Raw genomic sequence first — 144,179 nt, forward strand, 5'->3', positions numbered from 1 at the left:
TGGCCGCTTCATGAGTTATGCCAACTGGAATGATGACGAAAATGTGGTTGAACCACTGACAGTGTTGATAATCGTCAATATTTGATGGGCGATATGAGTGCCTTTCAGGGAGTGTGACGTCACAAAATGTTCACATAGATATGTGTAGAACTGATATGGGAATATTTGTCATGTAGAATAGGGTATTGTTTTGGCTCAATTCACTACATTTCTACATGCAGTTTTCCTAAAGTAAAATGTATTTAACTAGTCTGTCAACAAATTAAAATAAATTGGACATCATTTGATACACATGCAGGACCTCAAAGTCTCAGAACAAAGCAGTGAGCCAGACTCCGACCCCCTCTGCAGCACCCGATGTATCAGAATGACAGACAATAGCGCCATCTAGCTGTTGACCAGCTAATGGTTGTCAGGCCATGGGTAAATTTGGCACTCACAGGATGCTTAGACCATTTTTTCCCCTTCTGGAATCCCAGTGAAGTCGTTTTTCCATCCCTTGATATATTTTTGTTCCAAGTCAGGTTTAGTTTACATGGAATGTGCAGATGTACAGTACTAAATGTAACTTTTGTGACTGCTTCCTTTCCCCAAGAGTATCTGCCCCCGTGAGTGGGAAAGGACCTGTCTCCTTTTCTTTTTATAAAGGGAAAAATGTGAAGTCAACTTTCATCATGCAAAATGAAACCGCAATTAATCATAATCAGCATGAGAAAATGTACCATTTGTAAAGAAACGTGTAATAGTTTGAATTAAAATAGTGCAAAGGACAACAAAAATGTGTCAGTGCTCAAGCATTGGACTTTATTGACGGTTAAGCAATATCAGTGCACAATACCAATCACTTGAATACAACATGATCAAAATCCATTGCTTTCTACATACACATGGTTTGCGAGCACATTGGCTAATCTTGTTGGGCAAAGTGAAGAATTTATTTCATGATTTCATTAAGATTTAAGTTCAGTATGGTAAGCCTTTATACGCTATACAAGGGGACGATCAAAGCTAGATTACTTTCTCACGTAAACATTTATTCGCCAATTAAAAGACAGTATAAAATTCACTTAAACATATCGGTATAAATTTATAATAAACTCAATATGCTGGGGAAAATATATTCCTGTACCCCCACCTTCGACAAACGTTACAGGCAAAAGGGATGCGGAGGTAAGAAGTTATCCAATTAATTTAAAAAGGTGACTTTCGTTACGTTCTTAGACGTTCACACCAGTAAACCAGATCGAGCTTCATTGGAAGTCCAATCCAGGGGTTGTATTGTGTTAGTAGACCAGGATATTTATATCAACATTTCTGCATTGGGCTGGGCTTTCTTGTATAGGCATTTCTCAACACAAAAAAAGGATATTCTGTATCCCAACATGAAACACAAAGCCCATCTAAGAGGTAAAAACAAAGGCAACTTTTGAAACGTTACGGCAGCACACCAATGATTAACTTACAGTTTATGATTTTATGTAACAATTGAAGAATGAGTATTGCAACCACTACAGCCTTGCGTGGTTAGAATAGAATTCCCATAAACAAAATGCAACATGCTCCTTATCAGCAACAGGGCATTGAAGAGAACTTTGGTTTAAAACAAAGATTTCAGACAAGCTTCAGTTGACCAAGAACACAAAAGACCATGGTTTTGTTGACTTACTCTCTAGATTGGACATCTTTTGCATGCCCTTTAGGGAAAAGACCCTAAGGCTAAAAAAGGTGTCAAATAAAACATTTCTTCAAAGGGGATAACAAATCAAAAAGTGTTAACGCAATACTTGTCACTCGGTTAATGTGGCAAAACTACCTACGTGGTTACAGTAGGAGCAAAACAAAAAAAGTACAGATGTGGTTTGAGACAGTCCATAGGCTACATTAAATTCATATTGCAAAAACAGGACAGGGAACCAAAACAAATCAACCATTAAAATGAAGGTGAAAGGGAACGTATTTCTCAGTCTATAATACAGGGGATGCTTCAGTGCCTATACAGAGCACAGAGATCGATGGTTATCTACTATGCCATGATAACATGCTTGGCTAATTATTGCAGGACATAAGCAGTCTCTGGCAGTGGTTAGTTTAAGGGCAGATTAGGGTGGTAATAGATAGATAGCTGTACTGTATGTCAAGGTATGTTTCTCTACTCTATGGTGCCTGACAGTTCTGGTTGGTTTCTCAGTCAGCCTCTTCTTCTGACTCCTCTTCCTCAGCTGTTTCCAGCCAGGTTAGCCACTGGTTGACCTAACAGGGGAGAGAGGTAGAGGGTTAGCAACTGGTTGACATAACAGGGGAGAGTGTTATACAGGGTCATGTTAAATAAGGCAGAATGTTAAGCAAAAATATGTGTTGTTATTGAACAAGTTCAGGTAGGAGGCTACCTCCCCGTTTCACTCAGTTTCCAAATGCTTTCCACATACTGAGCACAACCCTGTTGTGGTTGCAAGAATAAAGGACTGGGTACATATGTTTAAGTGTATAAGCTACCAGTTGGTTAACTGTGACAGATTTCTCAAAAAAAAATACCTGGAATAAAGCTTTTCCCTTTCCAGGGAATTCTTGGGTAATATCTTCTTTCCATGCAAGGAAGGCTTCTTCTTCAATGATCTCCATGTCGTAGAAGTGGACATAGTAGCGCAGCAGCATACCTGAAATAAACACACACACAACACTATGACAACTACACACAGTATGCAGCAGCAGAGACACAGTTGCAATGAAGTCAACATAGTTTTTGGACATGCGAGTAGGATATTCTATCAAATAGATTCAAATCTTGATCACTGACAACTGAAGCAAAAGTGAATAGGTCTCCACCACGTTTCCACCAAATTATTAGTTTCAATGACAGCCTGGCAAGTGGCGTGGGGCAGTAAACCTACCTTTGGGAAAGTGGCTGGCGTGGCAGTGCACCTGCAGGGCGTACAGGGCTGAGACCTGCAGCTGGGGCTGGTCGTGTAGGAACTTCTGCATGACGGGTTTGAAGGCCAGCAGCAGCTGCTTCTCTTGGTCCAGCTGCTCTTTGGAGGGCCCCGCCACCTGCTCCTCTCCTCCACTGCCCTCCTCCTCCTCCACACAACACAGCTCCCCTGAGATGTACTGCAAGAAACTGGGAGGAGAGGGGAAGTGTGGGTAGCAACAGTTAGAGCATGGTAAAATGGATACACTAATGAATGCTCCCAAAAGTGTATTTTACACATTCCATTAGTTTGTGTCTTCAGCCACCCCAGTGTGCATGAAATTTTGTGCAAAAATAGACTGAAAGGCTGATTCTATATTGTGACAAGTACAGTCTAGACTCCACTGTAATATTGGTCTCAAGTCTTGAATGAATACCTTTATTCAACCATAAGCAGTCTAAATAAGATTTCAAAAGTAGTCTCCGGGCCTCCCGCAGCGGTCTAAGGCACTGCATCGCTACAGATCCAGGTCCAAACCTGGGCTGTGAAGCAGCCGACCGAGACCGGGAGACCCATGAGTCGGCGCACAATTGGCCCAGCGTCGTCTGGGTTAGGGGAGGGTTTGGCCAGCACTAATGTTCTTGTCCCATCGCACTCTAGCGACTCGTGGCGGCCAGGCGCATGCACGCGGAATTCGGCTCGCCAGCTGTACGGTGTTTCCTCCGACACATTGGTGCGGCTGGCTCACAGTTTAAGCAAGCAGTGTGTCAAGAAGCATTGCTCTCGACCTTCGCCTCTCCCGAATCCGTACGGGAGTTGCAGCGATGGGACAAGACTAACTACCAACTGGATATCACGAAATTGGAGAAAAAGGAGCAACATTTTTTTTTATACAAAAAGTAGTCTCCATCCTGGAGGTTCAGTACCTACCTGGTCATGAGGATGTTGACAAAACCCTTGTCGGTGTGGAGCTTGGGGGAGATGTTGTCTTTGATCCACTTGTAGATGGCCTGCGGTGAGGGGTCTGCCTTGATCTGCAGCAGCAGGTCCTTCTCAAGCTTCAACAGGGGGAACAGGAAGCTCAGGCCCTTACCCTCCAGGATCTCCAACATGCGGTCCTTGTTCTGGTCAATCTCTGGAGGACCAGAACGGACAGACAAGTCAGATTAGCCATAGCATCACTGACATGGAAGATGAATGTGATGCAGTCTCTGCTGATACTGTTCAGATATTGTAATCATTAGACTCTTTTGTTGGTCATCCATGATATCAAGTGCCTTTAGTCTAATGATTATGAGATGCCATCACATGACAAATTTAACATCACAGTGAAATCATTCCATTTCAGTCACTAAAGCGCCTTCAGAGGGAGTATGTGGAGAGAGGGTTGTCAACCTACCGGGTAGCATCTTTTGCATGTTGACCTTGCTCTGTTGGAAGAGGTCAGTGAGCCACTCCTTGTCCATGAGCTTGGCAGTCTGCTGCAGACAGAGCAGGAAGAGGGGGAAGTGGGTTCCATTCTCCAGAGGGTGGGCCAGCTCAGACACGCTCACCAGCTCAGATATGAGGGCCAGGGCTGCAAACTGGGCCAGGTAGGATTTCACAAGCGGCACGTCCACCTCAATCTTAGGGCACTGGTCAAGCACGTTGAGGAAAGCCTTGGAAGCAAGGATGGAGGGAGAGAGACAAATAAAGTTAGGACAAAGACATTAGTGAGACGAAAACAAAGCTTTACCAAGCGCTTCAAAAGTATTTGACATGAATGTCAAAAACATTGCGTGGAAGAGACACATACCTGCATGAAGTTATCCCCGGTGACGAGGCCTTCTGTGCGAAGCGTGTGTATGAGGGTGCTGGCATGCTCTTTATCCTCATCTGACCGGTCCAGCGACACCACAATGATCTTACTCAGCATCTCCGGCAGGAAGTGCTTGGGAGCCTTCATCTCTCTGACACCGTTCACAGCATCATCAATGTTTTTGCTGTTCAGGTATTCCGTTACAACAGTCTCCTAAAGGAGGGGGGAGAGTGAAAAGTGAGCCTTGTTTAGTGTTGCACGGTGTATTGGTGCCAATAATATATATTGTGATAACAAAGAGTCGTGATACCAGAATTCAGTCACATCGGTAATAAATGGTTGCCTACCGTCATTTTCAGCAGCTCCTCCCTAGCCGGCGGTGGTTTCTTGCTGGTCTTATGAGGTTTCTCATGAATGGGAGGAGGGTTGCTTTTGAGGCCGAGCTGTGGAGACTGGGGGAGAAGGGGGAAGACTAGGTGAACTACACTGGAACAACAAACATGGCAAGCCCTCAAAAGCCCAGTTGGAAACAGAGTTGGGGTCAATTCCATTTTAAGTTAACTGACATTCCAATTTTCTTAATTGAACAGCAATGGGAAGAATTTGAATGTCAGTTTTTTTCCAGAATTGAAATGGAATCGACCCCAACCCTGGTTGGGGGGTTAAAAAGGTGAAGTGGGGTGTGCTCTACTGATCCCTTACCTGTCCCAATGGAGGGGTGTTGGTGTGGGGGGGCTGGGCACTGGGGGGGATCATGGTGGGGATTTGGGGCTGCAGCTTGGGAACCTGGTTCTTATTCAGGAGGAACGACTGAGCTGGTCTCAGGCTGATCTACAACACGGGGGGAGAAGAGTAGCAGAATGGTTAGCATGGTGTCTTGGAAAGGAAGATATTCTGAGATCAGCAGAATATCATTCCCTCAATCAGTCAACAGACCAGATACCAGTTGTAGAGAGAAGAGGTGTAGCATAGGAGAACAGGAAGTAGGAGACAAGACTGGCAGTAGGTTTTCCCCCCTCAGAATTTCTATCGTCACAGGGCATGATCATACAGGGATGCAAACTGGTCAGGGCCCAAAAAAGGTGACAAAAACAATGTTAGAATGGAAACACGTGAACATTTTAATAACGATGTGATACCACGTCAGGTATCACGATACCGAGTAGTATCGCCACACCACAGGATTTGCCCCGGCCACCCCTCCCCAGGATGCCTGTTACCGTTTTCTATACGTTCTGCACATGTGCGGCACAAAAACAGTGTCCCTGATATTCACACCTCTACTCAATACAAGACATTGAATTTAACTTCATACTTTTTACTGTATAATAGAAAAGGCAGGACTTGACATTAACTCCTTTTTTTTGCCACTTGTCCAAAGGACAAGTAGGACAGATTTATTTTGTTGTCCAAAAGATCAAGAGACTTGTAACATCATTTTATCGTCATTGTATGATGCAAGGAACCACTTTACAAAATTAAATGTATTACTATATTTTTTACCATAGAGAATCAGACAAAAATGTAGCATATAAGATAGTGCAACATTACAATTACAACCAATATTTTTTATGGCTTAATAAAATGAATTCCCTCCAGGGCTCGAAATTAAGGGCGTCCGGTCGTCCGTGACCATAAAAAAAAAATGATATGTCCACGGTTCAAAACATAATCTGGAACAGTTCTGGGACCACTGCACATAAAAACATTTTAAAAAGCAAGTGAGGCTGATGCAACAAATCAAACTCTTTAGCTTAAACCGTTTATAAAGTTATATTTCTAAATATTAGAAACTCAACAATGTGCACATGGCTGTAGGCTGTGTGAGAGAATGTCCCAAAATGCAATTAGCAGGAAAACACTTCTCAAAAGTGCACAGCACGCCGAGCGGTTATGTGACAGATGAAAATATTTGTTAGAAATAAAGTGGAGATCTAAAGATGCATCAACTGGCATGGGTTACTACTGCAATATGACTAAGATTATGCCTTTGGCTGCTGGACAATAGAAAAGGAACATTGATTTGAAAACCAGTAGAACATGAAAAATTCTGGTTTCAATGGCATATTAAGTGTTTCTAAAATAATTCCCTCAACATTTCTATGGTTGTATTTTGGCTAGGCTACTTGAAGGTAAGACATGCTTCATAAAATGACAAACTTAAATGTTTAAAACCTGGACGTTTTATGGTTAAAGTGAAGGTTGCACGATATAATTTCTACAAATCTGACAACGTAGATTGATTATTTTCCATATAAAACTGTCTTCATGGAAAAGTGTAAACTACTATTTTCTAAATTAATTATGTTTATCAAAAACTCAAACACCAAAAACACATTGCGGCTTTGATGTCAAGAAAGGAACAGCATGCTGGTGGTTTCGGTGAGTTCTTATACCTCAGTGATGAAGGCGAATCAGGTAAGCAGGTACTAAAGTGCCCAAAGAGTTGTAATGTCATGTTGCTAGCAGATAAAAAAAAAAGAAAGACAAAAAAAAGATAGCAGGCTAATAAGTGCACCAGGATATGCAAAACGAACTGGCCCACTCAGATCTAGCATGGTGTTTGGGGATGAAATAAGCTTGCAAGCTACAACAACTTCAACACGGCATGTTTTGCATAAATTAATGGTCAAATACTAAATTAAGATTAACATCATTGTTTATTTCAATTTTAATTTCATGTCTTTATTTTTGCTAAACTGCCTGCTCTTTATTAGCCGATATAGCTTGCAGGATATCATGGTAACCAATGTCTGTTAGCCATTATACCTGGATTTACGTTTACTACTGCTAGTAACATTAGTCCTCAGGTGGCTAGCTATAGCTACCATCGGACAATAACAGTTTTAGCCGGTTTGGTTATAGACGTTCAATGTCTACTATGACGGTAAAGGTTTATCTTGCTTTTGTGTAACAGTACGAGAAATGCTGAGTCGCTTAACTGCTAATAAGTGATGTGTTTCAAGGCTGCTATATGTTAGATGGTAGGGGTAAGCTAGCAGGGGTGTAAAATGGGATATACTAGATTTTTAGCTGATACAGAATAAAGAAATCACAGGATATGGTCTGATGATAAGTTGTCTTTATTCAGTGACAAAATATATTTTTCAACAATGAGGACTTTGTATGACTTGGGTCTTCACCGTCTTTTGTGGAGAGTGGCTTCACTCCTGCTGTGCATTCACTCGTGTTCTTCTCGATGTCGCTTTTCCGACATGACTTTGCCCAAATTTGGATAAAAAAAAAGAATTGCCCAAAATACTAATGTAAAGGGTACATGTCAAATCGGGTGCTTTTAGTTGGACGGATGAAACCAATCAGAATGTTTGGGGGAGAAGGTAGTTGGTGGTTTGGGCTAGAAACTTGAAACTAATGTAAAGGTGCAAGCATGACTGTCACTGTGCTCAGTTTTTCCTCTATGGCAGCGGCACTCAGCGTAGTCAGACTGGCTTGCCTGTTCTTACCGGCGAAAATAAAAAATATGTATCCACTTCGCTCGCGCTGAGTGCCGCTCCAATAATTAAACAAATGTAGGAAACCACATCACGGTCTGCAAACCCCAGCTCGCCATCATGGCTAAATAACATTTTAAAACTGATGGGAGATGCACAGAAAGAACAAACGGAGAGAAGCAGCAGAGTATGCTAATGGCTGGTTAGAGGATGTGGCTGGCTGCTCAGTTGTCAGACATGATATTGGATGAAGCACTCATTCTGATGTGACATATCTGACATCACACTCTGAACTCTGATATTCTGTGCTCAGTCATCAATTCCAATATGAGAAACATACAACACTATTTAATGATCATACAAGATCCTTTCGCTTCTCTTTTATAGCCCATTGGGTGATACACTGCGGACTTTGTCAGGTTATTTTTCGGTGTTTAAAACAACTAAATTGACAGAGGTCGGTTCAATTATTTGAATTCCATTTCGTTCAGTTTTGTTTTTGTGAGCTCAATGCAAGGTGCACTGCAGTTTCTCTAGAGATAAATCAGATCATGCCCGAACTGTGCGATGTAGTACTTGTCCGGTCTGTGTTTCTTTTACGCCTGCTATGTAAGAGAGAAGAATGCGCAATCAAGAGGGGATAAATAGAAAGCAGTTGCTTCGTGAGGTATTGGTATTCAGCAGTCATAAAAGTATTCCATTTTTACTTTGAAGACCTACTAAAATTGTTATTTTGTCAGACAACATAGGTAGCAGCTCTAGAGATTATACACAATGACCGAAATATTTTATTAAATTAAAGTGAATAACTGATGGTTAGTAAGTGATAAACAGCCATGGGCAGTCACTACCATCATGGGACTTGTATTAATTGTTTTATTTGGTGTTACAGCACTCAACTCACACGATGCATAGCGCAGTTAAGTTTTTTTTATTATCGAACCTGAAATTGTGATTATTATTTTTTGTATAGTCGAACAAACCTCAAAAAGCACTAATCGCTCAGCACTAGTGGCCAGACTGGTGGGGAGTGGGTTAATGTACCTCTTCTAGGTTGAGTTGTCCCTTCTTGCTGAAACGTGGAGGCATGTCCTTGTTGGACTGGACCTGCTGTTGCTGGCTCTGGTGGTTCTGGTTCTGGAAATGCTGATTCTGCACCTTTAAAACAGACCAGACAAGAAACATAAATTGGTGGCACTAGCGGGAAGAGAGACGTTTCCTTTCCACAAGCAGGAAGAAAGGACAGCTCATCTCTGTTGCGCACACATGCTGCAAGTTTACTAAACCATTCATCTGGTTTAAAAATTAAAAATAGCATTGACACAAATCAAATCCAGTTATTTACTGCTAGTTTGATAATCAAAGCTGCTAGATTACCTGGTTGGACTTGATAAAAGACTTGTTGGCTCCAATTTCGAACGAAGACTGTGGTTGGGGGGCGGTGTTGTGGCCGTTATGTCCGTTGACGTTGAAGAGCGGGTTGGAGCGATGACGTCCCAGAGTGGGAGAGAACCTGTCCTGAATGACCCCCGGGCCCGTCCCTATCCCACCACCTGAGGAGACAGGTTAGAGAGAAGTGAGAATTTACATCTGGCTGTCACATTTTCTAAGTCACAGAGCATGTTTGAAGTAGACTTCATTAGTCAGACTGGGTAGAATCACTGGTCTACAAAATCATGTTACATCCCAAATAACTACTCATTTTGTGATTAAATGATCCCCTCAAACACACTGGCAGACAATAAAGTGGGTAATGGACGAGACCTAGACAGGCACATGGACAAACCTACGCCCATGCCTACCTGGCATTTGTCCAAACATGTCAGCCAATCCCCCGAGAGTCTCCATTTTCATCCGGTTTGGCATAAAAGGGCCTTCCAGGAAGAAGTCCATCCTCATTCCCTGAGCCATGGTCGCTGGGATGAAAACACCCAAATCCTGGGGAGGCAAAAACACACTCCAGTGAATAGTGCTCAAAATGGCCCCAAAAATACATCCCATTTGTTGGTTCTTGATGTTGTAGTTATATAGCCATGTGCATTCTCTGCCACTCATAACTCTTAGATACACTGAGCAACTCCTGAATAATCACATGCTTCCATTAGTAGATATGTGAAGGCATTTTCTCTGTTGTGTAATAAGTGAGAGTTGCTTTGGAGAAAAAAAGAGAGACCTGGAGGGGTTGTCAGGAAGCTCCAGTTATAAACAAGCATAGGGTTGCTGTACCAATAAGCTTGGCCTAAGAAGCCACAGGTAGGGCATCACATGTTCAAAGATGCTACTTTGACTTAAGATGGTGATATGCACAGGCTCGTTCTCAATTGGTCTTTCCTCAATTCCTCGTGTCCTCTTTCCTCAACTGTATTGGAAGAGATGAGAAGGTCCAAGGTCTCTCCTCCTTTTGAGGATGCGCAATGAGAGAGGATGAGATGAACAGGCCATAATTCCAGTTCTCTTCACTGACTCACTTTCACTGCCTCCTGACGGATCTGGTTGATGGTCTTTGGTCCGTTGTCGATGAAAGCTTTGCGGGGGACCCAGTTGTTGTCTCGCAGCTCTACCGTGTCTTGCAGCAGGAAGCGGATCCTGGCGGGCAATTCCTTGTTGTTCATTAAGGATAACATACGGCCAAAGTACTGGTCCATTAAAGACTGTAGGGCAGAGATGGACAGTGGTGTTAGGAGATGGACACATTCTCACACAGCGGCGTATTTGGCCAAAGTAGTGATACATTTCAAACTGGGGGAGAGATGAACAGTGGTGTCATGACAAAGAGAAAGACAGACATACAGGCCGTAGGGATGACAGCAGACAGACTGCTAGGAACAAGAGAAAGTACCTTAGCTTTTTCATGGTCGAGTCTAGGCCCCACGGTTCTCATTATCTGACAGAGGCACTCCAGATCCTCCCCCATATCCTTGAGTTGGACTCTCTTCTTCTTTTCCAAAAGCTAGGGAGAGGGGGATGATGGTGTTATACAAGTGGCATATTAGGGACCTGTGCCAGTAGAAAAGTAAAAACTATGAAGATTGCAAAGCAGAACTCAACTAGACAAAGTTGTATCTTAAGTTGCAAACAATGATAAAAAGTTATACAAAACTAAATCCAAAAGATCTACACTGAAATGGTAGAACATACTGTTTTGATGCACTTATGAAGGATAGATTCATGGATGAGGTCGAGTTTGCCAAGTTCCGAGATGAATTTAATGTTGCCAAGCATCTTGATCTTGGCAATGGCACGCTGCTCCTCCTCCTCAGAAGTAAGAGGGTTGTCATGTTTGTCATAGACTGGTAGAAGGAGAACATCAAGTTAGTACAAGTACAATAGGGAGTCAAGGAGCGGACTTGTGGTGGGTCTTGTCCCAAAACAGCCGTGTAGGGGAGTAGTAGTAGTAGTACTCACTTTCAACATTTCTGCTGCGGTTTTCAAATTCATCTTGAAGCTTGGAAATTAAAAGTCTTCTGAAGGTCTGCAAAATCAGGACAACATTTGAGATTGAACATCAGAACCAGTGACATTCTATACAGGCACTTGGGACATAAATAGAAAACCAAAGTTGGTTCTACAGCACATATAGATTACCACACAACTAGATTAAAAGACATAACCGTGCAGAAAATAAAAACTATCTAAACATGATGCTTACAGTGCTCTGCTTTTGGGATGTTTGGATCTCGGGCGAAGGGCCATCAAAGTTTGGTGCGTCCTCTGCCAAACGCAGACATAGCTGTGCATAGAGTGAGCTATACTTCGGCTCTTCTAGGGCTTTGTCTACAATCTAGATGGGAGGGAGGAGAGAGGAAAATATATATTTTTTAATCCATTAAAGCATCAGTTATACATGGAGGATGCCAGGAAATTATAGATTACATTTGCAAAGACCAGACACGGTTAACAGGGAAAAAAATAAGAGGCTTACTTACCAGCAAGATGATTGCTTTAAGGACGAGTTTTGTATCTACGCCCACATTCAGGAGCTCAAGGCATAGCTTGTCAAACTTCTCAGGCGTGAGCTTGTTGAGTATGCTAAAGAAGAAAAGAAGGAGCGGGGAGAGAGGAAAGAGAACAGGGAAAGTCAGGGGTACATGCATAATCAAGAGGGGTTGAGAAATCAACAAGCTTTGCTTGTTAGCCATATAAAGTTGCAGTGTCTGCTCTTGTAAACATCTGACAGAGAAGCATGTGCGCTCATGCAGGTGGCAAGGGCACAGAGCATAAAACCAAACACACTGAGAAAATAAAGCTTAAACCAATTTGCGGCCAAATTGTGTTTCTTGACACTTACCCTCTCACTTTCCTGAAGATTGCATCGTGTCGCTCTTTTTCGTTGCTGGAGTTGGCATCTCGTCTAGTGCTTCGTGAAGGAACCCATTTCGGAGCGCTGTGCCCGGGGGTTTTCCCCAGGAACTCGCTGGAGTAACAGAAAGGAGACTTTGTTGAGCTACGGCACTAAGTGATCATACACCACCAGTACTACATACAGGTGACAGCAAATCACATCTGCAATGCTGGAGAGCAAATACACTGAGGATGACGTTTATCATTCTAGAGAGCATCAATTCCATTCAGATACAGTTCGCATACAAAAAATGCCTTTTAGCTGAAACAAGGCAGATGGCTCCAGTTCCCAGTATTTATTATTTGTGGATCCCTTAGGATGATTTCTGGGAATCATGCCTGTGTGGTAGGCCTACCTGTTGCCGACAGTCTTGGGATAGTGCTGAGGTGCACCCCTACCAACACCTCCCCCCGAAGAAGCACTGTTAGGGTAAACGGAGAACAACATTGAATATGCAAGAGCATTGCACAGGAATTGTACATGTTTAACTAATTGAAAGAGTTGATCACAGTTTCACACTCCCCTCCATATGTCATTCATGTCCTGTAAGTGAGAGCTAAAAAGTGTGATTGATTTAAGCAACATATGGTTGGTTCCATAAGATTAGTCAATACATTGTCACCCAGAGACGTATAACTTGCATACAAGGCTCTGTTGGCATCTATTCATCTAGGACTATAGCCTACTTCAAGCTAAAGTTACTGTCAAGACAAATCTGGATATACACTGAACAAAAATAAACAACATCCAACAATTTTGAAAGATTTACAGTTCATATAAGGACATCAGTTAATTGAAATAAATTAGGCACTAATCTACGGATTTCACATGATTGTGAATATAGATATGCATCTATGGTCCCAGATATAAAAATAAAAAAGGTAGGGGCGTGGATCAGAAAACCTGTCAGTATCTGGTGCCTACCATTTGCCTCATGCAGCTACCTCGTAGAGTTGATCAGGCTGTTGATTGTGGCCTGTGGAATGTTGTCCCACTCTTCAATGGCTGTACGAAGATGCTGGATTTTGGCGGGAACTGTCGTCCATGTTGATCCAGAGCATCCCAAACATGCTCAATTAGTCACATGTCTGGTGAGTATGCAGGCCATGGTAGAACTGGGACATTTTCAGCTTCCAGAAATTGTGTACAGATCCTTGTGACATTGGGGCTGTGCAGTATCATGCTGAAGAAAAAGTGGCGATGGTGGCAAATGTGCCTCAGGATCCCGTCACGGTATCTCTGTGCATTCAAATTGCCATCTATAAAATGCAATGGGTTCCTTGTCTGTAGCTTATGCCTGCCCATACCATAACCCCACCATGGGGCACTCTGTTCACAAAGTTGACATCAGCAAAACGTTGGCCCACACGATGCCATGTCTGCCCGGAACAGTTGAAACCGGGATTCATCCATGGAGACCACACATATCCAGCGTGCCAGTCGCCATCGAAGGTTAGCTTCTGCCTACTGAAGTTGGTTACGATGCTGAACTGCAGTCAGGTAAAATCCTGATGAGGACGACGAGCACGCAGGTGAGCTTCCCTGATACGGAAAGCTGGTATCAGATGATCCTGCAGGTGAAGAAACCGGATGTGGAGGTCCTGGGCTGGCGTAGTTACATGTGGTCTGCGGTTGTGCGGACATTTTTAAAACGGAGGCAGCTTATGGTAGAGAAATGAACATTCAAGTCTCTGGCAACAGCTTTGGTGGACATTCCTGCAATCAACATGCCAATTGCATGCTCCCTCAAAACATGAGACATCTGTGGCATTGTGTTGTTTGACAAAACTGCACATTGACTGGCCTTTTGTCCCCAGTACAAGGCGCACTTGTGTAATGATCATGCTGTTTAATCCGCTTCTTGATATGACACACCTATCAGGTGGATGGATTATCTTGGCAAAGGATAAATGTTCACCAACAGAGAAGTAAACAAATTTGTGCACAACATTTGAGAGAAATATGCTTCGAGCGTATGGACAATTTCGGGGATCTTTTATTTCAGCTCATGAAACCAACACCTTATATGTTGTGTTTATATTTTTGTTCAGTATAAAAAAGGCCTGTCAGCCATAAAGACATGACAAATCACAATGGACTGACATCGGACCGTGTTACCATCACCATAGTGATATCGCCACTGTGGACCTGAACAATGGCAGTTATTCACATTCAACATCTGGAGCATAAAGAGTAACCTACTTTTCCTTGTTTTTGCTTTGCTGAAGCCATTCGTGTTGCATAATATCCACGGTCTTAATCTTCATGGAAAGCAAGTACATACTTTATTACTAATTATTAAATTAGGCAGATCATATTCTTTGGATAACATAATCTACTCCTGGGTGGGTAAGGAAGTGAGTCCAAATAAATGTTCCCATGTCATAACGATTCCTTGCAATATTGACTGTGAAACAATGGTGGAAATTGGGAAAAATTAAGTCTTGCCATCCCTGGTTTCACCGTTATACAAAAGGCTCAGGCTCTGGTGCAGAATTAAAAATAAGTACAATCGAAATGGTAGTGGCAGGGGAAAGAGTGACCACTGAAATCTTTATTGATAAACATGCTGATTACCATCTCCAAAATATAGAGGGGGAAAAAAATGTGTCACTGTCTGGTATGACATTGTGCACATTCAGAGTAGGCCTACTCATTGCAGCAGTACATTTACCAAACCTAATAGTGTAGCTAAAACCCCTTACTAAATCAATGGTGCCTGGTACATTGTTGGTGCTCAGGACATTAAAGTGGCACCCACCCACATACCATTGATTGCACCATTCTTAACAAAGAGCCCATTGAACACAAATATTCTTCATATTTGCCCAAATCACAGTTGATGCTATACTATTTTATGTTACACAGTGTCAGCTTTAACAATTTTTTGAGCCACGGCTTTCAATGTGAATGTGGTTTGACTGCATCCTGACCTGACCCTAAAGCCTCTGGATAACATCAATGTCAAGTGACATGTCCTAGTTTCTTAGATACACTATATACTCACACTATATACTCACACAGAAGTACATGGACACCCCTTCAAATTAGTGGATTTGGCTATTTGTTGTGGACAGGTGTATAAAAAAGAAAAAAAAAGAAAAAAAAAATCGAGCAAACTGCAAAAGATGCTGCCGAAGAACATGGCTGACATTTTACATTCTCCCAACCAATTGTGCTATTTTGTTCGTTTTTTTAGCATAACTTATTTTGTACATAATGTTGCTGCTACTGTCACTCATGACCAAAAATAACTTTGGGACATCAGAACAGCGATTACTCACCGCGGACTGGAATAAACGTTTTCCTTTAACGAGTCCGACGAGAAGGATATACAATGCTTTCACTGGAAAAGGCCCAGAACAGGACCCGTAATTTGCTTGAAGGAAAGATGCAGGAAAAGGGGCCGCAGATGGGGCTGCCTTTGAGAATCTGTAGACGAGCGAGTAAACTCCCACTACTATTCGTTCTTCTTGCTAACGTTCACTCATTGGAAAATAGAAATTGATGACCTACGATTAAGATCATCCTACCACTGGGATATTAAAAACTGTAACATCTTATGTTTCACCGAGACGTGGCTGAAAGACGTTACGGATAATATAGAGCTGGTGGGATTTTCCATGCACCGGTAGAACAGAGAAGTTATGTCTGGTAAGACGAGGGGTGGGGGTGTGCGCAATGTCTAATATTAAAAGAAGTCTCGAGATATTGCGCGCCTGAGGCAGAGTACCTTATGATAAGCTGTATACCACACTATCTACCAAGAGAGGTCTCATCTATATTATTCATAGCCGTCTATTTACCACCACAGAATGAAGCTGGCACTAAGACCGCTCTTAACCAACTCTGTAAGGCCATATGCAAAGAAGAAAATGCTCACCCTGAAGAGAAGCTCCTAGTGGCCAGGGACTTTAATGCAGGCGAACTTAAATCAGTTTTAACACATTTTTACCAGCATGTCACATGTGCAACCAGAGAAGAAAAAAAAAATCCTACACCACCTTTACTCCACACACAGAGATGCATACAAAGCTCTCCCCTGCCCTCCATTTGGCAAATCTAACCACAATTCTATCCTCTTGATTCCTGCTTACAAGCAAAAACTAAACCAGGAAGTACCAGTGACTCGCTCAATACGGAAGTGGTCAGATGACAGATGCTACACTAAAGGACTGTTTTGCTAGCACAGACTGGAATATGTTCCGGGATTCAATCAATGGCATTGAGGAGTATACCACCTCAGTCATCGGCTTCATCAATAACTGCATCGACGACGTCGTCCCCACAGTGACCGTACGTAGATATCCCAACCAGAAGCCATGGATTACAGGCAACATCCGCATCGAGCTAAAGGCTAGAGCTGCCGCTTTCAAGGAGCGGGAGACTAATCCGGAAGCTTACAAGAAATACCGCTATGCCCTGAGACAAACCATCAAACAAGCAAAGTGTCAATACAGGATTAGGATTGAATCCTACTACACCGGCTCTGACGCTCATCGGATGTGGCAGGGCTTAAACTATTATGGATTACAAAGGGAAACCCAGACGCGAGCTGCCTAGTGACGCGAGCGTACCAGAAGAGCTAAATGCCTTTTATGCTCGCTTCAAGGCAAGCAACACTGAAACATGCACAAGAACACCAGCTGTTCCAGATGACTGTGTGATAACGATCTCGGTAGACAATTTGAACAAACCCTTTAAAAAAGGTCAACATTCACAAAGACTGTGGGCCAGATGGATTACCAGGACTTGTACTCAAAGCATGCGCGGACCAACTGTCAAGTGTCTTCACTGACAATTTCAACCTCTCCCTGACTGAGTCTGTAATACCTACATGTTTGAAGCAGACCACCATAGTCCCTGTGCCCAAGGAAGCGACGGTAACCTGCCTAACTGATTACAGCCCCGTAGCACTCACGTCGGTTGCCATGAAGTGCTTTGAAAGGCTGGTCATGGCTCACATCAACAGCATCCTCCCGGACACCCTAGACCCACTCCAATTCACATACCGCCCCAAAAGATCCACAGATGAATCAATCTCAATCCACACTGCCCTTTCCCACCTGGACAAGAGGAACACCGATGTGAGAATGCTGTTCATTGACTACAGCTCAGCGTTCAACACCATAGCACCCCCGGAGCTCATGACTAAGCTAAGGACTCTGGGACAAAACACCTCCCTCTGCAACTGGATCCTGGACTTCCTGTCGGGCAGCCCCAGGTGGTAAGGTAGGCAACAACACGTCTGCCACGCTGATCCTTAACACTGGAGCCCCTCAGGGGTGTACACTTAGTCCTCTCCTGTACTCCCTGTTCACCAATGATTGTGTGGCCAAACAACTCCAACACCATCATTAAGTTTGCTGACAACGACAAGACGGTGGTCAGAGAACTGGCAGTGTGGTGCCAGGGCAACAACCTCTCCCTCAATGTGAGCAAGACAAAGGTGCTGATCGTGGACTACTGGAAAAGGTGGGCCGAACAGGCCCCCATTGACATCGACAGGGCTGTAGTAAAGCGGGGCGAAAGTATCAAGTTCCTTGGTGTCCACATCAACGAACTATCATGGTCCAAACATACCAAGACAGCCGTTAAGAGGGGACGACAAAACCTTTTCCCACTCAGGAGACTGAAAAGATTTGGCATGGGTCCCCAGATCCTCAAAAGGTTATACAGCTGCACCATCGAGAGCATCCTGACCGGTATGGCAACTGACGGCATCTGCCCGCAAGGCACTACAGAGGGTAGTGCGTACAGCCCAGTACATCCCTGGGGCCAAGCTTCCTGCCATCCAGGACCTATATAATAGGCAGTGTCAGAGGAAGGCCCTAAAGATTGTCAAACAACCCAGTCACCCAAGTTATAGACTTTTCTCTGCTACCGCATAGCAAGCGGTACCGGAGTGCCAAGGCTAGGATAAAAAGGCTCCTCAACAGCATCTACCCCCAAGCCATAAGACTGCTGAACAACTAATAAAATCGCCACCGGTCTATTTACATTGACTGACCCCCCCCGTTTGTACACTGCTGCTACTCGCAGTTTATATTATCTATGGATAGTCACTTCACCCCTACCTACATGTACAAATTACCTCAACTAACCTGTACCCCTACACACTGACTCGGTACCCCCTGTATATAGCCTCGTTATTGTTAGTGTTACTTTTTATTATTATTTTTTTACTTAAGAAAAGATTTGCCAAATAGACTAAACTCTTCTTGAACTGCACTGTTGGTTAAGGGCTTCTAAGTAAGCATTTCACGGTAAGGCCTACACTTGTATTCAGCGCATGTGACGAATAAAGTTTGATTTGCAATCTCCATAGACAAACATTGGCAGTATAATGACCTTACTGAAGAGTTCAACGGCTTAATGTGGCACCTTCCCAACAAGTCTGTTCGTCCAATTTCTGCCCTGCTAGAGCTGCCCCTGTCAACTCTAATACCCTGACTACACCGATCACATCGCGTGCGTGTTGCAAAATACATTTAGGAATCTGTTATTCAATTATTGCACCCACACTGCTCGCGAGCGTCTGCGTTGCCAAGGGCTAAAATAGAAGTCATTCCTTTTTCTGACGCAGATCACGCTGCAAGTCCTGCCTCTCCCATCTCCTCATTGGTTTATAGAAGCAGGTACCCACGTGCCATCTCCTCATTGGTTATACCCACGTGGGTAATTGAAAGACGAACTGTGTTGCCGGTTGTCGTGGTAATACTATGAAGGTTTATATGCCAATCACCATATAAGTTCAAAGATGAAAAAGCCTGGAAGGAGGAGAGATGACCAGAAACAATTCGGTTGACCGTTTTATGTGTGGATTAATTGTCGGAGTAGAGGACCTTGTGCATTTCAGGTAAAATAACAACCTAATGTTTATACCCCAGGACAAATTAGCTAGCAACAGCAAGCCAGCTAAATAGGACAAATTAGCTAGCATTAGCTAGCAACAGCAAGCTAGCTAAACAGGACAAATTAGCTAGCAAGTGCAAGCAAACTAGCTAAATTGCCAAAAATGTTTAATGCTTTTCGACCTGTCCCCAAATGAATGTCATTGGTTCAGAGTTTGTTTTGATATTTTAACCTGCGTGTCGTGATCGCGTTTGGTGTAGGGGGACAAAATACATTTTTTGGACGATGTCGCACGCGCGCAGCCGGTTGGGGTTCCTTGTAAGTGTTGTTATTGTGAAGTGGAAACGTATAGGAGCATCAACGTCTAAGCCGCAAAATGGTAGGCCACACAAACTCACAGAAAGGGACCGCCGTGTGCGTCTATCCTCGGATGCAACACTCACCACCGAGTTCCAAACTGCCTCTGGAAGCAACGTCAGCACAAGAACTGTTCGTCAGGAGCTTCATGAAATGGGTTTCCATGGCCAACCAGGCGCACACAAGCCTAAGAACACCATGCACAACGCCAAGCATTGGCTAGAGTGGTGTAAAGCTTGCCGCCATTGGACTCTGGAGCGTTCTCAAGTGATGAATCACGCTTCACCATCTGGCAGCCCGATGGACGAACCTGGGTTTGGTGGATGCCAGGAGAAAACTACCTGCCCCAAGGCATAGTGCCAACTGTAAAGTTTGGTGGAGGATGAATTAAATTTTTTATTTCACCTTTATTTAACCAGGTAGGCAAGTTGAGAACAAGTTCTCATTTACAATTGCGACCTGGCCAAGATAAAGCAAAGCAGTTCGACACATATAACAACACAGAGTTACACATGGAGTAAAACAAACATACAGTCAATAATACAGTAGAAAAATAAGTCTATATACAATGTGAGCAAATGAGGTGAGATAAGGGAGGTAAAAAGGCCATGGTGGCAGAGTAAATACAATATAGCAAGTAAAACACTGGAATGGTAGATTTGTAGAAGAAAGTGCAAAGTAGAAATAATGGGGTGCAAAGGACCTAAATAAATAAATAAATAACAGTAGGGGAAGAGGTAGTTGTTTGGGCTAAATTATAGATTGGCTATGTACAGGTGCAGTGATCTGTGAGCTGCTCTGACAGCTGGTGCTTAAAGCTAGTGAGGGAGATAAGTGTTTCCAGTTTCAGAGATTTTTGTAGTTCGTTCCAGTCATTGGCAGCAGAGAACTGGAAGGAGAGACGGCCAAAGGAGGAATTGGCTTTGGGGGTGACCAGAGAGATATACCTGCTGGAGCGCGTGCTACAGGTGGGTGCTGCTATGGTGACCAGTGAGCGGAGATAAGGGGGGACTTTACCTAGCAGGGTCTTGTAGATGGAATAATGGTATGGGGCTGTATTCCATGGTTTGGGCTAGGCCCCTTAGCTCCCTGTGAAGGGAAATCTTAATGCTGCAGCATACAATGACATTCGATACGATTCTGTGCTTCCAACTTTGGCAACAGTTTGGGGAAGGCCCTTTGCTATTTCAGCATGACAATGCGCCAGTGCACAAAGCAAGGTCCATCCATAAATGGTTTGTCGAGATCGGTGTGGAAGACCTTGACTGGCATGCACAGAGCCCTGACCTCAACCCCTAAAACATCTTTGGGATGAATGGACCAACATCTGTGCCCAATCTCACTGATGCTCTTGTGGATGAATGGAAGTAAATCCCTGTAGCAATGTCCCAACATCTAAAGGAAAGCCTACCCAGCAGAGTGGAGGCTGTTACAGCAGCAAAGGGGGGGACCAACTCCATATTAATGCCTGTGATTTTGGAATGAGATGTTCGACAAGCAAGTGTCCACATACTTTTGGTCACGTAGTGTAGTTTGATAGTCAAGGCTGCTAGATTACCTGGTTGGTCATCTGTGGGACAGACTATGCTGTTGGATTGCTGTAATAGCAACAATATCAGACATTATAAGAAGTCAGGGGCCTGATTTTCAGAAAAGCAGCATACTGATCCATGACGGGTGGGGTATGAGGTACAAATGACACAGCAAAGAGGATGCTGCTTGATGAAACCCCAGTGTGTGTGTTTGGAAATGTCCCCTAAATTTCTAAAAGGATTCCTATTGAGGTTAGAACATACCTGAAACGAGAAGCACCCCCTACTGCAATCACACTCTCCACTTTGGCGGCTTGACAAAGATGAATCTTTAAAAGAATAATAATAACAGGGAGGGGTGGGGGAAAACAGTGCTGTAAGAGAGAAAGATATGGATCATACATTAGTATCATGTTTCATTAGTTACCAAAAATGACAATCTATTCAACTAAGATGGATTCGAATGCCGACTTTGTCAAGTGCAATAAGAAGAAAAAAAAACAATAAAAAAAAAAAAATATATATATATATATATATAACGCAACATGCAACAATTTCCTTGATTTTCCTGAGTTACAGTTCATATGAGGAAATCTGTCAACTGAAATAAATTCATTTGGCCCTAATCTATGGATTAAAAATGACTGAGAAAAGAGATGCATCTGTTGGTCACAAATAGAAAATTAAATGGGCCTCGGGATCTCGTCACGGTATTTCTATACATTCAAATTGCCATCGATAAAATGAAATTGTGTTCGTTGTCTGTAGCTTATACCTGCCCATACCATAACCCCACTGCCACCATGGGGCACACTGTAAACAACGTTGACATCTGCAAACCGCTCGCTCGCCCACATGCCATACAAGCGGTCTGCGGTTGTGAGGTCGGTTGGACATAGTGCCTCATTTTCTAAAATTACATTGGAGACGGCTTATGGTAGAGACATCAATGTTCAATTCTATGGCAGCAGATATGGTGGACATTCCTGCAGTCAACATGCCAATTGCAAACTCCTTTAAAACTTGAGACATCTGTGGCATTGTGTTGTGACTAAACTGCACATTTTAGAGTGGCCTTTTGTCCCCAACACAAGGTTTACTTGTGTAATGATTATGGTGTTTAATCAGCTTCTTGATATGCCACATCTGCCAGGTGGCTATATTATGTTGAAAACTTATAAAATGCTAAATAAAACAGGTATGTACTCGCTTTGGTAGCGTGATATCAGAAATGTGTGATATTGGCCAGCTAACAAACAATAGCTCATGTTACCTCAAACGTTAACTACCCAGCATACATTGAACGTAGCCGCGAGTTAGGAAGTGTCATGTTCTGTATATTGTGTTAAACTGCTGGTCATGTCATTAATTTGTGTATAACAAAGATGTTCGTAATGTTTCAATAGTTGTCGATAAAACGCCGGTTACCGCATGGCAGCATTAAAACATGACCATGTTATTCCATCACGACGCCATTTTATGCAGTAACGTTAATCAGCTAGCGGGGCTAGCTAGCTTGCATCGGGCAGCCATTTTGGATAAAATTATGCGAATTTGTAAGGAATTGCAAACTTACCTTCACTAAAAGAACTTCAGTTTTATTGGTTGGTTGGCCACAAAAGAAGAAATGTAAAATCTTGAAAATAAAAGCAAATTTGGAAGCGTGAGACAGCCAGCGAAAAGTAGCTAGCTATCTAGACGTACACTGTCTACTGCTTCGTGCTGGAGAATAATGGTGCGTTCACGACAACTGGGAACTCGGAAATTTCCGACGTCAGTTCGTCGGAAAACCAGCTCAAACTCGGGAACTGTGGCTTCTTCCTAGAGCTCTGATTTGCCGACCATTATGATCACTGACGTTTTGGTTCGCCCTTTATTTTTTTCGAGTTCCCAGATGTCGTGAACCGATTGAAGTCTGAAGTCGGAGATTTCTGAGATCCCAGTTGTTCTGAATGTGGCATTAGACTAAAAACTAGCCTATCTACGACGTCATTCTTAAAATGTCACAATATGCATTGTCATATTTTTAAGAAATTGGGTGTTAATCAATTGTTGTGGAGTGTGCAACTATTCTCCAGTAAAATGACCCATTAAAGAGTCCAAATTTAGCCTCAAAACTTTTATCCACAGCTTCTCCCCACACAAAACACTTAAGTAGAACAACAAATATTTTTGTTAAAACCAAGTGGTTCCCTAAGTGGTTAGAAAAATATTTGAAATTGATTTATTTGATAAAGGGAATATACGCTTTTATGGAACATTTTTAGAAACATAACTTCCCAATACATGATTCTATATACAGTTGAAGTCGGAAGTTTACATACACCTTAGCCAAATACATTTAAACTCCATTTTTCACAATTCCTGACATTTAATCCAAGTAAAAATTCCCTGTTTTAGGTCAGTTAGGATCACCACTTTATTTTAAGAATGTGAAATGTCATAATAATAGTAGAGAGAATGATTTATTTCAGCTTTTATTTCTTTCATCACATTCCCAGTGGGTCAGAAGTTTACATACAGTCCAATTAGTATTTGGTAGCATTGCCTTTAAATTGTTTAACTTGGGTCAAACGTTTCAGGTAGCCTTCCACATGCTCCCCACAAAAATGTGGGTGAATTTTGGCCCATTCCTCCTGACAGAGCAGGTGTAACTGAGTCAGGTTTGTAGGCCACCTTGTTCGCACACGCTTTTTCAGTTCGGCCCAGAAATTTTCTATGGGATTGAGGCCAGGGCTTCGTGATGGCCATTCCAATACCTTGACTTTGTTGTCCTTAAGCCCTTTTGCCACAACTTTGGAAGTATGCTTGGGGTCATTGTCATTTGGAAGACCCATTTGCAACCAAGCTTTAACTTCCTGATTGATGTCTTGAGATGTTGCTTCAATATATCCATATAACTTAATAACTTTTTCATGATGCCATCTATTTTGTGAAGTGCACCAGTCCCTCCTGAAGCAAAGCACCCCCACAACGTAATGCTGCCAATCCCGTGCTTCACGGTTGGGATGGTGTTCTTCGGCTTGCAAGTGTCCCCCTTTTTCCTCCAAACATAACGATGGTCATTATGGCCAAACAGTTCTATTTTTGTTTCATCAGACCAGAGGACATTTCTTCAAAAAGTACGATATTTGTCCCCATGTGCAGTTGCAAACCATAGTCTGGCTTTTTTATGGCGGTTTTGGAGCAGTGGCTTCTTCCTTGCTGAGCAGCGTTTCAGGTTATGTCAATATAGGACTCGTTTTACTGTGGATATAGATACTTCTGTACCTGTTTCCTCCAGCAAGGTCCTTTGCTGTTGTTCTGAGATTGATTTGCACTTTTCGCACCAAAGTACGTTCATCTCTAGGAGACAGAACGTGTCTCCTTCCTGAGCAGTATGACGGCTGCATGGTCCCATGGTGTTTATACAGATGAACGTGGTACCTTCAGGTGTTTGGAAAATGCTCCCAAGGATGAACCAGACTTGTGGAGGTCTACAATTATTTTCTGAGGTCTTGGCTGATTTCTTTTGATTTTCTCATTGTGTCAAGCAAAGAGGCACTGAGTTTTAAGGTAGGCCTTGAAATACATCCACAGGTACACCTCCAATTGACTCAAATGATGTCAATTAGCCTATCAGAAGCTTCTAAAGCCATGACATCATTTTCTGGAATTTTCCAATCTGTTTAAATGCACAGTCAACTTAGTGTATGTAAACGTTGGAAAAATGACTTGTGTCATGCACAAAGTAGATGTCCTAACCGACTTGCCAAAACTATAGTTTGTTGACAAGAAATTTGTGGAGTGGTTGAAAAACGAGTTTAATGACTCCAACCTAAGTGTATGTAAACTTCCGACTTCAACTGTAACTCTATGGCAGCACCCAAGGGGCTTGAATTTTCGAGCTCTACCCTTAAATTTGGCAGTGACGTGGTGTCCCCATGAGTGACAGAACACTGAGCCAATCATGGCGCAACTCGAGAACATTACCAGCCCCTACGCTCCGTATTTTCCGCTGGCTGCCCCACCACCACAGAAAGCACTGAGCAAGAAAGCAAAAAAGAGATCATGTTTGTATGGAGGCTTTATGTTTATTATAATTGTTTTTACATTGTTTGCAAACTGATATCTGACAAAATAACATGCAAAACAGGCAAGCCCCCCCCCCCAAAAAAAAATAAACTGATAGCCAAGAATACATGCAGTACAGACAATCCAGAACGAGAAAACCTGTAAAACCAACGCTCTCTCCACACACACACATTTTGTTTTTATTCCAGGGTCGTTGCTCTATCATCTCGGCTGTTTTACACCTAGGCCTATATCATTAGGATCAAGAATTTATAAAGGTTGTGTAAATAGCATATTAGATATAATAAGTGCGCCCATAAGCCAGTTATTATCCAATTTGTAAGTCGCTCTGGATAAGAGCGTCTGCTAAATGACTTAAATGTAAATGTAAAATTATGTTGGTTCTACTGTTAACTTTAATCAGTTTATCCCAGTGTTAACCAGCCCGCCACACACTAATAGAGACAACAACTCTGTTGACAATACCTACTCCATTTCCGGTGAGTACATTTTTAATATACTGCTCAAAAAAATAAAGGGAACACTAAAACAACACATCCTAGATCTGAATGAAAGAAATAATCTTATTAAATACTTTTTTCTTTACATAGTTGAATGTGCTGACAACAAAATCACACAAAAATAATCAATGGAAATCCAATTTATCAACCCATGGAGGTCTGGATTTGGAGTCACACTCAAAATTAAAGTGGAAAACCACACTACAGGCTGATCCAACTTTGATGTAATGTGCTTAAAACAAGTCAAAATGAGGCTCAGTAGTGTGTGTGGCCTCCACGTGCCTGTATGACCTCCCTACAATGCCTGGGCATGCTCCTGATGAGGTGGCGGATGGTCTCCTGAGGGATCTCCTCCCAGACCTGGACTAAAGCATCCGCCAACTCCTGGACAGTCTGTGGTGCAACGTGGCGTTGGTGGATGGAGCGAGACATGATGTCCCAGATGTGCTCAATTGGATTCAGGTCTGGGGAACGGGCGGGCCAGTCCATAGCATCAATGCCTTCCTCTTGCAGGAACTGCTGACACACTCCAGCCACATGAGGTCTAGCATTGTCTTGCATTAGGAGGAACCCAGGGCCAACCGCACCAGCATATGGTCTCACAAGGGGTCTGAGGATCTCATCTCGGTACATAATGGCAGTCAGGCTACCTCTGGCGAGCACATGGAGGGCTGTGCGGCCCCCCAAAGAAATGCCACCCCACACCATGACTGACCCACCGCCAAACCGGTCATGCTGGAGGATGTTGCAGGCAGCAGAACGTTCTCCACTGTGTCTCCAGACTCTGTCACGTCTGTCACATGCTCAGTGTGAACCTGCTTCATCTGTGAAGAGCACAGGGCGCCAGTGGCGAATTTGCCAATCTTGGTGTTCTCTGGCAAATGCCTAACGTCCTGCACGGTGTTGGGCTGTAAGCACAACCCCCACCTGTGGACGTCGGGCCCTCATACCACCCTCATGGAGTCTGTTTCTGACCGTTTGAGCAGACACATGCACATTTGTGGCCTGCTGGAGGTCATTTTGCAGGGCTCTGGCAGTGCTCCTCCTGCTCCTCCTTGCACAAAGGCGGAGGTAGCGGTCCTGCTGCTGGGTTGTTGCCCTCCTACGGCCTCCTCCACTTCTCTTGATGTACTGGCCTGTCTCCTGGTAGCGCCTCCATGCTCTGGACACTACGCTGACAGACACAGCAAACCTTCTTGCCACAGCTTGCATTGATGTGCCATCCTGGATGAGCTGCACTACCAGAGCCACTTGTGTGGGTTGTAGACTCCGTCTCATGCTACCACTAGAGTGAAAGCACCGCCAGCATTCAAAAGTGACCAAAACATCAGCCAGGAAGCATAAGAACTGAGAAGTGGTCTGTGGTCACCACCTGCCGAACCACTCCTTTATTGGGGGTGTCTTGCTAATTGCCTATAATTTCCACCTGTTGTCTATTCCATTTGCACAACAGCATGTGAAATTTATTGTCAATCAGTGTTGCTTCCTAAGTGGACAGTTTGATTTCACAGAAGTGTGATTGACTTGGAGTTGCATTGTGTTGTATAAGTGTTCCCTTTATTTTTTTGAGCAGTGTATTATGATTTATATTTTAATATATATTTTTTAATGACACCAATTATTTTAGGATCTTATAGGTCTACCCCAAACCAGGGCACTTCGTTCATCCACCTCTGGCCTGCTCGCCTCCCTACCTCTGAGGAAGCACAGCTCCCGCTCAGCCCAGTCAAAACTGTTCGCTGCTCTGGCACCCCAATGGTGGAACAAGCTCCCTCACGACGCCAGGACAGCGGAGTCAATCACCACCTTCCGGAGACACCTGAAACCCCACCTCTTTAAGGAATACCTGGGATAGGATAAAGTAATCCTTCTACCCCCCCCCCCCCCCCCCCAAAAGATTTAGATGCACTATTGTAAAGTGGTTTTTCCACTGGATATCTTAAGGTGAATGCACCAATTTGTAAGTTGCTCTGGATAAGAGCGTCTTCTAAATGACTTAAATGTAATGTAAATGTAGAGAACCTAGGCAGGTTTTCAATTACGTAATCCTTTATCCTAGCCCTACATGAGATCTATTCATATTTATTAAGTTTTATCTTAAAAGCTAATTGTTCCGATTCACACCCGCGAACAAGGGTCGCACTATATAACAGCTTTTAAGTCATAATATACTCAACCTCTACAACTAGGCCACATCATATCAAACAAAACAAGAAAACCTTGGTATTTGTAATGTACTATTATGCAATCTTCCAATTAAATAAATAATCAAAAATATAAAATAAGGTAAGCCTTACCCATCTTTGCCTTCCTCTAAAGCACCTAATTTTAAGTCCGTACGTGCCCTGTACCCCACTTTCAAAAGTCTCCGAGCAGAGAAGCAGAATGTTCATCTAGTGGTCGATAAATTGTATGTAATAACCAAATATTTATCGACTCTAAGATTACAATGTGGCTGTGAGTGATAGTTACCTCCTGCTGAAGTAGTCCCACATTTGCACCGCATTACACAGTACAATTCTGGATTGATTTATCTTTTACAACCACAAAAAAATTGCATGATGGAGTATGGAACCGTGGACTATGTGGACTTAAAATAAGGTTGGATTTATGGTAATGAAAATGGGTATGATGAACATATAATTATTTTATTTAGGCAATATGGAACTTTGGACTATTTAATGGGGAAATTGTTCATTAAAAGATAACGGGGTGCTCTTCAGTTTCCTACCCTTTTGTAACAAGGCAATTTTAATTTTGTAGTGAGTTAGCATAGCTACGATTAGACGGGGCCTTCCCTCCCCTCTGCCACCGAAAGGGCGAGCCCTTTGAAAATCAATTGTATCCACCTGTTCGCCCGTCATCTTGAAATTACGTTTCATCAACACCTTGACTTTTTCCTCCATTGACTGATTGTTATAATGGGAATAAAGGAGGATGAAAACGTTCTTTTTCATATTCCTGCACTTTAGATCAAGTAATTCGGCTTTCATTGTTTTATTATCGTACCATAGCCTCTCTGTAGTGTCTTTTAGGGAGTCCACGGTAGTATTCATTATCTTATTTTCCACTCGTATTTCTTCCATCATTTTATTACTGTAATCCCTTCCTGTTTATAAGACCTCAACCTCCCCAGGTAGCCCAGGCAATAGATCCAGCTTTTTTAAACTGCTCGCTCGTGCTTGTAAGCAATGCCCTATCTTCTGGAGACATAGTTATAAAAACATCCTCTTCCAATGTTACATTTTGAATTTTAGACAGCGGCTTCATTTCCCAGCTTGAGGAAAAGTCTTCTCTTGTTCACTTTGCTGTATCTGATTATTGTTTTAGAGCATATCAAAATACTGATTAATTAATAGTTCAAAGTTCTCTATATTATCAAGAATGTTTGTTTCACAGTTATCAGCTAATCCTCCATTTTTATGATTAATTGATGGGACAAGCTGTGCATACAGGGGTTCCTCCTTTAAAAGTTGCGTCTTACTGTGGCACATCTTGCGGGCTGCCGCAGCATTCTGTGGAACGTCATTTAATTGTCAGCCATTTTTTCTGTTAATGCAAGTAATTGCTAGTTTGACCACCAATGGGCATCTCTGAGAAGCATTTGATAGTCTTCCATATTGGCATTACCAGAGTCGGGGAGGGCATGCGGAAGGCCGTGGTTTAATTCCCCGACAGGGAGGAAGGCGCAGGATGTCCTTGTAAATAAGAATGTGTTCTTAACTGATTCCATATGTGCTATTTCATAGTTGTGACGTATTCACTATTATTCTACAATGTAGAAAATTGCAAAAAAGAGTAGGTGTGTCCAAACTTTTGACTGGTACTGCTTAATTAATTTGGATTAATATTACCGTGTTTCTATTCCATGAAAAACCTAAAAAAACATCTGGGTTTTTGTTAGGATGGAACGAAAAATATGGCGCTGTACAATGTGACGGTCGGCAGTACAGTACTGGGCTATTTAGCTAAAGAATCCCTGTTTCGTGCGGACGGGAGACCGGGGTTCAATCCTCCGACTGGGAGAAAGGAGTAGGCTGTCCTTGTAAATAATCATTTGTTCTTAACTGATTCCATGTGTGTTATTTTATAGTTGTGATGTCTTCACTATTATTCTACAATGTAGAAAATAATAAAAATATAGAAAAATCTTGGAATGAGTAGGTGTGTCCAAACTTTTGACTGGTACTTGCTTAATTAATTTGATTAATATTGTGTTGTTTCCATTCAATGAAAAACTAAAAACCCTCTGGGTAAATTCAGACCGTTTCGCTCTCTGAGCGCACACATGACGTTCTGGCCGAGGAGTAGGGTTGATTTGAGCGTTCTGGCCTTACAATGGCAGTCAAGCACCCACGCTAACATTGGCTAGCTTGCTAGCTACTTCCAGACACAAATGAGACCACTCTGACCATTTTACTCGCCCTAGCAGAGCTGGTTAGGCAGATTTCGTGTTAACCGGAGCGTTGGTGACTGTAACTGTGCTGCTGGAAACAATTTAATGACGCTTTTTTGCCGACGTTTACTGACACCGGCCATATTCAATGGGTGTTAAGTGCTCATAAATGAATTATTCTGAGCTCTAATACACTGAGACGAGAGTGCAATGAAATCGAAGAAGATAGCAAGAGCGAATTTACGAAAGCACCCGAATGTCCATTGAGAATGCACAACGATTACACCATTTAGCTAAGCTAAAAATGACAGGAATAATCAAGTCAATAAACATTGGGTAGGTAGATGGTCTATAGTTAATATACTGTCAAGTTTGATGTTTAACATTAGGTAGATAGCTACATACTGCTGTAATGATATGCTATGTGGTTTGTAAGGACAGCGTAGGTACCAAATTGTCAGCCAACATAATGTGTAAGTTAACTTATTTGAAAAGTCCTTACTTTATTACATTGAGTAGCAAGCTACCGCGAGGATGCGCTCTATCGACTCTGCGGCTTGAGCATGCTTTTGGTGCACAGTCGACTTCGGGCAAGAAGGTTGAGGGTTTGAAACCTGCTCCCTGCTTGTTTCATTTGAAGTCGTGCACAATTGTTTATTATTTGGTTTATATTGCCCATTCATTGTCAGTTAAAGACACAGTAGTGCATTGGGACCCAAAAGCATAATCAGTGCTCTAACTTCCCCTTGGTCATTAGGGAAAATCTGGTCTGTGATAGGATGGGGGGTTTTCACACCAAGCTCGGCTATTAGACTATTCTTTAGTAAAGGTTGAATAATCTATTGTTCAGCTATTAACCTCCCTCCCCAACTTGCAACAAATGGATGTCTTTTTGTCGAGAGTAAAACAAATGTTTCTGAAAGCAAAAATGTGCCACCTGCCATGTCATCAACCATGTTTACATGCACACTAATAATTAGATAATAAAACGATTATGGCAGTAGCCAGATTATGCAATAATCATGTAAACACCTTACACTGCTTATATTGATCGGTGTAAGGTCAAAATCGAAGTAAGCATACACTGATTAAAACTACCAAATTATTAGGACATGTAAACACCTTAAACCGGCATTCCAGCAGTGCATTTGATTTGCGTATGTTCTAGCACCAGCCGAGCAATGTTTCCTCTTTAGAGCAAGTGAAGCGTGTTTGGAACAACTCAATGTATACGTCTTAGAAGTAGTTTTCATATACAAACATATGTCCGAACTCAGAATCAAATATGCTTCCAAAAAATAACATGTGCGCCGTGGTAGATTGTTTATTTTGATTGCCGCTTTTCTGTATTTATCAGACTCCCTCAGGTAGCCTGATTTCAGATGTGTTCATGTTAAAAGGATTATTATGGAAATCGTTCTTCTTGCAAAGCATGTCAACGATTTAATCAAACTATTATATAATCACATTATTGTGTGTATATAACCACACTTAATTTTATTAAGTTACTCCTCCTTTGGTCGTCTCTCCTTCCAGTTCTCTGCTGCCAATGACTGGAACGAACTACAAAAATCTATGAAACTGGAAACACTTATCTCCCTCACTAGCTTTAAGCACCAGCTGTCAGAGCAGCTCACAGATCACTGCACCTGTACATAGCCCATCTATAATTTAGCCCAAACTACTACCTCTTCCCCTACTGTATTTATTTATTTTATTTATTTTGCTCCTTTGCACCATATTATTTATATTTTAACTTTGAACTTTCTTCAAACTACAAATCTACCATTCCAGTGTTTTTCTTGCTATACTTTATTTACTTTGCCACCATGGCATTTTTTTGCCTTTACCTCCCTTATCTCACATCATTTGCTCACATTGTATATAGTCTTATTTTTTTCTACTGCATCATTGATTGTATGTTGTTTTATTCCATGTGTAACTCTGTGTTGTTGTATGTTGTCGAACTGCTTTGCTTTATCTTGGCCAGGTCGCAATTGTAAATGAGAACTTGTTCTCAACTTGCCTACCTGGTTAAATAAAGGTGAAATAAATAAATAAATAAATAAATTAACTCCCCCGGAGCACAAGCACATAAATACATACATTACTATATTCTCAATATAATGCCTGCAACCTGTATTGAAACTGTACTGGTGTAAATGGGCTCAGTTGCATGTATTCACGCATGCCAAAAAAACACATAAAATGATGTATGTCTCTCAGGGTTTTATAATTTTCCTTCAATTAGCAAGAGGCTGAATGTATCTCACCGGAGAAAGCATCCGAGGGAGCGAAACAGCGCCCCTCTGTCTCTGTAGCCCATCTATCTGATGCTGTCTGGTCCAAAAGAGTAGGATTTTGTTTCTGCCCATAGCATTAAATGCAAAGGAAGCAAGCAAGCATTTGGCCTCCCTTGATTTAAAAGAAGTATAAAATAATAGCCTATCAGCGTTGAGCTGAACCGAGTGAGCTCAACTGTGAATGGTCGTGGTGCACCAAAAAAAAAAGTCTCAAGGGAAGTGTCGTGTCTTTGGGCACCGTTAAACTGAAGACATGTTTATCAAATAACTCCCTGTAATTATTATTACGCGATTAAACTGATTAATCATTTAACTGTAATTAACTAGGAGATCGGGGCACCAAGGAAAATATTCAGATTACAAAGTTATAATTTTCCTAATATAACTTTCCTATATTATAACATTATATATTATATTCTAGTATCTGACTGATTATCTTCTGGTTTAAATGGTGTATTCTTTACCTCATCCAGTCTCATTCCAAACATCGTAAATTGTTGTTATCTGCACGAACCCAGTCTTCACTAAGTCATCCATACATCAATTGTCTTAAAATCATTTATTTCCTAAACTAAGTAATTCACAGAAAGCATAACAAAACAGTAGTTATCGTCACAAAGAAATGGTAGAGTAATGTGCCCTAGTGGGCTAAACTGGCATGGTGGCTTGTTAAACAAAAGAGTAGTGGGGGTCAGCTGAGAAGACCCTACAGAGTTGATAAATATTAACAATTGATATTACATTTACATTTACATTTAAGTCATTTAGCAGACGCTCTTATCCAGAGCGACTTACAAATTGATATGCTAATCCTTTGCACATGAACGCTCACTCATTCGGGAACAATTGCAATCAATATATATTTACGCTCAGTGTGTCGTCGGGATCCTTGTTGGAGAGGTTGTTCTGTTGGAGAGTTCCCTCTCTCTCTCTCTCTCTCTCTCTCTCGGTTAGAATGGATCTTTCAAAGCGACATTCATTAATGTCGTTATAGAATGGATGTTTCGTCGGTCTTTGCGTTCAATGATACCGAATTTCTAGCTGCAGACTAGCAATTAATATCAAAGACTTGTTATTATTCTGTCGGTATCGATAGTCTAAAAGTTTAACCACGTGGTATGGTTAAACTTCAGTAGAGGGATGCATGGTCAAACCTTGGCTCTCTCTTCTGAGGTAAGCTGGTCTGGTGAAAGAAATTCTAGGTGGGGGTTTTATACTGAACATACAACAAGCTGTCACATGACGCCTTGTCCTGTCTGTGTCCCTGGGGGCGTGCCGATGACTTAGTTAAGCTTTTGAACAGAAATACAATTCTCTCACATTAACATCAGTACATAGCATCTCAAAATATTCCAAGTAGCTTTAATCTTATTAATCCTTTTATACAACCATTAGATGTAAGTCTCATCGCTGAGGCTAGTATATAAACCTTAGTATGGTAATATGGCCATATGTCTCTAATGAGCCTCACAAAATTGTACCAAGCGGACCAGTTCGTAGCTGGATTCTTCACCGATCTTTTATACCTTCTCCAGAACCTAAATGTAATTCGGTTCTCCAATTCTGTGAGGTGGAAGAATCCTTTGTTCTCTCCATGAAAACACTCTGTCTCTTTACTGTGGCCTGTTAGGCAGGACATTCCCTTTGGAATTTACGACCGCCTTCACACAGCCTTGTGTCAGAAGTATAGAGGTCGGGGGATGGTGCATAGCAAACCCAGAGGGCAACGTCATGACAGAAGATATGATGACGTTGAAATGTTGAAGTTGAAATGGTGCTGGAATAGTGGAAGCAGTGCAGCTCCTGTTTTCTTTGCGACTTGCGGTAACTCTGAGGTTCCAAATCAATCGTTATTAAGTTGTCCGAAAATGCCGGAAACATTAACTTGCTTGATCATGCTGTAGGTAATGTAACTGTTTGTTACATGCAATATGCTTTATGGACTTCACCGGAGGTTGCTCTGCCACTGTGTCTTCTTATTTTCTCAGCCTTAGGCCTATAGATCACAGTCGCAAGGCATATGAACAGTTATACAGCAAACAACGCAACTATTACAACACATATTTTGTAATATGGCATTTTTGGGGGGCTTGGCTTTCCCTGTGATTTTACCCACGCAACCACTACTGAATAGGTTTTAGCTAGCTAGCTACCTCATCACCAGCTTTTTGATGAACTGCTAAAGGAGCTAGCTGGCTAGTTAACTAATTGTGAATTCAGGAATGTGTAAATATGAAGTCATGGACTGTTTTTTGTTGCTCTGTGTTAAAGTTTTTCTTGATCTATAATAGGCTAATCACTTGAGGGTTTAATTGTCAGGTCTGCTCCTGCTCCTCCCCTCTGGTGTACGATGTCGCCAGAGTACTAACCACCAGTCCTGGGATTCATCAGTACGCACACCTGGAACTCATCATTACGCGCACCTGTTAATATTATGATTCGCACCTGGACTCCATTACCTTCATAATTTCCACCCCTTTATATGTCACTCTCCCAGGTTCACTCACCAGTTGGTATTGTTCTTGTGTATCGGTGTTCTGCCTTATGTTAGTGTCGTGTTCTTGGTTTTGTTGTTTTATTAAAACATTTCACCTGCTTCCGACTCACCGCCCCATCATTACATTAATTGTTTAACAGTGCTGTCATGTACTGAAGTATGAAATTATAAATTAAAAGTAAACCGGTAACAACGGTATTAATGTTTACGAAATAAAAACTTAATCTCCAAATTGCAAAAGAATTACACCATGGCTTGACATTTTACTTCTGCCATGTGGTGCCGTATCTGAGCTATCACTGAATTACACCATGGCTTGACATTTTATAAAATGTGATGCCGTATCTTAGCTGTCAGTCAAACTCTGCAAAAGTTTAACTAAAACTTAAGTTTAGGTATTCATTCAGAATGGTTTAGTTAATAGGGGGCAGTATTTTCACGGCCGGATAAAAAACGTACCCGATTTAATCTGGTTACTACTCCTGCCCAGAAACTAGAATATGCATATAATTGGTAGATTTGGATAGAAAACACTCTAACGTTTCTAAAACTGTTTGAATGGTGTCTGTGAGTATAACAGAACTCATATGTCAGGCCAAAACCTGAGAAGATTCCACACAGGAAGTGCCCTGTCTGACAATTTATTGTCCTTCTGTAGCATCTCTATCAAAAATACAGCAACTGTGCTGTAACGTGACATTTTCTAAGGCTTCCATTGGCTCTCAGAAGGCGCCAGAAAGTGGAATGACGTGTCTCCTGTCTCTGGGCTAAGAACAGCAGGAGTATTTGTTAGTGGTCAGCCTGGGAACAGTGACACTGGAGATGCGCGTCCACGAGACTACTCAATTTTTTTCTTTCAGCCTTTGAATGAATACAACGTCGCCCGGTTGGAATATTATCGCTATTTTATGAGAAAAATAGCATAAAAATTGATTTTAAACAGCGTTTGACATGCTTCGAAGTACGGTAATGGAATATTTTGATTTTTTTTGTCACGAAATGTACTCGCGCGTCACCCTTCGGATAGTGACCTCAATGCACGAACAAAACAGAGCTATTTCAATATAACTATGGATTATTTGGAACCAAAACAACATTTGTTGTTGAAGTAGAAGTCCTGGGAGTGCATTCTGACGAAGAACAGCAAAGGTAATACAGCAAAGGTAAACCAATTTTTCTAATAGTAAATCTGAGTTTGGTGAGGGCCAAACTTGGTGGGTGTCAAATTAGCCAGCCATGATGGCCAAGCTATGTACTCAGAATATTGCAAAATGTGCTTTTGCCGAAAAGCTATTTTAAAATCTGACACCGCGATTGCATAAAGGAGTTCTGTATCTATAATTCTTAAAATAATTGTTATGTTTTTTGTGAACGTTAATCATGAGTAATTTAGTAAATTCACCGGAAGTTTGCGGTGGGTATGCTAGTTCTGAACATCACATGCTAATGTAAAAAGCTGGTTTTTGATATAAATGTTACATTTACATTTTAGTAATTTAGCAGACGCTCTTATCCAGAGTGACTTACAGTAGTGAATGCATACATTTCATTTCATAAATGTTTTTTTTTTTGTAAATATGAACTTGATTGAACAAAACATGCATGTATTGTATGTATTGTATAACATAATGTCCATAATGTCCTGTCATCTGATGAAGATCATCAAAGGTTAGTGCTGCATTTAGCTGTGGTTTTGGTTTTTGTGACATATATGCTTGCTTTGAAAATGACTGTGTGATTATTTTTGGCAGGGTACTCTCCTGACATAATCTAATGTTTTGCTTTCGCTGTAAAGCCTTTTTGAAATCGGACAATGTGGTTAGATTAACGAGAGTCTTGTCTTTAAAATGGTATAAAATTGATTATTTGAGAAAATTGAATTGTGGTATTTTAGTTGGTTTTGTATTTCGCGCCGTGCGATGCCATTGGCTGTTGGCTATGGGTTCCGCAGGCGGAACGGCGTTCCGCTAGCGGAATGTCTGTCCTTAACAGGTTAATGTTTTGGAAATGCTTAAAAGAAAACATTTGTGCCTAGGACTGGGATTGAATGTGCAACCCTTGGAGCCAAAGTCTGCGGCATAAACGCCCATCCCCATCCACAATGCACTAGTAAACTGCAAGCCTACTATATGGTAATAGGCGCTCCTGTTGCGGTTCCCAGTAACTTGCACAAGCACTGAAAGTTGAGCAGTGAAACAAACTCACACACAAATTATGGAGTCCATGTTATGGAGTCCATTGTTTTTCCCTCCTATTCCCACCAGCCGGATATTACCTGGCAGCATACATTCACTCTGCTTTCTGACATTGCCAATAATACACAACCATCCTACACTTTTCCTCCTGTCTCTGCACTCCACATTTACACGTGAACTCAATACAAATGTGAAGACACCCAGTGCATCCTAAAAGAAAAGTGTATGACATTTCTTTCACTTCAGTCATTCTGATGTAATTCACTCTACTTATACCTTCAGTACTTAGCAATATGGGTTTTCTTCAATACTGGGTCAGTAGTAATGGGGATTGGAATGAGTTGTGGTTCAAAACTTCAGTGTGCGACCCCTTTTTCCTTTCCCTTGTCCCCAGAGTCTTGTTGAGAATCACTGGGAACAGAGAAATGGATAAAGTGCAGTAGGCCAACATGTGGACCTTTTTACTGGTGGATCAGTAATGTACAATGATATCTCCTTTCTTTGAATTTAATTTATTTTGGGCAACAGACATATACAACAAAATGCACAATGTGGGTCCAGAGGATATCACTTGAAAGTATTAATTAAAAGTTTGTTTCCAAAGTGGTCCTCGATGGTAAAAAGTATAACACCTATAATGATTAAAAGACAGGACAAAATTATAAACAACCATAAATACATTAATTTATATTGACATCCTAAAAAGTGACACTATTCACTGCACTTCTCCCTAACCTTAAAAATCAACCAATTAATTGCACATCATACCGATCCTTCAAATAAATACACCTGACCAGCAGTAGGGGGCACAAGAGGCAGTGGAGTGGCTTTCCTTACTTAGACAACCTTGTCCAAATTAACAATTTTGCCTGCTTTTTAAAGCTATTTTTACTTTTTATTTGCTTGATCTTCAAGGGAAGGCTAATCCATAGACAAATGCCTGTATGGAAAAACGTGCTCCTTGCAGTACTGTTTACTCTTGGGATTTTACAAGACATAACACTAGCTCTGGTATTGTGACTGTGTTAGTTATGGACCATATCAATATGGTTTTTCATGTAGCCTGGGGCACGATCATTTAAGATGTCAAACATATGATTAAGTTTAAGTTGGTCCACTCTGGACTCCAAAGGCAACAAGCCCACCTCCCGGAATTCAGCATATACTTGAAAACATTATTTTGCATGAACTACATTCTCTTTTTCAGCTTTTTTACTAGCCCACTATACCAAGCAGAGCAGGCATAATCAAAATGACACAGGATTGAGACAAGCAGAGCAGGCATAATCAAAATGACACTTAATCAAGATTGAGACAAGCAGTTTCTTAATTTTAACATTAAAATATCTAGTGTTACGATAAGGTATCCCTCAAGTTGATTAAAAACGAATCTCTCAACAATTTTGGATAAGGTGCTGAAGATTGACACAGGCCTGTAGTTTCCTACATTTGTTTTAATGCTCTTCTTGTGGATTGGAACCACCCGGGCTGTTTTGAGATCCTTTGGAAATGTACCACTACTAAAAGAAAGGTTTACAATTTGCGTTATCACTTTAGCAGTGACACAAGCACAATACTTTATGAATCTTGCAGGAAGGTTATCCAGCCCAGTTGCTTTGTTTGTGCTCATTAAGCATAGTAGATTGGAAACGTTGTACTCTGTTACCATGCCCAGCTCACCTTTGCTTTGGTAAAAGTTGCTAATGAAAGACTGGCCATAGTGTCCAGAGCAGGTGGGTGACTTCTTAACCAGAGATGAAGCTATAGTGGTAAAACATTTGTTAAAATCATTTGCAACCTTTTGCTGGTCATAGCATAAAACATCATCAATATCCAGGCCAATTCTACAGGATGTTACCTGATGGGGAATTTTTTAGCCAATGTCCTTTAAAATGTTCCACAGTTTACGAGGCTGATGTAAATTGTCATTAACGTCGCCTATATAATGTTGGGATTATCTCTCGTCAATTACATTTTACGTGAGAGGCTCATCAAATGATGTATTTTCTTTTTAACTGGCCTTTGGCTGTGGGTTGTTTCTCTCAGATAAGTACAAGGCCTATTCTCTTTATTTTGGTCTGTTGAAGAAGTAAAGCAAGATCTAAAGAGACTACTTCATGTCAAACATCAGGCTTCACGTGAAAAAAAGGGAATTAGCATGCATCGTAAAAATCAATATTCATGCAAAAAGCTGACTTCTGCTTAGACTTAAGGCTGTTGATTTATCAAGGAAAGTGCACAATGATGTGCTCTTGGTGACTTCCTCAAAGTTTACTGACAGCAACAATTGATTGGTTGTCACTTCAGGCGTCAAGCATTGGCATTATGTCAGACAGATGAATGATCCCCTTCAACACTCAACCATATTGCAGCAACAGTAGAACTTAAGACTTAAGGTTACTTGCATGACCCAGGTTCTCTGATAATATGAGTGGGATTTATCACACATGGGAATTTGCTAGGATCACCAATACTCTTGGAAGGACCTATCAAAGCTGTACTTTACTTTAAAATGTATATTTGTTACAACTTTTACTCCATACATTTTCCTGACACCCAAAAGTACTCATTACATTTTGAATGCTTAGCAGGATAGGAAAATGGTCCAAATCATGCACTTATCAAGACAACATCCCTGGTCATCCCTACTGCCTCTGATCTGCTTCATTTGTCAATAATGTCTGAGTGTTGGAGTAAAAAATACAATCGTGCAGTCTGGTTTGCCTAATATAAGGAATTTGAAATGATTAATGCATGTATTTTTTATACTTAATTATAGTTTAGCTATCACCCTTGCCATTATAAATCAATATAATAGCCCCTATGATTTGGCAGGATACCGTTGAAGAGAGAAGGACCCACCCTTCCATCTTATACAGCGCAAGTGAACAGCAAACTTGGTTTAAAAAACAAATAAAGAAACACCTCACGGCACAACACCTCTCCCCCATGTGACCTACTTGTTGTGTGTATGTACTGTATGTGTAACTGATAGATACACACACTACATGTTAATGTTTTTAAATGTTTGTGAATTGTAAAGTATTTTTCTGTAATGTATTTTTCGTTATGTGTCAGACCCCAGTAAGACTAGCTGTCGCCATTGGCATCGGCTAATGTGGATCCTAATAAATGAAATCAAATCTTTCAAGGGTGATTGCCCAATTATTCGATCAAAGTAGATACGCAACGCGAATACTAAACAACAACGGGGACGCCTTTCTGGGGAAGGCGACAGGCGAAAAGCCATAGGTTCCAAGGTGGGACAATTTGACCTGGGTCAAAGGATAGGTTTAAGAACATCAACGTGAAAAACCCTGGGGTAGTTGCAGGCACGAACAGTGGCTGGTAGAGCACAGTCCATACACTCGCTTTAGGGATGCCAAGGGCATTCTTCTCAGCAGCTAGTAGCTACTGTAAAAGGACCTTAAGCCCACTAGATATGTCCCAGGATGAGCTAAATGCTTAGAGACTGGGCTAAAGCAACGTACCTCCCCTCAAAACGTCATACAGTGCCTTTGGAAAGTATTCAGACCCCTTGACTTTTTCCACATTTTGTTACGTTACAGACACACTGCTATGTTTTGACAGAGAGACACCTTGACAACTTGTCGTGTGTTTTTATGCAGTTTATTTCCATGAAATAACATTCTAGACCATTCACAAGCTACATTAGCTTATGTTGTCTTAGATGTAAAATGTAGAAGAAATTGTTTTTGCCGCGGCAATCTACACACAATACCCCATAATGACGAAGCAAAAACAGGTTTTTAGATTTTTTTGCAAAGGTATTCAAAATAAAAAACAGATACCTTATTTACATAAGTATTCAGACCCTTTGCTATGAGACTCGAAATTGAGCTCAGGTGCATTGTTTTTCCATTGATCATCATTGAGTTGTTTTCACAACTTGATTGGAGTCCACCTGTGGTAAATTCAATTGATTGGACATGATTTGGAAAGAAACACACCTCTTTATATAAGGTCCCACAGTTGACAGTGCATGTCAGTGCAAAAATCAAGCCATGAGGTTAAAGGAATTGTCCGTAGAGCTCTGAGACTGGATTGTGTCGAGGAACAGATCTGGGGAAGGGTACCAAAACATTTCTGCAGCATTGAAGGTCCCCAAGAACACCGTGGGCTCCATTCTTAAATGGAAAAAGTTTGGAACCACCAAGACTCTTCCTAGGGCTGGCTGCTGGGCAAATTGAGCAATCAGGAGAGAAGGGCCTTGGTCAGGGAGGTGACCAAGAACCCGATGGTCACTTTGACAGAGCTCCAGAGTTCCTCTGTGAAGATGGGAGAAACTTCCAGAAGGACAACCATCTCGACAGCACTCCCACCAATCAGGCCTTTATGGTAGAGTTGCCAGATGGAAGCCACTCCTCAGTAAAAGGCACGACAGCCCACTTGGAGTTTGCCAAAACCAAGATTGAACTCTTTGGCCTGAGTGCCAAGCATCACGTCTGGAGGAAACCTGGCACCATCCCTACGGTGAAACGTGGTGGCAGCATCATGCTTCATGGGTATTTTTCAGCAGCAGGGACTGGGAGACTAGTCAGGATCGAGGGAAAGAACGGAGAGAGATCCTTGATGAAAACCCTCTCCAGAGTGCTCAGGGCCTTAGACTGGGGTGAAGGTTCACCTTCCAACAGGACAACTACCCTAAGCACACAGCCAAAACAATGCAGGAGTGGCTTTGGGAGAAGTCTTTGAATGTCCTTCCGTGTTCCAGCCAGAGCCCAGACTTGAACCCTATCGAACATCTCTGGAGAGACATGAAAATAGCTGTGCAGCAACGCTCCCCATCCAACCTGACAGAACTTGAGAGGATCTGCAGAGCGGAATGGGAGAAACCCCCCAAATACAGGTGTGCCAAGCTTGTATCGTCTTACCCAAGAAGACTTTTTGCAAAAAAGTCTTAACCTGTTTTGTCATTATGAGGCATTGTGGATAGATTGATGAAGAGGAAAAAAATCGATTTAATTAATTTTAAAATAAGGCTCGCGCAACGACAGAAGCAAAGAGGTCATAGGCTCAGCCTGATAAGCCAACATAAAGATGTCATATTTAAAGCTCTGATTGCTTGGGCCAAGGCTTCGTATGTCTTCTAATAAATGGAGGCAGTAAAACTCGGGAGTGAGTTGCCGGTATCGTTAGTGACATGACGTGAGGGGCTGAGGTGGTAAGCGAGGGACGGCTCCACCTTGGGAGAGTTGCCAAACCCGGATTCCTCCATATTGCGCATGTCTAGGGTCAGGGTTCCCCTAGAAAGAATCTTGCTAGTGAGGGGTTTGTCCCACGAGCCCTTTGCTTCCCTGAGGCAAGCTGGTACCATGGGGAGCAGTTATTTTACCCGGGATGTATGAGATGGGAGATCTGGGCACCACGAGTGGTTCTTTAAAGAGTTACCATCTCCCGAATTACATCTATAAACAGTCAACTTATTAATCATGTCATCATTCTGAACAATCGTAACCTTCTTGCATCTGCAAAAACCTGAGCCTTACTTGTGATCCAGTACTACACAAATTGGTTTAATTATTTATTTACTTGTACAAAGTTATGTAAAACTATTATCTCTTATGGCTCCTAAAATCATGCCCCCTAAAATCATGCCCCTCTCTTAAGAAAACCACTTATAATTTTTCATGTAGTGGGGATACTGTCCAAGTTACTTAATTTCCTTTTATAGCATTTTTAATGACATCACAAAAAAACACACAATATGTCATTAGTGTTCTCTAGATCACCTCTGACCATTCCTCACGTTCTATGTTAGAAATATTTTTCCTGTATTCGCTTAGAACATGTTAGAGTTTTGGCGGGAAAATTATTCTTAAAACAAAGGCACATTCCTCTGGTGAACATTGGAGAGGGAGATGAGAGGGACAGGGCTGAGTGCTCTGTCCTTGATAAACAACAGGGTGTGTTGTTAACCCCCCACCAGTTCCCTCCTCCCCCTGCTGCAGGTGAAAGGGAGTCAGGTTGAAGTTATTTATTGCAAAGATTATCTGACCGATTTGAATCCTTACAGGACAGTCATGACATAGTGAAGACATCAAAACTATGAAATAACACATATGGAAACATGTAGTAACCAAAAAGTTTTTATTTGAGATTCTTATAAGTATCCACCATTTGACTTGATGACAGCTTTGCACACTCTTGGCATTCTCTCAACCAGCTTCACCTGGACTGCTTTTCCAACAGTCTTGAAGGAGTTCCTACATACGCTGAGCACTTGCTGGCTGCTTTTCCTTCACTCTGCGGTCCAACTTATCACAAACCATGATTGTGGAGACCAGGTCATCTGATGCAGCTCTCCATTACTCTCCTCCTTGCATTTGAAGAAACTTTCAAAGTTCTTGAAATGTTCTGCATTGACTGACCTTCATGTCTTAAAGTAATGATGGACTGTCGTTTCTTTTTGCTAATTTGAGCTGTTATGGACTTGGTCTTATGGACTTGGTCTTTTACCAAATAGGGCTATCTTCTGTATACCACCCCTACCTTGTCACAACACAACTGATTGGCTCAAACACATTAAGAAAATAAATAAACTTTTAACAAGGCACACCTGTTAATTGAAATGCATTCCAGGCGACTACCTCATGACGCTGGTAATTGCAATTAGCTAATTCATATTATGGTTTCTGTCAGCCGAGAGTTTGCTAAATATGACTGCTTGTGTTAAGTTACTCTTTTCTCAGTTAGCACTATGACTAGGGCTGTTGTGGTGACCTTATTACCGCCACATCTGCGATCACGAGTCATGAAGGCAGTCAAATTCCACGTGACTGTTTAGTCACTGTAATTAGTCTTCTCCAAGCTCTGCTGGTCATTAGTAGCCTACCGAACTTGCCTGGTACTCAGCACCCTATTGTCCCTCTAATCACGCTGACATCAATGCAAATGTAATCAAAAATCTAATGAGAGCCCATGAGCTCATGTTATGCAACATTTCTATAGGCTATGAAATTGTGTGAGAAAAAAAACAAAAACAGAGGAGGATTCCATCAGCTTTTTATAAGCTAGGCCTTCTATATTTATTTATTTCCTAATATTAAGCAAACATTAAGTCATTGCTTATCTTTACAACAGAGTATAGCCTACCTGGCTGGCATGAAAATGAATCACATGAAAAACGTCCTCCATTCGCTGTTTAAATGCAGACATGACATGCATTTTTCCCCTGCCTCTGTTTCGAGACAGGTGCATGATAATGGTCCATTCTAAATCAAAACGAATTTCACACATGTATATGTAAAGATAAGATTAAATCAGTAATAGTGTGATGAGTGACAATATTAGTTTATCACCTGTGAATGATACCCAGTTTAAGGCAAGAAACACACACCCCATGTAGCCTAGCCCATATGTTTTGCTAAGTTTGTATCACAACTAAAGTTTCCAAATAACTTCTTAAAATTAAGCACATTCATCCGCTTCACAAGGGGTGTAGAGCCTAACTGGTATATATAAGCAGCGCATGAGTTTTAAGTTTGGGGAAGATCATTTTCACCATAAAAATGCACCTTTATAATAATAGCATTACATGCATAATTGCATTTATGGTCACTTTTGATGCTAGTGGTTGTATTAATTTGGGATCTATCGCATCACACAACTGTCCCAGACTATGTTTGGAATTGTATTTCTCGCACAGAATTTAATAGGTCGACTTTTGTACTATGGGGGATAGTAGATTGACATAGACTGGTGCTTTTGCTGTTCGTTAGGCCTACTCATCTTGTTGGCTGACAAAAAGTAAAAGTTCACAGTTCTTCCAATATCTTATGCATCTCGGAATTGGATAAGGACGCACGCAGTTGCGTCCCTGATGTGTCTGTCTTCACCTGTAGCCTGTGGGAAGGATCAGAGCAGCTAATGGAGAGCGGTGTTAGTGAGAAGGGCTTGCAGCAGGCAGCACTCAGGGAGAAGGGCTGCAAAATGCATGGATTTTTTGCATGATGGCCACACCAAGGGGATGCCGCTAGGTAATTGCATCTCAATAAGTGACTAAGTGTGTACAGCCTGCGCAAAAAACACAGCAGAGCTCATGCCTTTCAAGCTGCTTTTTTCAAATCATCATTAGAGTTGCATGATGCAGCCTTACAATGTATAAAACATCTATTCATATTGCCCAATGTCTGTATAACAAGTAAAGTTACATTAACAACTCTAAATTAAGCATACAGGACTACCTATTTCTTTGGTAACAGCTCAACACAGAATAACTGCTTATGTGCACTCCCTCAAAATCCTAACGAAATTTTGCGACCAAAAGCAGCCCTAGCTACTACTAATGTAGCCTAGATTTTCTGGTTTGGATGAGAATTGTGTTATGCTATTGCTACTTCTGTGAATGTTAGAACATTGTATGCAAAAATAAGCTGCTCTAACCTTGATGACACCTGCCACCCATGTGAGCAATTATGTGATTTGTGAGACATTGAAACAAGTATTTTAAAACATGTAGCTAGTTAGCTAGGTACACAATGAACCGTAATCACAACTCATGATTACTACCCTGCATGAATTTACATGTAGCTAGCTAACATTAGGGTATAACTAGCAAAGCAAATGGCTCTGAGATACGAATAATAAGATCATACACGTACCATTAGGTAGCGAGCCAACTAACAGTACACTTTAACTTGAAATGAAAACAACTTTGTCAAAATTAGAAACTTGTAATATCTGAAAATGTAGCTAGCTAGACTATCTAACCCATATACATCATGGATGGACACTTCTCCCTGTCACTGATGCCATGGTTGCCCTTAGTTTGAAGATGTAATCCAGAGACAGGTGTTGTCTCCATCTCCTTAGCTATCATACTATAATTCCACTGATTTCAAAACTCAGTCCTCCAGAAAGTGGAGAGCACTTATGATGTTCTACTAAGCATAAAAAAAATTCAAGTCGAGTTAGACAGGATTACTTACACATCCTAACCAGTTTAAATAGACAGAAGGGTGCTATATGGTAGACCAATCCAAACTCATCTCGCTGCATGTCCAGCCCACTCATTTTCTCAGCCAATCGTGGCTGGCAGGAAAGTTGCTCCCTTTTTCTGTGGCTAAACCAACTAGGCTGGTAATTTAACAATTTAATTCGTATTTACAGATGGCATACAAGTTTGTTATTAAGGCACATGAAAGTTCACATGTTCTAGAAGGCATTTCTACCAAAAAACGCATTTAGATTTTATAAAAATATTATGTTCAAATTGCTCTCGCGTGAAGTATTGGCCCGCGACATATGCCTAGTTTCCTGAAACTGGTCATAAATGGTTTGTCGAGATCGGTGTGGAAGAACTTGACTGGCCTGCACAGAGCCCTGACCTCAACCCCATTGAACACCTTTGGGGAAAAATTGGAACGCTAACTGCAAGCCAGGCCTAATCGCCCAACATCAGTGCCCGACCTCACTAATGCTCGTGGCTGAATGGAAGCAAGTCGCTGCAGCAATGATCAAACATCTAGTGGAAAGCCTTCCCAGAATAGTGGAGGCTGTTATAGCAGCAAAGGGGGTACCAATTCCATATTAATGCCCATGAGTTTAGAATGAGATGTTTGGTCATGTAGTGTATGTTTCATGATTAACTACTCATGTTGTGATTGTGGTAACGTACAGGAACTGAACTGCTTTTGCTCACCCGACCAAGAATACCTCACGATCAAATGCCGACCGCATTACATCCCAAGAGAATTCTCTTCGGTCATCGTCACAGCCATGTACTGTATAGTCACCCTCAAGCCGATACCACAATGGCTCTCAAGGAACTACACTGGACATTGTGCAAACTGGAAACCCCATATCCTGAGGCCACATTTTATTTTAGCTGGTGACTTTAATAAAGCAAATCTTAAGAAAATGCTACTGAAGTTGCTGCCCCACTCGTGCATAAAAAACTCTAGACCATTGCTACTCTCCCTTCCGGGACAGTTACAAGGCCCTCCCCCACCATCACTTCAGCAAATCAGATCATGCCTCCATCCTGCTCCTCCCTTCTTATAAGCAGAAACTCAAACAGGAAGTAGCCGTGGTAAGGACTGTTCAACTCTGGTCTGACCAATCTGAATCCATGCTTCAAAATCTGCATATTCAAACTTTGCAACACAACAAGAAAGTAAGAAGAAACGGATGTTCTCAAGCGATTTATCAACACCACTGCGTTTTTGGGCATGCAAAAATTTGCTTTTAGAGGACACGACGAGAGGGAAACTACAAGGAGCTTGCAGAGGTACTTTCGCGTTACGATGGTTTACTTGCTGAACATATTGAACTTTGTCTTTTCTGGGATGTCAAAAATGATTAAGAATCATTTTATAGCTTCCATCGCACCATCCATTAAAAGTTAGATTTAAAGAGAGACGTTGACGCAGAGCATTTTTTTGTGTGCGCTCAAGTAGGCTTTCCACTTTCCTCTGGTATTTATTTAGCAATGATAACACAAGCAAAAACTCATGACATAAGTGTTGCAGAAGCCTAGGCTACACCTAAACATGAGAAATCTGACATGCTGTATGAGATGAAAACGAGACAATTTTTCAGTCTGATCAACTGTAGGCTACTAATAAGAGCAGCTGCATACAGCCTATGCACCCTGTCCATCTGGTCAGCATAAACTAATTGTAACTAATGATGTATTTATAGTACATTTGAGTGTCAGGAGAAAATGTGAATGTGATCAAATTTTGTTTGTATTCAAAATTGGGCTGGCTAGGCTGCCTATACATTTTTTTCATCCAAAATGATTAACTGGAATTAATCAATCAACATAATAGTGATGACAGATGAGTACATTTTTTATAAGGCCTACAGTTGCAAACATGTGTAAAGCAAGCTCAGCCCTGTGAGTTCCATTGTTTCAGTTGTTGTCTATGTGTATGGGTAGAGGAAATCCCCCTCCTAATCTAAATGTAATTTATATTAACAAATATAAGGTAGCTGCAGTTTGACAGGGTTTTCATCCCTTCAGGGCCAAGAGTTTTTTTAAACCATGTGACCTGATTAGAAAAAACTGGTCACATCACAGCCCATATAAAACCTTTTTACATCTGATTAATCACTGTCATAACTTATAGGGTCCAGAGTTTTCCTCGTTAGGTTAACATGTAAGGATAAAAACTCCAGGCCCCAGGGGGTAAAAATTGCCTAACCGCTCTGGGACCTATGGTGCCACCAGTCTGCTTGCAGTTGTCAGTTATCGTCAGGAATGTGGATGATCAGGGCTTTATTCAGGAATGTTTCTTCAGCTGCTTTGATATGTCAAGTGGGCAAGATGTGCAGTCTGTGTTTGACGTTATGAATTTTGAAATGTCTGAGTTTAACTTAATAGAGAAACTTGTTATCCAAACCTACGATGGCGCAGCTGTAATGAAATGAATCTGCTATTTGTATTTACAACTAAGTCCCCTCCTGTTCCCTGATTTAAGAGATGATGACTACTCTACTCCACTACCATTGTCAACTTTCTCCTGACATGAACTGAAGCCACATCTCATGTGCCCACTCATCCACGGGCACATTGAATGTTCCCCTCGATGCACTGAGTACCCCTATCAATTGTCTCTCATTACCTTATGTAGAGTCAATGACATACATTGTTACACATCAATCACATTATTACTCATTGCTTGGACTAACTCATTCTTAGCTCTTTTGTCTAATTGTGTAGTGTGTTGTGTTATTGTTTTTGTCTTCCCAGTCAAATCCTGTCATGCACTGGTCAAGCCTCGGAACACCTCAACTCATGCGTCATACCCTCATTCAATCACTGCTGTGATCCCTTTCCAACACTAAGTAACCATCTCATTCCCCATGATATTGTACCTTAAATGTCTTTATTAAATGCTTTAGGTTAATATAATTAGTATTTGACAATTATTTAAACACACTTTGTTGTCTCCATACGTGCCGCCTCTATACCGTGGGTCTCCCATCCTCCTCAAGTCACCAGTCTTCACTGCCGTGGATAGATGGCAGCGTTTGCTAACCACCGCATTTAACCACGGCAAGATGACTGGGTATATGTTGACTGAGTACAAACAGTCCAGTCATGCCCTTTGTAAGGCAGTCAAACAGGCAAAACGTCAGTACAGAGACAAAGATGCAATTCAACTGCTCAGACACGAGACGTTATGTGGCAGGGACTCCAGAAAATCACGGATTATAAAGGGAAAACTAGCCACGTTGCAGACACCGACGTCTTGCTCCTGGTCAAGCTAAACACCTTCTTTGCCCGCTTTGAGGTAAACACAGTGCTGCCGACGTGGGCCACCACTGCCCCCGTGGATTGTGAGCTCTCATTCCATGGCTGACATCAGTAAGACATTTAAGCGTTTTAACCCTCGCAAGGCTGCCGGCCCAGACGGAATCCCTAACCACGTCCTCAGAGCATGCGCAGACCAGCAGACCTAGTGTATTTACGGATATATTCAATCCCTCCCTATCCAAGTCTGTTGTCCCAACTTGCTTCAAGATGTCCACCATTGTTTCTGTACACAAGAAAGCGAAGGAAACTGAACTAAATTACTATCACCCCATAGCACTCACTTCTCTTATCATGAAATCCTTTGAGAGGCTAGTTAAGGACCATATAACCCCCAGCTTACCTGACACCCTAGACCCACTACCATTTGCATACCACGAATGACGCAATCACCATCGCACTGCACACTTCCCTATCCCATCTGGACAAGAGGATTTCCTATATAAGAATTCTGTTCATTGACTACAGCTCATCCTTCAACACCATAGTACCATCCAAGTTCCTTGGTGTCTCCATTACCAACAAACTGTCATGGTCCAAGCACACCAAGACAGCTGTGAAGACGGCACGCCAAAACCCAAAACTCAGGAGACTGAAAATATTTAGCATGGGTCCTCAGATCCTCAAAAGGTTTTTACAGCTGCACTATTGAGAGCATCCTGACTGGTTGCATCACTGCCTGGTATGGCAACAGCTCGGCCTCCGACCGCAAGGCACTACAGAGGGTAGTGTGTACGGCCCAGTTCATCACCGGAGCCAAGCTTCCTGCCATCCAGGATCCTCTATACCAGGCGGTGTCAGAGAAAGGCCCTAAAAATGTCAAAGACTCCAGCCACCCTAGTCAGACTGTTCTCTCTGCTACTGCACGGCAAGCGGTACCGGAGTGCCAAGTCTAGGTCCATGAGGCTTCTTAACAGCCATAAGCCATAAGAACAGCTAATCAAATGGCTACCCAGACATTTTGTACCCACCCCACCCCCCACACTGCTGCTACTCTGTTATTATCTATGCAAAGCCACTTTAATAACCCTACCTGCATGAACATAATTACCTCGACAACGGTGCCCCCGCACATTGACACACTGACTCTGTACCGGTACCTGCTCTATATATTTACTGCTGCTCTTTAATTATTTGTTTTTGTTATCTCTTAATTTTTTGTTGTTGTTGATATTTTCTTAAAACTGCATTGTTGGTTAAGGGTTTGTAAGTAAGCATTTCAGTGTAAGGTCTACACCTGTTGTATTCGGCACATGTGAGAAAACACGTTTGATTTGATTTGATTATCACCACATATTGGCTTTGCTTGAATTGCCCTGCCAATGAATTGTTGTTTGGGCAATTTTTTCAAATTATATTTAAACATTTTGAGGTAGGCTATATGATCACACTGGTAATAGGTCCGTTGTTGTATTAATTGCGAGGTACAGCTGAGTGAGAATACATTTATATAATTTGCTTTTTATTTTTAGTTTACTGGCCTGATGGTGCCTGCATCTGATGGTCAGTCTCAGCTTAGGGAGAAAGCAGCAGACTGAGGGTCCGCCTCTCAAAATCCCCCCGCTCTCCCTTTTTCCGACACTGACCAAAAAGGGACATTGTCTTCCAGCTGATGGGGAAACTCCATTTGCACTGCATAATAATAACAACAACAACATCGCAAGCCTACTCATTCGTTACTGCTGCACTGCTTGTTGTTGCGCTGAGTGGAAATAGGTAGGACATGCATTTTATGGCTTATAAAAGTGTTGACAGTGCTGAGTACAAACTTACATGTTTTGTATTACTGCACTGTTGGAGCAAGGAAGATAAGCATTTCGCTACATCTGGAAAATATGTATACGTGACCAATGAAATTGTATTTTATTTAAACACTTTCATTGAAAAGAGGATGTGTGTTTCTTTGTGGTACTGACTAAATCAGTGTCAGCAAGTCATGTCTGGGACTAAACAGTATCATACTAGCAGGGAACAACAGAGGTTGAGAAACACTGTAGTGGAACCCAGTGTAAGTGGGCAAATACCAACCAAGACAACTTTGGGAACTACACTACAACGTTAGTTATCTTTAACAAAAGACTCCACTATGCAAGTAACCATTTCGGGTGAGTTTGTAAATTCAGTCTGGCCATCTACTCCAATTTCAGAGCACAGTCATCCGAGTGTGCCAGAGCACAGTGTGGTCTCCCAGGAGGTCTACCCCGTGAGGTGGTAATAGAGGGGAGGTACGTGATGCGACGTTGGCTCCCTCTGCTGGGAGTACACAAGCTGGGCACCCTGACACTGATAGCTCCAAGTGGAGGTAATTAGGGGAAAGTGCCAACCAACCATGGAGGCCACATAAAAGGAGCACTGTGGCACACCACAAGAGAGAACCGGGAGAGACCGACACCGATCCCAAGTTGAGAAGGACCGAGCCAAACCGTGATTTTCTTTGATATGTTTATTTTATGGCCTAGTAAAGTTGTGTTTGCGGACCAATACCTCCCTGACTCTGTGTTAATCTCTGCACGCTCAACCCAACACCCCACGGTTTACCACAACAGAATAACTAATGAATTTACGAATGCTTAACACCCGTTGAATATGGCTGGTGTCAGTAAACGTTGGCAAAAAAAAGTGTAATTCCGTTGTTACCAGCAGCACAGTTAGTCACCAACGCTCTGGATAACATGAAAACAGCCTAACCAGCTCTGCTAGTGAGAGTAAAATGGTCAGAGTGGGGTGCTCTCTCATTTGTGTCTGGAAGTAGCTAGCAAGCTATCCAATGTTAGCCGTTATGAGGTCAGAACGTTAGGATCAATCCTACTTATCGGCCAGAGCGTCAGTGTACGAATTTTCAATCTGACAGCAAAGTTGCAGTCACCAACGCTCTGGATAACATAACAGCCTAACCACCTCTGCTAGGGCGAGAGCTGTTCTCTCATTTGTGTCTGGAAGTACCTAGCAAGTTAGCTTGAGTGCTTGACTGCTGTTAGTACAGAACGCTCGCATCAACCCTTATAGAGATGGGTGGGACTAAAGCTTAAGAGGGTGTGAACGACGCTAAATGGGTGTAGACAAAGAAGGGGTCTCCAGTAGTAGTACAAAAACATTTAAGGCCATTTTCTCAAAAGTGAGTTTACAGGTTTATCAACTTTCAAAGCAGAATTACTTTCCTATTGTTCCTCAACTGTAGTGTATGATATACCATGTTCTAGCTCTGAGTCTCTACTTTTATACAATGTAAATTTTGCTACATAAGACAGATTTGAGCCGGTCGGTCACGTTTCTTTATGGACCTCTGTTTATCATGTTGAGACAGGAAAGGGCCTTCCCCAAACTGTTGCCACAAAGTTGGAAGCACATAATTGCCTAGAATGTCATTGAATGCTGTAGCGTTAACATTTCCCTTCCCTGGAACTAAGGGGCCAAGCCCAAGCGATGAAATACAGCCCCAGACCATTATTCCTCCTCCACCACTTTACAGTTGGCACTATGCATTGGGGCAGTTAGCGTTCTCCTGGCATCCGCCAAACCCATATTAGTCCGTTGGACTGCCAGATGGAGAAGCGGGATTCATCACTCCAGATAACAGGTTTCCACTACTCCAGAGTCTAATGGCGGTAAGCTTTACACCACTCCAGCCGATGGTTGGCATTGCTTATGGTAGACTTGTGTGCGGCTGCTCGGCCATTGAAACCCATTTCATGAAGTTCCTGACGACCATTTCTTGTGGTGACGTTGCTTCAGAAGGCAGTTTGAAACTTGGTATTGAGTGTTGCAACCGAGGACAGACGGTTTTTACGTGCTTCAGCAGTCCTGTTCTGTGAGCTTGTGTGGCCTACCACTTTGTGGTTGAGCCGTTGTTGCTCCTAGACGTTTCCACTTCACAATAACAGCACTTACAGTTGACCGGGGCAGCTCTAGCAGGGCAGAAATTTGACGAACTGACTTGTTGGAAAGGTGGCATCCTATGATGGTGCCACGTGAAAGTCACTGAGTTCTTCAGTAAGGCCATTCTACTGCTCATGTTTGTCTATGGAGATTGCATGGCTGTGTGCTCTATTTTATATACTTATCAGCAACAGGTGTGTCTGAACTAGACGACTCCACTCATTTGAAGGGTTGTCCACACACTTTTGTATACATAGTGTACACACCTCCGCCTTTTTCCCCAGAGTTCTTTATTCCAGTCTGCACGATGTACTGAGAACCCAGCTGGCTGTATGTATGGGGACAGTATATCCTGAGAGAGCCATGATTCCGTGAAACAGAGTATTTTACAGTCCCTGATGTCTCTCTGGAAGGAGATCCTCGCCCTGAGCTCATCTACTTAATTGTCCAGTGACTGAACATTAACAACTAATATACTCTGAAGCAGTGGATGGTATGCACACCTTCTGAGTCGGACTAAAAGTCCACTCCGAATACCTCTTCTCTGCCGGCGGCGTCTTGCAGGAGTTTGTTATAAGTGGAATTGCCTTGGGAGGTATGAACAAAGGGTCCAACTCAGGAAAGTTGTATTTCTGGTCGAAATGCAGGTGAGATACCACCGCTCTAATATCCAACATTTCTTTCCGCCTTATGTAATAGTGCAAAGGACGTTCTTAGCTAATAATCTGAGAAATAACACACACACAACAAAAAAAAGTTGCTTAGGAGCCATCAACAGGGCTATCATCTCTATCGATGCCATCTTGTGAATTAACTATTTGAGAACATTCCCAATGTCAAACCAGTTGGATAATGTTCATAGAAAATTACTTACTTTTTTTTTTTTACGTAAGCACATTTGAACTTTTAGGAAACGTTCTGTTAAAGTTTTGAAATACCAAGAAAATTACGTTATTTTGTCAAGTTCCTTAAATATGCTGAGAAAGCAACAATCCTGCATCATTCCCATAATGTGGTGGGAAGGTTGTATGCAAAACAACCATAGGACAATCATACTCTCACCAAGCTCTAACAAACATATGAGTCTCAGAACGTTATGTGCTAGCTGGAATGCGCACCATAAGCAAGTAATCAAGTTAATCCTGCAAGTTTTAAATAACATTCTTGGAATGTTTTGTGAACGGTAATAATGTTTTCTTGTGGTCTTCATGGAAAGATTTAATATTCTTAGGACATAATCTGAATGTTACTAAAGTTTTCATAAATTCCCACAGAATAACTTTACCTGCAACTTAATTTGGTGACTTAATTTGGTGGCCTAACCATATAGATGTAACCTGGTACAGACAGACACAACCCACACAAAGGCCAATCAGAAATGATGTCTGCATACTGTTTGCAATGTAATCAGACACATTATACATGCCTGACATGATTATAAATGTGACTGTCAAACCTGGTCCAATCTTTCTGATTGCAGCATCTCATATGGAGATGGGAATCTCCAACCAAGACTCATACAATATAGGAATGGGTCCATTTGCAATACAGGAACAAGAGACGAGGAAAACACAACATCATCCTTTGATTTATATTCAAATGAGCTGGACACAAGAACATTTGATTTGATCTTCCAAAGGCGTTGTTCTTTCTATGTTATTATTCATCTATGTGGATAAAGAGTTGAGTCCTCATTTTGCAGTGCAATACATCCACAAAAGAACATCATGCACCAAAATTAACATCTGCTTCATCATCAAAACTTCATCTAATTCTCTCCTTGAAGGAATTGCTAAGCTAACACAATAACCCATGGCCCTTTTAATAAATCTCTTTCTTATACATTTACACATGAAAGACACTCTTTTTAATTTTCTCTAAAAGACAGACTTAAACATTAAAACTTTCCATAAAAACTACAAGAAAACATTAATAACGTTCAAAGATGTTATTTAATGGATACATAGAGGTCCATAGTAGCAATAGCACAATGTAGCCTACACCATGTAGTGCACTAAATATTGTAACATATCATCCAATGCAACACAATTTATCAAGGAGAGATCCATATTCTGTATTTCCTTGTGTTATGTCACCACAGTACCTTGTATAAGCAAACTTATGGAATAGACTGGGAGCAACCAGAAATGTTTTATTTGTAAGATATGGCACACAAAACAAGATTAGTCATAGGGAAATGTGATAGGCCAACATTGTAATATTGCATAATAGAAGATCAGAGAAATGGCTCTTGTTGGTAATTAGCTGCTATGATGGGGTTTTCCTCGGTTGACATCACACTCTGAATGGTATTCTTCTTTCCTCCTGTGATTAATCATTAGATTTGACTATGTGTCAGCGGGGAAAAGGTAGGATAGTTGTTCTGTTGTTGACATTCAGGTCGGTGTTCTCGCTCTCTCCATCTATCTCTGTACAGCAGCTACAGTAGCTCCCTTTTGTAGTTGACATACAGGGCAGAACTCTCTCTCTTGCTCTCCCTCTCTTCCTCTCGCTCTCCCTCAGCTAACACCTCTCAAAAACAAAATCCTTGACAAAATGTGGTGATGGATTTTCCATGTCCAAAATGCCACTTGATATAAACCAAATATAACAGGGGCCATAAGTCAGCTTTGTGACATTTTAGTTCTTATACCTGCAAGTGGGGGCCATGTTTTTATTTAGAATGGTGATGATTGCCCTTGACATCCTTTGTCAACACCTGATTTTCATGTCACCGTTTTCTGCTCCCCCGTCTCTGTTGGTTCGTTCTGCGCCTTGCTGTGTCCCGACACAACGCAGCAGCCCTCCAGCGATCTGAGCAGGGACCTGCTTCCAAACACAAATAAGAAATCACAAACTGGTTTGGTTTCCCACCGCGCTAATGCCACAAAGTAGGGAGCAGTGTGGGGGAAATGGAGGGAGAAGAGATGTGAGACTCTCTTGAAAGTCAGCTTGGGCATATGCAGTTGGTATTATTTGGCCACAGCAAGCTAAGCATAATGTTTTTGAGTGTATTAGAGGTCGACCGATTAATCGGCATGGCCGATTAATTAGAGCCGATTTCAAGTTTTCATAACAATCGGTAATCAGCATTTTTTGATGGCGATTATGGCCAATTACATTGCACTCCACGAGGAGACTGCGTAGCAGGCTGACCACCTGTTTTGCGAGTGCAGCAAGGAGCCAAGGTAAGTTGCTAGCTAGCATTAAACTTATCTTATGAAAAACAATCAATCTTAACATGATCACTAGTTGACTACACATGGTTGATGATATTACTAGGTTGACTAGTTTGTCCTGCATTGCATATAATCAATGCGGTGCCTGTTAATTTTATCATCTAATCACAGCCTACTTTGCCAAACGGGGGATGATTTAACAAAAGCACAATCGTTGCACGAATGTACCTAACCATAAACATCAATGCCTTAAAATCAATACACAGAAGTATATTTTTTTAAACCTGCTTATTTAGTTATTATTGCCTGCTAACATCCATTTATTTTAAGTAGGGAAATTGTGTCACTTCTCTTGTGTTCATTGCACGCAGAGTCAATGCAACAGTTTGGGCCGCCTGGCTCGTTGCGAACTAATTTTACATAATTATGACATAACATTGAAGGTTGTGCAATGTAACAGCAATATTTAGACTTAAGGTTGCCGCCCGTTTGATAAAATACAGAACGGTTCCGTATTTCACTGAAAGAATAAACGTTTTGTTTTCGAAACGATAGTTTCCGGATTTGATCATATTAATGACCAACGTCTCGTATTTGTGTTTATTATATTATAATTAAGTCTATGATTCGATAGAGCAGTCTGACTGAGTGGTGGTAGGCAGCAGCAAGCTCGTAAGCATTCATTCTGTCACGAACCGGCTTGAAGCCCGTAACAAAAAGGGAGATAAAGAATAACAAAATATATTTATTAATTGAAGTAAAGTAAATACAATTAACAATGGTGTGTGTTTAGTCAGTAGTGTAAGTGAGTGGTCACGTGTATACATGTGATAATGAGCCACAAAAATGCCACAACCAAAATCTGTCTGTGCCTGCATGGAGAGAGTCTCCTCAATGAATGGGGAAGAGGTGCATTTATCCTGGGACACACCCGAGCCCAGGTGTGTACCATTTCACCAACTTTCACATGTTCTCATGTTCTGAGCAAGGAACTTAAATGTTAGCTTTTTTACATTGCACTTTTACTTTCTTCTCCAACACTGTTTTTTCAATATTCATTTCAGACAAAATAGATTTTATTTATGTATTTTTTAAGTTAAAATAAGTGTTCATTGAGTATTGTTGTAATTGTCATTATTACAAATATTAAATATATATATATAAAAATTGGTATCGTTTAATGGGGGGTCCTCCAATCGGTATCGGCGTTGGAAAATCATAATCGGTCGACCTCTAATGCGTATATTATTATTTTGATTCACCTGCTTTGCATATACTGTATCTGTTATATGTAATGGAGCAGTTTTATCCCTTGCACCAATTATATATTCATCTTTTCTCATCTGCCTTTTTTTTGAGAAAATTACAACACTGCACACTTTGGGCTTATTGTCCTTTTCTTGGAGTTCTAACCTCTATTACATCAGCCCTTTTGTCACTACACTTCCTCTCTTCTTTCTTTTCTTGGAGCAAATACTGCATCATTATTCAATAATCTCTCCTCCCCTTCCAATAAGGTTGTTGCATCTGACGGCGTGCTCCCAGGACATCATCCCATGCAATGATGTGATTGTAAATAAGAGAGTGTGTGTGTCAGTGGCGGTTGGTGCCATTTAAGTTGAGGGAAGACATTTTTTTTAATGAGCATATTTTTTTTCTATCACAGCATATTGGATGACTGTTATTCATATTCCATTCACCCAGCTCAATGTAACATCGATAGGTTTAGTCTAGTACAGCCTTCCTTAAATTATGGGTTTGTGTCGCGGACCTGTTAATGGTGGGTCGCGACGTGACAGAGTAAATGTATAATTATTTCATTAATTACTGGAATTGATTTGGCCAAGTGCATCTGTGCTCTCTGTTCAGTGTGCTCTCTGGCAGCAGAGCGAGTGTGAATGGGAGATGTCCGTGTGCTTCGCGGTTTACCGCATCTTTTTTCTGCAGTTTTCTTGATGATCACTCAGCGACACACACAATGCAGAGCTGTCGTTCAAGCAGCAGACTTGTTATTCCCACTCGCCATCACTCACCGCTGTCATGAAATGGACTCGTGCTAGCCACAAGTTCTGACTGAGCTCAATTGTCATGAAACGCATATACAGCGATGAGTTTCTCACTCTTTCATACAAACTTATAATGAGGAGAGCCCACAATGGGTTTTGTGCGGGGAAGTGTTAGTAATATGTGCTTAGTCTCTCATAACAAACAAATTAATAAAACAACCCGTCCTGACCAAACATCCACAGCATGATTGTAAACCCAGGGAGTTCTTTCAGAACAGGGCAAAATGCTTCGACAGTGGAAAAGTAAGTCAGCTAGCAAGGCATTGTCATTTTATAACAGGTGATGATAAGCAGAAATAAGGGAGTACGATCTCTCATCGTAGTAGATGTGAGTTTCTCTTTCAAACAATCCCCTGGCCTTGTACAGAGCTAATAGCTAACATTTGCCAAAGCAAGCTAGCTACTGATAGTGCAACACTAGTAACTGTACAGATGAAGAGGAAAAATTATCAGGCCTGCCTCCCGAGTGGCGCAATGGTCTAAGGCACTGCATTGCAGTGCTGCAGTGGGTTCGAGTCCAGGCTGTTGCAGCCGGCTGCGACCGGGAGGCCCATGGGGCGGCGCACAATTGGCCCACTGCCGTCCGGGTTAGGGGAGGGTTTGTCCGGCAGGGATGTCCTTGTCCCATCGCACACTAGCGACTCCTGTGGCGGGCCTGGCGCAGTGCACGCTGACACAGTCGCCAGGTGTACGGTGTTTCCTCTGACACATTGGTGGGGCTGGCTTCCGGGTTAAGTGGGCATTGTGTCAAGAAGCATTGCGGCTTGGTTGGGTTGTGTTTCAGAGGACGCACAGCTCTCGATCTTTGCCTTTCCCGAGTCCGTACGGGAGTTGCAGCGATGAGACAAGACTGTAAATACCAATTGGATACCACAAAATTGTTGAGAAAAAGAGGTTAAAAAATTATAAAAATAAATGATCAGGTACATCTTACTATAGAAATGATTGTTGAAAACTAGTCTAGCTTGGAACTGTTGCTGTTAAAATACAATATTTTGCATTCTTAACTGGAATAAACTGATTGGAGCAAGATACTTTTTGAGGCAAACACACTCACACAGTTCTGGGTTGCTCATCTACAGCAGGAAGCAGTCTCCTGCCTGACAGAAAGCAGTAGATGTTCTGGTCCAGCTTGGCACCACATCCCTATGCGAGTCAGGGTTCTCAACCCTGACATACTTAAAAAACAAGTACAGAAACAGTTTCAAGGCTGAGCATGACCTCAGTGTTGGATTGTCAAAAACAGAGCCCAGAATAGACATGCTCTCATTAGGACTGTGTGTGTGTGTTTTCTGGTATACATCTGTGTGACGTGATCAATCAGTGCATTCCAGTTCAGAATAAAAAAATATGTATTGTATTTTAACAGCAACAGATCCAACTTAGACTTTCTTTCAACAATAATTTCTACAATAAGATGTACAGAAGGCCTGATCATTATTCATCTGTACTGTTAATTTGGGTTGCACTATCAAAAAGCCTGTGTGTGTGTTCTGTTATTCATCTGGGTGATGTGATCAATCAGTTCAGAATGAAAATGATGTACTGTATTTTTACAGCAACAGTTCCAACCTACACAGATATGTAAGAGTGTTTTTAATGGGGAAAATAAACATTAATAGATATTTAGAGTTGAAGTCGGATGTTTACATGCACTTAGGTTGGAGTCATTAAAACTCATTTTTCAACCACTCCACAAATTTCCTGTTAACAAACTATAGTTTTGGCAAGTTGGTTAGGACATCTACTTTGTGCATGACACAAGTCATTTTTCCAACAATTGTTTACAGACAGATTATTTCACTTATAATTCACTGTATCACAATTCCAGTGGGACAGAAGTTTACATACGCTAAGTTGACTGTGCATTTCAAAAGCTTGGGGAAAAAAATGATGTCATGGCTTTAGAAGCTTCTGATTAGCTAATTGACATAATTTGAGTCAATTGGAGGTGTACCTATTTCAAGGCCTACCTTCAAACTCAGTGCCTCTTTGCTTGATATGGGAAAATCCAAAGAAATCAGCCAAGACCTCAGAAAAAAAATGATAGACCTCCACAAGTTTGGTTCATCCTTGGGAGCAATTTCCAAATGCCTGAAGGTACCACGTTCATTTGTACAAGCAATAGTACGCAATTATAAACACCATGGGACCACGCAGCCATCATACCGTTCAGGGAGGAGATGGGTTCTGTCTCCTAGAGATGAACGTACTTTGGTGCAAAAAGTGCAAATCAATCCCAGAACAACAGCAAAGGACCTTGTGAAGATGCTGGAGGAAACGGGTACAAAAGTATCTATATCCACAGTAAAACAAGTCCTATATCGGCATAACCTGAAAGGCCACTCAGCAAGGAAGAAGCTACAGCTCCAAAACCGCAATAAAAAAGACAGACTACGGTTTGCAACTGCACATGGGGACAAAGATCGTACTTTTTGGAGAATTGTCCTCTGGTCTGATTAAACAAAAATAGAACTGTTTGGCCATATTGACCATCGTTATGTTTGGAGGAAAAAGGCGGATGCTTGCAAGCCGAAGAACACCATCCCAACCTTGAAGCACGGGGGTGGCAGCATCATGTTGTGGGGGTGCTTTGCTGCAGGAGGGACTGGTGCACTTCACAAAATAGATGGCACCATGAGGCAGGACAATTGTGTGTATATATTGAAGCAACATGTCAAGACATCAGTCAGGAAGTTAAAACTTGGTCGCAAATGGGTCTTCCAAATGGACAATGACCCCAAGTATACTTCCAAAGTTGTGGCAAAATGGCTTAAGGACAACAAAGTAAAGGTATTGGAGTGGCCATCACAAAGCCCTGACCTCAATCCTATAGAACATTTGTGGTCAGAACTGAAAAAGCGTGTGAGAGCCAGGAGGCCTACAAACCTGATTCAGTTACACCAGCTCTGTCAGGAGGAATGGGCCAAAATTCAACTAACTTATTGTGGGAAGCTTCTGGAAGGCTACCTGAAACGTTTTACCCAAGTAAAACAATTTAAAGGCAATGCTACCAAATACTAATTGAGTGTATGTAAACTTCTGACCCACTGGGAATGTGATGAAAGAAATAAAAGGTGAAATAAATCATTTTCTCTACTATTACTTTGACATTTCATATTTCAATAACGTGGTGATCCTAACGGACCTAAGACAGGGAATTTTTACTAGGATTAAATGTCAGGAATTGTGAAACTCTGTTTAAATCTATTTGGCTAAGGTGTATGTGAATATTTCATTTCATTGTTATTGTCACTTTGGCATGATGGATCAGGGTCAGGCGCAGGAATGTGTAATATGGGTTTTTATTACACTAAATTATGGCATGCCTTGTAAGGGCACGGGTACGAAGACCAAACAAACACGTACAGTGAGGGAAAAAAGTATTTGATCGCCTGCTGATTTTGTACATTTGCCCACTGACAAAGAAATGATCAGTCTATAATTTTAATGGTAGGTATTTTTGAACAGTGAGAGACAGAATAACAACAAAAAAATCCAGAAAAACGCATGTCAACTGTAATAAAATGTTTTGCATTTTAATGAGGGAAATAAGTATTTGACCCCCTCTCAATCAGGAAGATTTCTGGCTCACAGGTGTCTTTTATACAGGTAACGAGCTGAGATTGGGAGTGCTCCTAATCTCAGCTTGTTACCTGTATAAAAGACACCTGTCCACAGAAGCAATCAATCAGATTCCAAACTCTCCACCATGGCCAAGACCAAAGAGCTCTCCAAGGATGTCAGGGACAAGATTGTAGACCTACACAAGGCTGGAATGGGCTACAAGACCATCGCCAAGCAGCTTGGTGAGAAGGTGACAACAGTTGGTGCGATTATTCAGAAATGGAAGAAACACAAAATAACTGTAAATCTCGCTCTGCCTGGGGCTCCATGCAAGATCTCACCTCGTGGAGTTGCAATGATCATGAGAACGGTGAGCAATCAGCCCAGAACTACACGGGAGGATCTTGTCAATGGTCTCAAGGCAGCTGGGACCATAGTCACCAAGAAAACAATTGGTAACACACTACGCCGTGAAGGACTGAAATCCTGCAGCGCCCGCAAGGTCCCCCTGCTCAAGAAAGCACATATACATGCCCGTCTGAAGTTTGCCAATGAACATCTGAATGATTCAGAGGACAACTGGTGAAAGTGTTGCGGTCAGATGAGGCCAAAATGGAGCTCGTTGGCATCAACTCAACTCGCCGTGTATGGAGGAGGAGGAATGCTGCCTATGACCCCAAGAACACCATCCCCACCGTCAAACATGGAGGTGGAAACATTATGCTTTGGGGGTGTTTTTCTGCTAAGGGGACAGGACAACTTCACCGCATCAAAGGAACGATGGACGGGGCCATGTACTGTAAAACCTTGGGTGAGAACCTCCTTCCCTCAGCCAGGGCATTGAAAATGGGTTGTGGATGGGTATTCCAGCATAACAATGACCCAAAACACACGGCCAAGGCAACAAAGGAGTGGCTCAAGAAGAAGCACATTAAGGTCCTGGAGTTGCCTAGCCAGTCTCCAGACCTTAATCCCATAGAAAATCTGGAGGCAGCTGACGATTCGAGTTGCCAAACGTCAGCCTCAAAATCTTAATGACTTGGAGAAGATCTGAAAAGAGGAGTGGGACAAAATCCCTCCTGAGATGTGTGCAAACCTGGTGGCCAACTACAAGAAACGTCTGACCTCTGTGATTGCCAACAAGGGTTTTGCCACCAAGTACTAAGTCATGTTTTGCAGAGGGGTCAAATAGTTATTTCCCTCATTAAAATGCAAATCATTTTATAACATTTTTGACATGCGTTTTTCTTGATTTTTTTGTTGTTATTCTGTCTCTCACTGTTCAAATAAACCTACCATTAAAATTATAGACTGATCATTTCTTTGTCAGTGGGCAAACGTACAAAATCAGCCTGGGTTCAAATACTTTTTTCCCCTCACTGTATACAACACACAGGGTTGAAACCCAAACAAAAGAACGAGGAGTATCTCGAATAAATAACACAAGCGCACAATGATAAACACACGGGACGAGACCCGTATGTCACGTCCTGACCAGTAAAGGGGTTATTTGTTATTGTAGTTTGGTCAGGATGTGGCAGGGGGTGTTTGTTTTATGTGGTTCGGGGTTTGTTGGGCTATGTGCTTATGTAAGAGGGGTGTTTGTTTTATGTGTTCCGGTTTTTTTTTGGTCTATGTTCTATGTAAGTGTATTTCTATGTTAGTTCTAGTCTTTCTATTTCTATGTTTAGTTAATGGGGTTGACCTTCAATTGGAAGCAGCTGGTCCTTGTTGCTTCTGATTGAAGGTCCTATGTATAGGGGTGTTTTTGTAATAGGATTTGTGGGTAGTTGTTTCCTGTTTTGTGTCTGTGCACCTGACAGGACTGTTTAGTGGAGTTCGTTGATTTGTTTGTTTTTTCCTTCTTTTGATTTAATAAAGAAGATGAGTATACACGTTCCCGCTGCACCTTGGTCTAATCCTTACGACACCCGTTGCACCGTAATCGTCTGCGCACTACACAATAGCATGAAAGTCAAAACACACAGCACAAGTACTCACACGCACCAACGGACATTGTAACAATAATCGACTGCACCATGGTGAACAAAGGGCATGTATATACAATCAGTGGGAATAGGGGCCAGGTGTGCACAATGAACGTTCCAGAGGGATCCATGACAGTTATTTGTTTTTGTCTATATTGCATTTGTTTTTGGCATAAGGGCAATGAAATGTACCGATATGTATGTATAGTTGAATATTTTCCTAAGCTTGGGTCCCAAGAAAATTTGTAATTTGGGTCCCAGGCTGAAAAAGTTTAAGAACCCCTGGTCTAGTACATGATACACACATTTTCCCTATACCCATCATGAGGATGCTACAACCTGGTTTATGAATGAAAGTTTACAGTTGAGGTACACAGGCCGAGAGACATTTGAGTAATAAAGGTGACAGACAGTGATACATTCAATACCGCCTTGCACACTCTTACCTGCATCTAGCTGATCTAGGGTGTAATCATTAGTCCAAACAGTTGCAAACGAAAGTTTCTATTGGAGAAGTTCAGGTATGTTTATCATCACTGTTCCCTTTGCTGCCGTTTAAGAAACCTTAACAGAATCGGCGGAATGAATACACCCCTGATCACCCAAATAATCAACTAATCATCAAGCTTTGATAATTTGAATTAGCTGTGTAGTGCTAGGGCAAAACCAAAATGTGCAACCCTTAGAGGACTGAGTTTGGGAAACTCTGTCCAACATTGTTGTCACCATAGCTACTAGAACTAATGCGTTAATAAAACTGCAACAATCATGCAGTACAATGTACAGCAAGCAGTTACAACGAAATATAGCTAGCTCTCTCTTGCTTCTCCTTCATTTTTGAATACATTTATTTGTATTATTGTCTTTCTTCTTGAGTCAACTACTCCTCACATTTTATGCACTGCTAGCTAGCTGTAGCTTATGCTTTCAGTACAAGATTAATTCTCTGATCCATTGATTGGTGGACAACATGTCAGTTCATGCTGCAAGAACTCTGATAGGTTGGAGAACATCCTCGGGAAGTTGTCATAATTACTATGTAAGTCTATGGAATGTGGTGAGGACAATGAGTGTCCTAGGTTATTTATTGAAGTCAATGTACCCAGAGGAGGATGGAAACTAGCTGTCCTCCGGCTACACCATGATGCACCATGAATGTTTATTATGGTTTTATCTAAAAATGATAACTTTAAAAAAATGTTTTATGAGATTCAATGAGGAGGATGGTCCTACCCTTCCTCCTCTGAGGAGCCTCCACTTGTGTGTGTGTGTGTGTGTGTGTATGCAGGGATTGTAAATGTGTGTGTGCAGGAAGGGAGCCCTGATGAGGGAGCCCACAAAGGCCTTCTGCTTTGGCAGCTGATGATATACTGAAAGAGATAGAGAGAGCCTGCAGCCTCACAGGCAGTGACTCAACTTCGTGCTCTGCAGCTAACAACCTCAAATACATAAATGTTAAACTCTCCTGACTGCCTCTAATGAAACAGGTCTTAATTGACTTGTAACAGCATCTCTAGACTAGCACAATTTCTCAGTTCCATATTTTCATTGCAGGGTTACCTCACATATAATATCTGCTCAGAGAGCTTTTAATTGGCTATAGCTTTGAGACTTCCGGTCTCATGTCTCATCTTCAAGTCAAACATCGTAGATGTGATGTCAAGCTACAACTAATCCAACATGAAAAAACCAGTAGAGGGCTCCAAATTACATACTGTAAAACTACATGAACCGAGGGCAGAGTCCTAAGCAGAGGGGCAACTGAATTTAACTTTCTGGTCAGACATACGTTTGCTAAGCATTCACCAGCACTTTCTAAAGTATTGCAGAAGTTTTTCCATCATGTAGATCAAATTATTTGTCACATGCGCCGAATACAACGGGTGTAGACCTTACAGTGAAATGCTTATTTAACCAACAATGCAGTTAAGAAAAATATGTTAAGTAAATAATAATTAAAGAGCAGCAGTAAAATAACAGTGGCGGGGCTATATACAGGGGTACCGGTACACTGGTTAGTTGAGGTAATTGAGGTAATATGTACATGTAGGTAGAGTTAAAGTGACTATGCATAGATAATTAACAGAGAGTAGCAGCACCATAAAAGAGGGGACGACAACAATGCAAATAGCCATTTGATTAGCTGTTCAGGATTCTTATGGCTTGGGGGTAGAAGTTGTTAAGAAGCCTTCTGGACCTAGACTTGGCGATCCGGTACCGCTTGCCATGCGGTAGCAGAGAGAACAGTCTATGACTAGGGTGGCTGGAGTTTTTGACCATTTTTAGGGCCTTCTGACACTGCCTGGTATAGAGGTCCTGGATGGCAGGAAGCTTGGCCCCAGTGATGTACTGGGCCGTACACACTACCCTCTGTAGTGCCTTGTGGTCGGAGGCCGAGCAGTTGCCATACCAGGCAGTGATGCAACCTGTCAATATGCTCTCGATGGTGCAGCTGTAGAAAGGATCTGAGGACCCATATCAAATCTTTTCAATCGCCTAAGGGGGAATAGGCTTTGTTGTGCCCGCTTCACAACTGTCTTGGTGTGTTTGGACCATGATAGATTGTTGGTGATGTGGGCATCAAGTAACTTGAAGCTCTCAATCTGCTCCACTACAGCCCCATCGATGAGAATGGGGGCTCGCTCGGTCCTCCTTTTCCTGTTGTTCACAATCATCTCCTTTGTCTTGATCACATTGAGGGAGAGGTTGTTGTCCTGGCACCACACGGCCAGGTCTCTGACCTCCACCCTATGGGCCAGGTCTGGGCAACTCCAGTCCTCGGAGGCCTGTTGGGTGTCACACTTTTTCCCCAGCCCCAGCTAGCACACCTGACTATCAACTAATCATGATCTTCAATTAAAAATGCAATTAGTTTAAATCAAGTGTGTTTGCTAGGGACAGGGTAAAAGCGTGACACCGATCAGGTCCCCGATGACTGGAATTGCCCAGACCTGATATAGGCTGTCTCATCGTTATCGGTGTTCAGGCCTACCACTGTTGTGTCGTCGGTAAACTTAATGATGGTGTTAGAGTCCTGCCTGGCCATACAACACTGAAGCATGCATGAGAGCATCAGCTGTTTACGCTCTCCGGTGCCAATGTAAGTTAAACCAATTTACCAGAACGTGTACTCCAAGCATGCACTGACTGGCAAGTATCTTCACTGACATTTTCAACCTGTCCCTGTCTGAGTCTGTAATACCAACAGGTTTCAAGCAGACCACCATAGTCCCTGTGTCCAAGAACACTAATATAACCTCCCTAAATGGCTACCGACCCGTAGCACTCAGGTCGGAAGCCATGAAGTGCTTTGAAAGGCTGGGCATGGCTCACATCAACACCATTATCTTGGACATCCTAGACCCACTCCTATTTCCATACCGTCCCAACAGATCCACAGATGATGTAATCTCTACTGCACTCCACACTGCCCTTTCCCACATGGACAAAAGGAACAGTATACAAAAGAGGCACCCAGACCTACGTCCCCAGTATCTTTGTCTCTTTCTCATATGAATTATGGGGATTTGGGCCTTGTCGGGTGTCTGAAGTAAATCCTTTGCATTCCACTCGTTAAATAAAAAATCTTCGTCCAGTTCGAGGTGAGTAATTGCTGTCCTGATATCCAGAAGCTATTTTCGGTCATAAGAGATGGTGGCAGAAACATTATGTACATAATTAGTTGTGAAAAAAACACACACAGTAGCACAATTGATTAGGAGCCCAAAAACGGCAGCCGTCTCCTCCGGCGCCATTCTATCCGCTATGATGGTGCGTGACTTTCATATACTCTAGGTAAAGAGACAGGCCTTAACAAATGGGAGTGGTAAATGTCGTGGACAGTTTCACCCAACTGGAACATCCTTTAGGGTTCTACTCTCACTGAGAAAATGGGTTTGAATCAGCTCTATTCACTGGTGCAAAGACAAATGTATAAATAAAATGAAACAATCATATCCTAGAGATTCTAGGTTGCAGTTTGTTGGAATTGATACTGTAAAAAGTTTAGGTTAGATCACACCACACTTGCCTGAATGCACTCCAACTGTAATGAGATACAGGCAAAAAGTTGGCAACTTACACCTAAAAGTTAACCTTTTATATGACCCCCAAAAATTATATATTGGCTAATTTATGCAGATGTTTTCCATCAACTACTGTAGGCTACATCAGAGGAAATATCTAACCTTTATTTAACTAGGCAAGTCAGGACTAAATGGAAAGATCATGAAGTGACCTGAAATGAGATTTGTTTATATTCTATCATAACGAGTGTAGGCTACAGAGGAAATATTACTAGACTACAGGAAACCATTTTAAAGACAAGACTCTCGTTAATCTAACCACACTGTCCGATTTCAAAAAGGCTTTACAACGAAAGCAAAACATTAGATTATGTCAGCAGAGTACCCAGCCAGAAATAATCAGACACCCAATTTTCAAGCTAGCATATGTCACAAAAACCAAAACCACAGCTAAATGCAGCACTAACCTTTGATGATCTTCATCAGATGACACTCCTAGGACATTATGTTATACAATACATGCATGTTTTGTTCAATCAAGTTCATATTTATATCAAAAACCAGCTTTTTACATTAGCATGTGACTAGCATTCCCACCGAACACTTCCGGTGAATTTACTAAATTACTCACGATAAACGTTCACAAAAAACATACATTATTTTAAGAATTATAGATACAGAACTCCTTTATGCAATCGCGGTGTCTGATTTTAAAATAGCTTTTCGGTGAAAGCACATTTTGCAATATTCTGAGTAGATAGCCCGGCCATCACAGGCTAGCTATTTTGACACCCACCAAGTTTGGTACTCACCAAACTCAGATTTACTATAAGAAAAATAGGATTACCTTTGCTGTTCTTCGTCAGAATGCACTCCCAGGACTTCTACTTAAACAACAAATGTTGGTTTGGTTCCAAATAATCCATAGTTATATCCAAATAGCGGCGTTTTGTTCGTGCGTTCAAGACACTATCCGAAGGGTGATGCGCCCGGCGTGTTTCGTGACAAAAAAAATTAAAATATTCCATTACCGTACTTCGAAGCATGTCAAACTCTGTTTAAAATCCATTTTTTTGTGATTTTTCTCGTAAAATAGCGATAATATTCCGACCGGGAGTCGTTGTTTTCGTTCAACGACTGAGAAAGTAAAATGGACTCTTCACGTGCACGCAAAGCTCCCGTCTCATTGTTCTCAGATCGACCACTTACCAAATGCGCTACTGTTTTTCAGACAGTAACTGCAGAGTCATCATTCAACGTTCTGGCGCCTTCTGAGAGCCTATGGGAGCCTTAGAAAATGTCCTGTTACAGCAGAGATCCTTTGTTTTGGATAGAGATGACAAAGAAGGCCAAGAAATGGTCAGAGAGGGTGCTTCCTGTTTGGAATCTTCTCAGGTTTTGGCCTGCCATATGAGTTATGTTATACACACAGACACCATTCAAACAGTTTTAGAAACTTTAGGGTGTTTTCTATCCAAATCAAACAATTATATGCATATTCTAGTTACTGGGCAGGAGTAGTAACCAGATTAAATTGGGTACATTTTTTATCCGGCCGTGCAAATACTGCCCCCTATCCCCAACAGGATAAACGTTGATAAAATATTCAACAGTTATTCAAAGAATTGTAGATGCACTTCTCCTTAATGCAACTGCTGTGTCAGATTTCAAAAAAGCTTTACGGCGAAAGCAAATTTTGCAATAATTTGAGTACAGCGCTCAGATATCAAAACAAGCCATACAGATACCCGCCATTTTGGAGTCAACAGAAATGACACAAATTACATTAGAAATATTCACTTACCTTTGATGATCTTCATCAGAATGCACTCCCAGGAATCCCAGTTCCACAATAAATGTTTGTTTGGTTTGATAAAGTCCATCATTTATGTCTAAATACCTCCTTTTTGTTCACGCGTTTAGTCCACTACTCCAAATGCAGGAAGCGCGCGCAAAATGTCACGACGAAAAGTCAAAAAAAGTTCTATTTACGTTTGTAGAAACATGTCAAATGATGTTTTTATCATAAATCTTTAGTAATATTCCAACCGGACAATTCCAATGTCTTCGAAAAGGAACACAGCTAACTCTCACGTGATCGCGCGCCTCTGAGCTCATGTCATTTTCTCACTCATCTACTTCCAGGAGCTCTTATTCTCTCCCCATTCACAGTAGAAGCATGAAACAACATTCCAAAGACTGTTGACATCTAGTGGAAGCCTTAGGAAGTGCAAAATGAACCCTAAGTCACTGTATACTGTATAGGTAATCACTTGAAAAACTACAAACCTCAGATTTCCACACTTCCTGGTTGGATTTTTCTCAGGTTTTTGCCTGCCATATGAGTTCTGTTATACTCACAGACATCATTCAAACAGTTGTAGAAAACAGTCTGGAGTTTCTATCTAAATCTACTAATAATATGCATATCCTACCTTCTGAGCCTGAGTAGCAGGCAGTCTACTACGGGCACACCTTTCATCCGGACGTCAAAATACTGCCCCCTACCCTAGAGAAGTTAAAGAATGATTTTTAAGCCTTGAGAAAATTGAGACATGGATGGTTTATGTGTGCCATTCAAAGGGTAAATGTGCAAGACAAAATATCAATATTTTGTCTTGCACATTTGAACAAGGTATGGGTGCCAGGCGCACCAATTTGTGTCAAGAACTGTAACGCTGCTGGGGTTTTCACACTCAACAGTTTCCCTTGTCTATCAAGAATGGTCCACCACCCAAAGGACATCCAGCCAACTAGGCACAATTGTGGGAAGCATTGGAGTCAATATGGGCCAGCATCCTAACATTTTGTACACTCAGCGTTGCCATTCTAGGATATTGAGTGAAAAGTTATGACCAGCAGTAAAACCTAGTTGAATGTCAAACAGGGTTAGCGACCCAATGGTTAGAGCCTTTGGCCACGGCAGCAGTCTAAGTCTTTGGTTGCCATGCTGTCTTGGCCTGGCTACCATTCCACCAACCTCCAGCATTCCTCAATCGATACGGACGGATACAGACTGTAAATAAGCAAGGCCCTCTGGGAAGGAGGCAGAATCACATGATCTCAATCAATACACTGGCCAGCGTATTTCACCTCAGTTAGCACACCCATCCACCATGTTTGTGGTCTATAATGCAGAATCCCTATACGGGTGTAGTTACTGATATCTTCTCATTAATTTACTGATTGGACAATTAATACTTCATGATGTGTCTTCTACTGCATTAATAATGTACAAACAAGCATTTTGTTTTTGTTCTCTCTCAGGGTTTGAGGAAAATACTTCAAACATGTCAATATGTTCCTGCAGGCATACAATAAGGGTATGTAAAAGTCTGATATTTTAAAAGATGTCAATAAGATAAGTCCAGAACGGAAAATGTTATCTTCTGAGAGACAAATCAATATAGCCAATCTCACACTCAGGAGAGCTTACAGCTCAAGTCTTTATTGATGCTTTTTGAGGCGCCACCACCCTGCCACCCCTCTGCCTCGCCTCGGCTCCCTCTCTGCCCCCACCACACACACACACACACGGCTATAGATCGAAGAAAACCTTCAAGACATAATTGACTGTATATCATTTCCGTGGAGTCTTCTTAGAATTTCAACAAAAAATATATTGTTTTCCTTTGAAACCACCAAACCTTTAAAAACATGTTTTTACATCAATCGAAGCCAGGAGTTTAGCGATAGATGAAATGTGAATGTCACGCCCTGACCTTAGAGATCCCTTTTTGTTCTCTATTTGGTTAGGTCAGGGTGTGACTAGGGTGGGAAATCTTTGTTATGTATTTCCATGTTGGCCTGATTATGGTTCCCAATCAGAGGCAGCTGTCTATTGTTGTCTCTGATTGGGGATCATATATAAGTTGTCATTTCCCTTTTGGGTTTTTGTGGGATCTTGTTTTTGTATAGTTTCTGTGTAGCCTGCAGAACTTTATGTGCGTTCTTGTATTTTGTTGTTTTGACGGTGTTCATTTTAATAAAAGAAAAATGTTTGCCTACCACGCTGCAACTTGGTCCTTCTCTACAAACAAACGTGACAGTGAAATTGTGACGGGTTTTGTCGGAAGGAGTGGACCAAAGCGCAGCGTGATAAGTGTTCATGATCTTTATTATCAAAAAACACTCAAACAAAAATAACGTAAGGGAAAAACGAAAGCGCACAGTTCTACCAGGTACAGAATAACAAAACAGAAAACAACTACCCACAAACACAGGTGGCAAAAGGCTGCCTAAGTATGATTCCCAATCAGAGACAACGATAGACAGTTGCCTCTGATTGGGAACCCTATTTGGCCAAAACAAAGAAATAGATAACATAGAATGCCCACACCACATCACAACCTGACCTAACCAAATAGAGAAATAAAGCGTCTCTCTAAGGTCAGGGCGTGACAGAACCCCCCCCCCCCAAAGGTGCGGACTCCGGTCGCAAACCTGAACCTATAGGGGAGGGTTCGGGTGGGCATCTATCCTTGGTGGTGGCTCCGGTTTGGAGGTGATCCCTCCGCTTTTGTGTCACCGGACCGCGGATCATTGCCGGAGGAACCGGACTCCCCACAGTAAGCACAGGGAGTTGGCTCAGGTCTCATCCCTGACTCTGCCAATCTCCCCGTGTGCCCCCCCAAAACAATTTTTTGGGCTGCCTCTCGTGCTTTTGTATCTCCAATACTTGCTCCCAAGTCCAGCCTATTCTCTCCTCCACCTCCTCCAGAGACCAGGATGCCATCTCCTCCCGGGCACGCTGCAACTTGGTCCAGTTGTGGTGGGTAGTTCTGTGATGGGTTTCGTCGAAGGAGTGGACCAAAGCGCAGCGTGGTAAGTGTTCATGATCTTTATTATCAAAAAACACTCAAACAAAAATAACGAAAGCGCACAGTTCTGTCAGGTACAGAATAACAAAACAGAAAACAACTACCCAGAAACACAGGTGGGAAAAGGCTGCTTAAGTATGATTCTACAAACAATACTCCATAATTACAAAGTGAAAATACGTTTTAGAAATTTTCGCAAATGTATTAAAAATAACAAACAGAAATTTCTTATTTACATAAGTATTCAGACCCTTTGCTATGAGACTCGAAATGTAGTTCAGGTGCATCCCGTTTCCATTGATCATCCGTGAGATGTTTCTGTAATCGCTGCCAAAGGTGCTTCAACAAAGTACTGAGTAAACATGATATTTCCATTTTTTATTTTTAATAAATTATCAAAAATATCTAAAACTTGTTTTTGCTTTGTCATTATGTGGTATTGTGTGTATATTAATGAGGAAAGAAAATGATTGAATCAATTTTAGAATAAGGCTGTAACGTAACAAAATGTGGCAAAAATCAAGGGGTCTGAATACTTTCCGAAGGCACTGTAAGAGGCGTGGTTCCCTTGTGTGCTGAATAAATATAATTCAACGTCTGACCACCTTCCCACTTTCTGGCCAACAGATTTTCTCGTGGACTTTTCATTCAATTGGGTTTTCAGTACATTTATCTTAAGCCATCCCTTTAAATACAGTGCACCTTTTAGTTCTAATTTTGTCAACAGACTCAAAAGAATAAATTGAGAGATCGGGTGCAGAATATTAGGGATCAACTGTTATGGGGCTTAGTCTGTGCACCGCCCTTAACGATTTAATTAGCATACATGCTTTTTTTATATTATCAACTGTTACTAATAATCCTCAGTAACAACCACAGGACGGCGTTTACAAAGGAAGCAATGAAGGTTAACAAAACAATGTTTTTAAATGGAATATTAATGTAGTCTATACCAACTGAAGGGGAACTAACAGTAAATTGGCAGTTGAAAATGTGTTATTAGGCCTACTGACGGTCAATACCAATAGTGGAAAATATTTAACATGATAGAAAAAGGAAACAGAGAAAGTTGGCATAGCCTATAATTAAGACATTCGAGAGTGCCCATCCCGACAAGTTAAAAGGAGGTACAATTAAAATTCTACATAATGGCACAGCATTTCATCAACTTTACTTTGGGAAAGTTTATATGTTGATATGCTTCAGTTTTCTGTCATATTACTGGTTTCACATTTGTCTCAAGCAATTATAAGATAAAATATAGTACCAGTCAAAAGTTTGGACACACCTACTCTTTCAAAGGTTTTTCTTTATATTTACTATTTTCTGCATTGTGGAATAATAGTGAAGACATCACAACTATGAAATTACACATATGGAATCATGTAGTAACCAAAAAAGTGTTAAACAAATTAGATCCTTCAAAGTAGCCACCCTTTGCCTTGATGGCAGCTTTGCATACTCTTGGCATTCTTTCAACCAGCTTCACCTGGAATGCTTTTCCAACAGTTTTGAAGGAGTTTCCACATATGCTGAGCACTTGTTGGCTGCTTTTCCTTCACTCTGCGGTCCAACTCATCCCAAAACATCTCAATTGGGTTGAGGTTGGGTGGTTGTGTAGGCCAGGTCATCTGACTCTCCTTCTTGGTCACTTTCCTTCTTGGTCAAATAGTCTCTGTTGAAAAACAAATGATAGTGGGACTAAGTGCAAACCAGATGGGATGGTGTATTGCTGCAGAATGCTGTGTTAGCCATGCTGGTTAAGTGTGCCTTGAATTCTAAATAAATCACTGACAGTGTCACCAGCAAAGCACCATCACACCTCCTGCTCCATGCTTCACGGTGGGAACTACACTGTTGGAACTGTATATAGCCCATCCAACTACCTCATCATACTGTTATTTATTTTGCTCCTTTGCACCCCAGTATCTCTACTTGCACACTCATCTTCTGCACATCTATCACTCCAGTGTTTAATTGCTATATTGTAATTATTTCACCACTATGGCCTATTTATTGCCTTACCTCCCTTATCCTACCTCATTTGCACACACTGTATGTAGACCTTTTCTATTCTATTATTGACTGCATGTTTGCTTATTCCATGTGTAACTCTGTGTTGTTGTTTGTGTCGCACTGCTTTGCTTTATCTTGGCCAGGTCGCAGTTGTAAATGAGAACTTGTTCTCAACTTGCCTACCTGGTTAAATAAAGGTGAAATTAATAAAAAGTAAAACACATGCAGAGATCGTCAGTTCACCTAGTCTGCATCTCACAAACACACAGCGGTTGGAACCAAAAATCTCAAATTTGCACTCATCAGACCAAAATTACATATTTTCCCCAATCTAATGTCCTTTGCATGTGTTTCTTTGCCCAAGCAAGTGTCTTCTTATTATTGGTGTCTTTTAGTAGTGGTTTCTTTGCATCAATTTGAGCATGAAGGCCTGATTCACGCAGTCTCCTCTGAACAGTTGTGTCTGTTACTTGAACTCTGTGAAGCATTTATTTGGGCTCAATTTCTGAGGCTGGTAACTCTATTGAACTTATCCTCTGCAGCAGAGGTAATTTTAGGTCTTCCTTTCCTGTGGCGGTCCTCATGAGAGCCAGTTTCACCATAGCGCTGGATGGTTTTTGCGACTGCACTTGAAGAAACTTTCAAAGTTCTTGACATTTTCCGCATTGACTGACCTTAATGTCTTAAAGTAATGATGGACTGTCATTTCTCTTTGCTTATTTGAGCTGTTCTTCCCATAATGTGTCACATTTACTCCTGCTCTACCTCTCCGGCGCTCGACGTTGCCAGTTTATTCATTATTACGCACACCTGCCACCATCGTTACGCGCACCTGTGCTTCATGAGACTCACCAGGACTCCATCACCTCCCTGATTACCTCCAATATATCTGTCACTCCCTTTGGGTCTTTCCCCAGTCATAATTGACTCTGTTTCTGTGTTTCATGTCTGTACTCTACTCGTGGTTCTTGTTTTGTTCAATGTTCCGATATTTATTAAAGTCACTTTCTGTACTTGCTTTCCGATTCTCAGTTTACACGTTACAATATGGATTAGATTTTTTACCAAATACCACCCCTACCATGTTTGATTGGCTCAAATGCATTAGGAAGGAAAGGAAATCCACAAATTAGCTTAACAAGGCACACCTGTTTAACACTTTTTTTTGGTTTCTACATGATTCCATACATATTATTCTCTACAATGTAGAAAATAGTAAAAATTACATTCCTGTGTTTTTGTACATGTGTTTGTTTTGGGCTTCGTCCCCGTGCCTTTCATGGCATGTTGTATTTTTGGGTGGAGTATTAAAACCCCCTATTATGTATTTCTGCGCCTGTCTCCAATCATTTATATAATGTGACAGAATAACCGACTCTAAATGTAGACAGCGAGAATGGCCTGTCTCACGCCACCTCAACTTCGGCCGCTGCAACTGGCCTGTCCAACGTCGCCGCAACTTCAGCCGCTGCAACTGGCCTGTCCGACGTTGTTACAACTGGCCCGTTTGACGCCGCCACAACTTTGCTGCAACTGGCCCTGACCGACCCACACCGCATCCCTGTGGTCATCGTCGAGGTCAGTGTCGTCCCGCTGCTAGTGCAGCATGTCAGAGGTGTGGGGTACTGTCATGGATTCCCCCGGTACTGATGCCCATTGCGTGCACCAGCTCCGGAGGTCTACGTCACCGACCTCTAGGTGTCACTGAACTGTTTCATTACGCACACCTGGTTCCCATTACCCCTGATTAGTAATTGTATATATGTGCCCCCTCTTCACATTGTTTTGTTGGTTGTTGTTCCCATGTCCATTTGTCTTGTGAGTACCTGTGGTTTTAGCTTTTGTGCTGCGTGCACTGTCTACTTGTTATTAAGGGTCTCGTCCCGTGTATCATTACAGGTCTCGTCCCATGTATTTATTAGAGGTTTAACATCACTTTTGTTTTGGTTACATCCCCGTGTTTGTTTTGGGCTTCGTCCCTGTGCCTTTCATGGTATGTTGTATTTTTGGGTGGAGTATTAAAAACCCCTATTACGTATTCCTGTGCCTGTCTCCAATCATTCATACAACGTGACAGGAATGAGTAGGTGGGTCCAAACCTGTGACTGGTACTGTACAGTCGTGGCCAAAAGTTTTGAGAATGACACAAATATTAATTTTCAAAAAGTCTGCTGCCTCAGTGTCTTTAGATATTTTTGTCAGATGTTACTATGGAATACTGAAGTATAATTACAAGCATTTCATAATATTTGCAGTGTTGACCCTTCTTTTTCAAGGCCTCTGCAATCCGACCTGGCATGCTGTCAGTTAACTTCTGGGCCACATCCTGACTGATGGCAGCCCATTCTTGCATAATCAATGCTTGAAGTTTGTCAGAATTTGTGGGTTTTTGTTTGTCCACATGACTCTTGAGGATTGACCACAAGTTCTCAATGGGATTAAGGTCTGGGGAGTTTCCTGGCCATGGACCCAAAATATTGATGTTTTTGTTCCCCGAGCCACTTAGTTATCACTTTTGCCTTATGGCAAGGTGCTCCATCATGTTGGAAAAGGCATTGTTCATCACCAAACTGTTCCTGGATGGTTGGGAGAAGTTGCTCTCGGAGGATGTGTTGGTACCATTCTTTATTCACGGCTGTGTTCTTAGGCAAAATTGTGAGGGAGCCCACTCCCTTGGCTGAGAAGCAACCCCACACATGAATGGTCTCAGGATGCTTTACTGTTGGCATGACACAGGACTGATGGTAGCGCTCACCTTGTCTTCTCTGGACAAGCTTTTTTCCGGATGCCCCAAACAATCGGAAAGGGGATTCATCAGAGAAAATGACTTTACCCCAGTCCTCAGCAGTCCAATCTCTGGACCTTTTGCAGAATATCAGTCTGTCCCTGATGTTTTTCCTGGAGAGAAGTGGCTTCTTTGCTGCCCTTCTTGACACCAGGCCATCCTTCAAAAGTCTTCGCCTCACTGTGCGTGCAGATGCACTCACACCTGCCTGCTGCCATTCCTGAGCAAGCTCTGTAAGCTCTGTACTGGTGGTGCCCCGATCCCGCAGCTGAATCCACTTTAGGAGATGGTCCTGGTGCTTGCTGGACTTTCTTGGGCGCCCTGAAGCCTTCAGAACAATTGAAGCGCTCTCCTTGAAGTTCTTGATGATCTGATAAGTGGTTGATTTAGGCGCAATCTTACTGGCAGCAATATCCTTGCCTGTGAAGACCTTTTTGTGCAAAACAATGATGAAGGCATGTGTTTCCATGCAGGTAACCATGGTTGACAGAGGAAGAACAATGATTCCAAGCCCCACCCTCCTTTTGAAGCTTCCAGTCTGTTATTCGAACTCAATCAGCATGACAGAGTGATCTCCAGCCTGGTCCTCGTCAACACTCACACCTGTGTTAACGAGAGAATCACTGACATGATGTCAGCTGGTCCTTTTGTGGCAGGGCTGAAATGCAGTGGAAATGTTTTTGGGGGATTCAGTCATTTGCATGGCAAAGAGGGACTTTGCAATTAATTGCAATTCATCTGATCACTCTTCATAACATTCTGGAGAATATGCAAATTGCCATCATACAAAATGAGGCAGCAGACTTTATGAAAATTAATATTTGTGTCATTCTCAAATCTTTGGCCACAACTATATATCTAAAACAAGTGTGATTAATATTTACAATTCCCTTATCCAAACGGATTACTAATTTACCTAGTTCTTATATACAGTAGTTCTTATCAAGTTGTAAATTACAGTACATGGAGAATGGTGTTATTTCTATCTGACAAAATAAAGTAAATGCTATTTCCACTTAAAACCCGGAAAGTTCAAAAAACCTTATGAAGACACACATCTCCTACACCTTCATTTGTTTGATCACCACCGAAAACGAATAGCAGGTGAGTAGCATGATATTCTCATGCTTAAGTTCAAGGTCAGAATACACATGGAGAGAAAAGTGCATGAAAAGGGAATGACACCTACGCTTAACACGGGTCGGAATCGGGCCCATAAAGCCGAGGCGATTTCTTTTGGATTTTACCTCTGTCTGCCTGTGGAACCTCTCAAAAGTCTCCCGGTTAATTAAAACAACAATTTAAGACCCATTCGATGGGAAAGAAGAGTGAAGGATGACAAAATATTATACAGTATGTCTGTGGAAAATTTTACAAAAGGGAGCCGTGAATGGACACTGGTGTAATTTATGCTTAATTGTAGTCAGAGAAATTGTGGTAGTAACAATCACTCTTCTTGTGAGGTACAAACACCCTCTTTTTCTTCAAGAGCTAATAAATAGATGAGAGACCCCTGTCTTGTTCCTCTTGACATGTTGAGAGGCTCTGATCTTTGACTACTTGTATTAATAGGGTTGGATGTGAGTCTCTACCGATCTGTAGCCTGTGCACAGATCTAGTTGTGCTGTCTTGCCAGTTCTTATGGTCATTGTCATACACTAGCCGTCTCTCTGCAGCCAAACTCTCAGCCAGGTTGCCTCCATCAGGCAGGATTTAACTGCAGGGAGAGGTGGATGTTTATCAGACAACCTGGTATTTAACTTTGTAGGACACATTTATATTGATTGGTCTTTGTAATTTTCTCTGCAGGAGATTGAGCCCCTCTTCACAGGCTGGCTGTGTGCATTAAAACAAACACGCGGAGCTGGGAGCTTCGCTGTCGCTGTGTCATTTGGGCCATGGAGACCCACTTCACATTATCATTGCTGTGGTTTAGTTGATAAGGGGGGGCCTCAATAGACTACCAAAATGGGGGTTTGTTTAGTTGAACAGACACACATTACATGTTGGCCTATCCAGCAGTGTATAACAAAGCAATAAGGCCCGAGGGGGTGTGGTATATGGCCAATATCCCATGGCTGAGGGCTGTTCTTACGCATGATGCAATGCGGAGTGCCTGGATACAGCCCTTAGCCGTAGTATTTTGGCCATATACCACAAACCCCCGAGGTGCCTTATTGCTATTATGAACTGGTTACCAATGTTTTGTCATACCCGTGGTATACAGTATGATATACCATGGCTGTCAGCCAATCAGCATTCAGGACTCGAACCACCCGGTTTATAACTGAAATTGCGGGGCCGGTTTTTCAGTAGTATAACCACACATTTATACAAATCTTGTGTTAAAATAACAGATTTTTACTGTGCCAAAACATGATTCCTTGTATATCTAGTCTCCTTACTCTAGATGAACTAGTAGTTTACACTCACATTAAAAGGTTATTCAATTCAAGAATGCAGTACACAAGCTACATTTGGATCAACTCCAAAAAGGAGTAGAGTGGATCTTCCACACGCCAGAAATGTCCATCACTCTCCCTCAAACAAATCTCTCTGACCATCTATGGCCCTGTTTTGTGAGTCAATGGACCCCTCTGAGTGCTGCCCCTACTTCACCTGAATTCTCTATTCATGGCCTCTCTCATTCTGTCAGCTTTGAAGTGGCGGCGAGTACCAGTCAGACCCTGAAAAACATAAGGCCCCCTTTCAGAATACCGAGCACTTCAATCAGGCTTGTTCTCTGTCTCAGCTAAAAAATAAAGTATAGTTTGAGTGTATAGCTCTGCTGTGACTGGGGTACTCAAAATCAAAGGGGGTATCTTAGTGCTTGTAAGAGATATGATAGCTGCACAGCAGCTGTAGAGGGGTGGTGTGACACAGTTTCAGTGTTGCCATGATTTCATCAGGTCTGGAATGGATATAATTGGAACTGCAAAGGGACATGAAGAATGTCTATCAGAGTTCTCGCAAGATGTGAATGGCACAATCCAATTTGTGATAAAGATCTGCCATACACAAAATATAGAATTACGTAAATAAGGTGCAATTATCCTTCTCAGTGATATTTTCAGTAATATAGGCGTAACATGACTCCGTATGTAACACAGTATAGAGGTTACTAAACTTGCTTCCCACATATAAAAAGAGCAATAGTTTGACATCCATTCCACAATTATTATTTTTTAATAACCATTAAGTCTTAACAAAACACCTATTTCAAAGTAACACCTAACATATTTTAAGTGTCATCTTGCTAAAATACTGTATCTGACAGTGTTTGTGTGTGCGTGTGTGTATGTTGTTCAAACAGCTTGTGTGTGTTCAAGCTAAAGGTCTCACAGATTTCTAAAGTCACACATGATACTCCAGCGGGTCGCTAAATCAGATTAATCTTTCTACTTCATCCTCAATGACTGAGGCTCCTTTTGTTGAGCACCAGCAACGTGTAGGTGACAAAAGAATAGGCTTTTTTCTGAAGAACAAAGGTACTGTATTTCTTGAGGCCAAGAGAAGATTTTGGAGTGTTGTCTATTAAAACCTTTTACTGCAGTGGGCTTAATCAGGGTAATCTTAAACAAATCAACTTTGAAACAAAAGTACACACCTCATACACATGGTTATGGGCATAAAAAAACACCTGTACCGTATCAGATATAGAGATGAAATGTATTCAATCTTGAGTTTGCATCCCAAAACTACACTTTAAATACAGTACCAGTCAAAAGTTTGGACACCTACTCATTCAAGGGTTTTTCTTTATTTGTACTCTTTTCTACATTGGAGAATAATAGTGAAGACGTCAGAACTATGAAAAAACACATATGGAATCGTCTAGTAACCAAAAGTGTTAATCAAATCAAAATGATGTTCAAATTTTAGATTTTTCAACGTATCCACCCTTTGCCTTGATGACAGCTTTGCGCACTCTTGGCATTCTCTCAACCAGCTTCATGAGGTAGTCACCTGGAATGCTTTTCCAACAGTCTTGAAGGAGTTCCCACATATGCTGAGCACTTGTTGACTGCTTTTCCTTCACTCTGTGGTCCAACTCATCCCAAACCATCTCAATTGGGTTGAGGTCAGGTGATTGTGGAGGCCAGGTCATCTGATGCAGAACTCCATCACGCTCCTTGGTCAAATAGCCCTTACACAGCCTGGAGGTGTGTGTAGAGTTATTGTCCTGTTGAAAAACAAATGATGGTGGGACTAAGTGCAAACCAGATGAGATGGCATATCACTGCAGAATGCTGTGGTAGCCATGCTGGTTAAGTGCGCCTTGAATTCAACAGCAAAGCTGTTAAACAGCAAAGCACCCTCACACCACCTCCTCCATGCTTCACGGTGGGAAACACACATGCAGAGATCATCTGTTCACCTACCCTGCGTCTCACAAAGACACGGCAGTTGGAACCAAAAATCTCAAATTTGGACTCATCAAACCAAAAGGACAGATTTCCACCGGTCTAATGTCCATTTCTCATGTTTTTTAGCCCAAGCAAGTCTCTTCATCTTATTGGTGTCCATTTAGTAGTGGTTTCTTTGCAGCGATTCGACCACGAAGGCAGGATTCACGCAGTCTTCACGCAGTCTTCTCTGAACAGTTGATGTTGAGATGTCTGTTACTTGAACTCTGTGAAGCATTTATTTGGCCTGCAATTTCTGAGGCTGGTAACTCTACTGAACGTATCCTCTGCAGCAGAGGTAACTCTGGTTCTTCCTTTCCTGTGGCGGTCCTCATGAACCAGTTTCATCATAGCGCTTGATGGTTTTTGCGACTGCACTTGAAGAAACTTTCAAAGTTCTTGAAATTTTCCGCTTTGACTGACCTTCATGTCTAATTTGGACTTGGTCTTTTACCAAATAAGGCTATCGTCTGTATACCAACCCTACCTTGTCACAATACAATTGATTGGCTCAAACGCATTAAGAAGGAAAGAAATTACAATTAAATTCTTGAATTCACTCATGAAGTGGAGAGCTTAAGTTGGATTGAATTTCAACAATCTTCAAGTTATGACATTTTATTGGAATTAGACTGTTTGGACTGGAATTTAATTGGTATTGTAAAAAATAAAATATTTGCAATTGAAATTATAAAATATTTGGAATTGAATTGAATTGGAATTCAATATTTCTCAGTTTAGAGTTTATGCACTTAATATAAAAAATAGATGGAAGGATTTGTTTTATATCTTTCCACTTGGATTTCTATATTTCCAGTATAACTAGGCTATCTGAACAGTGACATGATCAGCCTGAAATAATTTAATTTGAATTGTAAATTGGGGGTAATATTGAATTGGGAATTGAATTCTTGGAATTTACCTAACATTAAAATAGAGAGGAAATGAATTATCTCCAAATTCAAAGACTGACCTGGAATTTTAATTCAATTGAATGGAATGTTCAGGGAGGGGGAATTTAATTAACCCCAACCCTATTTGCAACCCCAAACTATTTGCAACACTGCAGATTACAAAGATGAAACATGATTCCTTCAACTTTTCTATACTTGATTCGTTTTCAGACTATGACACAAGCTTTAAAGTAAAGCAAAACAGTCTGACAATGTACCCAGCAAATCTACGTTTAGAAAATTATCTGTGATTTCTTGCATTTACAGTTGGAATCGGAAGTTTACATACACCTTAGCAAAATACATTTAAACTTAGCCAAATACATTTAAACTTTTTCACAATTCCTGACATTTAATTCTAGTAAAGATTCCCCGTCTTATGTCAGTTAGGATCACCACTTCATTTTAAGTATGTTAAATGTCAGAATAATAGTAGAGAGAATGATTTATTTCAGCTTTTATTTCTTTCATCACATTCCCAGTGGGTCAGAAGTTTACATACACTCAAGTAGTATTTGGTAGCATTGCCTTTACATTGTTTAACTTGGGTCAAATGTTTTGGGTAGCCTTCCACAAGCTTCCCACAATAGGTTGGGTGAATTATGGCTCATTCCTCTTGACAGAGCTAGTGTAACGGAATCCGGTTTGTAGGCCTCCTTGCTTGCACACGCTTTTCCAGTTTTGCCCACACATTTTCTGTGGGATTGAGGTCAGGGCTTTGGGATGGCCACTCCAATACCTTGACTTTGTTGTCCTTAAGCCATTTTGCCACAATTTTGGAAGTATGCTTGGAGTCATTGTCCATTTGGAAGACCCATTTGCGACCAAGCTTTAACTTCCTGATTGATGTCTCAAGATGTTGCTTCAATATATCCACATCATTTCCTTTCTTATGATGCCATAAATTTTGTGAAGTGCACCAGTCCCTCCTGCAGCAAAGCACCCCCACAACATGATGCTGCCACCCTCGTGCGTCACGGTTGGGAAGGTGTTCTTTGGCTTGCAAGGGTCCCCATTTTTCCTCCAAACATAACGATGGTCAAACAGTTCTATTTTTGTTTCATCAGACCAGAGGACATTTCTCCAAAAAGTATGATCTTTGTCCCCATGTGGAGTTGCAAACAGTAGTCTGGCTTTTTATGGCGGTTTTGGAGCAGTGGCTTCTTCCTTGCTGAGCAGCCTTTCAGGTTATGTCAATATAGCACTCATTTTACTGTGGATTTAGATACTTTTGTACCCGTTTCCTCCAGCATCTTCACAGGGTCCTTTGCTGTTGTTCTGGGATTGATTTCCCCTTTTTGCAACAAAGTACGTTAATCTCCAGAAGACCGAAAGCATCTCCTTCCTGAATGGTATGACGGCTGCATGGTCCCATGGTGTTTATACTTGCGTACTATTGTTTGTACAGATGAACGTGGTACCTTCAGGCATTTGGAAAATGCTCCCAAGGATGAACCAGACTTGTGGCGGTCTATCATTTTTTTTCTGAGGTCTTGGCTGATTTCATTTGATTTTCCCATGATGTCAAGCAAAGAGGCAATGAGTTTGAAGGTAAGCCTTGAAATACATCCACAGGTACATCTCCAATTGACTCAAATTATGTCAATTAGCCTATCAGAAGCTTCTAAAGCCATGGCATCATTTTCTGGAATTTTCCAAGCTGTTTAAACGCACAGTCAACTTAGCGTATGTAAAGTTCTGACCCACTGGAATTGTGATACAGTGATATAATCTGTCTGTAAACAATTGTTGGAAAAATTACTTGTGTCATGCACAAAGTAGATGTCCTAACCGACCTGCCAAAACTATAGTTTGTTAACAAGAAATGCATGGAGTGGTTGAAAAATGACTTTTAATGACTCCAACCTAAATGTATGTAAACTTCCAACTTCAACTGTACATCACCCTTTTAACTAGCCTAAATAGTTCATTAGGACTTGGTGTATTACATAGACTATTGGCGAAACATCAGCTGAACAGAATGACTAAACACCTGTGAACCAAGTGTTTTCCTCAGTGTGTTTAAAGATAGTATCTCCTGGGTACACTGAGTCAGAAACAGAATCCTGGTGTTGACTATCTGGGAACAGTGTCTGTCTCCATGGACAGACCGATACCGGTTGGTTTTGCGGGTGTTTGCTTGAATAATTAATGATTTTTATCAAATGTATATCAGTCTCCTTTTATATGTAATCAAGCCTGGCTGTACTTATCTCCCACGGAGGACCTTTCAACATACCTTCCAGGCACTTATTGGGAATTTGCATTTATAATCGCTTCCCCTTCTTGCTGGCTGCTGTAGCCGCTCTACTGATTTGGAGAACGGTTATAAACAAAATACAGTAACCTACAGAAGTATCGGGACAGTGACAATTTTTTGTTGTTGTTTTGGCTCTCTACTCCAGCACTTTGGATTTGAAATTATACAAAAAGACTATGAGGTTAAAGTGCAGACTGTCAGCATTAATTTGAGGGTATTTTCATCCATATCCATTTTATGGGACCAAAAGTATTGGGACAAATTGACTTATGTTTATTAAAGTAGTCAAAAGTTAAGTATTTGGTCCCGTATTCATAGTACGCAATGGCTACATCAAGGTTGTGACTACAAATTTGTTGGCTGCATTTGCTGCTTGTTTTGTGCCCAATATAAATTAATGGTGAATAATGTATTGTCATTGGAGTCACTTTTATTGTAAATAAGAATAGAATATGTTTGTAAACACTTCTACATTATTGTGGATGCTACCATGATTACGGATAATCCTGAATGAATCGTGAATAATGATCAGTGAGAATACAGACCCACAAATACACCCCCCCCCACACCCCCCCAGAGGGAATAGGGTGCTATTTGGTATTTGGGACACAATCTAACTCTGACCCCTCTCATCAGTGTGCTGCAGGGGTTGCATTGCCTCATGATCGTCTCAAAGGCATCACATCACCTGCACTCTAAACATCTATTATGTCTCATCTGTTCTAATGTAGCTGTGGTCTGACATCATCATTTATAGTTCAGAACAACCTTCTAGCTGAGGCAACATAATGGGTTTGACCTAAGGTAGAAGTTACATAACAAATTGTGTGCAATGCCTGGATTGCCTCATCCTTATTTTCAATTCCTTAAACAACAAGAGACGTGTGTCCTGCTTTCTCTAAAGAGTTTACAGTATTCCCAAAGGGGTGTGTGTGTGTGTGTGTGTGTGTGTGTGTGTCTATCTGCGTGTGCATATGTGTGAACCTATGCATGTGTGTACATGTGCTTGTGTGTGTATCCGTGCGTGCGCTTATTGTATGTGTGTGCCACTATTTCAATTTTGATAGTTTATCTTTATCTTTAACTCTGCATTGTTGAAAAAGGACCCGAAAGTAAGCATTTCACTGTTCATCTACACCTGTTGTTTACGAAGCATGTGACAAACATTTTGATTTGTTTGTGTGTGTGTGTGTGTGTGTGTGTGTGTGTGTGTGTGTGTGTGTGTGTGTGTGTGTGTGTGTGTGTGGCGGTCCTGGATATAGGAAAGAAACTTCACTAATAGCCTGTCTTGGGCCCTATAAAATCTGCGATGTGGAAAATGCGGACGGAATCACGGAATCCAGATATTAAAACGGAATTCAACAATATACAAAAATGTATTGAACTCAGTAGGAAATAAACTAAATGTATTCATTTTCTTAAGTTTATCATACGACAACAGAATGCATCAGTGATTCGTATTTCCTGCAACTGTCTGGAGGCACTGAGAATTCCCCGTCTGTGTATGTGCGGTGTGAGCGTCTACCACTTTGTGTAGCCACTAATGCTGATGCTGATAAAGTCTTCTCAATTAAATGTTAACTACAAAGTAGCCTATGCTTACCTGGCAAAATGATATTATTATTTTCATCAATCCAGTGGGTATTTGTTTCGCAAACTCTACCATCACAGGTGCGCTACAAAAACACCAAAAAACAACAACCTCTTGCTACAGTAGGTGCACACTGGAACTAAAGGGTAATTACACCCCAAAATTGACTAAAACTAAAAAATCAGACCTCAAAAGTGGTCTCCTGATGTGGTTTAAGCATTGCTGTGGACTTACGACATCCAATCGAGATGTTTTTCTATTAATAAAGTGTGATTTTGAAAAACCCGGGGGAAACGGAAACCTGGGAAAACAAAACAGAGAAAACGGAACTTGGAAAAAATATAACGGACTTTATAGGGCCCTACCTGTCGTCTCTGCAGGCTCTCTTCCAAGCTCTGCTGACCTTGAGCAGGGCTCTTAAAATATGATATGACCAGCCCTTACATGTACTGTACCTGGAAGTTGGAGAAATAACGTATAAACCATTCCATAAATCATACAACTCCTGGGTCATTAAGTCTCCTCTTCCTGAGCACTAGCTATCTTGCACCATCTGACTTACAGACACGTTCAATATCTCCCACAATGGCCAGGAGTTGTGACACCGCTCTTAATAACATGCCGGCATCCGAACATCGTACTCCCTAAAGCCGTCTCTCTTTGGGAGTAGTAGGTTAGAGTCTACCTGAGTGATACGCCACTAATAGTTTGTGACACATGTAAATCAGAGGTTAATGATAAGATGAAGTCTCTTCTGTCAAACTCCCAGTGTAATGCCTTAACGTTAACACCTCCTTATGTCACAGAGGAGCACCTCTGCTGTTTAATTTCGTTTCACCCTTTCGTTTTTACCATCCCGTCATGTTGTTAAAGAGCAGATCAAAGGCTTAAAGGAGAATTAGCAGTCTTTTTCCTTCTTGATTTAACTTGATAGGACATCTAATTGGATTAGTATTATCATTACTTTTACTTTTTCACTTATTTAAAGAGGTTTAACCCATCAAATTGTCTTTTGATTAATTTTTTGAACGGAACACTGGAGAGACTAGTGCGATGTGTGCTGAATTGTGGGACAGCCAGGCTAGTTGTTGGGTGCTGCTGGGGAGTTAGTGTGTGACAGGAGTGACACATGTGTTTTATGGAGTTCTACAGGGGCTTTTGGGGGAATCTCGTTCCAAGCACAGCTCCTCAAGGTTTGAATTAGCCTTTTGATCTGCTAATCAATTTGGAGAGGGAGAAGAAATTAACTGTGGATTTTCCACTCTTTCGCTCTCAGCCGACAAGCAAATTAATCACTCTTGCTGCATTTAATTCAATTTCTAGGGAAAAGAAGTTGGTAAAAAATATAACGTTTTTTTTATGTAATACTTTTAATACGGGCAGGTCTATTACTGGATACAGAGGTAGGCCAGAAAATCTGAATATATGACAAGAAATTAATAATTCACAATCAGTGTTGTTGAGTAGTGAACTACATGTAGTTCAACTAGTCATTTAATTACATTTTGCAGTTGCTTGGTTGTCTTTGAGCTAAATTCACATCTAGGCAGTTTTTTCAGTAGCTAATAACTTTGTTGCATTTTAGCAGTGTAGCATTTCACTACACTTGCATTAACACCTGCTAACCATGTGTATGTGACAAATACATTTGATTTGATTTACTGCAACTACACATTTGCAAAAAAATAATAACTTTGTATTTGTCACATGCATTGTAAACAGTGACATGGTGTCACGTCCTGACCATAGTAAGATGTTATTTTCTATGGTAGAGTAGGTCAGGGTGTGTTTTGTGTTTTTCTATGTTTTGTATATCTATGTTTAGGATCTAGTTTTCTATTTCTATGTTGTTGTTTTTTGGGATGATCTCCAATTAGAGGCAGCTGGTCCTCGTTGTCTCTAATTGGAGATCATACTTAAGTAGGGTTTTTTCCACCTGTGTTTTGTGGGTAGTTGTCTTCTGTTTAGTTTTCTGTACCTGACAGATCTGTGCGCATTTGTTTTTTCTTTAATGTTCTGAGTAAAAATAAATATTCATCATGAGCAATCAACACGCTGTGCTTTGGTCCCCTCTCTACGACAGCTGTTACACATGGTTACTTCCCAACAATGCAGAGAGAAAAATATTGAAAAATAAATACACAATGAGTAACGATAATGTGGTTATATACACAGGGTACCAGTCGATGTGAAGGGGTACGAGGTAATTGAGGTATATAGGTAGAGTAAAGTGACTAGGCAACAGGATAGATAATAAACAGTAGCAACAGCGAGTCAAGAGTTAGTGGAAAGAGGGTCAATGCAGTTAGTCCGGATAGCTATTTGTTTAATATTTAGTAGTCTTATGGCTTGGGGGTAGAAGCTGTTCAGGTCCTGTTGGTTCCAGACTTCCAGGTGCATCGGTACATCTTACTCTGCAGTAACAGAGAGAACAGTCTATGACTTGGGTAGCTGGAGGCTTTAAAAGTTGTTAGGGCCTTACTCCAGCACTGCCTGCTATAAAGGTCCTGGATGACAGGGAACTCGGCCCCAATGATGTACTGGGCCATACGCACTACCCTCTGTAGTGTGTTGCAGTCGGATGCAAAGCAGTTGCCATACTAAGCGGTGATGCAGCCAGTCAAGATGGTCTCAATGGTTCAGCTGGATACATTTTTCAATCTTTTCAGCCTCCTGAGGGGTAAGAAGCGAAATCGTGCCTTCTTCACGACTGTGTTGGTGTGTGTGGACTATATTAATTCCTTAGTGATGTGGACACAAAGGAACTTGAATCTCACAATCCGCTCCACTACAGCCTTGTCGATGTGGATGTGGGCGTGCTCAACCCTCCATTTCCTGTAGTCCACAATCAGCTCCTTTGTCTTGCTGACATTGAGGGAGAGGTTGTTGTCCTGGCACTACACTGCCTCTCTATAAGCGGTCTCATTGTCATTTGGGGATCAGGCCTACTACCGTTGTGTTGTCAGCAAACTTAATGATGGTGATGGAGTCATACGCGGCCAAACAGTCATGGGTGAACAGGGAGTATAGGAGGGGACTAAGTACGCACTCCTGAGGGACCCCGTGTTGAGGGTCAGCATGGCAGATGTATAGTCTACCCTCACCACCTGGGGAGGCCCGACAGGAAGTCTAGGATCCAGTTGCAAATGGAGGTGTTCAGTCCTAGGGTCCTGAACTTAGGGATGAGGTTGGAGGGCACTTTGTTGTTGAATGCTGAGCTGTCCAGTCGTGGCCAAAAGTTTTGAGAATGACACAAACATTAATTTCCACAAAGTTTCCTGCTTCAGTGTCTTTAGATATTTTTGTCAGATGTTACTATGGAATATTGAAGTATAATTACAAGCATTTCAGAAATGTCAAAGGCTTTTATTGACAATTACATGAAGTTGATGCAAAGAGTCAATATTTGCAGTGTTGACCCTTCTTTTTCAAGGCCTCGGCAATCCGCCCTGGCATGCTGTCAATTAACTTCTGGGCCACATCCTGACTGACGGCAGCCCATTCTTGCATAATCAATGCTTGGAGTTTGTCAGAATTTGTGGGTTTTTGTTTGTCCACTCGCCTCTTGAGGATTGATCACAAGTTCTCAATGGGATTAAGGTCTGGGGAGTATCCTGGCCATGGACCCAAAATATCAATGTTTTGTTCCCCGAGCCACTTAGTTATCACTTTTGCCTTATGGCAAGGTGCTCCATCATGCTGGAAAAGGCATTGTTTGTCACCAAACTGTTCCTGGATGGTTGGGAGAAGTTTCTCTCGGAGGATGTATTGGTAGCATTCTTTATTCACGGCTGTGTTCTTAGGCAAAACTGTGAGTGAGCCCACTCCCTTGGCTGAGAAGCAACCCCACACATGCATGGTCTCAGGATGCTTTACTGTTGGCATGACACAGGACTGATGGTAGCGCTCACCTTGTCTTCAAAGCTTTTTTCCGGATGCCCCAAACAAGAAAGGGGAAAGGAAAGGGGATTCATCAGAGAAAAGGACTTTACCCCAGTCCTCAGCAGTCCAATCCCTGTAGCTTTTGCAGAATATCAGTCTGTCCCTGATGTTTTTCCTGGAGAGAAGTGGCTTCTTTGCTGCCCTTCTTGACACCAGGCCATCCTCCAATAGTCTTCGCCTCACTGTGCGTGCAGATGCACTCACACCTGCCTGCTGCCATTCCTGAGCAAGCTCTGTACTGGTGGTGCACCGATCCCACAGCTGAATCCACTTTAGGAGACGGTCCTGGCGCTTGGACTTTCTTGGGTGCCCTGAAGTCTTCCTCACAACAATTGAACCGCTCTCATTGAAGTTCTTGATGATCCGATAAATGGTTGATTTAGGCGCAATCTTACTAGCAGCAATATCCTTGCCTGTGAAGCCCTTTTTTTTGCAAAGCAATGATGACGGCACATGTTTCCTTGCAGGTAAACATGGTTGACAGAGGAAGAACAATGGTTCCAAGCACCACCCTCCTTTTGAAGCTTCCAGTCTGTTATTCAAACTCAATCAGCATGACAGAGTGATCTCCAGCCTTGTCCTCGTCATCACTGACATGATGTGGTAGGGCTGTAATGCATTGAAAATGTTTTTTGGGGATTCAGTTCATTTGCATGGCAAAGAGGGACTTTGCAATTCATCTGATCACTCTTCATATCATTCTGGAGTATATACAAATTGCCATCATACAACTGAGGCAGCAGACTTTGTGAAAATTAATATTTGTCATTCTCAAAACTTTTGGCCACAACTGTAGTCAACAGTTGTGGCCAACAGCATTCTCACATAGGTGTTCCTCTTGTCCAGCTGGGAGAGAGCCATGTGGAGAGCAATAGCGATTGCGTCATCTGTGGATCTGTTGTGGCGGTATGCGAATTGGAGTGGGTTCAGGGAGTCTAGGGTCATGGTGTGGATGTGAGCCATGACCAGACTTTCAAAGCATTTCATGGATACAGATGTTAGTGCTACTGGGAGATCATCATTTAGACAGGTTACCTTGGTGCTTTTGGGCACAGGGACTGTGGTGGTCTCCTTGAAACATGTAGGTATTATTGACTGGGTTAGTGAGCGGTGGAAAATGTCAGTGAAGACACGCACCATGCTTTGAGTATGCATCCTGGTAATCATTCTTGCTCCATGGACTTGTGAATGCTAACCTGTTTTGAAAATCTTACTCACATCGGCTGGTGCTCTCATACATGGTTCAGTGTTGCGTTGCTCAAAGCAAGTATAGAAAGCATTTAGCTTGTTTGGTCGACCCACGTCACAGGGCAGATCATGTCTGGGTTTCTCTTTATAATCCATGATAGTTTGCAAGCCATGCCAAGTTTGACGAGCGACAGAGCCGGCGTAGTAGTATTCGATCTTAGCCCTGTATTTACCATTTTTCAGTTTGATGGTACATCGGAGGTCTTAATGGGAGTTCTTATAAGTGTCTGGATTAGTGTTCCGCTCCTCGAAAGCGGCAGCTCTAGCCTTTAGCTAAGTGTGGATGGTTGGGATATGTACACCACTGTTCAATAGTTTGAGGTCCTTGTTTTAAAAGGAAAACCACTTTTGTCCATTAAAATAACATCAAATTGATCAGAAATACAGTGTAGACATTAATGTTGTAAATGACTATTGTAGCTGGAAACGGCTGATTTTTTTATGGAATATCTACATAGGCGTACTGAGGCCCATTATCAGCAACCATCATTATGTGTTCCAATGGCACGTTGTGTTAGCTAATCCAAGTTTATCATTTTAAAAGGCTAATTGATCATTGCAATTATGTTAGCACCCTTGAAAACTGTTGTTCTGATTAAAGAAGCAATAAAACTGTCCTTGTTTAGACTAGTTGAGTATCTGGAGCATCAGCATTTGTGGGCTCGATAACAGGCTCAAAATGGCCAGAAACAAAGATCTTTCATCTGAAACTTATCAGTCTATTCTTGTTATGAGAAATGAAGGCTATTCCATGCGAGAAATTGCCAAGAAACTGAAGATCTCGTACGATGCTGTGTACTCCTCCCTTCACAGAACAGCGCAAACTGGCTCTAACCAGAATAGAAAGAGGCCCGGTGCACAACTGAGCAAGAGGACAATTACATTAGCGTGTCTAGTTTGAGAAACAGATGCCTCAAGTCCTCAACTGGCAGCTTCATTAAATAGTACCCGCAAAACACCAGTCTCAACGTCAACAGTGAAGAGGCGACTCTGGGATGCTGGCCTTATAGGCATAGTTGCAAAGAAAAAGGCATCTCAGACTGGCCAATAAAAATAAAAGATTAAGATGGGCAAAAGAACAGACACTGGACAGAGGAACTCTGCCTAGAAGGCCAGCATCCCAAAGTTGCGTCTTCACTGTTGACGTTGAGACTGGTGTTTTGCCGGTACTATGATTTGCAAATTTATTACAAATAAAATGAACGAAATGTACATAAGTACTCAGACCCTTTGCTATTAGACTCGAATTTGAGCTCAGGTGCATCCTGTTTCCATTGATCATCCTTGAGATGTTTCTACAACCTGACTGGAGTCCACCTGTGGTAAATTAAATTGATTGGACATGATTTGGAAAGGCACACACCTGTCTATATAAGGTCAAACAGTTGACAGTGCATGTCAGAGCAAAAACCAAGCCATGAGGTTAAAGAAATTGTCCGTAGACCTCAGACAGGATTGTGTTCTGGGGAAGGGTACCAAAAAATGTCTGCAGCATTGAAGGTCCCCAAGAACACAGTGCCTTCCATCATTCTTAAATAAAATAAGTTTGGAGCCACTAAGACTCTTCCTAGAGCTGGCCACCCGGCCAAACTGAGCAATCGGGAGAGAAGCGCCTTGGTCAGAACCATCTGGTCAATCTGACAGAGCTCCAGATAGCTGTGCAGTGACACTCCCAATCCAACCTAATAGAGCTTGAGAGGATCTGCAAGGAAGAATGGGAGAAACTCCCTGAATACAGGTTTGCAAAGCTTGTAGGGTTATACCCAAGAAGTCTTGATGCTGTAATCGCTGCCAAAGGTGCTTCAACAAAGTACTGAGTAAAGTGTCTGAATACTTATGTAAATGTGATATTTCAGCTTTGTAAAAAAGAAATTAGCAAACATTTCTTAACTTGATTTTGCTTTGCCATTTTGGGGTATTTTGTGTAGTTTTGATGAGGGGGAAAAAAAAGATTTTCTACATTTCGAACCTTGTGGAACGCCACATGTGATTTGTATTTTCTCTGAGTTACGGTATGTTCACCAATGGTGACAAAACTCTTGACCGGTTAAGTAGGTCCTGAACCAACTTAGAACTGGACTGTAGAGGCCAACCCACCTCGCCAGTCTCTCCAGAAGGATATCATGGTCAACAATGTCGAATCCAAGAGTACAGTGAGCTGTTTGGCATCTGTGTTGGCTCTAAGATCATTTACCACTTTAACTATAGCTATCTCTGTGCTGTGGTGGCCACAAAAACCACATTGGATTTTTTTTTTTTAATTACAGTTGGCACTTAAATTATTTAGCATTTTGAAAACCAATTAAACCAGAATTTTGCTTAAAAATGGAAAAGTGGAGATTGGCAGAAAATTGCTAGGAACTGAAGAATCAAGATTACTTTTCTTCAGAATGGGGTTTCACCATAGCAGTCTTTAGTGCGGGGAAGAAAGTGCCTGTGAACTGGGAGTGATTAGCAATAGCTTGCACTTCAGATATGCAATTAAAACTGATTTGGAGAAGGTGGTGGGGATAGGATCCAGAATGCAGGTAGAAGGCTTAAATTGTGATATCAATTTCCTAAGCATGTATTTGCCTTTGCGTGGTAGGCTAGAGCATAAATCATCAAACCTGTCATCATGTCTTGCTTGCCTGATACCCAGCTAGGTTTGAATGGCAGAACCCGGTGACTCTCGGTCACCGGGATATACCGCCCAAAACCATTCCCCTTTCCCAGGATAAATAACCGCACGAAACCGGTAAACAGCATGGTGTGAAATGGAACTCTTAACTCTTATATGCAATGTCTAAATCTGGCTTCTCTACGGCCTCTGCATGATGAATCATCAACGCTGAGGGTGGGGACAGACAGCCCATCTCAGTATGGAGCGCAGTTCACAATGCACGTAGACCTATCATCTCATGGTAACTTTTTTTCTTGTGACAGGCAGCCTGCCTGCATTTGCTGCAGCATAGTCTGTGTTATAGTAATATAAAGACTGAATGCACATCCAATTTACCCATCTACATCTGTCTTTCAGTGGTCACCTTATTTTTTAATTGTAATGATTTATTGCATTGCTTAAATCAGTGCTTAAATCAATGCACACGCGAGCACTCTCTCGCAGTCTTTCTCTTCATTAACTCCATTCAAATTGCATCCAAAATAGATAATCCTGTTCTATGTTGATATATATCCCTATTTGTATATACTGTAGATGTCCTAGCCTACCTCTTTCAGGTAATACATTCAATGCATTCATTATCTTTATATTTAGCTAATTAACTATGGATTATGCTTAATATGTCACGCCCTGACCTGTTTCACCTGTCCATGTGATTGTCTCCACCCCCTCCAGGTGTCGCTTATTTTCCCCAGTGTATTTGTTCCCTGTCTCTCTGTATCAGTTAGTCTTGTCTGTTTCAAGTCAACCAGCGTGTGTTTTTCCCATGATCCTGATTTTGCTATTCTCTCTTTTGCTATTCCTCCTGGTTTTGACCCTTGCCTGTTTTCTGGACTCTGTACCCGCCTGCCTGAACAGTCTGCCTGCCCTGACCTCGAGCCTGCCTGACACTCTGTACCTCCTGGTTTTGACCTTTTGCCTGTCCATGACTATTCTCTTGCCTACCCCTTTTGGAACTAATAAATATCAAACACTCAAACCATCTGCCTCCCATGACTGCATCTGGGTCTGGCCCTGAGCCCTTATATAATACGCTTCTAACTTATAGCCTATGTCTCTTGCGTAATACGCATGCACCTGTGCATGTGTATTGCGAGAAAAACTAGACTAGAATAGCTTGCTGGACATTTCTTATACCAATAGACCAGGTAATCTAAAACTGGGGTACCCGCAATGCCGTCGAGGGTACGGCAAATTTTGTATATATGTTTAAAAACATTTTTTTTTTACATTTCTTCACATTTTCAAACAGTACATTTATATTTTCCAACAGGGCTATACATTTGGGTGAGGTTTTTTTCTCGCCTGAGTAGCCTCGTTTCACTGCCAAAAAAAAAATCAAACCATCTAGTGTTCAGCGAAATAACACCACAATGTCAAATACAGGTAGCCTAGTCAAATAATTAACATCCAATCACATTAACCATTTCTCTCTCGCGGGAAACCTTCACTCTTGCGCAGACATTTAGAAACGAAACATGACAATTTGAAAAATAAGCCACAGGAGTTTTTTGAGCAAGAATAAAGATGACTTTCGAGTAGTAAGACATGTATAAAAGCAACAGATACCATTAATAAGAAGGAGCTAGAAGCGTCTTATATGGTGAGCTACCGAGTGGCTAGGACAGGCAGGCTCCATACTATTGTGGAGGACTTAATTCTTCCTGCTGCCATGGATATGGCAAGGACAATGCAGAGGAAAAAGGCCCAAAAAACTAAACAGACAATTACTTCATCGAACAACACTGTTTCACGACGCATCAGTGACATGGCAGGAGATGTTTTGAAACAATTACTGCTTCACAAACAAGCCAGTGAATAATATGCGTTACAGCTGGATGAGTCAACAGATGTGGCGGGCCTGGCACCTGGTATATGTCCGTTATGTTTATGGGAGGTCAATTAAGGAAGACATCCTCTTCTGCACACCACTGGAAACCAGGACAACAGAGGATATTTTTAAAGTACTTGACAGCTTTGTGACATCAAATGGACTTTGGTGGTCAAGATGTGTTGGTATCTGTACTGATGTGCAAAAAGCCATGACAGGGAGACATAGTGGAGTGGTAACGGCGTGCAAGCAGTTGCTCCCGACGCCACTTGGGTACACTGCAGCATCCACCGAGAGACTCTTGCTGCCAAGGGAATGCCTGACAGCTTGAAAGACGTTTTGGACACTACAGTGAAAATGGTTAACTTTGTTAGAACAAGGCCCCTGAACACTCGTGTATTTTTTGCATTATGCAGCGATATGGGCAGTGACCATGTAACGCTTTTACAACATACAGAAGTGCGCTGGTTATCAAGGGGCAAAGTATTGACACGTTTTTTTTAAATTGAGAGACGAGTTTACAGTTTTCTTTAAAGCCGTTGACTGATGTGCTAAAAACCACAATGCCATTCAGATGAATCATGGAACATATTCCAGTCTGTGCTAGAGAAACAGTGCTGTAGCTTGGCATCCACTTCTTCGGACCACTTCTGTATTGAGCGCGTAACTGGTACTTCATGTTTGAGTTTTTGCTTGTAAGCAGGAATCAGGAGGATAGAGTTATGGTAGATTTGCCAAATGAGGTTGTGTCATTTTGTCTAATGACTGGAGTGGGAGGCTAGGGTGCAGAGAAGCAAATAGTAGCGGTTCCAAAGCAAAGCAGAGGGAATATAACTGAATAGAATATATTTAAAATGAGGGAAAGCAGGGTCAGAGCTCCAGTGTCTACGTTGGGCAATTGAATATTCATCATTCTCCCTAAACACTGCTATGATTAATTGCACCGCTGGTGTGATTAAAATATGAATTCCTTTAAAATTCTCAACTTTTGTTAGAGGTGTGCTACTCAAATTGAGAACCACTCTAATGTTTAATGTATGTTGCACTTATTGTTTTGGCTTGGATAGACAGCCTCTGTTTGGCAAGTAGGACTTCCTTTGAAATTTCCATGGTCGGTTACCTCTGAGGTCAAAGTCATCACGACTGAAGTTTGAGTCTCCACAGACCAACTGACAACAGAGAATGTATTTTAAAATATAGTTTCTGTTTATTTGGATTTTCCATTTGTATTAGTTCATATGAGTCACAATTGTTGACAGAGCTGTTGGCCTGGACTCAGCAATGCTAATTAATCAACCTTTGGTGAAGAGGACTCATATCATAGGATTGTTCTGGGTTTTGTATCTCAGCCCAGTTCTGCAGCCAACGTGTGGTTTTGACCCACTTTCTTCCCTCATCATCAGTCATGCAGAGGGTTGGTACAGCTCAGATTAATTTCCCATGAATTACATTTATTCCTTGAATGGTTTTATGTCATTGTTACAGAATTACCTGTTCCATTCTACTGCTTGCCCTCACACATCTGAATATCTCATTATCAGTATGATAATACCTTAAATATGCCATAGGATATGATTTATATAGGTTGTAGAAGATGTGTATATATATATATTTAGGAAGCTACTCTGAAAATATAGTTTACTAAGCTAACAATTACTTCACAATGGAAGAAGATAAGCTACACTAAAGCTGCCCTAAAGAAAAATGTAGTTCAATACATCCAAACTACTTCCTGAAAAACTGTCATATGTAAGTCTGAAATGTCATACATTACAAATTGCCAGACAGGTCACTTTGAGGTCATATGTGAACAGAATGTATAATTTAAACAACTGTTTAAAGTGAAAATTATTGACTACTTCACCCATCTCATGTCAAGAAGGCACTGCAGTGGATAGCTGCCGTCTTACAGGCTCCTGACCAATTAACTTTTTTTGCACATAATGTTTCCACCATCGTTTCCTATGACCGAAAACAGCTTCTGGACATCAGAACAGCAGTCATAAACCTTGATTTGGATGAAGATGTCTGGATGCTATGCTTACCCCGGACCAGGCCCTGATCCCCAGGTCTCGAAAAGAGGAAGTGGTGAAAGAGAGGCAAGCGAGGCGGTGTCATGATTAAACTATGTTGGCGAGCATGTAGACCACCATTTCTCTCTGTTTTGTTGGCGAACGTACATACCTAGTGAACTGGAAGAGCTCCGTTCGAGACTATCCTATCAATGGGACCTGAAGAACTGTATATCCAGCAGCCTCAGGAAAGCTGGGAGGGGTGTGTCGCTGGTGGGTGATGTCTAGTCTTAAAGATGTCTCAAGGTTTTGCTCACCTGAGATAGAATACCTCGTACCTATTTAAGGTATTATTATACTGACAATGAAATATTCAGATGTGTGAGGGCATGCACTAGAATGGAACAGGTAATTCTGTAACAATGGCATAAAACCATTCAAGGAATAAATGTGATTCATGGGAAATTAATCTGAGCTGCACCAACCCTCTGCATGACTGATGATGAGGGCAGAAAGTGGGTCAAAACCACACGTTTGCTGCAGAACTGGGCTGAGATACAAAACCCAGAACAATCCTATGATATCTGAGTCCTCTTCACCAAGGTTGGTTAATTAGCATTGCTAAGACCAGGCCATCAGCTCTGTCAAGAATTGTGACTCTTATGAACTAATATAAATTCCAAACTCAACAGAAACTACATCTTAAAATACATTCTGCAGACTATTTACCAAGAGTTTTAATCTATATTTTTTGAAGCTGTCTATTTACCACCACTAAGACTGCACTCAACCAGCTTTATAGGGCCATAAGCAAACAAGAAAATGCACATCCAGAGGCGATGTTTATTGTGGCCGGTGATTTCAATGCATGGAAACTGAAATCATTTTTACCAGCATGTCACCTGTGCAACTAGAGGCAACAAAACTCTAGATGAACTTCACTCCACACACAGAAACGCATACAAGGCACTACCTTTGACAAAATCTGACCATAACTGTATCCTCCTGATTCCTGCTTAACAGCAAAAACTCAAACAGAAAGGACCTGTGACGCGCTCAATACAGAAGTGGCTCAATGAAAAGGATGCTAAGCTACAGGACTGTTTCGTTAGCACAGACTGGAATATGTTCCGGGATTCATCAGATAACATTGAGGAGTTTACCACGACAGTCACTGGCTTCATTAATAAGTGCATTGACGACGACGTCCCCACAATGACCGTACGGACTGTGTATTATACACAGTACCAGTCAAGTTTGGACACACCTATTCATTCCAGCATTTTTAATTTTATGTTCTGACCATTTCCTTATCTCCCATTTTTTTTTGTAATATTACCAGGTTTATGCATGTCCTTGTTATATAACTGCTCATTAAAAGCAGTTACCCAAAAGTATGTCTATTAAGGCGGAAATCTAAATTTTTGCAATTACATTTAAGGGATCGGAATAAGTTTTGCCTGCAAAAAAATGAACATAGTTCGCTAACTTAACGGCTAGCTTTTCTTTACAATGTACCACATCTCTGTTGATCACAAGGGAGAAATGTAATATTATTTTCAAAGAGATACGTGTCTGCTAAGATAACAGCGGCTAAAATCTTTACGATGGCAGCTATGTTTGTTTGTTTGACAAGCAAAAACTCCCTAATTGCAGAATGATATTCACTATAAGATTTGAATAAACAAAGTCAAACGATTGCTGCACCCATTATCCAAATAAAATCAATTTAAAGCCTCTGGATGGTCAATCCGACGTCTGATTATACTGCGATACGGCCTTTATAGAAGTCAGGGAATTCATAATTATTGTGCTTTGAGGAGCAGAGCTGTTAAGGAAGTTGTCAAGGAAGTGAGTTTGTGTATACAGGACCTCCTGACCCCACCTACCGTCAACCAGTCATGTCAATGTGGAGCTATACGGAGCCCTTCGCTTTGTTACAAAAATTGGGAGGTGCACAGCATCGCTGTACGGAGCTCGATTTGACCTCCGCAAGCCTCCGTAGGTTCCGAAATTGCATCACACCCTCCATACGGAGCCTCCGGACAGCATTACCAAATCAAGCCTAAATCCGCTATTAGTTTGACCACTTTTCAGCATATTACAAATCTTCGATGTGCTTGTTACAGTGTATACAAGAACCGGAGCACATGACTTGACAAATGTAACCATGTTTTGGAAGGAGAGTGATAACTGGTCCACCTACGTAACATTCAGCCCGTAGATGATGCCAAAGCATAAACCTAGATAATCCTGTCTAGCTCCACAATTTACTGTAACCCATGATATCCCCAACCTCGCCTCACTCATGCCATGGTCTCTGCATACATATAGCTGATTACACACAACATTCAATCTGATTACCCACACAAACTCCTTCACTTTTTGCTTACATGACTTGATCCACCCTGTTTCACTCTCCTCTGCCCCGACCAGGCTAAAACGTACCCAAACAATAATACTCACCGCATTTGATTGTTGCGAAATATCTTCCTCGCTTAAACCAGTTTCAGCTTGATGTTTTTTTGTGACTGCACTTGAAGAAATTTTCAAAGTTCTTGAAATGTTCCGTTTTGACTGACCTTCATGGCTTAAAGTAATGATGGACTGTCATTTCTCTTATCTCAAATAAGTTCTTGCCGTAATATGGACTTGGTCATTTACCAAATAGGGCTATCTTCTGTATACCCCCCTACCTTGTCACAACATAACTGATTGGCTCAAACGCATTAAGAAGGAAAAAAAATCCACAAATTAACTATTTTAGAAGGCACACCTGTTAACATTGAAATGTATTCCAGGTGACAACCTCATGAAGCTGGTTGAGAGAATGCCAAGACTGTGCAAAGCTGTCCTCAAGGCAAAGCATGGCTATTTGAATAATCTGAAATGTAAAATATATTTTGGTTACCACATGACTCCATATGTGTGTTATTTTGTAGTTTTGATGTCTTCACTATTATTCTACAATGTAGAAAATAGTAAAAATAAACAAAAACCCTTGAATGAGTAGGTGTTCTAAAACTTTTAGCCGGTAGTGTATAACTCCAAAATATATTTTAAATAATTTATTTTCCAGAGCCTCCTTGGGCCACTGAAAGCTCAGTGTGACCACGTGTGCGTTACAAAACAAAATTCATTATGACACTTTATATTAACATATGCAGCCTGGTTGGCTAATAGGATGGTCTAGAGCTTACCCCTTACAACAAAGGCACTTGTTATTCAATCTGTGAGCTGGAGTTCCACAGGTGTGTAGGCTACATTGTTTTGTCATCAAAACAAAAGGCATACATCATTTTTATTTAACTAGGCACATCAGTTAAGAACAAATTCTTAATTACAATGACGGCCTATCCCGGCCAAACCCAGGCGACGCTGGTCACCCTATGGGACTTCCAATCACGGCCAGATGTGATGCAGCCTGGATTCAAACCAGGTACTGCAGTGACGCCTGTTGCGCTGAGATGCAGTGTCTTAGACCACTGCACCACTCGGGAGCCCACATAATGCATCTTAATTCGCTATATCATTGTTGTACTGTTTTCGATAGGTCACCAGAAGATGAAGGACTAGAACAGCCTATTTGCGTGGTGGGCCATCCTGGCCTATACCCTGTCTGGTGTCTATTCATTGCAGAATACCATGATTATCTACAGGGTAGACTATAGGCCTCTGCGTCTAAAGCCAAACACAGTAAGCAATACTAAGTATACTTAGTATTACTTGCTGTATTATGTATCAGATGCAATGGCCCATGGTATAATCTTCATTATTATCACAGTCTATTTCATAATTTTGCAAAATAGACTTTGATGATACTGGAGATTTCACTTATTAACATTTTTCTAATGCGTAAACACTCTTGAATAATTTTGTTCAAAAGTAAATAAAGATACCAGACTGCAATAAAGGGTTGTTGTCATTCTTCATATTTTCTCGTCAGTTATTTACATAACATAATAAACAGATGCACTGCAATATTGTGACATATGCATTTGTTTAAATAAAATATATCTCAGATCGTAAACAAGGTTATAATGAAAGTCAAAATCATGGTGTATAAGTCAGGCTCTGGAAGGTACAGTTGAAGTGGGAAGTTTACATTCAATTAGGTTGGAGTCATTAAAACTTGTTTTTCAACCACTCCACAAATTTCTTATTAACAAACTATAGTTTTGGCAAGTCGGATAGGACATCTACTTTGTGCATGACAGATTATTTCACTGTATCACAATTCCAGTGGGTCAGAAGTTTACATACAGTAAGTTGACAGTGCCTTTAAACAGCTTGGAAAATATCAGAAAATGATGTCATGGCTTTTGAAGCTTCTGAATGGCTAATTGACATCATTTGAGTCAATTGGAGATGTACCTGTGGATGTATTTCAAGGACTACCTTCAAACTTAGTGCCTCTTTGCTTGACATCATGGGAAAATCAAAAGAAATCAGCCAAGACCTCAGAAAAATAATTGTAGACCTCCCCAAATCTGGTTCATCCTTGGGAGCAATTCCCAAATGCCTAAAATAATCACATATCTGTACAACCGACAGTACGTGAGTGTAATCACCGCAGGACCACACAGGAAGGAGATGCGTTCTGTCTCCTAGAGGTGAACGTACACCGGTGCAAAAAGTTCAAATCAATCCTAGAACAACAGCAAAGGACCTTGTGAAGATGCTGGAGGAATCAGGTACAAAAGTATCTATATCCACAGTAAACCGAGTCCTACACTGCTCAAAAAAATAAAGGGAAGACTTAAACAACACAATGTAACTCCAAGTCAATCACACTTCTGTGAAATCAAACTGTCCACTTAGGAAGCAACACTGATTGACAATACATTTCACATGCTGTTGTGCAAATGGAATAGACAACAGGTGGAAATTATAGGCAATTAGCAAGACACCCCCAATAAAGGAGTGGTTCTGCAGGTGGTGACAACAGACCACTTCTCAGTTCCTATGCTTCCTGGCTGAGGAGCAGGAGGAGCACTGCCAGAGCCCTGCAAAATGACCTCCAGCAGGCCACAAATGTGCATGTGTCTGCTCAAACAGTCAGAAACAGACTCCATGATGGTGGTATGAGGGCCCGACGTCCACAGGTGGGGGTTGTGCTTACAGCCCAACACCGTGCAGGACGTTTGGCATTTGCCAGAGAACACCAAGATTGGCAAATTCGCCACTGGCGCACTGTGCTCTTCACAGATGAAAGCAGGTTCACACTGAGCACGTGACAGACGTGACAGAGTCTGGAGACGCCGTGGAGAACGTTCTGCTGCCTGCAACATCCTCCAGCATGACCGGTTTGGCGATGGGCCAGTCATGGTGTGGGGTGGCATTTCTTTGGGGGGCCGCACAGCCCTCCATGTGCTCGTCAGAGTTAGCCTGACTGCCATTAGGTACCGAGATGAGATCCTCAGACCCTTTGTGAGACCATATGCTGGTGCTGTTGGCCCCGGGTTCCTCCTAATGCAAGACAATGCTAGACCTCATGTGGCTGGAGTGTGTCAGCAGTTCCTGCAAGAGGAAGGCATTGATGCTATGGACTGGCCCGCCCGTTCCCCAGACCTGAATCCAATTGAGCACATCTGGGACATCATGTCTCGCTCCATCCACCAACGTCACGTTGCACCACAGACTGTGCAGGAGTTGGCGGATGCTTTAGTCCAGGTCTGGGAGGAGATCCTCAGGAGACCATCCGCCACCTCATCAGGAGCATGCCCAGGCATTGTAGGGAGGTCCTACAGGCACGTGGAGGCCACACACACTACTGAGCCTTTTGACTTGTTTTAAGGATATTACATCAAAGTTGGATCAGCCTGTAGTGTGGTTTTCCACTTTAATTTTGAGTGTGACTCCAAATCCAGACCTCCATGGGTTGATAAATTGGATTTCCATTGATTATTTTTGTGTGATTTTGTTGTCAGCACATTCAACTATGTAAAGAAAAAAGTATTTAATAAGATTATTTCATTCATTCAGATCTAGGATGTGTTGTTTAAGTGTTCCCTTTATTTTTTTGAGTAGTATATATCGACATAACCTGAAAGGCCGCTCAGCAAGGAAGAAACCACTGCTCTAAAACCACCATAAAAAAGCCTGACTACGGTTTCAACTCCACATGGGGACAGAGATCATACTTTTTGGTGACATGTCCTCTGGTCTGATGAAACAAAAATAGAACTGTTTGGCCATAATGAGCCTCGTTATTTTTGGAAGAAAAAGGGGGACGCTTGCAAGCCGAAGAACACCATCCCAATCGTGAAGCACGGGGGTGGCAGCTTCATGTTGTGGGGGTGCTTTGCTGCAGGAGGGACTGGTGCACTTCACAAAATAGATGGCATCATGAGGAAGAAATATTAAATGGATATATTGAAGCAACATCTCAAGACATCAGTCAGGAAGTTAAAGCTTGGTTGCAAATGGGTCTTCCAAATGGACAATGACTCCGAGCATACTTCCAAAGTTGTGGCAAAATGGCTTAAGGACAACAAGGTCAAGGAGTGGCCATCACAAAGCCCTGACCTCAATCCTATAGAACATTTGTGGGCAGAACTGAAAAAGCATGTGTGAGCAAGGAGGCCTACAAACCTGACTCCGTTACAACAACTCTGTCAGGAGGAATGGGCCAAAATCCACCCAACTTATTGTGGGAAGCTTGTGGAAGGCTACCTGAAACGTTTGACCCAAGTTAAACAATTTAAAGGCAATGCTACCAAATAGTAATTGAGTGTATGTAAACTTCTGACCCACTGAGAATGTGATGATAGAAATTAAAGCTGAAATAAATCATTCTCTCTACTATTATTCGGATATTTCACATTCTTAAATAAAGTGGTGATCCTAACTGACCTAAGACAGGGAATTTAATAATGTATACATACAGTGCATTCAGAAGGTATTCAGACCTCTTGACTTTTTCCACATTTTGTTACATTACAGCCTTATTCTAAAATTGATTAAATTGTTTTTTCCCCCTCATCAATCTACACGCTTGTGGAAGGCTACCCGTAATAATCTTAGCTATCAGTCATCGTCACGAATCAAGTCGACAATCTACTGGCAAATCCTTTTTAATAATCCTTGTCATATGAAGAGAAATTTTACATAAAACATATTGGTGCTGATCTGCTATTGAGTGTAGTGGGTGTGTGGTTCCAATTTAGGGTTTAAGGGTCTCTTTTCCAATCTTAAATTATAAACATTCAATATTGGCCATGCTGTCAATCGAGCATGATTTCTTTCACGCCCAAAACAACTGTTAACTCAGAACTGTGAATCTTGTGGAAGTCTACCTGAAACGTTTGACCCAAGTTAAACAATTTAAAGGCAATGCTACCAAATACTAATTGAGTGTATGTGACCCACTGGGAATGTGATGAAATAAATAAAAGCTGAAATAAATCACTCTACTATTATTCTGACATTTCACATTCTTAAAATAAAGTGCTGATCCTAGCTGACCTAATACAGGGAATTTTTACTAGGATTACATGTCAGGAATTGTGAAAAACTGAGTTTAAATGTATTTGTTTAAGGTTTATGTGAACTTCTGACTTCAACTGTATTGTCACGGCTGTCGAAAGGAGCAGACCAAAGTGCAGCGTGGTTGTAGTTCCACTTTTTTATTAAATCCGTGAAACTTTGCAATACATAAAAAACTGAATAGACAAAACAACAAACCGTGACGCAAAGAGAAACAAACACTACTCAAAATATAATAACCCACAAAACCCAGGAAGAAAAACCCCTACTTAAATATGATCTCCAATTAGAGACAACGAGGACCATCTGCCTCCAATTGGAGATCAACGCCAAAAACAGAAAACTAGAACTAAACATAGATATAGAAAACATAGAACAAAACACCCCTTGTCACACCCTGACCTACTCTACCATAGAAAATAACCTCTTACTATGATCAGGATGTGACATGTATACTGCCTTCAGAAAGTCTTAATACCCTTTGACTTATTCCACATTTTGTTGTGTTACAGCATGAAATCAAAAATAGATTAAATATATTTTTTTCTCATCCATCTACACGCAATACCCCATAATGCTGAAGTGAAAACATGTTTTTAGAAATTTTTGCATAAGTATTCACACCCCTGAGTCACTACTTTGTAGAAGCACCTTTTGGCTGTGATTGGAGCTGTGATTCTTACTGGGTAAGTCTAAGAGCTTTCCACATCTGGATTGTGCAATATTTGCCTATTACTCTTTAAAAAAAATTATAAGCTCTGTCAAATTGGTTGTTCATCATTGCTAGACAACCATTTTCAGGTCTTGCTATAGATCTTCAAGTAGAGTTAGGACAAAACTGTAACTCGGCCTCTCACGGTATTCTTGGTAAGCAACTCCAGTGTAGATTTTGCCTTTTATGTTATTGTTCTGCTGAAAGGTGAATTCATCACCCAGTGTCTTGTGGAAAGCAGACTGAACCAGGTTTTCCTCTAGGAGTTTGCCTGTGCTTAGCTCTGTTCCATTTCATCCTGAAAAACTCCAGTCCTTAACGATTACAAGCATACTCATAACATAACTCATAACAGCCACCACTATGCATGCAAATATGGAGCGTGATACTCAGTAATGTGTTGTTTTGGACTTACCCCAAACATAACACTTTGTATTCAGGACAGAAAGTGAATTGCTTTGCCACATTTTTTTGCAGTATTACTTTAGTGCCTTGTTGCAAACAGAATGCATGTTTTGGTTCAGGCTTCCTTCTTTTCTCTGTCAATTAGGTTAGTATTGTGGAGTAACTACAATGTTGTTGATCCATTGTTACATATACGCCGGGAGTCAGGAAGCAGGTGCAGAAGGTGAGTTTAATAATGATAAATGCAGATAAACAAAACAAGAGGCGTGTACAGATCGTGAATCAAAGCAATACTCCATAGTGACTGACGGCTATTGAGGGCTAAATAAGGGGAGAGAAATCAAGGAAATAATGATGTCTAGGTGTGTGTAATGATGGTTTCCAGATCGACGATGTCGAGTGGGGGAGTGGTAGTAGGCATGACATCAATCCTCAGTTTTCCCCTATCACAGCAATTTAACTCTGTAACTGTTTTAAAGTCACCATTGACCTCATGGTTAAATCCCTGAGCAGTTTCCTTACACTCCGGCAACTGAGTAAGGAAAGAAGCCTGTATCTTTGTAGTGACTGGTGTCTATTGAGACACCATCCAAAATGTAATGAATCACTTCACCATGCTCAAAGAGATATTCAATGTCTGCTTTATTATTTATTTTTACCCATCTACCAAAAGGTGCCCTTCTTTGTGAGACATTGGACAACCTCCCTGGTCTCTTTGGTTGAATATGTATTTGAAATGTCCTGCTTGACTGATAGGCCTTACTGATAATTGTATGTGTGGGGTACAGAGATGAGGTAGTCATTCAAAAATCATGTTAAACACTACTATTGCACACAGTGAGTCCATGCAACTTATGTGACTTGATAAGCACATTTTTACTCCTGAACCTATTTAGGCTTGCCATAACAAAGGGGTTGAAAACGTATTGTCTCAAAACATTTCAGCTTTTCATTTTAAATGAATTGAAAAACATTATTCCACTATGACATTATAGGGTATTGTGTGTAGGCCAGTGACTCAATAATCTCAATTTAGCCCATTTTAAATGCAGGGTGTAACACAACTAAATGTGGGAGAAGTCAAGGGTTGTGAATACTTTCTAAAGTCACTGTAAGTCTTTCACAGTAAAATGTATTTCTTTTCTGATCCTTACAAAATAAGGAACACCTGTTTTAGTGACTGATGGTATTTTTTTAAACATTTTATGTAATCAGCAATGGCATGTATACTTGGATGCTAAGGAAAGCCAGGCTTCCCCAAAACATTTATCAGGAAAAAAGGGGAGAAAAACATACAAAATAATATATTTTTCATCTCTCTGTGTTTCATAAATGTCCTTCAATTTGCAAGAGGCTGAATGTATCTCACCAGAGAAAGCCTCCAAGTGAACGAAACAGCGCCCCTCTGTCTCAGTATGTGCAGCCCATCTATCTGATTCTGTATGGTCAAAGAGTATTGCATTGAATGCAAGGGAAGCCAGCGAGCATTTGGCCTCTTGAATTTTTTATAAAATAATAGCATTAAGCTAAACTGAGTGAGTTCAGCTGTGAATGGTCCTGGCGCACCAAAAAAAGTGTTAAGGTAATCCAGTTTGGATTTGGCTTCACACCATTCACATTACATCAGAAGCCAAACATCATTAATAGAAAAAATGTAATTGTTGCATCTTGTGTCGTTGTCCTCTGGTAACTAGCTAGCTAAAATCGGCCCTTTCCTAAATTAGCCATGGATAGAGATAAGGATCTGGACTTGTGGTTTTACTTAATTATCTGTACTGGACATTTATTATAATAATTGTAATCTGATCCAACCATAAATTAAGAAACACACACACAGAAATACGTAGGCTACCATGGACAGCCACATCATATTTAGCTAATGTTATTTGGACTAAAGAGTGTTCGGTATCTTTTAGTTGTCACTGAATTAGACTAAGCATAGGCGATTAGATGTTGAAATGGTGCTGGAATAGTGGAGGCAGGGTGGTTTTCTTGGCGACTTGAGGTAACTGTTATAAATCAAAATGTCGGGAAAAATGTACTTGCTGTAGGTCATGTAACTGTTTATTACATTTAATATGTCTCTTCTTATTGTATAGGACTTAGGCCTATATATTATGGTGTCAAGGCATGTGAACTAGCAGGTTATAGAGCAAACAATGTAATTACCACACATACACTACCATTCAAAAGTTTTCGGTCACTTAAATGTCCTTGCTTTTAAAAGAAAAGCAAAGTTTTTGTACATTTAAAATGACATCAAATTGATCAGAAATACAGTTCTTGCAGCATCTCATCGTCACTCAATGCCTAGGTTTACCTATATCATCCTGACCAACTTGCCCACTAAATTGACCTCTGCTCTTTTCAACCAGGATCTCAGCGATCACTGCCTCATTGCATGCGTCCGTTATGGGTCCGCGGTCAAACGACCACCCCTCATCACTGTCAAACGCTCCCTAAAACATTTCTGCAAGCAGGCCTTTCTAATTGACCTGGCCCAGGTTTCCTGGGAGGATATTGACCTCATCCCGTCAGTAGAGGATGCCTGGTTGTTCTTCAAAAGTGCCTTCCTCACCATCTTAATTTTCTTAAAACTACATTGTTGGTTAAGGGTTGTAAGTAAGCATTTCACTGTAATGTCTACACCTGTATTCGGCGCATGTGACAAATACAATTAAATGTGATTATTATATATCATATGACTTAGGAAAGCTCAGCTTAAAGTCTAGTTGGTTTGACTTTGCTACAGGCATACATGATCAGATTATTTCAGTTATGGACTGTCAAATATGATATTATTTAATGTGTTCTCAAATGTGAGAGAGAACCTTAAGAATATAAAATGTAACTTGTCACTACACATTTCCCTTCCATTCATGATCTCTTTTCTTAAGTGCTGAAGGGTCATCGCTGAGGAAGGGCTGCAGGATGAGGAGGACAATGAGGTCATGGACTTCCTGGAGGAAGATGCTTTTGATGAGGAGCTACTTGGTGAAGACTAGGACGAAGAGTATGAGATACACACAGACAGGAGAGACAGGTTACATTAAACTGGCAGAGAAGAAGCTGAACTGGCCTGACTGAAACATGGCTTAAGTCTGATGAATGTACAGTGTTAAATGAGGCCTCACCTCCTGGTTACACTAGTGACCATATCCCCGCGCATCTCGCAAAGATGGTGATGCTAACATTTACGATAGCAAATTTAAATTTACAAAAAAAATACCTTGTTTGTCTTTTGAGCTTCTAGTCATGAAATTAATGCAGCCTACTCAATCACTTTTTATAGCTACTGTTTACAGGCCTCCTGGGCCATATACAGCGTTCCTCACTGAGTTCCTATCGGACCTTGTAGTCATGGCAGATAATATTCACATTTTGGGTGACTTTAATATTCACATGGAAAAGTCCACAGACCCACTCCAAAAGGCTTTCGGAGCCGTCATCGACTCAGTTAGTTTTGTCCAACATGTCTCCGGACCTACTCACTGCCACAGTCATACTCTGGACCGAGTTTTGTCCCGTGGAATAAATGTTGTGGATCTTAATGTTTTTCCTCATAATCCTGGACGATCGGACCACCATTTTATTACGTTTGCAATCGCAACAAATAATCTGCACAGACCCCAACCAAGGATCATCAAAAGCCGTGCTATAAATTCTTGGACACCCAAAGATTCCTAGATGCTCATCCAGACTCCCTCCACCTACCCAAGGACACCAGAGTACAAAAATCAGTTAACCACCTAACTGAGGAACTCAATTTAACCTTGTGTAATACCCTAGATGCAGTCGCACCCCTAAAAACAAAAAAACTTTGTCATAAGAAACTAGCTCCCTGGTATACAGAAAATACCCGAGCTCTGAAGCAAGCTTCCAGAAAATTGGAATGGAAATGGCGCTATACAAAACCTTGACCCAGAAAAAAAAAATATGAATTGACCTATATTGAATCTCCAATTCCTCTCAAAAATGTTTGGAAAAGCTGTTGCACAGCAACTCACTGCCTTCCTGAAAACAAACAATGTATATGAAATGCTTCAGTCTGGTTTTAGACCCCATCATAGTACTGAGACTGCATTTTTGAAGGTGGTAAATTACCTTTTAATTACGTCAGACCGAGGCTCTGCATCTGTCCTCGTGATCCTAGACCTTAGTGCTGCTTTTGATACCATCGATCACCACATTCTTTTGGAGAGATTGGAAACCCAAACTGGTCTACACGGACAAGTTCTGGCCTGGTATAGATCTTATCTGTTGGAAAGATATCAGTTTGTCTCTGTAGATGACAAATCCACTGTAAATTTTGGTGTTCCTTCAAGGCTCCGTTTTAGGACCACTATTGTTTTCACTATATATTTTACCTCTTGGTGATGTCATTCGGAAACATAATGTTAACTTTCACTGATATGTGGATGACACACAGCTGTACATTTAGATGAAACATGGTGAAGCCCCAAAATTGCCCTCCCTGGAAGCCTGTGTTTCAGACATAAGGAAGTAGATAGCAGCAAATGTTCTACTTTTAAACTCAGACAAAACAGAGATGCTAGTTCTAGGTCCCAAGAAACAAGATATCTTCTGTTGAATCTGACAGTTAATCTTGATTGTTGTACAGTCGTCTCAAATAAAACTGTGAAGGACCTCGGTGTTACTCTGGACCCTGATCTCTCTTTTGATGAACGTTTCAAGGACAGCTTTTTTCCATCTACGTAACATTGCTAAAATCTGAAACTTTCTGTCCAAAAATTATGCAGAAAAATTCCACCTGGTCGTGCTGCTGCTCCAGTTTCAACTGTTCTGCCTGCGACTATGGAACCCTGACCTGTTCACCGGACGTGCTACCTTGTCCCAGATCTGCTGTTTTCAACTCTCTAGAGACAGCAAGAGTGGTAGAGATACTCTGAATGATCGGCTATGAAAAGCCAACTGACATTTAATCCTGAGGTGCTGACCTACAACCACTGTGATTATTATTATTTGACCCTGCTGGTCATCTATGAACATTCGAACATCTTGGCCATGTTCTGTTATAATCTCCACCCGGCACAGTCAGAAAAGGACTGGCCACCCCTTATAGTCTTGTTCCTCTCTAGGTTTATTCCTAGGTTCCGGCCTTTCTAGGGAGTTTTTCCTAGCCACCATGCTTCTACACCTGCATTGCTTGCTGTTTTGGGGTTTTAGGCTGGGTTTCTGTGCAGCACTTTGTGACATCAGCTGATGTAAGAAGGGCTTTATAAATACATTTTGATTGACTGATGTCATGTTACCATAGCAGTTGGCTTGGCTATACATAGATGGCTATACACTGCGTGCACAATTATTAGGCAAGTGAGTATTCTGATCTTATCATTATTTCTATTCACATTTTTGAACTCCAAACCATATAAACTTGAATGCTTATTGGATTTAATCATTTTCAGGTGATATGTATTTGTGTAATGAGGGAGGGTGTGGTGAAAGTGAATAACACCTTATATCAAGGTGTGCATAATTATTAGGCAGCCTCATTACCTCAGGTAAAATGGGCCAAAAATGTAAAACACCTTTCAGACGGATGCGACACTCTTTAAATAGCTAAACTATTGAGGTGTGACCACCGGACATTCAAACGTTTTGTTGTGAATAGTCAACTGGGGCGCAAAAACGCATGGGGAAGCAAAGGCGCAAATTAACTGCAAAAGACTTGAGAAGAATTAAACGTCAAACTACCAGGAACCCATTATCCTCCAGTGCCACCGTATTCCAGAACTGCAACCTACCTGGAGTGTTCCGAAGTACAAGGTGTCAAGTGCTCAGAGACATGGCCAAGGTCAAGAAGACTGAAACAAGATCACCACTGAATAAGATTCACAAGTTGAAGCGTCAAGATTGGGCAAAGAAATACCTGAAGACAGATTTTTCTGTCTTTCTTCCAAGGTTTTATGGACAGATTAAATGAAAGTGACTCTGGATGGGCCCGTGGCTGGATCAGTAATGGACACAGGGCACCACTTTGAGTCAGGTGCCAGCAAGGTGAAGGAGGGGTACTGGTATGGGCTGCTATCATTGAGGATGAGGTAGTTGGACCTTTTTGGGTTGAAGATGGACTGAAACGCAACTCCCAAACCTACTGCCAGTTTCTGGAAGATTCTTTAGTCAAACTGTGGTACAGGAAGAAGTCCTCAGCATTCTAGAAGGCCATGATCTTTATGCAGGACAATGCTCCATCACATGCATCCAAGTACTCCACTGCTTGGCTAGCCAGCAAGGGCCTCAAAGATGCCTGAATAATGACCTGGCCACCTTCCTCACCTGACTTAAATCCTATTGAGAACTTGTGGGCCCTTCCCAAACGTGAGATTTACAGTGATGGAAGACAATACACCTTTTTGAACAGCATTTGGGAAGCTGTGGTTGCTGCTTCAGCGAAAATTGATCGTGAACAGATCAAGAAACTGACAGACTCCATGCATGGAAGGCTCATGGCAGTTATTGAAAATAAGGGTGGCTATATTGGTGACTGAATATTTTTGAAAGGCCAAAAATGTTATACAATTGTCATTTTGTGTTACTTATCTGTTACACTTACTCTAAAATTTGAGAGAAATTATTTTTGTAATTTAGTTGCCTAATAATTGCGCACACTTATATTTCCCTGAGAAAGACAAAAAACTCACTTTTCCTTTGTTAAACATTCAGGTTTGAGGTTCAATAACATTTTGGATTGACTGAGAGCATTGTGTTTGTTCAACAATAAAATGAATCCCGAGGAATACAATTTGCCTAATAATTGTGCACGCAGTGTACAGCAGATCAAAGACCAAGTGAAACATAGGGGTAGGGTTGTAGAGAATTGAAGGACTATGAATGTAATAAGAGACCTTAGGTGCTGGCTTAAGGCCGGTAGCAACCACTACAGAATGTCCGGTCAGAACATGGATGAGGCGGATGTTCAGGTTAAGGAGAGTTTAATGGAAGAAGATGTACACATTCACACACACGTCACACATCTGACCACTCATGGTTCAGATAACTGAGAATCATGTCCAGTGAGAACTGACTTTAACTATGTGGTTCTGAAAGGAAAGAGGAGAAAGAAAACCTAGGCTATAGCACTGCTATAATATGAATGACATGGCTGTATAAGCTAGCACAGGTAAGTATATAACAGCAAGGGCTATCCACTACAGCAGGCATAAGGCCTAGTCACATGGCAAAAGACTAAACAGCCTATTGGACTTGTACACATGAAACTCAGGCAAATGTGCTCAAATGAACATTGCAGTAATATTGAAATGTATATATAATTAAAATGAGCATGAGTGAAATACTGTATGTAGAACAGAAAATAGCCCAGCACCATGAATGAGCAATGCTAATAAACGGCTTAATCGCTAACAGTCATGCAAAAAATGCTAACGCTAGCGGGAGCGGGAGCTAGCTAACAAGCGCAATAAACTGTAATTATACACAATACCCAACAAAACTTAGCTCCATGAAATATGACTCAGATCAAGGCACATTTAGATGCACACACAATTAAATATAAGACATACAGGGATTAAGTCCACAGGAGGAAATGTTCAGCAGGAGGGAAAACACGTTTCTGACCACACAGCGTGCTGGGGTCATACACTAACTGAAACTGAAATCCCGGCCACTGATAGGCTGAAGAAGATGTGGTGATAAGTATTTGGCCTGACCTTTACCAATAAGACACTAACACATGTGGGGGTCCTCTGAATGGGAGACTAAGCTGCCCGAATAGAACTAACCAGAAGGGATGGCTCGAGTCAGCTGAATGCAGCTGGGCTTTTAACATCAAATTTTATTGGTCACATGCAGATGTTAATGCAAGCATAGGGAAATGTTTGTGCTTCTCGTTCCGACCATGCAGTAATATCTAACAAGTAATCTAACAATTTCACAACAACTACCTTATACACACAAGTGTAAAGGAATGAATAAGAATATGTACATATAAATATATGGATGAGCGATGGCTGAACGGCAGAGGCAAGATGGAGTAGATAGTATAGAGTACAGTATATACATATGAGATGAGTAATGTAGGGTATGTAGACATTATATGAAGTGGCATTGTTTAAAAGTGACTAGTGATACATTCATTGCATCCAATTTTTTATTATTAAAGTGGCTAAAGTTTTGAGTCAGTATGCTGGCAGCAGCAACTCAATGTTAGTGATGGCTGTTTAAGAGTCTGATGGCCTTGAGATATAAGCTGTTTTTCAGTCTCTTGGTCCCAGCTTTGATGCACCTGTACTGACCTTGCCTTCTGGATGATAACGGGGTGAACAGGCAGTGGCTCGGGTGGTTGTTGTCCTTGATTAACTTTTTGGCCTTCCTGTGACATCGGGTGGTGTAGGTGTTCTGGAGGGCAGGTAGTTTGCCCCCGGTGATGCGTTGTGCAGACCTCACTTGCCTCTGGAGAGCCTTGCAGTTGTGGGCGGAGCAGTTGCCGTACCAGGCAGTGATACAGCCTGACAGGATGCTCTCGATTGTGCATCTGTAAAAGTTTGTGGGTGTTTTTGGTGACAAGCCAAATTTCTTCAGCCTCCTGAGGTTGAAGAGGTGCTGTTGCGCCTTCTTCACCACGCTGTCTGTGTGGGTGGACCATTTCAGTTTGTCCGTGATGTGTACACCGAGGAACTTTCCACCTTCTCTACTACTGTCCGTCGATGTGATAGGGGGGTGCTCCCTCTGCTGTATCCTGAAGTCCTCGATCATCTCCTTTGTTTTGTTGACATTGAGTGTGAGGTTATTTTCCTGACACCACACTCCGAGGGCCCTCACTTCCTCTCTGTAGGCCATCTCGTCATTGTTGGTACCACTGTAGTGTCGTCGTAGTGTCGTCTGCAAACTTGATGATTGAGTTGGAGGCGTGCATGGCCACATAGTCATGGGTGAAGAGGGAGTACAGGAGAGGGCTGAGAACGCACCCTTGTGGGGCCCAAGTGCTGAGGATCAGCAGGGTGGAGATGATGTTTCCTACCCTCACCATCTGGGGGCGGCCGATCGGAAAGTCCAAGACCCAGGGTCTCGAGCTTAATGACGAGTTTGGAGTGGTGTTAAATGCTGAGTTGTAGTCAATGAACAGCATTTTGCATAGATATTCCTCTTGTCCAAATGGGTTAGGGCAGTGTGATTGTGATTGCGTCATCTGTGGACCTATTGGAGCGGTAAGCAAATTGGAGTGGGTCTAGGGTGTCAGGTAGGTTGGAGGTGATATGATCCTTGACTAGTCTCTCAAAGCACTTCATGATGACGGAAGTGAGTGCTACGGGGCGATAGTCATTTAGCACAGTTACCTTAGCTTTCTTGGGAACAGGAACAATGGTGGCCCTCTTGAAGCATGTGGGAACAGCAGACTGGGATAGGAATTTATTGAATATGTCCGTAAACACAGCAGCCAGCTGGTCTGCACATGCTCTGAGGACGCGGCTAGGGATGTCGTCTGGGCCGGCAGCCTTGCGAGGGTTAACTCTTTTAAATGTAATACATAAAAAAACAAATTACTGCATAGTTTTCAAGCTAACATTTGGCTGATTGTCATAACAAAAACAGTGAAACTAAAATGTCCTTGAGGACTACTCTAGAAATTATTACAGGAAAGATAGAAAAGAGAATGACGTTGTTTCATTGTGTGGCAACTGAATGCAAGTGAAAGCGGTTGAGTATTTTATTTTACCTTTATTTTACTAGGCAAGTCACTTAAGAACAAATTGTTATAAGGGTTAGGGTTTGACTGGCAGGGATTGCCTTGTCCCATCGCTCACTAGCGACTCCTGTGGCGGGCCAGGCGCAGTGCACGCTGACATGGTCGCCAGGTGTGCGGTATTCCCTCTAACACATTGGTGCGGCTGGCTTCCGGGTTAAGTGTGCATTGTGTCAAGAAGCAGTGCAGCATGGTTGGGTTGTGGAAAAGGAATGTCCACCAGAGCTGTTGATGGAGAACTGAATGTTAATTTCTCTACCATAAGCCGCCTCCAATGTCATTTTAGAGAATTTGGGATGCTCTGGATCGACGTGTAATATCCAGCAACTTCGCACAGCCATTGAAGAGGAGTGGGACAACATGCCTGATCTACTCTATGTGAAGGCGATGTGTCGCACTGCAAATGGTGGTCATACCAGATACTAACTGCTTTTCTGATCCACATCCTTACCTATTGGTCTATTATAATCAGATGACAAGGTGACGTTATGCAGCGGGCAAAAATTACGTCCTACCCGAACAGGCTGAAAATTCAGCCAATTTTTTTAAATGGCTCTTACACAAAAATGGCATTATCATAATTTTCACAGTAACAGAGTGTTATTTCGACATAGTATTGAAATCACATCAGAAAACGAGGAAAAACATGCTTTTAAATGCACTGCCCCTTTAAAATACTCCTGCATATAGATCAGCACTCACTTCAGGGGGCTAGAAGGCTGGAGGGTCACACTGTCACACCCTGATCTGTTTAACCTGTCTTTGTGCTCGTCTCCCATCTCCCCTGTGTTCTCTGTTTGTCTGTTGCCAGTTCGTTTTGTTCGTCAATCATGCCAGCGGTTTTCCCCTTGTTCCTGTCTGTTTCTAGTTTTCCTGGTTTTGACCATTCTGCCTACCCTGAGCCTGCCTTCCGTCCTGTACCTTGTCCCACCACCCTGGGTTACTGACCTCTGCTTGCCCTAAGCCTGAGAATGCATGCCATACTGTACCTTTTGGACTCTGATCTGGATTACTGACCTCCGTCTGCCCTTGACCTGCCGTTTTGCCAGCCCTGTTCTAGTAATAAACTTTTGTTACTTGGACACTGTCTGCATCTGGGTCTTCCCTAAAATGTGATACATACATAATAATGATGAATTTAGTTTACATACTGTAGCATCATACAGTCTTGTATGTCCACTGCCTGATAGGAAAAACTGCAGAAAACACTGGAGGCCAGAAACGACTCAGTCATTGAGAGAATTTCTCACCATCTCCACCCTTACCATACCTCCATCCTTTTCCTCCATATCTTTTTCTGGGTTCCCAGCCAAAATAATTGATACAAAAAGGAAACCACTGGTGCGTGTAATCATAATCGATGTGTGCATGAATGGTGAAAACAGAAAATATGTGGATGTGATATCCATCGTGATCATGCATACTATTTGCTTATGTTGAATGACTAATGATCAGCTGGGACACAAGATGAAACGTTATCCATGGAATAATTCCTACATGATCGGAGCAATGTGTGTGCATGCCAGAAACATGCATCATCTTTTCAACACTGGGAAGGAAAGACAGAGCAAGACGAGTAGAGAATGTAAATCTCAGGAACTGATGACGAAGCAGATATGCATAAGTAACAACAGAGAGATTGCTATTCCTGTGGAATAGAAGGAACATCTTTCAAGTAGGAATTCACAAGGACACTGGGAGCAGAAGAAAATCATTAAGGAATAAATATTACACTACCAGTATGACATGTTTCAGAAAAGCACCCTGTTACAATGTGAGATTATAGGCATCTAGTAATAGAGAATATTCTCTTCTCAAAATGCAAGAATTGCCAACAAAATGATAGAAGCTTATAACAGCAGGAAATTACACAGACACCAGTCTACGTCCATGCCAAGCCAAGAAATCATTACAGATTCCCACAAAATTCAATAATGCAAGTAGAGCAAGTGAGTAAGTAGGGCTCAAGGGCACACCTTTCATATGGCTTACACACCTAGATGAGCAGAGAATGGAGCTCGCAGGCGTACTCGCATCACCAGATTCACATGGATGACCAAAAATGAGTTCTGCTACGATTAACAAAAGGAATAGGGAGTGAATTCCTCCTCAGACAAATTGGAGAACATTAATCTGCTCCATTATAAAGTCCCAAAATCAATAGGGCCAGACTAAGTTTATTGGTCCCCGGCACTTTAAGTTAGAAATAGTAACTTAAAGCATCTCAAGACAGCAAATTAGCGCTTTAGTTCCCCTAGCCAGGTGCCTGAGAAATTCCGGAGCTGGTCCGCTGGAGATGGAAATATTCAAGAAGAGCTCCTCCAGAGCGTCTCATTGCCTGCCAGGGATTCTATATGCAGATGAGGCCAGATGGCAGAAGGTAGAGGCCTTCACGGGTCCAAAAAGTTTGACCCGTTGTGAAATGGACCTGGGGCTTTCAGACCTGATATGTATACGTTTTTGAAATATAGAGACTCATTCCGAATGGACCCAAGGACAACTAGACCCATTCCATATATAGACCTTGTCTGGGCTGGGGAAGCAGCAGAAAAGTGCATTTTTATGTTACTTTATAAACCGGAGCTGGTAAAGCGCAAGGGAGAGAAGATAGAGAGAGGTGATGCTCTATTCATGGCCAAGCTAGGCTAATTGAGGCTGCATGCGAACAATAACACCTCCATACAGAATATTAAGTAGCAGTCTACCTGTTGGCTCTTGGTTGTTGTAGCCTACATTTTATAATTCATGCTGCTGCTCGTGGTGCGTGTAGCTTGTTGTTGTTGCTGGCCAATCATAAGTCTTGAAAGCGGCAATAGGCTACAGTCATAAAGCCTCTGTGTGTGGCAAAAGTTAGATATCTAGGCTAATCAGTGGAAGATGGAATTAAAAGTTCTCCTAAATTTTGCCACACACGGAGGCTTTATGACTGTAGCCTATTGCCGCTTTCAGGACTTATGATTGGCCAGCAACAACAACAAGTTACACGCACCACAAGAGCAGCAGCATGAATTATAAAATGTTCCTATCCCTCTCTACTGCAGCAGTCACGTTCAGATCTGTACAGGTCCTTCCAAACAAGTCAGTGTAAATTACACATACCCAAGACCTGTGACAATAATATCACATCCAACCCAGACCTGTGACATTATTTAGGTCTCGGGTTTTTGGGGAAAGGTGGAACCGAAAAGCCTCAGGAGGAACATACAGGTAAAGTAACACAAGATAAAGTTACACATCTCTAACCCCTTGAAATCATGAAATGTCTGCTCCAATTCTTTCCTCAGACAGTGCACAGTAACTGTGACAGTATAAGGCGTCGGCAGGAGCCTGAAGATGATGGAAGGCTTCAGTGATGGTCTCTAAGGGAGTGGCCTGTGAAGTGCCTACATCACTCTGAAAGACAGAGTGTAGGGACACGGACCAGGGCCCGGTTTCTCAAAAGCATTTTAAGGCTAATTTCATGGTTCTAAGATGAACTTAGCCTAAAGATACTTTAGGGAAACTGGGGCCTGGCATGGAAGTGGGGGTTGGCAGACAAATATATTACTCAATCTTTCTGTGAATAGATCAACAGAATTAATCTTTTTACCTATTTATGAAGAAAATGTGTGAATATTCAGACGCATATGGCAGACAGTCCTTGACTCCCTGATGCTGTGTTTGTCCCTCACCCCCTCCTGGAGGGTGATTCACCAGGCTAATAAAAGGCAGCAGCAGCTGTTTACAGCAGGGGTTCATTACCTGCTCTGGACACAGTGTGTTCCTCATGGACTGGTTGAGATACTTTTGCCTTAGCAGCCTTTATGCTGAGAGGCGTGAGTAGCGGGAAAAAGTAAATGGAAAATCAATTCATAGCCTGTTGCAGAAATAGGCAGGGAGTACTTTCTACCTACATCCCAATTATAGCACTACTCACCTCTGGCGGATCCATCTCCTAACTGACACCCCCGTGAAGACATTGATGTTCCAGATGCACTGAAATACATGTCAGAGTAGAGGCCTTACCCTGGATGTGTCCAATGACCCGTTTGTTCCATACTAGTGTTGTAACTGGCACATTCAAACTTTAGCAATTCACTTTATAAAGTATAATCATTTCAAAACATTTTCAATGTTGACTTTTGAATTTTAAATGTACTCTTCTCATTTAAAGCACCACAAAAAACGAATACTATGATTTAAAATAAATGCATGGCTTCGCTAATCAATACCTGAATAGGCACAGCACTGAATATTTGAAGATTTTCCCAAAAAGTTACTATTTCTAACTGAAAGTCACTTAAGAAAACTTTCCCCTTGAAAAATAATAACTTTGAGATACAAAACCACCATTGTGGCTCTCTGACAGGATGTTATAAGAAATATCTATATGTGCCGACAGTTCAGGCGAAGAAAGTGTTGAAAGAAAGTATCAGTGTTGACGTCTTTGAATGTTGCCACAATAATTGAAAGGAAGCCTCAGAGGACAAAAGAACATCAGATGTTGTTGTTTTTTTATATAGAAGCTTCAACTTTAAAGTGGCCTTGACAAAATGACAACAGCAGATCTCTCTCTGCCTCTTAAAGATGCTTCTCCCCTTCTGGTGTAAAAAAAGCTAGTTAAAATGCCTGTTAAATTGTGCCAAATGCACAAAAGTTGCACAAAATGGTCTCCAAGCACACCTCCTCCACATACTTAACTGAAAGGAAATAGATGTAAACTCATGCCTAAATTGAAGGTGGAGAGCAGTGTGAACATACCTATTTCTTATTTTTAATGTAGAGCTTTTCATGTGGAAGGTATTGAATCACTCTTAAATTAGATTTTCCCCTCGATTTTTAAGTACTCTAACAGTCTGATAGAGAGGAATTCAGACCAGAGTTTAATTGTTTTAAATCTATTTTACCTTAAGATCTCTGGAGACAAATTTGAAACCAGTCGTATTTCAGCAAACTGAAAAGCATATCAACAGGACAGATATTTTGGTCTCTTTTCCACAGTGAAGTATAAATAGCTGTCATTATTCCCGAATTTTGCAGGCCTATGGCTTTAAAATTTGTGGGGGCTGTAGCCCAGGGGTCTCAAACAGGTAGATCGCAAGCTACCAGTAGCTCGCAGCCCACCTATGAGTAGCTCGCCAAGCAATTCTGAAAGTACATGTATTTTTTCATGAACATAAAGTTCCTGGCTACTTTCTAAACAAATCCACATTGACCTTATCCCACCCCTGGTTAGCCACTATTGGTTTAAAAGCCAAATGTAAGACCATACCTGCCAATTAATTTCCAGCAATATTGCCTGTACAGTATGTCTGTTTGGTGCTCATGTTTGTTTATCACTCTTTATGTAGCCAGTTAGCTATGCTAATGAGGATAGAAAAATACTTAATTAAATGTTAGCTGCAAAGTAGGCTTACCCGACAGAACTATATCATGATTATTTGTATCAATAGGGTGGCCATTGTTTACAAACTTTACTATGACGTGCTGCAGCAGTAGGCCTAACAGAAAGATCACTAGCCCGCCAAATTAGTTTTTTTGTAGACCTCAAAAATGGTCATCTGTTGTGATTTAAGCATTGACATGGACTCAAAACATACATTTTCATTGTTTCTCTATGAGTAATTGTAAACTGAAAAAATCCCAAACCAGGAAAACAGAATTCGGGAAAATACTAAGATAATTTAATGGGGCCTGTCAGGCCAAATACTGTTTATTAACCATTATTTTACCAGGTATATTGATATAAAACACTTATCTTGTACACCAAGGACCTGGGGATGAGTTGCAGGGTACAGGGGAAGAGAAGAATGTGCCTATTTAAAAGCTGTGAAAAAAAAAAAAAAAAATAGTAGCTTGCGACATGTTTCATTTTCTTTAAGTAGCTCTCATGCTAGAAAAGGTTGGAGACCCCTTGCTGTAGCCTATGGAAACCTGTGTGCACTGACAGTAGCACCAACCTAGTTGCCACTATCGGTAGCCAGAGTCAGTAATACCCACATAACTGTCACTTTAGTGAAGGGACTGTTAGTTTCCTTCAATTTGTAGGCTACATCATTCCTATGTCACATCCGTGTATTTGTATTTTTTATGGATCCCCATTAGCTGCTGCCAAAATGCATGTGTATAGTGCATATGTTTACATTTACGTCATTTAGCAGACGCTCTTATCCAGAGTGACTTAAAAATTGGTGCATTCACCTTTATGATATCCAGTGGAAGAACCACTTTACAATAGTACATCTATATATTTATTTGTATTTTTTTGGGGGGGGGGGGGTTAGAAAGATTACTTTATCCTATCCCAGGTATTCCTTAAAGAGGTGGGGTTTCAGGTGTCTCCGGAAGGTGGTGATTGACTCCGCTGTCCTGGCGTCGTGAGGGAGCTTGTTATTGTGCGTTTCACCTGTCTTGTGCTTGTCTCCACCCGCTCCAGGTGTCAGCCATTATCCCCCTGTGCATTTATACCTGTGTTTTCTGTTTGTGTTGTCTCTTCAAGCCTACCATCGTTTTTCCCGTGCTCCTGTTTTAGTTCTCCCGGTTTTTGACCATACTGTCAGACCTGAGCCTTGGATTACTGACCTCTGTCGTTTGCCTGCCCCCCTGTTTTGTAAATAAACATTTGTAATTTCAAACTATCTGTATCTCAAATCAAATTTTATTTGTCACATGCACGGAATACAACAGTTAAATGCTTACTTACAAGCCCTTAACCAACTGTTACGAATACTCTTTGGCCCAGCAGTCTAGGGGGGATGGCAATGAGACCCTTAACATAAATCATGCAAATTATAATAGTGAAAAGGTAAGTGAGAACAAATAACTAGACAACTACAATCTACCGTCAAACTCTAATGGTTTATTTATAAACACACGGTAACGGGGTGTGAGAAAAGGGGCTGAGCTGGACCCAAGCAAAGAAACAATAATCCAAAAACACCCCTAAACTAGTCTAGCCTACTTCAATAACAGCTAGCTAACTAACCAAAAATACAGTGAGTGGTCCGCCCAGTTCTAACTAGGGTACTTAGACAAAGTATTCCTACGGGTAATGTATGCCCATGGGCGACTTGTCTCGGTACCCCCTTTTCCCACCAAACAAACAAACAGTCAAACAACAAAACAATAGTCACAGGTGGGATGAACAAAGTGACATGTAGTTGCAATACAAAATAGAGATCAATACAGAAAGAGAGAGATATCGTGAGAGCTTGCGAAAGAGAGAGAGAGAGAGAATGAACACAAAGATTGATTTGGGGAGAAAACAACTGAATGGGTTTTTAATAAACCAAGGGAAAGGGGATGTGATTGGTTGAGGGAAAAGGAGCAGGTGTCTTCTGATTGTGGCTGATTGGTGACTGATTGGGGAGTGATGATAGTCACCTGTGAGGAGAATGAGAGAAAAGAAATACACATACAGGATACACACTCAGGATACCTGTATCCGTAACACCAACAATGCAGTTTTAAGAAAATACCTAAATAAAGTATGAGATAAAAATAACAAATAATTAAAGAGCAGCAGTAAATAACAACAGCGGGGCTATTTACAGGTGGTACCGGTACAGAGTCAATGTGCGGGGGCACCGGAGTAGAGGTAATTATGTACATGTAGGTAGAGTTATTAAAGTGGTTATGCATAGATAATAACAGAGAGTATCTGTCCCCGCCGGCTCAGGGTTCTTCTTTGTGGAGAAGGACAAAACCCTGCACCCGTGCATCGAATACCTGGTCCTCAATGACATCACAGTTAAGAACCGCTACCCTCTACCTCGGCTTTTGAGCTGCTCCAGGGGGCCACTATCTTCTCTAAGTTGGACCTGCAGAACGCCTAGCACCTGGTACGGAAAGATGATGAGTGGAAGACAGCCTTCAACACTATGAATACCTGGTGATGCCATTCGGTCTGACCAATGCTCCTGCTGTGTTCCAGGCCCAGGTTAATGACGTTCTCTTCAACATGTTGAACCGGTTCGTGTTCATCTACATCGTCGTTTTTTCCCACTCGGCTCAAGAACACGGTTTCCACATCAGACAGGTCCTCCAGCATCTCTTGGAGAACCAGCTTTTTGTCAAAGCCAAAAAATGCGAATTCCATCGCTCCACCATCTCCTTCCTTGGATACATCATCGCTGCTGGGAATATGCACATGGATCCCGGAAAGGTGAGAGCGGTGGTGAATTGGCCCCAACCCACGCCCAGAGTGCAGCTGCAACGCTTCTTAGGATTTGCCAATTTCTATCGCCGTTTTATCTGGGGTTACAGCACCCTGGCTTCCCCCCTGTCAGCACTCACCTCTTCCAAGGTCCCGTTCACGTGGTCCCCAGCAGCTGACCGGGCATTCCTGGACCTTAAGCATTGCTTCACCACAGCTCCCATATTGATCCATGCTAACCAGTCCCGTCAGTTTGTGATGGGGGTAGACACGTCGGATGTTGGAGTGGGGGCAGTCCTGTCCCAGCGTTCTGCCCTGGACCTTAAGTTGCATCCGTGAGCCTTCTTCTCCCACGCCACGGAAAGGAATTATGATGTGGGGAATCGAGAACTACCATCGGTGAAGATGGCTTTGGAGGAGTGGAGACACTGCTTAAAGGGAGCGGAACTTCCATTCATAGTGGGGATGAAGCACAAAAACCTGTAATATCTCCTCTCCACCAAGTGGCTCTACTCCAGTCAAGCTCGATGGGCACTGTTGTTCACCCCGTTCAATTTCACCATCTCCTACCGCCCGGGGTCTAAGAATGTTAAGCCGGAGGCGATTTCATGCCGCTAAAGCCCCGCATCTACACCCTCATACCCCGAGACCATCCTTCCTACCTCGTGTCTGACTGCTACCCTCATCTGGGGAATAGAGAACCAGGTCCGTGAGGGTTGCCCTGCTAACCGGATGTTTGTCCCAGACGCTGCCCTGTCCCCGGTCCTGGAATGGGCTCATTCCTCCAGGCTTGCCTGCCACCCTGGCTCCCGTCGAACCCTGGCCCACCATGGTCCCTGACATCTCTGCGTTCGTCGCCGCCTGCACGGTCTGTGACCAGAACAAGACTCCTCGGCAAGTTCTGTCTGGCCTCCAACCACCTCCTGTCCCTCACTGTTCCTGCTCACATATATCCCTGGATTTCGTCAATGGTCTCCCTTTGTCTGATGGCAACACCACTATCCTCACGGTGGTGCACAGGTTTTCCAAAGCCGCCCATTTCCTTCCCCTCCCCAAACTACCTTCTGCCAAGGAGACGGCCCAGTTCATGGTGCAGCACGTCTTCCGGATCCATGGACTTACTCAAAGCCAGTGGCATATCGTTAGTAAAGATTTTAAAAAGTAAAGAGCCTAGACAGCTGCCCTAGGGAATTCCTGATTTTACCTGGATTATGCTGGAGAGGCTTCATTAACCTCTCTGGGCTAGGTGGGACGCTTGTGTCCCACCTACTCAACAGCCAGTTGAATCCCGTGGCGCGTTATTCAAATACCTTAGAAATGCTATTACTTCAATTTCTCAAACATATGACTATTTTACAGCATTTTAAAGACAAGACTCTCGTTAATCTAACCACACTGTCCGATTTCAAAAAGGCTTTACAACGAAAGCAAAACATTAGATTATGTCAGCAGAGTACCCAGCCAGAAATAATCAGACACCCATTTTTCAAGCTAGCATATAATGTCACATAAACCCAAACCACAGCTAAATGCAGCACTAACCTTTGATCTTCATCAGACAAACTTAGGACATTATGTTATACAATACATGCATGTCTGTTCAATCAAGTTCATATTTATATCAAAAACCAGCTTTTTACATTAGCAGGTGACTAGCATTCCCACCGAACACTTCCGGGGAATTTACTAAAGTACTCACGATAAACGTTCACAAAAAACATAACAATTATTTTAAGAATTATAGATACAGAACTCCTCTATGCACTCGATATGTCCGATTTTAAAATAGCTTTTCGGTGAAAGCACATTTTGTAATATTCTAAGTAGATAGCCCGGCATCACAGGGCTAGCTAGACACCCAGCAAGTTTAGCCCTGACCAAAGTCAGATTTACTATAAGAAAAATGTTATTACCTTTGCTGTCTTCGTCAGAATGCACTCCCAGGACTTCTACTTCAATAACAAATGTTGGTTTGGTCCCAAATAATCCATTGTTATATCCAAATAGCGCCGTTTTGTTCGTGCGTTCAAGACACTATCCAAAAGGGTAAATAAGGGTTACGAGCACGACGCATTTCGTGACAAAAAAATTCTAAATATTCCATTACCGTACTTCGAAGCATGTCAACCGCTGTTTAAAATCAATTTTTATGCCATTTTTCTCGTAAAAAAGCGATAATATTCCGACCGGGAATTCGTTTTTTATTACAAAGAGAGTGAAAGTAAAAGCATGCTATCCCCTCATGCACGAGCCTCAGTCTGATGGCCCTCTGATAGAGCACTTGCCAAACGCGCTAGTGTGTTTCAGCCTGGGCCTTGAATTACGTCATTCAGCTTTTTCCCGGGTTCTGAGAGCCTATGGGAGCCGTAGGAAGTGTCACGTCATGCCAGTGATCCCCTGTTTTTGTTAGAGAAGATCAAGGAGGGCAAGAAATGGTCAGACAGGCCACTTCCTGTAAGGAATCTTCTCAGGTTTTGGCCTGCCAAATGAGTTCTGTTATACTCACAGACACCATTCAAACAGTTTTAGAAACTTTAGGGTGTTTTCCATCCAAATTATATGCATATTCTAGTTTCTGGGCAGTAGTAATAACCAGATTAAATCGGGTACGTTTTTTATCCGGCCGTGCAAATACTGCCCCCTACCCTAGAGAGGTTAAACTGTCAGGAGGAGTAAAACAAGGTAGTCCATTATCGGCATATCTATTTATTATTGCCATCAAAAATGTTAAGATCAGATCCAAAAATAATATTAAGGGATTAGGGCTTAAAAACAAAGTTGTCATTGTACGCTGATGATTCATGTTTTCTTTTAAATCCACATATAGAATCTTTCCATAGCCTTATAGATGATCTAAATTCTTTTTCTAACCTATCTGGATTAAAACCAAATTATGATATAGTATTGGATCACAAAAAAATATTACTTTTAAATTACTGTGTAGTTTACCAATAAAATGGTCTGACGGGAACGTGGACATAATCGTCATACATATGCCGAAAAAAATTCTCACTCCAATACATTTTTATAGAAAGTCCTAAAAATTTGATCAACCTGATTAAATCTTTAGTCATATCACAGTTTGCCTATTTGCTTATAGTTTTGCCTACACCTAGCTACCTGTTTTTAAAATTATATGAGCAAAAGATATTACATTTTATTTGGAATGGCAAGCCAGACAAAATTAGAAGGGCCTATTTATTTAATGAATATGAATTCTGAGGGTAGAAATGATTAAATATTAAAGCATTAGACCTCTCACTAAAGGCATCAATCATACAAAAGTTGTACTTAAATCCAAACTGGTTCTCTATCAAATTGGTAAGAATTTCTCACCCCATGTTCAAGAATGACCTTTTTCCCTTTTTTCAGATTACAACTGCTCACTTTCGGATATTTGAAAACAAAATCATCTCCAAAATATTGTTATTTTTTAAACAAGCCATAGAAAGTTGGTTACAATTTCAGTTTAATCTACCTGAAAAGACAGAACAAATAATACAACAAATATTATCGTTAAACTGAAATATACTAATTGGTAAAAAAGGTATAATCTTTGTAAATGAGATCATAAAGAGGACTGGATGAGTTATGTCACACGTGCAGCTAACACAGATATATGGAAATGTCTGCTCCACCCAAAATTACAACCAACCAATTGCAGCATTATCTCAAAAATGGAAGAGGCAAGTGGAAAGGAGAAAAAGTAAGGAACTTGTCTGCCGGTCATGGGAGTGGTTGAATGGAGCTTAAGGGTGGGACTAATAACAACAAGATAACAAATGTAAAACAGCACAGTTAAAAATATAATAGAAATCAAACTGGATGGACATCAGAAATAGAGGAAGGCCAGGACTAAAAACAAACAAAATATAACTATTGTAAAATATATTGTGTCCATAAAAAGTATATAGTGTATAAGCTGGAAGTAGAAGCCAAAGTGTTAGTGAGTATTAGTTCACTCAAATTAAGGGAGTGGTGGTAGGGTTTGCGTGGAATAATAAAGGAAAATATATTTAACAAAAAAGTTTGTGTATATGTATACATGTTTATATATATGTGTATGCACAGTTGAAGTCGAAAGTTTCCATATACCTTAGCCAAATACATTTAAACTCAGTTTTTCAAAATTCCTGACATTTAATCCTAGTAAAAATTCCCTGTTTTAGATCAGATCACCATTCAAGCGGTAGCGGAGCACCAAGTCTAGGACCAAAAGGCTCCTTAACAGCTTCTACCCCCAAGCCATAAGACTGCTGAACAATTAATCAAATGGCCACCGGACTATTTACATTGACGACCCCCCCCCCCCCATTTGTTTTGTACACTGCTGCTACTCATTGTTTATTATCTATGCATAGTCACTTCACCCCTACCTACATGTACAAATTACCTCGACTAACCTGTACCCCTGCACATTGACCCTTGTATAGAGTCTCATTATTGTTATTTTATTGTGTTCATTTTTCTTTTTTACATGAATTTATTTGGTAAATATTTTCTTAACTCTTCTTGAACTATACTGTTGGTTAAGGGCTTGTAAGTAAGCATTTCATGGTAAGGTCTACACTTGTTGTATTCGGCACGTGTAAGGTAGCTAGCTAGCTAACCGACGTTACAGACACTGACATAGTTAGCTAGTTGGCTAAAAAGATACATTTATATTCTGCAACAACCAAATGTAGACAGAAAACGTACATTATATCCTGTGACATCACTTCAGTAAGCTAACGTCCTGAGCATAATTGCGAGGCTAACGTATGCTAGCTAGCTAACATTATCACAGTCAGAGATATTAGCACAGAAAATGACTAGCTAACTAGCTAATGCTCAAGCTAAGATTAGCAAGCTACCTAACATTCTAGCTACCTAATTATCACAGAATTACTATCAAATTCATAATTCGTAATGTTTGTTATTTAGCGTTTTCACGGTTTTCAGTCAGCCAAAACACTGTCAAAATAACGTTTACTGTTTTCCACTCATCAGTCACTCAGTCGCACTAGAACTAGAATACTTGCAAGTATTCTGGTGGGCTTGCCGCACTGGTGGTCTGGAGAATAAACCCACTTGCTGGGTCAAATATCCATAGCCCAACCTTAATAACCCAGCACAAATTACCCAACCCTGCTGTATTTACAGAAAGCAACCCAACCATTGACCCAATGCCTACAACCCAGCAATTATGTCATCCAAACAAACCAACATTTTTGGAGTGTAATTCACATCTCAAAGCCATGCATGCAAGAAGCCATGACCTGTCTGGTGAACATATATTTCTCTGTCCTCAGTTGGATTGAAGGCCTCAATCTGTATTTTTGCCTTGTAACTGATTGCTTCTAGAAAGAAAGAAGGAGCAACACATGATCAAGATGATCTAGCCACTAGTTTAAAGCAATGAAAGATCAAATTGTTACAAATAATTAATGTATGGGCTACATTTATGAGAATAATACATGCATTTACTGACCTTACCAACTGTGAAGAAAATACATGAATTTATCACTCCAAAAAAGTGTTATGAGTGAGTGCACCACAGACATATTCAAGGGTGTTGATGCGTCCTTCTCCCAATTCAGCCTCTTCCAACAACATGGCTAGGGAAAGGGTATCCATCTGCAAAAGTGATGTTTTGCAAACTTTTGCAAACTTCTGGCAAACACGTTGTGGCACACGATTGGGTTTGCAGCAAATTTGCCACCAACAAATTCATGTTTGTAAGGGAAGTAAATCAAATCAATGATGAGTAAATAGTCTGATTAACTGACACAGACATGATGGTGTAGCAGAACGATTGGAATGCCGTGAACCAAGAAGTTGTGAGTTCAAATCCCAGGTTAGGAAATGCTGAATAATACTTTCTGTGTAATTGAACATGCACAATGTAATAATGTATGTCATACTGTGTCAAATAGTAAGTTGAAAACACTATGTTAAAGGCACTGTGTGTGTGTCCCTAAACTTGCCAACAGACAAAGAGCTGTGAATGGATCAGTGGTTCCCGAATCAGGGCATTTATGGACTTGGCAATAGTAACAAGGTGTAATGAAAAACATTTTTTGAGGGGGGACGTTTCTTTGGAACCATCAGGTGACATCCTTGCAACTGACACACAGGAATGTCCTTGCAACATTCCCATGAAACATGTCTAGAACATGAATATCTTATATTCTGAGAACATGGCAACCATTCTGTATATATTTGGTGGGACGTTGATGGAATATTGTCCTACCTCAAAAAACTGGACACAGGAATGTTCCTGCAACGTTCCAATAAAACTTGTCTAGAACATTACAGTATCTTATATTATGGCAACCATGTTCTGTATATGTTTGGTGGAACGATGATGCAATATTGTCCTAACCCTCAGAAAATTGGACACAGGAATGTTCCAATAAAACGTGTCTAGAACATTATTTTGGATATTCTGAGAATATGGTATCCACGTTCTGTTTGACATTTAGGGAATGTTCTCCTAACTATAACGCCAAAACATGCTAACATGCAGTACGCATAATATTCCCCTAACTAACAGAAAACTGGACACTCATACATCTGGGTAACATTACAACAACTTTCTCTCTCCCTAGAATTGTTTGCTGGGTATAGTCTGATATGGGCACTACACAGGGACAACTCATCTCAACATACTGTTAGAGTGAGCAGTCATTACAGAAGGTGGAATCAAGGGCTGTTCCTGTTGTCAGTTTGTGTGTATGTGCCTATTGGAGTTTATCTGTATGAGAGAGCTCCTGTCAGTTACCTCAGTCCTTCACAGTTCGCAGCATTATTCCAGCAGATTTCAATCCTGTGGCATCGGCGCAGAAGGCTGATTATCTTCCATTACAAAGTGAGAGACACTCCTAATACACACTCCAGGCTCCAGGTGTAGAATCATTATCTTTATACCCACGGTTACGCTAAAGGTCACACATATTTCTACAGTCACACATGCTACTCCAGCGGGTCACTAAATAGGAGATTCATCTTTCCACTTCATCCTCAGTGACTGAGGCTCCTTTTGTTGAGCACCAGTGAAGTGTGACAATTATAAGCCACTATCTCTCCCAAATATCACTTGAAGATGGTACGTTTTTTCTGTGTAATAACATTTCTCAGGGGTGATGGAACCTATTCAACCCAGGGCTTTAATTCCTTTGTCAACAACAATGATAGTGTCAAGAGCAGATGGGTAATAGAGAACGGACAGTGTAATGTAATTATCTAGCTCCTCGTTGCTATGATAAATATGATAAACCTAAGGAGGGAAAAAACCTTGTTATGTAGAGGACCAGAATGTGGCTGATCTGAGAAACAGTCAGACTGGTATTCAAACCCAAAACAGGAGGGATGTCAAACTGGCTGTTCTTAGGCCGGAGCTATCCTTTCACCTTGGGTTAGAAATAGCCCAAGGCTAGCTTATCCTTGTTTCACACAACTTTCTGATAACCCTGAGGTAACCAAAATAAACTTTGCTCATGGCATTTTGGCTACAAGTATTACGGTATAGAAAGTATAATGTGTGAGTGCACCATAAAAATATGCTACCAGCAAATCAGTGCAGCCTGCTGAGGGGAGGACGGCTCATAATAATGGTTGGAATGGAGTGTAATTGTTACAAGTGTAGAGAGGAGTAGGCAGGAGGCAGTCGCAGGTTTAGAACTACTGAGTTTGTTAAAGCTCCAATATAAAAGCAGGATGAAACACAAAGTGCAAAATAATAAAGTACTCAGGAAAATGTAGACGAGATTCCTCTCAGTAAAACAAGCGACAAAGACAAATGACAGAGGGAGTATACATACAGTAAAAGAAGGGGGATTGTAACCAGGTTTGTGTTCTGATGACGAGACAAATCCGGAGTTGATGAGTGAAGGGCGTTTGCCAGCAGCAGGCTCGGCAGCAGCTAGAAGGCTGGCGATGCCGAACGCCTGAGCTGGACTGGAGGGGGAGCCAAAATGAAGGCTGGTGTGTAACGGCCGTCGTAGAAAGTGGACCAAGGCGCAGCGGGTTGAGTGCTCATTTTTAACATGTATTGAACACGAAAACAAACGGACGACAAACCGTAATGAATGCTAACTCACAGCAATGCAAAATCAACCTCCCACAATTCCCATGACAAACACACCCCTATACATAGGACCTTCAATCAGAGGCAACGAGGAACAGCTGCCTCTGATTGACGGCCCAATCCCAATTAACTAGACTTGAAAATAGAAATACACTAACATAGAACATAGACCTAAACCCCGGAAACTCTAACCAAACACCCCTCTACATAAACACACACCCTGAACCACATAAAACAAATACCCCCCTGCCACGTCCTGACCAAACTACAATAACAAATGACCCCTTTACTGGTCAGAACGTGACATGGTGTGACAGTAATGGCTGAAATGGAGTGAATGGAATGGTATTAAACACATTAAAACCATGTGTTTGATGCCATTCCATTTACTCCATTCCAGCCATCATTATGAGTCATCCTCCCCTCAGCAGCCTCCACTGCAGCAAATTCAAATTGGAAAGATACATGACATAGAGGCATATAATTGCTTTAATGAGTACTGTTGACAGCAGGCTTCATGTTAATTATCCCTCTCATAAACTTTGAATATGAGTCTGTTGAAAATAACTTGTTTTTGAAGGGAAAAACAAGTTGCAGGGAATCTAACCGAACAAACTCAAAACACAGTTGTACATCCAGTCCTGTGTGATGTCAATCTCTTTGGTGAAGTCAGAGCCAGAATCACCTCAGCCTAGTACTGCGTAATTCCTCACAGACATATGTCTCTGGTTCAAAGCTATTTTTGTTTGCTTGAATATTATATACATTTTATATTTCAGACTCCTTTTAAATGTAAGCCAGGCTGTAATTATCTCATACGGAGGACTTTTCAACATACCTTTCAGGCACTTATTGGGAATTTGCATTTATAATAGTTTCCTCTTCTCTCTTTATGCTATAGCCGCTCCACATATTTGGAGAACGGTAATAAACAAAATATGTCCCTGAGTGGCTGCAATAGGAATTCACCACTCTTTTTAATCATCTCAGGCACCTGATATTTTGATTGGGAAAAATAACTAATATTTTCACTAAGGCCTCTTCGTTGGTGAAATGTTTTGTCTGGTTAATGTTGAGAAACCATTTGAACTTCTGATTCAGTCGCCCACTTCGAATTTGTCCTTGAGGTCCACACACAGCTAACACATTTGGTTCCTTGGAAGTTGTGGGAACGTATGTTTTTGGTTTCACGTTGGTTGTGGGAACAAAGCCACACATTTCCTGATCGGTAAAACAGAGCATTTTTTTACCTGAGAACAGAACGTTTATTTTTAGGTTGCAGGGAGGTTCTGAGAATATTTCATTTGTATCCTTAAACACTTTTCTGCGAGGTTTTATTAACACCCTTTGAATGGAAATTATAGGTTATTTGGAGATTTTTTTATAACTTAAAACTTTTACAGAATGTTTTAATAATACTTTTAATAACACTGCTAGCCTGTCTGGGCTAGGGGGCAGTATTGAGAATTTTGGAAAAAATATGTTCCCATTTTTAACTGCCTCCTACACCAACTCAGAAGCTAGAATATGCATATTATTGTTCAGGTTTGGATAGAAAACACTCTGAATTTTCTAAAACTGTTTGAATGGTGTCTGTGAGTATAACAGAACTCCTATGGCAGGCAAAAACCTGACAAGGTTTCAAGCAGGAAGTACCCTGTCTGACAAGGAGTCGTGCGTCTTACATCTTTTTATTGAAAAGTAAGGATCTTAGCTGTAACGTGACAATTCCCAGGGCTCCGATAGGCTCTCAGAGCCCGGGAAATAACTGAAGGTTTACGAGGGAGTCTCAGGCTGAAACACATTATCACCTTTTGTAAGTGGCTGCTCCGAGGACCTTTGAATGAGGCGCGTGCACGAGTCGCTTCTGAGGAGAAATTTTATTCGGCTGTTTAGGCTCAATGCATACTCCCGGTCGGAATATTATCACTTATCTACGAGATAACTGGCATAAAAATTGGTTTTAAACAGCGGTTGACATGCTTCGAAGTACGGTAATGGAATATTTAGACATTTTTGACACGCCAATGCGCCATGCGCAGGACCGTGAAGAAGCATTCTGATAGTGTCTAGAACTCACGAACAAAACGTCGCTGTTTGGATATAACGATGGATTATTTGGGACCAAACCAACATTTGTTATTGAAGTAGAAGTCCTGGCAGTGTATTCTGATGAAGAACAAGCAAGGTAAGAACATTTTTCTTATAGGAAATGTGATTTTGGTGGAGGCTGACCTGGGTGGGTATCTAAATAGCTAGCCCTGTAATGCCGGGCTATGTACTTAGATTATTGCAAAATGTGCTTCATCCGAAAAGCTATTTTAAAATCGGACATATCGAGTGGATAGAGGAGTAATGTATCTATAATTCTTAAAATAATTGTTATGCTTTTTGTGAACGTTTATCGTGAGTAATTTAGCAAACTGTTAGTAAATTCCCCGGAAGTTTGCGGGGGTTATGCTTTTTCTGAACGTCACATGCTAATGCAAAAAGCTGTTTTTTGATATAAATATGAACTTGATTGAACAGACATGCATGTATTGTATAACACAATGTCCTAGGTGTGTCATCTGATGAAGATCATCAAAGGTTAGTGCTGCATTTAGCTGTGGTTTGGGTTTATGTGACATGATATGCTAGCTTGAAAAATGGGTGTCTGATTTTTTCTGGCTGGGCACTCTGCTGACATAATCTAATGTTTTGCTTTCGTTGTAAAGCCTTTTTGAAATCGGACAGTGGGGTTAGATTAACGAGATTCTTGTCTTTAAATAGCTGTAAAATAGTCATATGTTTGAGAAATTGAAGTAATAGTATTTCTAACGATTCAAAAATCGCGCCACTGGAATTTCAGTAGCTGTTACGTAGGTGGGACGAAATCGTCCCACATACCCCAGAGAGGCTAGCTTATTTTTTGTAAACTTTTTGGAACTCAGATAAGACACATGGTAATATGTTTCCTTAGGCATTAATCATGCAACAATTATTATTATAATTTTTTATTGTGACACAGCGTCAGTGAGATTCTAACCTATAATCTTCTGTTTTCTATCCATGGAATTAGTCCACCAGGACCAAGATAGCATGCTACAGTATGTTTTTTATGCATACAAAGCTGTTCATTTTTGTCTATTCAAACAGACCCCATTTCAAAAGAAACAAGCACTCAATAAGATCAGGTGTGACCAATTAGTGTGAGCGCCCAACACATCTGACCACACCTAACAAGATAGTTTTGTTGATGCTGAGAACAGAATGAAAATGTTTTTAAATAATATTCTTAGAATGTTCTCTGAACATTACAAACGTTTTTTATTTTTTATTGAAGTTTTAATGAAATTGTTCTCGGAACAATTTGACATTACTTTAAATAGAACGTTGAGGAAACCTGTAGGAAGCATTATGCTGAAGTACTGAAATTGCCACAGAAGAACGTTGTTTCTTAAGAATGATCGAGGATACTGTGTTCTTGGGGGACCTTCAATGCGGGAGACATTTTTGGGTACCCTTCCCCAGATCGACACAATCCTGTCTCGGAGCTCTACGGACAATTCCTTTTGACCTCATGGCTTGGTTTTTGCTCTGACATGCACTGTCAACTGTGGGACCTTATAGGTGTGTGCCTTTCAAAATCATGTCCAATCAATTGAATTTACCACAGTTGGACTCCAATCAAGTTGTAGAAACATGTCAAGGATGAAACAGGATGGACCTGAGCTCACTTTAGAGTCTCATAGCAAAGGGTCTGTCTTCTTATGTAAATAAGGTATGTCTGTTTTTTTATTTTTTATAAATTAGCAAACATTTATAGAAACCTGTTTTTGCATCATCATCATCATGGGGTATTGTGTGTAGATTGTTAAGGATTATACATTTTTAACTCCATTTTAGAATAAGGCTGTAATGTTACAAAATGTGGAAAAAGTAATGGGGTCTGAATACTTTCCAAATGCACGTTATGCTCAAATGTACTTCTATGATGATGACTATTATGATTTAACTTCACAGTAAGTTTAAAAAAAATGATATTGACAAATTAAATCAAAGTTAATTGCTTGCGTACTAAGATTATCAGATGTTCCAGCAGGTGCAGCGAAATGATTGTGTTTCTAGCTGCTACAGTCCAGTCCAGGTTTGGCCAGGGTAGGCCGTCATGGTAAATAAGAATTTGTTCTTAAAACTTCTTATGGATCCCTTCGCACGCCAATCCCGTTAGCGGGATCAATTTGAAAACACCCAGTGAAATTGCAGCGCGCCAAATTCAAATAAAATAATAATTCATGAATCATACAAGTGTTATACATTGGTTTAAAGATGCACTTCTTGTTAATCCAGCCGCAGTGTCAGATTTCAAAAAAGCTTTAAGGTGAAAGCAAACCATGCGATTATCTGAGGACAGCGCCCAGCATACCAACACATGAAAATCAGATTTCAACCAGGCAGGTGCTACACAAAAGTCAGAAATAACGATATAATTCATGCCTTACCTTTGAAGATCTTCTTCTGTTGGCACTCCAATATGTCCATTAAACATCACAAATGGTCCTTTTGTTCGATAAATTCTGTCGTTATATCCCCAAAATGTCCATTTATTTGGCGCGTTTGATTCAGAAAATACACCGGTTCCAACTCGCCCAACATGAATTCAAAGTATCTAATAAGTTACCTGTAAACTTGATCCAAACATTTCAAACAACTTTCCTAATCCAACTTTAGGTATTTTAAAACGTAAATAATTGATACAATTTAAGACGGAATAAACTGTGTTCAATAGCGGATAAAATGAAAGTGGAGCGAGTTTCAGGTTGCGCCCCCAAACAAAACAGTACACTTGGCTCTACACTCAGAAAGGAAAGGGCTACTTCTTCATTTCTCAAAGGAAAAACATCAACCAATTTCTAAAGACTGTTGACATCTAGTAGAAGCCATAGAAACTGCAACCAGGTCCCTCGTAAATCTAGTTCCCCATAGAAAACAAATTGAAAAGACAGTGATCTTTGTCCTCGGGGTTTCGCCTGCCAAATAAGTTCTGTTATACTCACAGACATAATTTTAACCGTTTTAGAAACTTTAGAGTGTTTTCTATGCAAATCTACCAATTATATGCCTATCCTTCTGAGCCTAAGTAGTAGGCAGTTTACTTTGGGCACACTTTTCATCCGGATGTGAAAATAGTGCCCCCTAGCCCAAAGAGGTTGCCTAGTTAAATAAAGGTTAAATAAAAATTCAATGCAATATCAATACAAAAATAATCCAGAAAGTCCAAGACAAGAAAGAAATGCATCCCCAACAAAGTAAACATGTATCCAAAAGGCAGTTGCTGGGGTCTTTTTTATGGGGGGCGGGCTACCAATAAATTCCAGAGAAGCTGCGTTACACCAGTGTTTTGATCACAGATATGATAGAGATTATGGACATTAGATGTGGAGTACATTTTATGAGTAGCGTAAGTGTATTGTCTAATGTGAAAACAGTGTAATGTACTGTAATAACTACATTCAAAGAGCAAGTTTGAAACATGTATTTTAAATGTTTTGCTATTGAATGAACTGGTTGTTACAATAACTACATTAAGAAGATATCATTATTTTGTGTTTTGTGATTAAATCAATGTACTCATTATATTTCCCAGTAAACTTTTGGATCAATGGCTGTGAGCTGAAAAATGTATGCACGATGAAAGGTTTTGAATGTAAGACTAGCTGCATAATAAGTGTTACCAGTTTGAAGTTTGTACAAAGAGTTTTGAAAATTCCCCACATACTTGTGGAGTAGTACCAAACTGATATAAAAAAATACTGAGAATTTATGAGACGTAGTGGAAATGTGGTCATAATTTGTCTTCAAGGGGTCTTTCAATGAGAAACTGATTTTATTTTGATCAGTCAGTGGTGCCTACAGTGATGCCAAAACATTGGTGGTTTACCAAATAAATTACTGTACATAGACTCTGCGACTGTCTTTATTTATTTTTATAGCATACAGTTTACTCGCCGTTAGTCAGCGCCTCTAGCAACATTTTTTGGGGTGTGCGCCAGCTCATGCTTTTTATTTGTGTGTTCCTAACCTTGCAAACAAACAAAGAGCTGTGAATGGATCAGTAGTTCACCAATCAGAACCTTGATTGGTTTGGCCACAGTAACAACAGGTGATGTGTACTGAGTTTGGAGCATGTGTCTTTGGGACCATCAGGCGATGTCCTGACGACTGCTACACAGGAATGTTCCTAGAACATATTTTGAGAACATGGCAAACACGTTCTGTGTAAGTTTGGTGGGATGTTGATGGAATATTCTCCTAACGCTCAGAAAACTGGACACAAGAATATTCTTGCAACATTCCCATGTCTAGAACATTAATATTGAATATTCTGAGAACATGGTAACTATGTTCTGAGTAAGTTCTGTTTGACATTAAGGGAATGGTCTCTTGGAAACAGTCCTTGCACGTCACTGGAACATTCCTGTGAAAATGTTAGGTAATGACCTTTTTAGTGTTTTTTATTTAACCTTTATTTAACTAGGCAAGTCAGTTAAGAACAAATTATTATTTACAATGATGGCCTACCCCGGACAAACCTGGACGACCCTGGGCAATGGGACTCCCAATCACGGCCGGACGCGATACAGCCTGGATTCAAACCAGGGACTGTAGTGATGCCTCTTGCACTGAGATGCAGTGCCTTACACCACTGTGCCACTCAAGAACCCTAATGCCCTAGTGAGACTCTTAAGGGAACGTTCTCTAAAGTTGTGGGAACGTTTGTTCTTAGCTGGGTATCATCAGCAAGGAAAAGCAACCCACCCCGGAGCCACTAGATCAGTCTCACACCACCAACAGGTCCTCCATGGTTGCTCCCCATGCAGAGCTGTTATTTTTCTCATCCCGAGGTTAAAACAATTCCAGCTCCATGCACACTGTCCATCTGCGCCCCTCTCCCAGCTAGCACATAAAGTTCTGGAAACCATATGCATACAACCCACAACTTTTTGCGAATTGTGCAGGAAAGTTGCTTGGCTTTTGAACATTGTCAGCACAAGGAACTTGAAGGAACTTGACGAAAAACTTTGTTTTCTTGGTATTTGATTACTTTAACAGAACTTTTCCTAAAAGTTCAAACATGGTTACATTTAATTCAAATTTTAGTAATGTTCTAGGAACGTTCTCCAGCTAGTTTGACATTGAGAATGTTTTCAAATGGTTCAGAGGACGTAAATTAACAGTGTCCCGTCCACAGGACGGTTGATCTAACGTAGGCTGATGCAATTAGCATGAAATTATAAGTAACAAGAATATTTCCTAGGACATAGACATATCTGATATTGGCAGAAAGCGTACATTCTTGTTAATCTAACTGCACTGTCCAATTTACAGTAGCTATTACAGTGAAAGAATACCATACCATTGTTTGAGGAGTATGTCATTTTAGGCGGATCCTTAAGAGGGAAGCAACGTTCTTCTGTGGGAATGTTCTCAGAACATTAAGACAACTTTCCATAAAAACTACAAAACTCTCTCTATTCTCTATCTTATTAGGTGTGTTTGTGTGTTAGCCTCACCCGCTAATTGGCCACACCTGATCTTAATAAGTGCTTGTTTCCTTTGAAATGGGGTCTGTTTGAATTGACAAAATTAACAGCATTTTATGCGTAAAAAAACATGGTACACTAGCTCCATTCAGGTCGCATAGTTTAATGGATAGAGAACAGAAGCTCATAGGTTCAAATCTCAAAGAAGTTATTAAAAATCCTCCAAATAACCTTTCATTTCCCTTCCCAGAGAGGTAATAGAACCTCCCTGGAAAACTTTGAAGGAACCAGAGTAAAATGGTCTCCGAACCTTCTTGCAACCTAAAAATAAACATGCAAAAATGTCACTTCTGTTCTCAGAACATAAAAAAAAAGATCCCTTTTACCGATCAGGAAACTTATGGCTTCCTTCCTACAACCAAAAACATATGTTCCCACAACTCCCAAGGAACCAAATATGCTAGCTGGGCAGTGTGCATATTGTAATGTTATGGCTAATAATACAGCCATTGTCAGGGAAGACAGATCGAGCTATATGCATGGGTTACATGTTTCATCACAATATTATGACAAAACCTTTGTTTGGACTGATGCCTGACTGAGCATTCTACTCAATGCGCGCTGATGAAGATTTCATCAAATGTGCACTACAGTGGCTTGGAAATACAATGACATTCAAAAAGAGGCAAATAATTATTGGGAAAACCTTTCATCATTTTGATGTCACAAGATAGCTGACATTATACTGCATCTAAAGTCTATCTAGTTCAAATTGAGGGGAGGCCACCAGATTGTAATTAGCGAATATTAGATTTGCTAGCTTTTTTTTGCAGAACTTTGCTAGATGATGACGTTGCCATATGTCTAAAGTAAATTTTACGACATGATCATGCTGCAAAAGTTGTTTCCTACTACATATTTGACTACTTTAGCAATGTCACCATATTTCCAGACACTATAGTGTAATTTAGTTAGCATTTTTCAACATGTCTTTTACAAAAGGATAGATTTGGAGTAAGATAAACTTTGATTTTTGGCAGGGACATATGCAGGATGCTACCCTCCACAGCATGGCCTTAAGCTCCAGATCAAAACTCCAAACCTACAACCTAATTTTGACCAAAATAAACAGGAGCGATTACTGCTACCAAGTTTATCTTTTTCCAAGCTATACAGAGGGTTCTCTAGCAAACAAACAGCAGAGACCTGAGGACACCATCCAACCTGGAACTGAGTGAGTAGTGTTTGGTCTGATGCTATTTTGAAAGCAAAGAAGAAAATTAAAAAAAATTTTAAAAAAATAAAGTACATTACAATTATATATTTTACTTTATGGGGACTGAATGCTGAGTTAAGGCTGGCAGGCTTGCAAGGACAAACCAGATCCAACTTCAATTAGCACTGAGGTATGATGTAAAAGGTGTCGAAGCCTTTTGGCCCAACAAGTGGCAGGAGTCTTTGAAGCGCCCTTTGAAGCCCCCTCCTACTGTTCAAAGACCACTCATTGGCATTTTCTACAAGAAATCTGCTTCCAGAAATAAAAGTTTCTCCCAAGTAGGTGTGACTCCTACTCCCGTTGCCTGCTGCACTACTGCTTGGATTCTATCTGGCAATCTGTTCACCGTCTGCCCTGGCCTGTCTCCCCTGTCTGGTACAGGTACTCCCACCACACTCCCCCCTCTCTCCCCGAGCTTTCGTTCGCCTCCAGCACACACACACTGTTGGGGCAAGTGACTCTGAACTTACAATGGCTAGCCCCAAGTCGTTATACATTTTTTTTAAATATTGTGCATTTTGCCTCATAACTCATGCATGCTTTGTTGACAACAAATGTTCCTTTCCCCAACCGTGGGACAGACAATATTTGTTCCCACACTCGGGACTCAGACTCTGTTGGTTACACAGACTTTTGGCCTCTCATCCTATTCTAACCACCTCTCGCTGGCTTTGTATTCATGTTACCTGATGAAATTGCTGTACAATATGATCTTGTTGCCATCTGATGCACATTCAGATGTCAAAAATCAGCACTGCAGAGCTCTCCCTGTCCTATGCTGTGCCTTAATTGTATTACTGTTGATGAAATCTTGAAATGTGCATGTATACACTGGCCCATCTACTGTTGCTAGCGCCAATTCTAACTTGTGCTCTGATATCTGCTTCACCGATTTCTGCTCTCGTAAAAGCCTGGGTTTTCTGCATGTTAACACTAGAAGCTTATTACCTAAAATTGATAAATTGAAAGTGTGTGTTCACAGCTCCAATCCAGATGTGTTGGTCATTACTGAGACGTGGTTAAGGAAGAGTGTTGGGAATGCTGATTTCTGATTATAACCTTTTTCGACAAGACAGATCTTCCAAAGGAGGGGGAGTGGCAATCTTTAACAAGGATCACATTCAGTGCTCAGTTGTCTCCAGCAAGTCTGTCCCCAAACAATTTGATTTGCTGGTTTTAGGCATTCCACTTTCAAATAGCTCTTTGTTGACTGTTTCTGGGTGATATTGTCCCCCATCAGCCTGTACCCTACATGTCCTAAGCTCTTTCCTGGCCCCTTACACTAAGTCTGAATTTGTCCTGCTTGGTGACCTAAACTGGGACATGCTTAAACCACCTGACCAAGTCCTAAAGCAATGGGACTCACTAAATATTTCTCAGATTATTACTAATCCCACAAGGTATGTCCAAACACCCAGAAAAGGCTCTTTGATGTTATCCTCAAAAATAATCCTGATAGGTATCAGTCTGGTATTTTCTGCAATGACCTTAGTGATCACTGTTTTACAGCCTGTGTTCGTAATGGCTGCTCAGTGAAACGAACTGTCCTGAAGTGTCATAGACGCTTGCTAAAAAACTTTAATGAGCAAGCCTTCCTCCATGAACTGGCCTCTGTAAAATGGTATAGAATCAGCTTGATCCCCCTCTGTCGAAGACGCTTGGACCTTCTTTTTTATATTTTCAGTGGTTAACAATAAAGAAAATGAGAAATAAAAACAGGTTCAGCCCCTGTTTCGGCCGTGATCTTGCAGAGTTACTCAAGCCTAAGAATTGCATTTGGCGTAAGGCTCGGCACACGCATACTCAGGCTGACTGACTCTCGTTCAGGCAAATGAAAAATAAGTGCACTCAGGCTATCCAGAAGGCCAAAGTTAATTACTTTAAGGAGCAGTTCTCTCTCTGTGGGTCTAACCCTAAGAAGTTCTGGAAAACGGTTAAAGATCTGAAGAATAAACCCTCCTCCTCACAGCTGCTCATGTCCCCTAATGTTGATGATGTGGTTGTTACTGACAAGAAGCACATGGCTGAGCTCTTTAATCACCACTTCATTAAGTCAGGATTCCGATTTGACTCAATCATGCCTCTTTGCCCATCCAACAATTCCTCATCTCCCACCCCTTCTAAAGGGACGA

The 144,179-nt window shown here is 41.4% G+C and overlaps 1 protein-coding gene across 1 annotated transcript; it reads right to left on the reverse strand.

Annotated features, from left to right (window-relative positions):
- Positions 1-779: 779 nt before the first annotated feature.
- On the reverse strand, positions 780-120,974 carry LOC115151375 (eukaryotic translation initiation factor 4 gamma 2). Its single transcript, XM_029695286.1, has 22 exons — positions 120,960-120,974; positions 22,819-22,932; positions 21,507-21,616; positions 12,854-12,919; positions 12,445-12,570; positions 12,083-12,185; positions 11,806-11,937; positions 11,562-11,628; positions 11,295-11,446; positions 10,996-11,106; positions 10,625-10,807; positions 9,959-10,094; positions 9,534-9,709; positions 9,201-9,314; positions 5,407-5,535; positions 5,052-5,156; positions 4,702-4,917; positions 4,306-4,564; positions 3,837-4,041; positions 2,889-3,115; positions 2,533-2,654; positions 780-2,250 (listed from the first exon to the last, which is right to left on the reverse strand). The coding sequence occupies exons 1-22, from the start codon at positions 120,972-120,974 to the stop codon at positions 2,185-2,187; spliced, it is 2,934 nt and encodes a 977-aa protein (XP_029551146.1). The 3' UTR covers positions 780-2,184.
- Between the last annotated feature and the right edge of the window lie 23,205 nt (positions 120,975-144,179).

Source organism: Salmo trutta, chromosome 17 (assembly GCF_901001165.1).
Source record: "Salmo trutta chromosome 17, fSalTru1.1, whole genome shotgun sequence".
Lineage (NCBI taxonomy): Eukaryota > Metazoa > Chordata > Actinopteri > Salmoniformes > Salmonidae > Salmo > Salmo trutta.

Excerpts from the sequence above, each read along its gene's own strand:
- LOC115151375 (XM_029695286.1), bottom strand. Across the intron at positions 12,920-21,506 it reads GGGGGTGCTTCTCGTTTCAG|TGCTTCTTCGGGGGGAGGTG; the intron begins GTATGTTCTAAC and ends TTACCCTAACAG. Across the intron at positions 4,042-4,305 it reads CATGCAAAAGATGCTACCCG|AGATTGACCAGAACAAGGAC; the intron begins GTAGGTTGACAA and ends CTGGTCCTCCAG.